At 41.7% G+C, this 122,722-nt stretch overlaps 4 protein-coding genes and 2 long non-coding RNA genes across 18 annotated transcripts; 3 read left to right on the top strand and 3 right to left on the bottom strand.

The window, feature by feature from the left end:
- Nucleotides 1-23,783: 23,783 nt before the first annotated feature.
- LOC148684873 (uncharacterized) lies at nt 23,784-53,686 on the bottom strand. Of its 2 annotated transcripts, XR_015951538.1 has the most exons (4): nt 53,549-53,686; nt 29,292-29,401; nt 27,818-27,962; nt 23,784-27,043 (listed from the first exon to the last, which is right to left on the bottom strand). It is a non-coding gene; the product is annotated as an uncharacterized LOC148684873 (long non-coding RNA). The 2 variants fall into 2 exon arrangements; XR_015951537.1 differs by lacking the exon at nt 23,784-27,043 and having other exon boundaries at nt 27,565-27,962.
- CIBAR1 (CBY1 interacting BAR domain containing 1) lies at nt 41,499-56,450 on the top strand. Of its 3 annotated transcripts, XM_088675696.1 has the most exons (8): nt 41,499-41,852; nt 43,906-44,140; nt 45,580-45,648; nt 47,943-48,044; nt 51,771-51,875; nt 53,150-53,263; nt 55,038-55,157; nt 56,232-56,450. In XM_088675696.1, the coding sequence occupies exons 1-8, from the start codon at nt 41,821-41,823 to the stop codon at nt 56,304-56,306; spliced, it is 852 nt and encodes a 283-aa protein (XP_088531822.1). In that variant the 5' UTR covers nt 41,499-41,820; the 3' UTR covers nt 56,307-56,450. The 3 variants fall into 3 exon arrangements, with proteins under 3 accessions (XP_088531822.1, XP_088531821.1, XP_088531820.1); XM_088675695.1 differs by lacking the exons at nt 51,771-51,875; nt 53,150-53,263; nt 55,038-55,157; nt 56,232-56,450 and having other exon boundaries at nt 47,943-48,807; XM_088675694.1 differs by lacking the exons at nt 51,771-51,875; nt 53,150-53,263; nt 55,038-55,157; nt 56,232-56,450 and having other exon boundaries at nt 41,764-42,463; nt 47,943-48,811.
- Nucleotides 56,451-60,708: 4,258 nt separating this feature from the next.
- Nucleotides 60,709-67,159, bottom strand: RBM12B (RNA binding motif protein 12B). 2 transcript variants are annotated; one of them, XM_035124839.3, is made up of 3 exons: nt 66,837-67,159; nt 63,971-64,017; nt 60,709-63,448 (listed from the first exon to the last, which is right to left on the bottom strand). In XM_035124839.3, exon 3 carries the CDS (start codon nt 63,418-63,420, stop codon nt 61,093-61,095), a length of 2,328 nt encoding a protein of 775 aa, XP_034980730.1. In that variant the 5' UTR covers nt 63,421-63,448; nt 63,971-64,017; nt 66,837-67,159; the 3' UTR covers nt 60,709-61,092. The 2 variants fall into 2 exon arrangements, with proteins under 2 accessions (XP_034980730.1, XP_034980728.1); XM_035124837.3 differs by having other exon boundaries at nt 60,709-64,017.
- Nucleotides 67,160-68,183: 1,024 nt separating this feature from the next.
- Nucleotides 68,184-100,352, top strand: TMEM67 (transmembrane protein 67). 3 transcript variants are annotated; one of them, XM_035125869.3, is made up of 28 exons: nt 68,184-68,406; nt 69,429-69,517; nt 69,633-69,726; nt 70,867-70,966; nt 73,243-73,312; nt 74,007-74,081; nt 75,173-75,235; nt 75,552-75,706; nt 75,792-75,900; nt 77,296-77,382; nt 78,420-78,485; nt 80,394-80,553; nt 81,542-81,665; nt 82,142-82,247; nt 83,420-83,476; nt 83,586-83,684; nt 85,659-85,757; nt 86,329-86,415; nt 88,045-88,144; nt 89,550-89,689; nt 91,521-91,661; nt 92,798-92,878; nt 93,453-93,569; nt 94,494-94,610; nt 95,651-95,755; nt 96,309-96,411; nt 97,972-98,114; nt 100,118-100,352. In XM_035125869.3, the coding sequence occupies exons 1-28, from the start codon at nt 68,187-68,189 to the stop codon at nt 100,196-100,198; spliced, it is 2,988 nt and encodes a 995-aa protein (XP_034981760.3). In that variant the 5' UTR covers nt 68,184-68,186; the 3' UTR covers nt 100,199-100,352. The 3 variants fall into 3 exon arrangements, 1 of the variants encoding a protein (XP_034981760.3); XR_015951539.1 differs by having other exon boundaries at nt 68,190-68,406; nt 96,309-96,446; nt 97,953-98,114; XR_015951540.1 differs by having other exon boundaries at nt 68,190-68,406; nt 97,953-98,114.
- LOC148684874 (uncharacterized) lies at nt 99,824-100,060 on the bottom strand. Its single transcript, XR_015951541.1, has 2 exons — nt 99,971-100,060; nt 99,824-99,930 (listed from the first exon to the last, which is right to left on the bottom strand). It is a non-coding gene; the product is annotated as an uncharacterized LOC148684874 (long non-coding RNA).
- A 12,223-nt stretch (nt 100,353-112,575) lies between the features above and the next one.
- PDP1 (pyruvate dehydrogenase phosphatase catalytic subunit 1) lies at nt 112,576-121,260 on the top strand. 7 transcript variants are annotated; one of them, XM_088675701.1, is made up of 3 exons: nt 112,640-112,829; nt 115,771-115,805; nt 117,337-121,260. In XM_088675701.1, the coding sequence occupies exons 2-3, from the start codon at nt 115,775-115,777 to the stop codon at nt 118,989-118,991; spliced, it is 1,686 nt and encodes a 561-aa protein (XP_088531827.1). In that variant the 5' UTR covers nt 112,640-112,829; nt 115,771-115,774; the 3' UTR covers nt 118,992-121,260. The 7 variants fall into 7 exon arrangements, with proteins under 7 accessions (XP_034981785.1, XP_088531827.1, XP_034981788.1 ...); XM_088675700.1 differs by lacking the exon at nt 112,640-112,829 and adding an exon at nt 113,039-113,321; XM_035125894.3 differs by lacking the exon at nt 115,771-115,805 and having other exon boundaries at nt 112,576-112,829.
- Nucleotides 121,261-122,722: the final 1,462 nt, after the last annotated feature.

The following is a 122,722-nucleotide window of genomic DNA, read 5'->3' on the forward strand; positions in this document are numbered from 1 at the left end:
AAACCCATTAAATTTTATGGCAATTGATTTAGCATTTTTTTCTATTAACTGGGTTTAATTTTCAATATTGTCATGCAGATTCGGAGAAGTGGTTCATTCACTTGGGTTCCTTCAAGTTACCAATCGTAGCTGTTTTATGAGGGTAACTTAATTATGGAAGAGCACAGGCCCTTGCCATCAGGAGCATGTATTAATCTTGAAAATGAGTCTGTGCAAAGAGCATGGAAAAAACGAGGGAATCCAGAAGATCGCGTGTTAAATGCCATGGGAAAGCTCCCTTCACCTATTACTAGTGACCCCCTTCCCCTGAAATTCTCCAATAGCCAAAGATATGTTTAAGATTCACCTGCCATTCACCATAATACAAACTCTTTATATACCTCACATTTTGCAGCAACTCATTTTAAATTTCATTTCTCTAGATCTTAGGCAAGCTCAGGCTTGATTCTGTTCTGCTCATGCCCATTTTATTGTGGCCAGTTTGACTAATTTTGCTATTTTGTTAGCATTGCAGAAGATGAAAACAACTATATTTTTTCTTACACAATGACCAAACTTCACTAAACAACCAGGAACCCACAGGGAAGTAATCACGAAACAAGGGTACAGACTAGAGTTGTAATGATAAATTAAATTTTGAAGGGAAGGAGTTCATTATGGCAATTCTCATAGCCACATCTGCAAGGACAGTCCAAAAAATGCAAGCAATTGTGTCGATCTATTATACTGGGGAACAAAATTTTTGTTGCATTGACACCTGCACTTGTTATAACCTAATTTCAACATGCTGATTTCATATCTGAAGTCGGTTTTGTTCTGTAAGCTCTAGTTTTTTTGCAATTCATGTTTTTCACTTTTCACCTGAATATTCATTTTTCACAATGCAAGAATTAAATATTTTATTAAACACATAGCCAAAGTAGTACAATATGATTATAAATGTAAGTGACTTATGTGGCATTGAACATGACATGTATAGCATTGAAAATGACATGTATATCTATGTACAGTTGGAGGTATGCAAAAAAAATGTATTCCCTTGGGATACAGTATATACAGAACAAAACCGACTTCAGATATGAAATCAGCATTGAAAAAACATATAAGAACAGTTGAAAAATCTCATGCAACAGAAAATGGAATAAAAATGTTCCCCAGTGACACAATCCACAGAGCAGCAGTACATAGATAAATGCCCAATGTATTAGAAACAACATGATCAGAATCCTATACATAATTTCCTGGGATGCACCTCCTTTGAACTTTATTGAATGCAGTGATAATTCTAGCTGCCTGGGTTCAGCATGTAAAACATACTGGATCGCACTGCAGGGTTTTTTTATATAGTTGGAGTGTTTTAAATTATTTTATTTATTTTTTAAAATATTTTATTTGTTATAGGGGCATCTCTGGTAGATCCATGCTTCTTTCTCTCTTCAGCCCTAGCCATGTCACAAACTTAAAGCACATTTATAGTATTTTGTCATTAGGGATGGAGAAAAAAAATCTGACCTCACCTAATTCACACTTTCTGAAACAATATGTGAACCAAAACACAACCGTCCTTCGAAATTCACAAATCTCAGAACTTTGCAATGCAGATCTCCAACCAAGTAGTGTGTACAAAAATGCCTATGATAGTGTAAAGCCTGCACATAAATGCAACTAATAGTGAAAATAACATATAAAAACGTGTCCAATTGGGGGGAATGCTTGCAAAAATGTGTACGTTAGTCAAAACTGCATACATACAAAACATTTATTAGGGGATATTTGCCCTAAAATGCTGGTGGATTGTTTGAACCAAGTCACAAATTGCTGCAGAAATGTGAACTGAGTTTAAGATTGTAGTTTACCCCTCCCAGAGCTACAATTCCCAGCACCCTGCAGAAACTACAATTCCCAGGATGCTTTGGAGGATGCCATGTGCTTTCAATGCATGATGTGGATGCGACCGATACATTGAAAGCTCAGTACAAGGCAGTTATATAAGTTCTTCTGCGCTAGTTTTGTGTCAGTTCATCCGCATAAAACTGATGCTGTAACCACCTTCTTATGAGCTCTGCTGTCTGAATGAAAAACAAAACCCCACATGATCGCCATTTTACCTTATCAACAAATCTGTGAACTCACCTGAAAATATATTTTTCCTCCTGTTTAATATCTGTGCTTATAAATTTCTGTAATATTGCTCTATCCTGTGTTGTTTGTTTCTGTAATTGTGGTTGTTGTTTTTTAAAAAAAAGAAAGAAAGAAAGAAATAGCAACATTGCTATGTGGTTTGGTGCCTTAAGGGCACACACTGAGTGCCTGAACAAAATGACAGTAATAATAATCAGCATTTCAATGCAAGATTGAATTCAACTCTCTGACTCAAATTCAGAATACAGTTTCGAGCAGATATTCCCCAGGGAGTTCTGAATGCTAGGTTGGGTTAGAGCGAGAATTTCTCAGGATGCTGTTTGTAATTCGTGCTGTTTTGAGATGTATTATTTCTGCGTGGTCCTTTTCTTTTGCATCTACTCACTCATGGAGAGACTACAAGGGTGTGAATCCTGGCTGAATGGTGAACGTCAAATGTAAAGTATAATTAAGACAGACAGATGCTTACTGCCCGTGACTATGTGGAGCAATTCTGCTCCTCACTCTTTCCCCGCCAATGATGATTTGCAAAAGAGCCTTGTTCCATATTTAAACATTGTTAGTGTATTGGGAGCGCTTTGGGTAAGCCTGGAGTTATTCAGGAAGCAATTTTAGAGCAGTTGTTGTTTTTTATTAGCTGGTAGGCACTGGAATTTGTGTCAACATCCTATTCCCCTGAATTCTTACATGACTGGAGCTGACATATTTTCCATAGCCATAAATATTGCAGAAGCTGCTCTTGTGTGCAGGTAAGCATTTTACTGTGAGGAATTAATGGCAAACAGCTTTTCTTTATTTGATCAAAGGGGAAGTTATACAAAATAGAATACCCAGATCATAAATTCTTCACTGATGTGTGTATATAAGTAAATCTCTCTCTAAAAGAAATAAAAATAAATTCATTATAAACTCTTTTGATGAAACTGAAAGATCCAGAAATATATACATCTTTGGGCACATTTCTTTTCCTTTCAGCTGTGGACTTTTTTTATTATCTCTTGGGTGGGTGGGATGTTTTAATTCTGCCATTTAAATATATATTTGACTTTTATATTTTTATTTGTTTTGTTTCATGGCTGGCCCAAGACGGACAGATGCCAACAACGAAATGTATGTGTGTTTGTTCATTGTTGTAAGTCACTTTGAATTACTTTTGCAAAATAAAGCAACTAATTAATTTAACTAACTAACTAACTAACAGAGAGGCTGGTAAACATTGAAATATTTATCAGTTCTAATAATCAATGGAGTAGGGGGGAAAGTATTTTTAAAAAATATTTAATCTGCTGTTTTAAGTCAAACTGTACTGCTAGTCGGTGTTCCTTAGATTCAATGGGAATTGGTCAAGGGAAGTTAGCTGTTCTCAAGGAAATGGATACAAGTCATGTTTACCTGCCAAAATCAGGGCTGAAGTCAGTTTTGGTAAAGGGATGTGGGTGGGTGGGTACCACACACAATAAAGCGTGGATTTCACTGCCCTGTCCATTTCAGATACACAGTCATGAACCTATCACTACCAGCCTGCCTGCTTATGAAGATGTGAAGCTAAGTGGCAGGACAGCCACAAGAAGCTGCCTTATACAGTACCAAATTAGACCATTTGTCCTTCTAGTAAAGCATACCCTCCAACAGTCCTCAGATAGGGACATTTCTCACTCTCCTGCCAAATGACCCTTCTCGACACCCCATTCTTTTGCCGTCCCCCCACAGAGCATTTCCTATCAGAGGAAGGTCGAGTGCCACCAACACGACACCAAATGGACACACTAAGAAGTCCCAAATGTTGCACCCTTTTCCTCAGAGGGGTGTTCCTCACTAGCCGCCAGCCAGGCACCCACCTAGAAACTACTGAAGACATTTTCGTTTCAACAAGCTTTTCCAGCTGGGTGGTAATGAATCCATATTGCATTGTTTTTAATCCTATCTTCAGAAGGGGTTCAGGTTCTGTTTTTACCTGGTTCAGCTGGTTCTTGGGGTATGTTTGCCAATCGCCTTGAGACGCATATAAAAGATGACTAATAAAATTAACAAATGAATCATTCACATGGTCCCGTAAGTTGAAACTGCAACTTATTACCAAACTTGAAACCATGGAGAGACCTGGTCTGAATAGAGACCTTGGATTCTTATCTCATTATACTGTACATGATGAAGCTATTTTTAGCCATCTCACCCCTTGCTTTTTCCTGTAAGACCAATTGCAGTTGTTAACAGTTGTCAACAGGTTTGCCACACCTATCAGCCAATCACCCATTGCCACCACCCTTCTGAGCAATACCCCTCCCACCCTCTCACTATATAGAAGGGTCTGGTGACTTCTGTTTCAGTGTATCTGAAGAAGCAGCGGCATACAGAGCCTCTCGGTCACCCGGGGCGGCAACCCGCTCCGTAGTGCGCATGTGCAACGTCACTCCGTAACGACGCTACGTAACGATGCATGCGTCACTCCGTAGCGACACTGCACATGTGTACTACAGAGTGGGTTGCTGGGGACGGTGCTCCAGCACCGGAATCCTCGCGGCCGCGGCCGCCCCTCTCTGGCCCGCCCCTCTCCTCCGCCCCAGCAGGAAGAAGCAAAGCACACCAGCCGAGCAAGTGAGCGAGCAGCCAGCCGCTGAGCGAGGCTTTACCGGGCGGCGGCTGGCTGCTCGCTTGCGGGGGGGGTGCTGAGTGTCAGCAAGTTCCGCATGTAGCCCCGCCTGCCACTGTGTTGAGTGGCATGTGAAGCAGCCAACGGAGCCTCGCCTCGCCCCTCCCAGGGGTGAGGCGAGGCTCCGTTGGCTGCTTCACATGCCACTCAACAGAGTGGCAGGCAGGGCCACAAACGGAGCTTGCTGGGGGTCCTCTTCAAGAGCGCCGTAAAAGGACATACAGGCTCCCTGTATGGGAGGGGCAAGGTGAGGCTCTTTTGGCTGCTTCACATGCCACTCAGCAGCGGCCCTCGTCGGTGGAGGTGGGGAGGCATGCCGAAGTGTCGTCCCCCCCCCGAGTGGAATCCGGGGCACACCGCCCCCATTGCCCCCCCCTTGCTACGCCCCTGTGAAGAAGTGTGAATGCACACGAAAGCTCATACCAATAACAAACTTAGTTGCTCTCTAAGGTGCTACTGGAAGGAATTTTTTTTATTTTGTTTCGACTACGGCAGACCAGCATGGCTACCTACCTGTAACTAAAACTGGGGTGCTTGTTTTAATGGCTATGGATGAGGAAGTGCACTGCCCATACGTATTCTTTAAGAAATATTGTATTAACTGCATGTTGTTGTGAGTTGCCTTGGTTTTGTTGGCGAAAGGCAGGATTTAAATGAAGAAAGAAACTCTAGCTATCATTGCTCCCCTTTTTACTATCCTAATCTTTCTCATTTAACTCCTTCCCTCCCAGTGGAAAACAGTCTGGCTACAACCAGAACATGCATTTAAAGCAGGGGTCAGCAAACATTTTCAGCAGGGGGCCAGTTCACTGTCCCTCAGACCTTGTGGGGGGCGCACTATATTGGGGGGGGGGGGTAATGAACGAATTCCTATGCCCCACAAATAACCCAGAGATGCATTTTAAATAAAAGGACACATTCTTCTCATGTAAAAACACGCTGATTCCCAGGCCGTCCGCAGGCCAGATTAAGAAGGCAATTGGGCCGAATCCAGCCCTTTGCCTAGCCATGATTTAAGGCATGTGGGGAAACCACAGACGGGGTTGATTTAGCCCACTTAATATTGTCCATTTTGGCAGAGACTCTTCACAGTCTTAGGCCGTCTGTCACATCACCTGCTTACCTGAGCCTTTTAACTGAAGATCCTGGGGGCTGAGACTGGGATTATCTACCACTGAAACATGATTGCAAGAGGCTCACTTAGCATTTACATATCAATAGACCCTGATGATATGCTTTCCTTTCCTTTCTGTAGGCAGTGAGTTTTTGACACCATGTCTCTGAATACTGGGGAATGCTGGGAATCACAATTAGGAGAACACTATTGACCTCATTACAGGTAGGTAGCCGTGTTGGTCTGCCAGAGTCGAAACAAAATAAAAGAAATTCCTTCCAGTAGCACATTAGAGACCAACTAAGTTTTGACAAACTTAGTTGGCCTCTAAGGTGCTACTGGAAGGATTTTTTTTATTTTGCTTTGACTATTGACCTCATGTCTTCCTTGTGGGGTTCCCATAAGCATCTGCTTGGTTGTTGTGAGAACAGAATGCTAGGCTCAATGGGGCTTTGTTGGTCTGAACCTAACTCTTCTTATGTCCTTATGCCTTGGGCAGGTGTCCACAACATTTGCGGGGAGGATTTTTTTTATCAGAATTGCAGCATTTGAGAAGGGGCATTTTGACCCTTCGTTTCTCCACTGCGATTTCCACACACAAAAAATACCCAACTACTCCATTCTCTTTGGGTCCCATGGGGCAAGGTGGAACGGTAGCACAAAGAAGAGCTTCTAGCGAACAACTTGCTGTGCCTTTTATTGCTTCACAGCCAGAACCTCTTTCAGACCCCATCCACTCCTTGAAAAGTGGAAGGCCTCAAAGAGGCAGGCCTCTGGTTTACAGCACAGCACTCTGTTGCCTGCACCGATGCTCTGCTCTGTGGCGTGTGAGACCTTTGGAGGCAAGTATGTGGGGCCCTTGCTGTTTCTAACCCAAGCTATGGAGTCTGTGGCATCTCCAGAGGTTTCTGGCTTCTTGAGATCAGGGGTCCTTTGTTCAGTGGTGGTGCTTGGGCCATGAGCTTCCTCCATAGGCACCATTCAGCCTTTGAGTCTGTATCCAGGTCACTGCTAAACTTCAGGTATGTTACACTCTCCCTGCTAACGGATGCTTTCCCTGCCTAAACTGAATTGTAATATTCCATTATGACTGCAGTGGGGAAGGAAGGGATTAAATCTTCTCTCTCTGCATGCTGCAAATTCCCCCCCCCCCAAAAAAGAAAAACCCCTGCACACCTGTAGTAAATAAGAAAAACCAACATCAGGATTGCAAATGGCACAATTAACGCATGACGACAAGCCCTCACTCTAGAAGATGACACAAGAGGGAACAGAGGAAATTTACTGATGACACTAAATTGTTCAGGGTTGTTAGAAGAAAAATAGGATTGTGAAGAGCTCCGAAAGGACCTCTCCAAACTAAGTGAATGGGCAAGAAAATGGCAGATGCAATTTAATGTAAACAAGTGCTTTGGTCCACCACTCAACAGAACTTTAAGGAGTGAAGAAATCATCCCCTGTAATAGTGATTCAATAGCACTCTGCTAGTGAGCGCTGAGAGATAAGTCATGGAGCATACAGTTACCACCCCTGAAACACCCCTGTTTTGGGACTTCAGCTGAGACTTCTGCTCACTGACTGAGCCCCAAGCCGAGCCAAGATGTGCCAGTGTATCTTCAGCTGAGCTGGAGTTAGGGACTTGAGACAGAGCTAGAGACTTGCCACACCCTAACTTCCTCACCCTGGCAGCTTTTGACTTAGGATGGCCCAGTGCTACTTTTCTAGGAAAAAAGGTGCCAGAACATAGCACAGATGCCTTCCTTGTTTTCTTATAATGGCAATGAGAGGTGCCAGAACTGAGTCTTGGTGAATTCCGGCTGAAAAAAGACCCTGGGATTGCCCCCCTTAGTATAACAAAGTCACACCACTGCTATGCCACTCACACTGCTGTAGTGATATGTAAGGCATAATAGCCACAATAATGCTACCAACATGAGTCTGACCAAACTGCGGGAGGCAGTAGAAGTCAGGAGTGCCTGGTGTGCTCTGGTCCATGGGGTCACGAAGAGTCGGACACGACTAAACAACAACACGAACAAAATGCTTTTTAAATGTAACGGTTTGTTTTCTAATTCAACCTAGAAAGCATTCAAGAGCGGGCCTTTGGACATTCCTGAATCTTGCTCCTCCTCGCTGCTTAACTTCTGTGCATGTGTGTGTGTGCGCGCACACACATACAAATACACACACACAGTGAAATCTGATGACCCTCTACCATCTTAGAGGGTTGTACAAGTTCAGGCATAGGTGATGCGTATTCAAGTGACATCCTTATGTATGAGCTCTATTGTGTTCCTTACTGCTTAAGAAACAGACTCCACATAGATTCTATACAGAACACATTCCTTGAGCAGTAATTATTATAAAAGCATGAAATAGAATTTAAGCACAAATCAAGAGCTTTCTGTTCTATCCATTTTTGTGCAGCCTTCACTAAATTGTGGCAGCTACTTTTTCTTTTGTTTGTTTTCTGTTGCCATTTCAGGAGATGATAAATACATTTTGCCATACCATTTTATGTTTTATAAAAAGGTGACCCTCACTTTCCATTTCAAACGCGGTTTCTTTAATGAAAATATTGTAATGTCAGTCCATGCAAAGCAAGCGCATATTAATATGCGTTTACATCTGTCTCATATTAATATTCATGCCTGAATCCACATCTCTACACAAAGCCAATTTTCTGACCATCTGTGTGATGGCTGGTGGATGCAATGAATAAATTTTATTTGTGAGGGGAGTGATAAATCATGTATCTTCGGCTTTTTTTTCTTCTTCCTTCTTCACCCACAATATCTGCTCTTAGGTGCTAAAATGTTTTCATCGTGGTTTGGAATTTTTAAGCAAAACCAAGTGATTAACCCCTTCACACCTTTCTGTAGTTCTGCCAGATTTACAAAAGGATATAGGAAGAAGCTTCATGAAAAGCAGGAATGTGTGACTCTGCAAGAGCTCCTGCCACTTTAGGTACATCGCCTCCTTGTGTATGTGTGTTTTTTTCTGAATTGCATCTTCTTATTTTAGGAATTCATTGGACTTGGTAATTTAGAGCTTCACTCTGGTACGCGAGCCACCAAGGAGAATATATGCTATTCTGGGAGTGCCAACTTTCATTGTAAAATTCTTGATCATTTCTATTGTATGTTTCTTTTATGTCTTTCCGTCTTATGTCTGGTAAAACCCTCAGAAGTGAGGGATTATTGTTATCGATATTCTTATTGATATTCTCATTCTTATTCTTCCTGCTTCACTTACATGTGAGGAACTGTGGTCAAGGGTTCCTTAGGGTAAAGATTTACTGGGCTTTTACCTCAAAGCCTGCTTACAGTGACAGAATTCAACTCTGGAATATGGAACCATTTTCATCACTTTATGTGATGAGCAAAAGGAATTCTCTCTGTGTGGGTTCCAGAGACACATTCTCCTTTTATTGCATCAGGGATGAGCTGCAACAATCATTAGAACAAATTCTAGGCCCTAGAGTAGGAAGAGTAGCGAATTCCACTGGAAATGGGAGCAGAAACGGTCAATGTTCACTTATTTGTCCTTTGTCCAACTAATATATTGATATTTGCTGTTGTTTTCAGTCTGCAAACAATTGATTGTGGGTTCCCCCCCTATTTGCATGGTGTTTCCTTTGCATTGAAATGAATGAGGTGGAATAAAGTAATGACAACATAATTTACATAATTCATTTTGTGTGTCACATAATTTTTGCCACACAGGACAACTAGATGAATAAATGTAGTTTTTGGTGGAAGTTGAACTGCAACGGCATACAAACAAATGCATGTGACAAATGCAGGGTGGGATGGAAAACCTGACATTCCTACCCTTGAACCAGCCGGCATATATGGGCTTCCATAGTGAAGGTTGAGCTCTTGGTCCATTTCTGAGCTCAGTTCAAAGTATTGGTGTTTGTGTTTAAAAACTCTGCATGGCTTGGGACCCAGATGTCTGTTGGACCAGCCTCCTCCCATATGTATGTTCATTCACTGAGGTCATCATCTGAAGCTCTTGTGTGAGTGCCTCTGGCATAGTGGTGGGTTCAACACATTAGAGCTGTGAGTGGGAAGTATGAATTGAAAGATGTGTCTGGTGCTTTGGCTGATGGTGCCATGAAAGAGCATGCAATGATGGTTGAAGAGAGAGCAAGAGCTTTTTTTGATGGTGGCACTCTGCCTTTGGAATCTCTCATAACAAAAAGGGGTCTGCAAAAGCCCCATCTAAACCAGAATTCTGTTTTCAAAGTGGATAACCAGATGTCTATTGGCATAATAATAATAATAATAATAATAATAATAATAATAATAATAATAAATTTTTATTTATACCCCGCCCTCCCCAGTCAAAACCGGGCTCAGGGAGGCTCACACCAACAGAATTACAATAAAACATAAAAACAATTAATTAAAATACAGATTAAAATACAGTATTAAAATTTAAAATGCAGCCTCATTTCAAGTAGTCCATAAATCCAAGCCATGAGGGAGGAAAACACAGGGGTCAGGCTGAGTCTAACCCAAAGGCCAGGCGGAACAGCTCTGTCTTGCAGAAAGATGACAAATCCCGCAGGGCCCTGGTCTCCTGAGAAAGAGCGTTCCACCAAGTTGGGGCCAGTACTGAAAAGGCCCTGGCTCTAGCAAAACACGAGCATTAGACTTTTCACAGGAAGGCCAACTGATACCTATTCTGATCTCATTTTGGTGCCAGGTGAACACCTTCTTACTTTTCCCATTCTTCTTACCTGGAAGTAGTGTTATTCTAGTTACACATCTTTAATTTGAACTACTGTGTTTTGTCACTGTTTAAAGTTACGGGTGTTTAGTTTCTGTTGTATTGTAGTTTCTGTATTCATATTTTAGTGCAAGCTGTCCTGAGAACACTACCAGGTTGAAGGTGCAGGGTACAAATAAATAAATAAATACAATGTGATTTCCAACCTTGACTGAAATCCTCTTATGAGGATTGCCTATAACGTTTAGATTGCCTATAATGTTTGAGTGTGACTGAACTGGAATTTTAATCCAAGCTGATGGAGTTCAATGAGACTTATTCCCAGGTAAGCGTATATAAGGTTGCCACCTAAGACTTTGTGTTATTCAGTGTAGAGAATCAGAATCAGCATCCATATAATAGTCCACACATCTGTGAATGAGCAAACAAGCAAGTGCCTCCATCTGCCTTCTACACATGAACCATTTTGCCAGCCTGGGAGAGATATTTAGTGATGGTGAGGGGAAATACTATGCTGGATTCCCCCCCCCCCTCTGTGACCTATTATTCCCTGGCCTCAGTTACCTTCCCAACAAACTAGAAGTAAGAAAAATATACACAGATTGGCTAAATCAGGCATCCCCAAACTGCGGCCCTCCAGATGTTTTGGCCTACAACTCCCATGATCCCTAGCTAACAGGACTAGTGGTTGGGGAAGATGGGAATTGTAGTCCAAAACATCTGGAGGGCCGAAGTTTGGGGATGCCTGGGCTAAATATTAAGTCTTCGGTGTCTTCCATGGCATCACCAACCAAGACACCAGACACATCTTTTATTTCATACCAATTTATATGATTCCAGCTCCCGGAGCTAATGAGTTTGACCAACAGTTGTCCAGCAACTGAATGATGTAGACCAGGCATCGCCAAACTGCGGCCCTCCAGATGTTTTGGCCTACAACTCCCATGATCCCTAGCTAACAGGACCAGTGGTCAGGGAAGATGGGAATTGTAGTCCAAAACATCTGGAGGGCCGAAGTTTGGGGGTGCCTGGTGTAGACTTTAACCATCTCACATCTACTGGAGACAAAGATCAGTTCTGTAGCAGTACTGAAACAAGAGTTTTAGTGCTCCTGTTTTAAGACAGTGTTTCTCATCTGCAGTATTTATAACTATATCTTAACTATGACATTTTTAAAAATTAAATTCTGTCTTTGGTTAATCTGTACCTTTTTAGTAGATCAAGAAGTTTTAATCAATAAATATAAGCTATGTGGGGTTGCTGTTTGGAGGAGACATCTCTATGTCATGATATATGGTCCACTCTCATTCTTTGCTCTTCAAAAATATTTGAATCTACTTTATTTACACATAATAGTATGAAATTAAGGTTGGTAAAACCTGAAGTTTTCTGATTCTTTCCCTGATTCTCTCTGTTTTCCTAAGGCAAATCTCCATTCCAACAGGATAGAATTTATGAAGACAACCAACTTGCATAAACATACCAAAGACATTATGGTAAAATCATTCAAGGAACCCATGAAGTGGAAGGTGGTGGTGGGGTGTGTGTGTGTGTGTGTGTGTGTGTGTGTGTGTGTGTGTTTAAATTTCCTTTTGGCAGGCCAAAGGCATGTCACTAGCATGTAGCCTACTTCTGCCTTTGACAGTACAACCATATGTTAGTTTTGACATTTTTTGTTCACTGAAGTTCAAAAAGGAATTTGAAATGAGCTTTGTACATCATCTGCATAATTAGCAAGAAATCATTTGTGGCTCCAATCAATGCATGCAATTTTAATAAATTGCTCTAATAACAACTCTGCAGAAATTAGACAAAGCCGTCATTGGGTCAATCAATGCTGCTGAAGAAAATAGCATTGTAATGAAACTTCAAATGACAGTGTAATTCTACTTCATTCCTTTTTTTATATTATTTAGGCAAATAATGTTTTGCTGAAAATCTTTCGCAAATGGAGGACAGAGTGGTTTGAGAGATTGTTAAAGAACATAATGCCTTTCATCAGTAGATTGCTATCCGAGCTCTCTAGAAATTGAAAAATGTTACAATGTAAGGGCTAATGAGTGAAGCATAAGTTATTATCACCCTTTAAGAGGAACTCAGTTGGCAATGGGTATCTTTTTTTCTTTCTTTTTTAACATACTCAGTGCTAGAGCTTTTGGATCCTGGCCCAGGGGACTGTCGGAAAATATGATGAAGTGGCCTCTGGACCACAAAAGGTTAGGCTACAATAAATCAGTCTTAAGGTGCCAAAAAAAACTTCTTTTGTTATTTTTGCTGCAGCAGACTGACATGGCTACCGTTGGATATGTTCTCAGTAATAATGTGCTTATTTATGACGTATTTATCTTGCTTTTCCTCCTAGGAGATCAGGGCAGTATATGGGGCTGCTCCCATTTTTATCTTCTCTAGACTGATATATAATGACTGGCCTGAGGTCATAGGCAAGTGGGAAATTGAATGCAAGTTCCCCATGCCAAGTCTGACACACTATCCCTTACAAAACACTAGCTGTCCTTTGTGTGTGGTCCAGTGCCCTACTTTACAGAGGACAAGCACCTAATTGAATGCATCCTCTATCTGAAGAGCTGGCCATGGGCTGTTAAACATTTCTGGTCCAATTTCAAGGTGCCTGGGATTATGTTTAAAGCTACAGTGGCTTGGGCCCCCAATACTTCAGTGGCCACTTCACCCTTTACTCTCTTGCCTGCCTATTCAAATCAGTTGGAGGGCTGCTTTCTTCTATGTTCCATCTGTGGGAGCTATATATTATGGGAAGACATGGGGGAAGGCCTTCTGTGTTATCTCATCCTGGCTGTGGAATGCCCTCTGCTCATTGGCTCAATCACTGGTCTCATTCTTCTGACAATTTAAGACCTGGCTATTCACTTAATCATTTGTGGGACATAATCTGCAATTGTATTTAATGTGCTTATGTAACCCGAATTTTAGCTTTTAAGTGGAGTGTTGATTTGATTACTGGTGTGTTGTTTGTAATTTTATGACTTGGAACCCACCCTGAAATAAGCATTGCAGTCTGAACACTGATGAGGGTTTTTATTTCCTTGCCTAGCAGCTACGTTACCAAACAAGAACTTTCAACATAATATTGTTTGATGGAAGGTTCCTTCTCTCTCTCTCTCTCTCACACACACACACACACACACACGGCTAAGTCAGCCAGCCTTGTGAATGCAAAGATTAGAAGATTTTCATGTCTCTAGTTCCATTTTTAAAGAGCCAACATTTTCCAAGTAGACTTTAAGAAGTTTCTCCAAACAAGAGATGTAGACCTGACTTTATTGATTCCAGGTTTTTAAATAAATGTTCTGTCCAATCAAATATAAATTATACTCAAGAACATATTTCTACGGACGCTGTGTGCAAAAGCTAGTTTCTTCCTCTGCTGCTCTGTTCCAGAGCAAGATTTGCAACATTACACGCAGAGAGATTATCTGCACTTAGTATTATTCTTTTTTAGTGCACAAAGCTAGTGTACCTCGCAGTGAGATTAATTATATGGAAAATAAAGAGGAGGTTGGTGCCTCAGTTCTGGTTTTTTTTTTTCAGTAGGAGTAAGGGAAGAAGAACAGAGGAGTCTAAGCCATGAATGTGCATCCTTCATCTCAGATACCTGCACTTACAGCCTCTAGCAAAATGTTGAAGAATGTGCTTGATTCCTTTGAAATGTTCCCAAATTCTTGGGAAAGTTATGTGAAAGAAAAGGGCCCATGCTATGACTCAGTATTAAAAGTTCAAATGTTGAGGGATTTTTCAGTGCTTGTAAACAAAGAGAAATACATTTGTTATTTAGAAAGTTATGGGGGAATATTTTTAAAAAAGACAGATAGAGGGGGTTGCTCAAGAAATAACAAACAATAGTTCTATCCATTTAAAGCAGGCATGTCCAAAGTCTAAAGTCTAATCTGGTCCACTGGCTGATTTAATCTGGCCCCCATGGCCGTACGTCCTGGGTAAAATCCTACGAAAGCTCAACAAATTAAATCCTTAAAAAAAAAGCTCAACAACTTTGGTCGGCCCTCACGCATGTTCACTTCATCAAATCTGGCCCTCTTTGAAAAAAGCCCACCCCTGATTTAAAGATAGCTGTTCATCCTTGTAGTGACTTGTAGTCAGTTTCTTGAATCAGTGGTGAGCAACAGACAAAAAAAGCAACCTTTTCTTCCTCCTGTTGGTTCCTTCTTTAGTAACTACCTGTTATCATGTAGATTGTGTTCCTTCCTTCCTCCTCCTTCTCCAGCCAGTCTTTCTTTCTTTGCCCTCATGTTAGGATTCTTTGTTCTCTTGACCTCATGATTCCGTAATGGGCATATGTGAGCTTGTGCTCAGAATGGCTTTGTTAACTTTAACTTTCTTTTATTCTTTCGACCAGCAGTCTTACCAGGCTCTTTATTTCTGCACACTGCTGCAATGTTTACCAAACTGTAAGCCTGTTCTGGTGACTACCTATGGAGCATGTGGAACGTATGGGAAGTGGGGTTGGAACTGTGGCAGCCATTCCCACCCTGTCTTTTGTGTGCTCAGTGTAGGACACGGTGGCGCTGTGGTCTAAACCACTGAGCCTCTTGGGCTTGCCAATCGGAAGGTCGGCGGTTCGAATCCCCGCGACAGGGTGAACTCTTGTTACTCTGTCCCACCTCCTGCCAACCCAGCAGTTCGAAAGCACACCAATGCAAGTAGATAAATAGGTACCACTGCGGAGGGAAGGTAAACGGCGTTTCCATGTGCTCTGGCTTCCATCACGGTGTCCGGTTGCACCAGAAGCAGTTTAGTCATGCTGGCCACATGACCCGGAAAGCTGTCTGTGGACAAACGCCAGCTCCCTTGGCCTGAAAGTGAGATGAGTGTCACACCCCATAGTCACCTTTGACTGGACTTAACTGTCCAGGGGTCCTTTACCTCCTGCTTGGACTACTGCAATGCGCTCTACGTGGGGCTACCTTTGAAGGTGACCCGGAAACAACTAATCCAGAATGTAGCAGCTAGACTGGTGACTGGGAGCTGCTGCTGAGACCACATAACACCGGTCTTGAAAGATCTACATTGGCTCCCAGTATGTTTCCACAGTTCAAAGTGTTGGTGCTGACCTTTAAAGCCCTAAATGGCCTCAGCCCACTATACCTGAAGGAGCGTCTCCTTCCCCATCATTCTGCCCGGACACTGAGGTCCAGTACCGAGGGCCTTCTGGTGGTTCCCTCATTGTGAGAAGCCAAGTTGCAGGGGACCAGGCAGAGGGCCTTCTCAGTGGTGGCGCCCACCCTGTGGAACGCCCTCCCATCAGTTGTCAAAGAGAAAAACAGCCACCAGATTTTTAGAAGACATCTGAAGGCAGCCCTGTTTAGGGAGGCTTTTAATGTTTAATAGGTTATTTTATTTCATTTTTCTGTTGTAAGCCGCCCAGAGTGGCTGGGGAAACCCAGCCAGATGGGCAGGGTATAAATATATTATTATTATTATTATTATTATTATTATTATTATTATTATTATTATACCTCAATACCCATACAACCAGGGACCAACAAATCATGGTAGCCAGACAAACTTCATTCTTACCATGACCTTGACAGAATTCCATGTTCCACCATCACCCATATTTAAGGGATAAGGCCATGGATGAAGGAAGAGCATCAGAAGGTGTGAGAGAATCACCCTCAGAACCAGTCGCAGACAATCACATCCCCCGACTCTAGAAACTCCAGCACAAGAGGTGACCTTTGGCATGCACCTCTCTGGCCTGAGGATATTATGTTGCTGTCTTCTGATTCCAAGGCCTCAAGCCCAGACGTCCCAGTAGAACATACTCTCCCCTGTGCTGTCAGGATGAACGACTGTTAAAGCAGGCTATGTCCCTTTAACTGAAGACGCTTTGTGTAATGTGAGTGGAGCTGGCTACCAGAAAAGCATTGCAGCTCTCTTTAAGGCTCAGCCTGAGTTTGCTTGAGGATGGAGCATCATCCTCTATTCATGGAGCTATCCAGGGTGCTACTCCCACCTCTGTTCTGCAAGAAATGAGGCACAGATCTGGAGGTCAGTCACAAGAGAAGTCCACACTTCAATTGTGCAGCAAGACAATTTTGCTATAGTACACGTTCTTTTTGTCATGGACCAAATAACTAAGAATGGGGCTCAATATGTTTCATAATTATGAAGTTATTGTTTACAGAATTGTCTCATTGGTAATGCATTTATTATTATTATTATTATTATTATTATTATTACTTCAGTGGTTTTGTTTAAAATGCCTTTTTCTGTGTGTTCTTCTAATTAATACTCTGAGACTGAAGTCTACTATCTCAGTGAAAGAGTTGTATTGTTTATTCTGTACTCTCCAATAGGAATATGCCTTATTATAAGTAAGATCATCAGCCCAGGGTTTTGTCTGTGCAGACTGGCAGTGATAGTCCAAGGTTTCATACAAGGGTCTCCTGTGGGGGGATGCTGGGGATCGAACCACAGACTCACTGCATGAAAATAAAATCCACTAGCACTAAGCTATGGCTCTTCCCTCAATGATAAAGGGTGACACTCCCTCTCAAGTCTCATGCCATGTTGTGACACTAGTTCTCAACCTGCAAAGAGAAATGTACTCTTAGGAAACTGATGAGCATTTAGACGAAGCGGGATGAGGGGGGACTAAAATGCCAAAGTCAGTCTCAGCATCAGAACCTGGCATCCTAGGGCAGCTGCAACAGGCCTTGTCATTGCTAGCACCCATAGCTGCCAAGTTATCCCTTTTTTAAAGGGATTTTCCCTTATGCTGAATAGGCTTCCTCGCGAGAAAAGGGAAAACTTGGCAGCTATGCTAGCACCTTCAACAGGCCCTCCACACTGGGCAGCTGGGTATGCCAGCCTTTCAATTTCCCACAATGCTCTGGAGTGACACTACTGGATAGATAGATAGATGATAGATGATAGATAGATAGATAGATAGATAGATAGATAGATAGATAGATAGATAGATAGATAGATAGATGATAGACACACTAAGCAATTTTGTGTGTTGTGAGGAGTTAAAATGGTGGCTCCCAGCCAGTCTTGGAGTACTGTTCCAACTGGGACCCATTAATTTAAGTGGTGGCTTATTAGAAGGCACTTTGCCCAGGACCTTCCAGTCCTAAGCTGGCCCTGACCATTGTGGTGCTCTTTGAACTGATTGTCAGCATAACCCCTCAGCCATCTGTCTCCTTGGATCCATTCGCTGAAGGATCAGTGGTAGTTTGCCATTCTTCCCTGCTCCCACTTGCAGGTTGCATAGAAATCTATGGATTAAGATCCCTGCACTGTAACTTTGTATGCATTTCGCTGGGTGCTGCTGTGAATAATTCTGCTTTTCTCCAAGTATGTACAGTGATCCTGTGTGGGGTGTAAATTAAGGGAAAAAATTCCTTCTTGATTCATCGTTGCATATGTTCTATTCTTTTCCACCGATGCCTCTGCTCTGTTTATGCCCTCAAAAAGATGTTTTATTCATGGATCTGTACATAATTGCCCGCGCCTGTGCTCCAGGAGCTATTCAAACACCTTCTGAATATACATCTAATTTTAGAATGTTTAGGATTCCTCAGATGTTAACCGTGCCAGGTACGGAGGATTTTTGATGGCACGACAATAAAACAGTTAAACAGGAGTCCATGAGTTCAGTTTCTGAAGCATAATAATCACTTTCCAATTGCAAAACGCACAGATGTATCTCAGCAACAGCAGACTGTTGATTGCTGTAACTGGCTCTATTAGGGATGGGTGTTTTTTCCCCCAAAGCCATCTTGTGTGCTTGTTTCCCCACCCACCCCCACCCCTTTTTTTAAAAACTTGCATTGCTGTAAAATAGTTTTTTTTTTTGCCTGGGGGGTGGGGAGGAATTACCGGACCACCATTTTCAAATATTTCCAAAAGACTGTGTGTCTCCTGCTGGAAACTTTGTCATGCTGTCAATTATACCATCAAAATGTAAGATTTATTTTTGTCTCTTCAGTGCAGCTGGAAGGGAATAAGATTCTGCTAAGGCAGGCATGCAAATGTATAGCCGTGGTATACAATAAAGCGCCTAATTAGTTCAGAGATGGCATTTCTATCCATTCCGATGTGCCAGCAGGTTTAAGGGGTGGCGTAGGCATTTGCTTGTTTTGAATACATAGAGCACTCCCCCACCCACCCACCGGCCCTGATTAGATTCCACTCACATTTCACAGAGAAAACTACATCTGCTCCATCAGTGCTATAAAATAGGTATTTCCTCGGGGGTATGTAAAGCATATATAAATCTCAGCCTCTGCTTCAGATTTGCATAGATACTGGCACGCAGGTCAGCCGCGCATTTAGTTTTCTTTGTAACTGTGGCGAGTTTTCAGTGCTCTAATGAGATTGTGGGCATTTTTGCTTACATGTGTAAAGTGTGAGCGCAGCCGTGAATAGGACCCCGCAGTATTCTCCAAATCTCGTGGTTTAAGTCCTCAGAAGAAAGGGGGGGGGAACGCCCTGCTAGTTTTCGGATGACCTTACAACCCAAGAGGCACATTTAAGATTGAAAGCCACATCTAAAACGAAACCCTGTGGTGCAAGGTTTCTGTTTTGTTTTTGTTTATTCAACCATGTGTTTCGTTGCAGTTAAATGATGCTTTTGGGGGGGGGGGGGACCTTTTCTGACTGTAAGTGCGACTTTTGCTGCAGCTTCTCAAGGAATTCCCCCTGTAGCAATCCTCTCGGTAAGCCATTAGCTGTGCACATCTGCCCACTCTAATGACCGCCCCAGTGTACACATACCTGGCTGCCATCTAATTTAGATATCACCCACAGGACACAAATGCTGGTGTCTCATGGGCCAGTTAAATCCGGGATTATTGACCAGCTAGTTATCGCTTTATTTGGCTTTGGGGTGGGGGGGGGGGCTGAAGCACATGGACCTGAGGTCACAGGTAGGTCAAATGCTGATACATATGGTGGGGGAAGAAAACTGAAATGACATGTTTCTCTCTCTCTCTCTCTCTCTCTCTCTCTCTCTCTCTCTCTCTCTCTCTCACACACACACACACACAGACCTTCCTTTCTCACAATGGCTGAAAGCCAAACTGACAATGCTCTTCCAGCCCATTCTTCTGAAACTTTGCCCATTCGCCATATCCTGAATTGTTTATTAAAGGTAAAAGGTAAAGGGACCCTTGACCATTAGGTCCAGTCGTGACCGATTGCACTCCCGACAGAATTCTTCAGAGGGCTCAAAAGAGGTTCAACAGACCCGCCTGCTGCTCTAGAACTCAGAAATGTGATTACAGACCTCCCCTTTCCTCCCTTGGCAAATAGGCCAATGCTAAGGTTTCCATGACAACCAACCAGGAAGTAAAACAACTTGAGTGATAGTTGCTTATTTTGTTTTATGCCACTTGCCAGAGTTAAAACTTGCCAGAGTTAAAACTATGGAAACTCCTACCACAATTTGATGGCTTTAACAATGTAGGATAACACTATGTCAATCATAAACATGTCCTTGGTGACTACTACCATACTCTGGAAACCAGCCAAGGATTTCTGGTATGTTAAAATGCATAGGCAACCTCTGTACAGTTTGTAACTGCCTCAGGATTTCAATGCTGTTCTCTTCCATTCATTTCCATATTGTTTAAGGACTAGTCTGAGGCTTCTCATATTGTTTGTGCCTTCCTCTGTCACCTTTCATCTATGTCCTTTTCAACACAGAGGCAAGCAGAGGAGGCCAAGGAAGGAAGCATTATTATTTTCCAATCAATTGTGCCCGTAAGAAAGGATTCAAACATATGCCTCTGGCAGACTCCCTATCCCGTGTTGTTCCACTCTTATTCCTTCTGACTGCTGGGCCATGATTTCACATCCCTGCTTGGAAGGGGCAAAGGACGTTTCTGAGAGGCACAGAGAAGCGATCCCAGATTGCCTTAGGCAGTGGGTCTGAAGACCCCCTTCCCGCTTCTAAAGCATGTAAGACCTTGGGCTACGCTGTTCCTCAACTTCAACCATCTTGATCCTTTCTTCTAGCCCAAAAGATCTCAAGCCAGGACACTTCCCTCCATCCAGTTGCAGTCACTTTTAATGTTTCTGCCATTCCAGCCTAGGGTTTTTCTGGAAAAGTCCAGTCTCTAGGCTACAATTATGACAGAAAGCATTAACTTGTAATGGAGAAGTCTCTTAAGCCCACTTAACTTGAAACTCTCAAGATTTCATACATTTATAGGGATATACACACAGGACTCAAGGCAATGACCTTTTTACTTTCAGTGCATCTTAGATTCAGCCTTCCATTCCAGAGGAACATTCCTAAGAAACTGATATGAAATTACAGGCAAAGGAGCTCTCTCTGTAGCGTTGCCATGGCTCAGTTGTTCACAATGTTCATCAATGGTTCATTAAGTGGATCATCAGTATTTCATATATTGGAAATGTAAGTCAAGGGCACTTGCCAGGGTAGCAGAGTCTGAGACCAGTTTTCTGCCATATAGTGTGTATGCTGTAAGAGCACATGAAAAAGGGGCAGTTTTGAATTTGACCACAGGCCAGTGCCTCAGCTCATGTAGACCAGGACATGAGTACTGGGACATTCGCAGGGAAACCAAAACGCTTGTTTACAAAGCTATTGTACTACCAACCTTAGTGTATGCTTGTGAAACATGGACCACTTACAAATGCCATCTCCAACTCCTCGAAAGATTCCATCAACGGTGTCTCCGCAAAATTTTTACACATCACTTGGGAAGACAGGCAAACTAATGCTAGTGTACTGGAAGAAGCAAAGATCACCAGTGTTGAAGCAATGGTTCTTCAACATCAACTTCATTGGACTGGTCATGTTGTGCAGATGCCTGATTATCATCTTCCAAAGCAACTACTCTATTCCGAACTTTAAAATGGAAAGTGTAATGCGAGTGATCAACAAAAGAGGTTTAAAGACTCTCTCAAGGCAAATCTTTAAAAAGTAGTATATACACCGGCAACCGGGGAAAACTGGCCTGTGAATGCTCCAATTGGAGAACAGCCTTTACCAAAGGTGTCATAGGCTTTGAAGACTTCAACACAGGATGAAAGGGAGAAACGTGCTAAGAGGAAGGCACATTTGGCAAACCCTCACCATGATCAACTCCCACCCGGAAACCTATGTCCCCACTGTGGAAGGACGTGTGGATCCAGAATTGGCCTCCACAGTCACTTAGGGACCCACTGTTAAAACTGTGTTCATGGAAGATAATCTTACTCGGCTACAAGTGATTGCCAAAGAAGAAGAGACCCTTGTGTGTGAGGACTGGGCACTTAATTCCAAATAAAAAACACTATTTAGACCAAGAACATGTGGCCCTCCAAATGTTGTTGGACTCCGGCTCCCATCATCCCTGACCACTGACCGCACTGGCTGTGGCCAATAGGAGCTGGGGGGCACAGATTTCCCACCCCTCATTTAAAGTCAAGTTTACCAGTAATACTGAAACTTCCACCCTTGTGGTGCCTGGAGCTTAAACAACTCTGTTGAAAGCAACAAGAGCTTTTGTGCAGTTACAAATCCCTACCTGGAAGGCCAGATCCAAGACCTGCATCAGGCACCAAGGATTCCAGCTTCCTTTTCTTTATGCATCTAATTAGTCTTGTGCAGAAGCAATTTAACCAGAATAAATTATTGTGTCTTCTTGGAAATATGTCTGGCAGGTGCACCTTCATCCACAGAAGATTTAGCAGAGGAATCATTGTTCAGATTGCTGACACCTGGCTGTTTATTATTTAACACAGTCCAATAAGAGTAATGGCAAAAATGAGAATCAATTTTGGAACAGATAAATGCATTAGACTCTGGGCATGTGTAAACTTAACATAATCCAGCTGCACTGTAGACATTAAAGAATTATAAAACCCAGTTTTGGCTGAAATTCAAGAGTCTGCAAACGTAATGTCCAATGGACCTATTTAGTAATTATGGAGAGAAAACTGCCAATCACCTTTTTGCCTTTTTGGTACAATCTTTTTAAAAAATTAAAGCAATAGAATTTAATGTAAAAGTACTTCTTCAGTGTTGAGATACTTGCCTAATGATCATTTGATTAATCTTACGTAATGTTTTATCATTTCATCTATTTATCTATCTCCTATTAAATATTTCTGCTCCAGTCCCTCAGTGATAAAGCACATTTTCCCTGGGGATGAGGGGGGCTGTTGTTCCCAACCAAAATGGGTTTCTCTAGTACTTTTCAAAATTTCAGTTACTCCTCACAGTCACAGATTCGGGCCATTCTGTTTGCCAGCTGGCCTGTGACAGGTTCAAAGTAATTTCCAGCATTCACTGTTCATAGCACTTTTCCTGATCTTTGATCTACATATCACAATAAGTGATTTAGACATTTCCATGATATAGTTTTCATCACCAGGATTCAAGATTAGGATCAGTTATTCCTTAGAAATCCTAAAGTGTAAACTCAAAGAACAAACAAACAAACAAACAAAGACATAAGAAAAAGTGGGTTAATTTTAAAAGGTCATATTGTTACTATGCAAGGTCTCCAATTTCATGAGGGAAAATTAATTTTTAAACAAAAAATAAAGTACATAGGATTATTACTTTTAATGGGCACAGGCTACCCACTGTTTGGTAAATAGAGCTTTTGCACAGCCATGATATAAAACTCCAGGAAGCAACAACATAAAAGGCGAGGTAAATCATTTGTCATCATTTTAATTTATGTTTTTCCTACAATTCCAATTATAAAATTCCATATAAGAGAGGATGATCACAGCAGGATTACAAAGGTTCCGTCACAGATCCCAGCTGCTTTACCCATTCGCATCCCCCAACCACACTCCGTTATGTAATGGTCTTCCAAACAAATTTCCCTTTCTTTTGGACTCGAGGCTCTGATAAAGTCACAACAGAATTATTACACCTAAATAAGACACAGTATGAAAGGAGGGGTCCATGGAGAGTTTGCAACAAAGGGCTATTCAAAAAGACCTGCTTATTCATCCTGGTTTGCTTGCACAAAGATTATGCAGAGGTTAGATTATCGACATCTCGTCCCTCAGGCCACCGACGAGGCGGTCACGAAGCATGTTCTCCAATTCTGAGAAGTTGCATAACCGGGCGGCTTGGCGGAGGCCTGAGGGACGAGATGTCGCTAACGCCAAATTGCAGCCGATTATGCAGAGGTTAGATTATCCGTGGTCTTTACTGCAGTGTGCTTATACATCTTCCCGTTAGTGATTTGTTTATTACACATTTTTCAATGCATTCCCCCATCACTTTCCTAGCTGCAAAAAGACAGATTCTTTTTTTTTAAGTGGATGTGTTGTGCTTTGACAACAGAGCACTTTAACTCACTTAACTGTGCAAACCTAATCTTGAATCCCTCCCACAATGTATGGCTACTGGTTTGTAACTACTGTTCATCTGATTTCACCGAGAACTTGAAATGGCTGAAGGAGATGGAACAACTCCCCTGTGAGGAAAGGTGACGACATTTGGAGATTCGTAATTTAGAGAAAAGGCAAGAAAGAGGCAACATGATAGAAGTGTGTAATTTTATTTTTCTACATCAGGAACAAGGGGGGGTGGGGAAAAACATCTACATTGGGAACAAAGGTAGGAGGAGCCCAGCATTGCTTCCCATCTGCCAGTTGATGGCACATGTTCCTCTGGCCTGGTCTCCCTTGCTTCTGCCTTCCCTCAAGACATGCAGATTTTGTACGCATTACGGGCTTAAAACACAGGTTGTTCTTTTTCTCAGTTCAGATCAAAGATGGGGGGAAATGCATCAAAATGCAGCATTTCATAAGAACCTTGTGTATATGCAGTGGTACCTCGGGTTAAGAACTTAATTCGTTCTGAAACTGTTATTAACCTGAGGTACCACTTTAGCTAATGGGGCTGCTGCCACACCTCCGCTGCACAATTTCTGTTCTCATCCTGAAGCAAAGTTCTTAACCCGAGCTACTAGTTCTGGGTTAGCGGAGTCTGTAACCTGAAGCGTCTGTAACCTGAAGCGTCTGTAACCCGAGGTACCACTGTACTGCTTCCCAAACCAGCAGTTGCAGACCCTGCAAGTGTCCCTAATTTCCAGATTTACAGAAGCCGTCCCAGTTTCTGGTTTGGTCCCGGAATGTCCCACTTTTCCTTAGGACTTCCCTATTTTCATCAGAGAAATATTGGAGGGTCTGAAGGCAGCCATGTATAGGGAAGTTTTTTAATGCTTAATGTTTTATTAGGCTTTCATATATGTTGGAAGCCACCCCGAGTGGCTGGGGCAACCCAGTCAGATGGGCAAGGTCTAAATAGTAAAATTATTATTAATAATATGATTATGGAATAGGACGTTCCTATTTTCATCAGAGAAATGTTGAAGGGTATGCTTGGCTTCCACTGGAGACAGAGTAAGCAGGGGTACGTAGGCCCAGAGAAGGAGAGGGGGGGGCTGCCCCAACAGTTCTCTCAGGCTGTTGGTGGTTCTGTCAGGAGCTGATGGTATCTGCTCTCTGGCCTGGCCTTTCTCCCTTCTGCAGATTTCTTGTGCTGATTTCTTTATTTCTTTTTTAGCACAAGAGTCTCTAGCCTTATCAGTGCAGGTCTCTAGCAGTGACAGAGCTCACTTTCAAGAGTGATAAAGCTCAATCTAAACAAAACAAAAAACGTTCTGGGGGGCAGGTTTACTGGGGGTGGGGGTCACAGTGATTTCTATTTTCAGCATGAGAGGATTCCAGGGCTTCTTCATTTCTAACATGAGAATTCTGTGTAAATTCCTCATGCAGAAGGCATGTAGCTTCAGAAATGATATCTTTACTTTGCAGGCAGAGATCAGGCTTAAAACCGCTAATCTCATTTGAAAAGCTAATCTTCTTTGAAAGAACTGTAGCTCACCAGAACAAATCTTATGTTTTATGTCTCCACAGTATAGGATTGCACCTATAGCTGTGTAGATCCCACTGAACTGTTACCTATTGAAAACTGGTGGTTTAGATGCAGCACGAAATTGTGGTTTGAACCAACTGTGGATACCAAACAATGATTTTTGTTTTAGGCATACAGACAAACCATGGTTTGTGTGGTTTCCCACTTCCCCTTCATGCTATCCCCAAAAGCATAGCTGCCAAGTTTTCCCTTTTCTCGCGAGGAAGCCTATTCAGCATAAGGGAAAATCCCTTAAAATAAGGGATAACTTGGCAGCTATGCCCAAAAGTGGCCTTTAAGGTCCCAAAAACAATGGTTTGGTTTGTAATACCAAACAACTTCAAACCATAATTTCAGTTCCTGCTTGCTGGTCACTCACAAACCATGACTTGTCAAACGGTATTCTAATACCCTAAGTCAGTGTTTCCCAACCTTGTGCCTCCAGCTGTTTTTGGACTACAACTCCCATCATCCCTAGCTAGTAAGACCAGTGGTCAGGAATGATGGGAATTGTAGTCACAAAACATCTGGAGGCACAAGGTTGGGAAATACTGCCCTAAGTAACTATAGTGTTGCATTGTGACCAATTCTTTCTTGTGTTTGGATCATGTCACAGAAACCCACACTGAGGAGCAGCTAGAGCAAGATGAGAGGGGGAATATTCCAATCATACAAGACTGATCAAGAGGAGTCTTAAACCCTTATGCACATTCAGTTGCTCCAGCTACCATTTTGTTTCTAACTCAAAGTATCAGAGCCAGAAACCAGAGAAAATTTGCTAGACTGCCTGAAAGGTTTCCCATAGTCTACTGTGCAATTATTTTACTATTAAAGTAACATACAGAGCACCTTCAACTCACAAGCGTACACCCCAAAAAAAATCTTTTCTGGCTTTCCCCTCAACCCTCCTTAGCAGACTTGGGGTGGGTGTTATGCAGAGAGAGGGAGTCCCACTGCATAGGCAGAAGTCCTTGTATTAGTGGGAAAACTTTGTTGGATACAACCCAATATGTTTATGTTTCATGGTGGCAGAGTGATCAGAGAGTCAGATAAGGACTGAGGAGGTCAGGGTTCAAATTTCCACTCAAATATAAAACTGATCTGGCAATCCTGGGCCGGTCATCATCGCTCAGCAGAACATACCTCACACAGGGGCGTAGCAAGGGGGTGCGGTAGATGCGGTCCGCCCCAGGTGTCCTCACTGAGAGGGGGTGACAAAATGGTGGGCGGCACTCATCGCAGGCCCTGCAGCGCGCCCGAGCCATGCGTCTCTCCTGGGAGTGAAACGGTGACTTGAGCACCCGCAGGCTCCGCGCTGCCCAAACAGTCCGCCTGTTGCCTTCCCCCTCAGCTGTAGGATGGCTGAGTGGGAGGAGGCAGGTAGACTCCTCGGAGGTCCCACGGTGCCCCCGTTGGTGACTTGCCCCGCCCCCGGGCACAGGGCACGCATGGCACCCCAGGCGCCCAATTGGCTTGCTCCGCCGCTGACCTCACAGAGTACCTGTGTGGGTTAAAATTGAGAGTGGGGAAAGTAGCATGTACACAGCATATATTGAAAACACATTTAAAGGATGCTCTCTCTCATACACACAGATGGAGAGAGAGAGAGAGAGAGAATGAATTCTGGGAACTGCAGTTTACCTTTCATAGAGCTACTCATTCTCAACACCTTTAACAAGCTACAATCCTTGGTTTCAAGGGGAAACTTTAAGTGTGTGGTGTGTTTGCACCCTAAACATAATAAACAAATTGGATCTATATCTGTGCAAAAGTCAAAATGTGCTCAATCTCATTATTGTTTAATTTGCTGTCTTAATGAGAACACTGTTGGTATGTTTTATTCATCAAAACTGAGCGACTGCAACCCAGGGGAATTTTTTTTCTATTACAGCATACCGTACGTATTTTAAGCTTAATTTGCAAATAAAGAAAAATCAATGGATGATTAAAATCCCACGTTATCCAAAACTATGCAGAAGTATGTACAGTATATATAATTATTCCTCTATGAATCAATAAGTATTTCCCCAACCATCATTTATTAATAGGTTTACCATCTGCATTCAGATCTCAGTTCCACCAATTAATAGACAGGAGTCTGACAGCAGCGCACACATGATTTGCAGAATAAGAAAAAAGAAACCTGATAAGCAATTCATTTAACAGCAAGGAATTCAAACCCAAGACAAAAGAGACTGTAAGAATAGATTTGTTGTTAAGCCTTAAATAATTATGGTTAGATGAGAAAAAATTCACATTCATTTCAAAAGCTGACCTTCAGAAAGAAAACAGAATTAAATGAGGGGGTGATACATCTCCTCTACGTTGATTTGCGCAAGATAACAAAGGAATCAATTTGTGTGTTTTTTTCTGCTGTTGCTCCAGTGACTCTTTCAGCTTTGAGATAGGGAGATTCAAATCTGCAAAGGAAATAAGAATTCGGGTGAATATGCAACACCTTTGTTTTGTTTAAGGATAGGCGAACTTGCATGTTCAGACCTCCCCCTTAAATAAATTCAGACAAGACTCAAATTTTGCTTTGGTTTTTGGCAGAATTTAGGCCACAACTTTATTGATTACAGCAAGTGAGTGGTTGCATAGACTCTGGTTCGACTAGCTCCCTGCACCGTTGCAGGTAGTGCTGACCCAGGGCACCAGCATAGGTCACACCTGGAATGGCGGAAAGCCGGGAACAGGCTATGTCCACCACCCAGATGTCCCTCTGGACTCAGGCACGGGCACAACCCCTCTCAGGGTTGACCAAACCATTGAGTCCCTGGATTCCTTTAATGGAATACCCTTCACATAGGGATGGCGAGAGCGTTCCCCCATCCCTATCACCTGAATCAGAGCCTATCTGCAACCTTACAAGTTGTGATGATTTGCTACGCGGCAGGCGAAACCCAAGTGGCACCAGCCAATCAGCCAAGTGGGGAAAATTCCTGCCGTGCCCCTGTCCCAACGACAGATGACACACAACAGCATAGCAAGGTCAAGCGCACAAGCCCTAAAAGTAGGGAGAGGTGGGCAGGTGTTCCGATGCACGCACTGAAAGAGGAAGCTCTGGGTCACGTGCCTGGGCATATATAGGTCCCTTGATCGGTTTGGCTAGCGTCCCATTGGCCTGATTCAACCCGGCATCAAGGGACCTACCAATAGGGTGTTGTGGCTATCCAATCGTACCCACCTACAACACAGGGTTTGGTTGCCAGGTCTCACCGCAACACGTGCCCTCTTTAAGGGAGGATTATTTACCAACAGCTTGTAAAATATATACCAGTTCAATAAATGTTTGTTTGGCTGCTTCCACTGTCTGAGGCAGTATACCTCTAAATACCAGTTCCTGAGAATCACAAGTGAAGAGTGTAGCTTGCAGGTCCTGCTTTCTAGCATCTCATAGTCATCTGGGTTGGCCACTGAGAGAACAACATGGGTCTTTGGTGTGTTCCAGCATGTTCCCTCTTATGTCTGTTTGCCCCTTCTTGGACGGGCGGCTTTGCGGGCAGGTCCCAGGCCTCGTCTGTGGACTGGCCTACTGCAGGCCAGATCATCCTCCTGCCGCCAAATTGGCCAATGGCGACAGGAACCAGAGGGCATCACTTACCTGACCTCCCTCTGGCCGACTCATGGCTGCATACATTTCAGTTCTACTGCCAGAAGTTCCACCACACTGATGCCTTGCCCCTGTGCCTCTCCATCCCAGTGTGCAGCAGCGACTGGTGGTAATGCCTATCCAGATACTAATGTACCTGAATATGTTGGAGTGTGTGTCCACCACATTTGCAGTTAGGTGCTGACATTTGAGGGCCAACGTTGGTGAGTTTGCAACTCTTGTGTGAAATTCTGCAGTTGGGGTGCTCTGGAAAACAAAGCTTGATATTTTCAGCCTCCCACGGTTATTCGAGGAGTGGGATCACACCTCATTCACCCTCATTTGTTAATTCTTAGAATTAGAATTTTCATAAACTTTACACACCATCCCACTTCTCTTCTATTTTTCTGAGATTTTGAAAAGAGAAGACGCTCCGTAACCTTTGCTTTCCTGCTCACAGCCGGACAGCATTAATGCAATATCTTCCCCAGTAGGATTATTAGAAAAGTTAGTCAAGTGATCATTACCACCTTCCTCTTCTGCTTCTCCTCACGCCATCAATTCATTTGCAAGTTGCAATCAATTGTGTAAACCCCCCCCCCCCAGGAAAAAAAAACTAATTTTAAAGGCTTGAATGCATTTTGTATCCCTGCTATGAAATCCTTCCCGCTATGAACTTCTTAGTTTTTTTTATTTTTAAGCACATTTTATTTGTTAAATCAGTCTGCTTGTGCTCATTCTAAACACCAGCAGAAATGTCACCGCCTTCGAAATTAGGTTTGGTTCTTTAAGAAGATCATCTGGTAGCTTAACTTAGCTTGTGGATTTCTTAACAAGGAGATAGTTTGCCTTAGGCAACACATCATACACTCCTTGCAACAGCACAGCCAAAGACAGGGTCCAAAATGAGTGTTATGGAACTTCCTTTCAATTTCCCCCCACCCCTTCCCATTTCATTATATTTTATGCCAAATAATATGGAACTGAATGTTTGTTCGCATAATTATTTCAAACCCAAAATGACAGCTTTCATGTCAGTCTCATGGAGGCTGAATATTGCAACAGTTGAATAAAGCAAAGCCTTGGCAAAAAGGAACCGAACTCAATGGAAACAGAATTAAGGCAAAACTGAATTGTTGTGCCCAGGCATAGTCCTGTCTCCCCCACTGGGTTTTGTGGGAACCCAGCAGCCTCCACGACGGCCAGGGGAGCAGAGCAATGGCTTGCAGGACAGTGTGGCTTCGGAAGGACGGGGAAGCAGCACGCTGGGCCGCAAACATCGCCCACCACCGGACTGGTTAAGTGGCCATTTTAGGACCACTGGCATAGCAAGGGGGTGCGATGGGGGCAGGCCGCCCCAAGTGCCACTCTGGAGGGGGGTGACACTCGGTGCACACACACACCCATGACTCCCAAGCCGACCAATGCTGCTCCAGCTCCATACGGATGGTGCCGGGACCCTCTGATCGCGGTGGCAGCCGCAAATGGAGGATCCCGGCTCCGTACATATGGCGCTGGAGCATCGCCGCACATGTGCACTATGTAGTGGCACTGCCGGCAAACCAGCGGCATACGTACGGTGCTGGGATCCTCCGCTCGCAGCGGCAGCCGCGAACAGAGAATCCTCCGTTCGCAGCCACAGCAGCAAGCAGAGGATCCCGGCACCATCCCCGTACGGCGCTGGAGCGGTTTGCCAGCGGCGGCTCTATGTAGCGCACATGTGCGGTGGCGCTACATACGATGCATAGTGACTCCGCACATGCGCACTACGTAGCAACGCCCCCAGGTGCTGCTCTGGGTGCCCGAGCGGCTTCCTCCGCCACTGTTAGGACCATCTAAATCTTCAAGTTATTAAATAACACAAAGGCATTGACATAAATTATTTTTGGTAATTTATGGCAAATTGTAGCGATGCATTTAAAATGTGAGAGCATAATTTCTCATGTCAGCTCCGATACAAAAATGTTGGTGGTAGGACAAATAATATTAACATACTTGCTAAGCAGTTAAATTGAACTTTTTTCCCAGTTGTTTAAAATGTAAATGATTGTTATTGTGCAGTCCATAATAAATTGGATTACTAAAAAAATTCAAATAAGATTTAAATAATAATAATTTCTGTTGGATGGCAAATTTGCATGCCTTTAAACAAGAGTTCAATGGTGAAATCAGTTACAAACTCAAGAGAGATTATGCTCATCCAAAAAGAAAAGAAAAAAGAGATCCTCCCTAGCAAACAATCAGCAGACCTGCTGCAAATATATACCATGTTTGCAAAAGTTATAGCCCTGTGCAGATTCTAATCACTTGCTCTGAGATGAGACGCATGCTGAGCAGCTCCAGCCTCTTTGGCACATTTCCATCACCAACTCAGCCACCTTCCATGCGCCACAGGGCTAAACACCTGTAGCCTACAGTACTTGTGGAGGCTGTCGGAACAAACCACCGGAGAATCACAGCGCCTGCTTTGGCTGCAGAGACTGATAACTCACGACTGCTGCCTCCCACACTGTGTTGATGCATTAGCAGCACTGAACTGACCTCCCCAAGGCACAAGCCTGAGCAGTCTGTATGGAGGTCCGGGGTGCCCTGATGCGATCCAAAGGAAAGCAGAGCAATACATTCGGCACCAGGTGGGCTGCAGGAGTTGCCAGAAGGAGGCATACAAGACGCCATCCGTCTTAGAGCCTCCACTCCAGATTTTTGTAGGGTTTCCTCCTTAGCCTTTTCTTCTCCCGAAGATGTCCTGCAAGGCAGCGAGTGTCAGGAGTATGGGCAGGAGTCAGGCTCTGGGGCCTGTAGTGCTTTGCAGGACTGGGGCCTGCCTCAGCTTGTGCTGGAGAAGCAAGGAGTGGTCACTCAGGTGAGGCCACTTGATACCTCACTGCACCTGGTGGCAGGAGCTGGGAGGGATAAAAGCTCAGCATTTCCCTTCAGCTCTTTGCCACAGCAATGCTATCCCTGCCTGGTTGCCTCTGGCCTCTTGCTCCTTGGACCCCTACCTTGCCGACGCCTTGATCCTCGACCCTTGAACCTCTGCCTTGCTGACGCCTTGATCATCGACCCTTGGACCTTTGCCTTGCCGACGCCTTGCTCCTTGACTCCCAGACCTTCGCCTCTGCCTTGCTCCTTGACCCTGCGACTGCCTGCTGCTGGACCCTCAGCCCTGCACCTGTTCCTGCTTCTACATCACCATCTTGCCTCTGGTCCTGATGTCCTCAGTCAGGGCTTCAACCGCCCGCCGACCGAACCGTGACAGCGAGTATGGGTTTTTCCTCAGGATTTTCTCCCAAAATCTTTCTCACAAATGTGTATAGTCAACAAGCAGGTCCATGCAGAGCTTGTCTGAGGCCCAGGGCAGGAGTCTTGTTAGAATAAAGTTATAAACTCAAACAAAAATACCAGCTAGTTCCTGGCAGAGCCCGTTGGCTGGCTTAACCCTCCAAGGGTTCCCAACTGCCCCCTGGCTCTGCACTGCCCTGGATGCAAGGCAACAGAGTAAACTTCAGAGTTTTCTTTCTCCTAGATGGGCTACCTTCCCAGGATCAGTCTTGCTTTGGCCACAGCAATCGTAGTTAAGGCAAAACTTCATGTGATGCTGGAGAGTTGTGGTTGGCTCTCCCTAAAATCAACTGCTTTGGACCAGAGCCATGGCAGGAAACAGTTAACATGTTTCCCGAACCCTGGTGCAGATTGCCCCCACCTGAGCTGCTATCAGCCACGAGGGGGGAAATGTGCCAGTGCTCATATACTGCATAAATTCCTTCTCTTCTGCAGCTCATAGCTCCAGTAATATAAAAGAAGAGCTTTCTGGTGTGCCCTTTCTTGGCACACACCCTCCCAGGTACAAAGACCAGACTCAACTCCCTGGCAAGTAAGCGTGACCTGAATTGCAAGTTAACCTTGATTGCCTATTAATTTGCATTCAGCGTTAGTGGCCAAGAAGCCACTAAGCAGGGCAGCAATGCTCATCACAATATTTAGATGCAGCAGAGCTGTTCCTTCGTTCTGGCTTCTTACAGGCCCCAAAGACGTACTTTTTCGCAGGGACATTACAAATCCGGATGAACAAGGAAGCTTTCTCTGGCAAGCTACACCAATCAAACCAGGACTAAGATAGGGACAGGAACGCACAATTTAATTTACTTTCATGCTTCTACAATTTACTGTGTATCAGCATCACATCTGTGTGTTATGTTGTGCTTGCCATTCCAAGCCACTTTGTTTTCCTGGCTTTACATACATATCTTGCCTTTTCTTTGTCAACCCAAGCTAAACTTCATTTCGGCAAGTCCTTTGATGCGGATCATCCCCCAAAGTCACACTAGTCCAAGAACCACCAGAGCTTGTAGAATTTCATCTTTTATTCCAATTAGCATCAAAGCCTGCTGTGTGCTCTTTGAGATGTTTGCAAATGTTGTTTGTAGGATCATAGGGGTGAATGGTGGCCACGCACGTGAACTTTGCTTAAATAAATGAGGCCATGTTCCCCTACAGCACTGGGAAGGTTAATTTGGCTTCTTCTCTGGACTAAGAGCAAGCAAGGGTGGTCGGAACAGTCTCTTTCGATGTTGCTTTCACATGTGTTCATTCTCAATTAGGGACGGATGATTTCTGTACATTTCTACACATTTCTGCAAGCAGTTTCCTCAGATACAATGCATTTGTGTGTTTTCACCAATATATGCATTCTTGTGCACACTTTCACCTAATAAATGCATCCGTGCTCACATTTTTGGGATGGAGAATTGCATCAACAGATTCAGAGAAGGCCAAATTTCAAAGTACAGTTGTGTTTCGGTTTGCATATTATTTCAGAAAGTGCAAATTGGATAGGTTCATGTTAAAATCTGCACCAAACTCAAACTCTCCCCCTGTCCACAATACCATTCTGTCCCACTTCTACATTCACCTGTGATTCTTTTAAAAAATCCCAGTGTCCCTCAGCCAAAAAAAGTACAAAGCTTTAGCATTTATAAGAAGGGTCAAAGATAAATGTCATTAATGGTTACAAGGCTTCCCAGGCTGCTGTTTACATAAGAAGAAGAAAAGTGCATGCTAATTGCAGTCATGCAATTAATGTCACATTTAGTTTGACCCTTAGTAAGTATAGTTTCTGTGGGACTGCATGTCTGCAGGTATGGCTGTGATAGGGAACTTGCCCCCACTCCCCCCCCCAAAAAAATAGCAAGCACGAAACAAGAGCTCTTCAGCTATTTATTAGAGTTGTCATCATATGGACAGTTACCTATGAATTTAGATTGGCATTTGGTAGTATTGCTGGGTCAGACCTGGTAGAAGAAAATCTTGTGTTTTGGGGAAAAGGGGAGTAAAAGCAGACAGGCTCTAGGCTGCAAAGCCCTTTCTCTCTACACAACCATTTTTTTTAAAAAAAATCAAAGTGGGCTTCTCGTTTTCAATCAAATAGCATTTGATTTCCAGGATGATACTGACTCAGGACAGGCAGTTTTAAAAAATCTGATGGACACTCCCCCTGCCCTTTGCCCCTGATGGTCTTTAATGTGTAGACAGAAACTATTTGTATTCTACTGCGTGTAACAAAAGAGAGAGGGAAACTATTTTTGCATGTATTCTAAATGAATTCTATGGGTTCCTCCCACTAGCAACTCAACTGAGCCCTCATTACTCATACAGTAAACGGAAGGATAAGATTTATATGCATAGTTCATTTCACTCAATTTAAGAAACAATAAGATTGATAAAAGAAGTCCAATTGAGCACTTGGTCATTTTTTAAAGAGAGAAAAGAGTGAATTAATTGGGGGAGGGGGAGAGAAGCTAGCCCTATTCTTATAGAAGGAAATGGTAGCGTTCCTTACATCATGCATTGATTTACTGATAGGAACCTCCAGGCTTATAGTTATGCATAGGCAATGTTTATACTGCTGAAATGCAGTCTTCTGCTGCCCTCTAGAAGTAGATTGATGAACACATCCTACTCCAACAGGACATATTTAACAAGTTGGTCATGGAGGAAAAAAAAGGCATGCTTAGGCCAAAAAAAATTGAATTAGGCTTCAGTGCATTTCAACATTGTGTTGAATTGTGATTATTGGGTTTAGGTGAAATTTGCAATGCTGAGGCTAAAATGGTCTTCAAATGGTGGGTTAGCTCCCGCTAACTGGCCACATCTGATCCAAGGTGGGTTACAACAGAAGCGTTGTTGTTGTTGTTTAGTCGTTTAGTCATGTCCAACTCTTCGTGACCCCATGGACCAGAGCATGCCATACACTACTACCATGCAAATATATATACATATAGGGGTGCATGGAGTGTTAGGGGAGGGGGGTAGTACCCCTGGTGGGGGGCACGTCGTACTCCTTCAGGGATAGTTTGTCCACCTTTGGTCCCCACTCTGCACTCAGCTGTCACCTGTGGCTCCTAGAAGCTGTCAGCACATGACGGCAACCACATCCTGGGAACAGCTTTGACTGGCCAGCTAAACCAGGTGAGGGTCACTGATGGGTCTCAAACCCCTGGTGAATTAGGGACTTCTCCTGCATGCAATGACAGGCTCCAGTGGATTGAGCGGATGAGATCAATAGTGGGTCCAACGGTCAAGAAGGCGATCTCTACACATGCTGTAGAGCAGGCTCCCCCAAACTTCGGCCCTCCAGATGTTTTGGACTACAATTCCCATCATCCCTGACCACTGGTCCTGTTAGCTAGGGATCATGGGAGTTGTAGGCCAAAACATCTGAAGGGCCGCAGTTTGGGGATGCCTGCTGTAGAGGGAAGTGAGGGGCAGATGGGGCTCGTCAATCTGGGAAGGTAGCCCATCTATAAGATGGTAAACTCTGATCCTAAACCTCCACTACATTGCAGGACATCTTCAGGAGAAGACAATGCTAAGGAGTAAACTCTAAGGAGTCCCTAAGATGGTTGGATGGTGCCTTGTACGCCTCCTTCCAACAACTCCTGCAGCCAAGCTGGTGTCAAACATATTGCTGTTTTCCTTTGGACCACATCAGTCCAAGATGAGGATCTTGACATCTGGACAGCCCAGGACCTCCATACACACTGCTCAGGCTTGTATCCTGGAAAGGTCATTTCAATGCTGCTAAAGCAGCGATTTGACCTCATGCCTGGAAGCACACTCCATTGTTATCTCAACATTTATCAAAAATATTTATATGCCACTATTTAAAAAAAATCAAAGTAGCTTACAACAAAAATACATTCATCCATTTAGTAAAAAAATATTATTTTTAAACAGACTTCAACTAACTATTGTAGAAAGAAGAAGAGTTTGGATTTGATATCCCGCTTTATCACTACCTGAAGGAGTCTCAAAGCGGCTAACAATCTCCTTTTCCCTTCCTCTCCCACAACAAACACTCTGTGAGGAGAGTGGGGCAGAGAGACTTCAGAGAAGTGTGACTAGCCCAAGGTCACCCAGCAGCTGCATGTGGAGGAGTGGAGACGCGAACCCGGTTCCCCAGATTACGAGTCTACCACTCTTAACCACTACACCACAATGGCTCCCCAGTGTGGGGATATATTCTTAATTGCCTGCATAGGCCTGGGTTTATAGAAAAGTTTTCAGTGGGTGTTTGAATAGTTGAAACAGAAGGTGCCTGCTGAATCTCTGTTGACTGAGTATTCCACAGGAATATTAGATGGTAAACTCTGATCCTAAACCTTCACTACCTTGCGGGGCATCTTCAGGAGAAGACAAGGCTAAGGAGCAAACTCTGAGGAGTCCCTAAGATGATAAAAGATTATTACTGTATTTTTCTGTGTATAAGACTATATTTCCCCCCAAATTGTTGAAGTTTAAAATTGAGGGTACACCTGGTTAGAGTGTAGGGCCCAGGAAACCAGGGTTCAAAGACTCACTCCACCATAATGCTCATGGGGAGAAGAAGAGCTAAATATGCCAGTTTGAATTCCTTGGTGGAAAGGTGGGACATAAATGCAATAATAAATAAATAAAAGAAAAAACGACTTACAACTCAGAAGAGTATAACAAAGAGCATGCGGGCAGCCTTCTTTCAGGAAACTCAGCTCACCAGCAATACTGGTGTGCAAATGCTGCTCAAAGTTTACTCTGATCAGGAGCCAAGACAAGCTCTCAGACTTTTCCCAAGACCTCCCACCCAACACTCTCTTCAACGTTAGATAAACAATGCTGGCTATTTGCTCAGCTAATAAGGAGCCATTGGAAGACCTTATCCAATAGCACCATCTAGTGATAACTATCAGTTAATTCAACAGAAAGTTGATGTTGAACAATTTCACCACTTAAATTAACACACATTCTTAATGCGTATAAATCATGAGAGAGAATCATGCTAAGAATGTTGTTTAGTCGTTTAGTTGTGTCCGACTCTTCGTGACCCTATGGACCACAGCATGCCAGGCACTCCTGTCTTCCACTGCTCCCTGCAGTTTGGTCAAACTCATGTTAGTAGCTTCGAGAACAGTGTCCAACCATCTCATCCTCTGTCCAGGGGCATAGGAAGAGGGGGGTGATAGGAGCACGCCGCCCACGGCAGTGCAATCCCGGTAGGGTGCAATCACAGCTGCCCCCCCTCCCACGCTGAACACCCCGTCCCCACCCCCAGAACGCACGCCACGTCCCTGCGGGCAGTGCGCCATGCTCCCAGAATGTTCGCAACGCCCCTACAGGTGGCGCGCCACGCCCCCAGAACACACCCCATGCCCATGCGGGTGAGGCGCCATGCCCCCAGAACGCGTGCCACACCCCTGCGGGTGGCGTGCTCCGCCCCGGGATGCATGCCAGCCCCGCCCCGCCTGCTCTCTGCCCCCAGTACTAGAGCATGAAGCTCCACCACTGCCTCTGTCGTCCCCTTCTCCTTGTGCCCTCCATCTTTCCCAACATCAGGGTCTTTTCCAGAGAGTCTTCTCGTCTCATGAGGTGGCCAATGTATTGGAGCCTCAGCTTCAGAATCTGTCCTTCCAGTGAGCACTCAGGGCTGATTTCCTTCAGAATGGAGAGGTTTGATCTTCTTGCAGTCCATGGGACTCTCAAGAGTCTCCTCCAGCACCATAATTCAAAAGCATCAATTCTTCGGCAATCAGCCTTCTTTATAGTCCAGCTCTCACTTCCATACATCACTACTGGGAAAACCATAGCTTTAACTATACGGACCTTTGTCGGCAAGATGATGTCTCTGCTTTTTAAGATGTTGTCTAGGTTTGTCATTGCTTTTCTCCCAAGAAGCAGGCGTCTTTTAATTTCGTGACTGCTGTCACCATCTGCAGTGATCATGGAACCCAAGAAAGTAAAATCTCTCACTGCCTCCATTTCTATTTGCCAAGATGTGATGGGCCATGTGATGGGCCATGATCTTAATTTTTTTGATGTTGAGCTTCAGACCATATTTTGCAGAAAAACATCTACTTTTGCTTCATTGACTACACAAAAGCATTTCATTGTGTTGAAAAATTAAATAACATAGCTTCATTGCCTGGTAATAATCTTTTCACCTCGATTTGAAATTGAACTTTAGTGATAAAGTTTGAGGTTCTAATATAAAAAAGCCAATTCCCAAAACATCATATCTGCCCAACATTGATGTAAAAGACTAGAGCAATGCCAGACTGTGAAAAGATATATTATTTATTTACTGACCAGGGTAAATACATCACCTTCAAGACAACTCTGTTTACTGTGACCAAAATGGTCCAATCAATAATATTTTTCTGTCATGGAGACCCATCGGATAGAACACTGTTAAACAAAATTGAAATTGTTATCTAATTGCTTATTTGGTGCTGTGTCAAATATTGTAGTGTAATATACCCTAGCCTGGCAACCGTCTACATTTTGTAGAAATAAAAGCTTCTCCTGTTGCTCTTTTACTTTGGTACTGCTCCTGTGATTTAAAAAGTGATATGAAACTAAGAGCTAGCATTTTTGTAGCACATTTCAGATGTTCAAAACTGCTGCTCATATATTATGTCAGCAATCCTTAGGGCATCTTATAGTCAAGGTAGACCAGAGTTACCATTCTCATTTTGCACATAGAGGGGTAAGACTGAGATTAGTGGCCATCCTTGTGAATTTGTACATTTCAGAGTGGGTAAGTGAAAGGAAAACCTACACTGCCCAAAACGCTCATTTGAATTACAATGCCCACCAATTGTTTTTTCCAATTGTTCCAATTGCTCTTGGACTACACCTCCCATTAGCCCTTACCACAGATCAGGCTGGTTAAGGCTGATGGGACTTACAGTCTAAGAACATCTATTCTAGAGGGTCATAGGTTCCCCATCCCATCCAGCACAAGGGAAGTTTCAGCATAATTTAAGTCTCATATATGAAAATGTGCAATGCTACCATGCAACATTACCACTGTCTTCCAGCATTATTCCTCCAACTGTGGCAAGTCATATTTTAGGAAAGGGAGGCTTGAAACTTTTGGCCAATCACAGTATGTCTCTGCAATACAACTGCCAAAGAAGGCAAATGCCGTTTTTGGATTCAATAGGCATAGCTTTTCCAGGATAGGCAGGGGTGTATTGCAGTAATAGTGCAAACTCAAAAGTATTGTTAATAAACTATGGCTTGGTAGATCTCAACTCAATGCATGCCAATTATTGCTATGGAGAATGACCAGTTTCAACCACTCAAGTTTTGAAAAGTCCCCAAAATAAAACCATCAGGTTTTGTCCCTTGGCCTTACCTAATAAACAATAGTAGCAAGTTCATCTGCGACTGCAAACCTCTCAAATGTCCCAGATTTTATAGCTCCTCAGCCCCTTAGATTCAGATTTTTATAGGAAGCAAGGACTCACTGATGAAAATCTTGCTGTGAAGCCTTGCCTTTTCAGAAGGCAGGTGAAATAACAGTAACCATGAATCAAGACATCAGCACTGCCAGAACCACATGGATGTATGATAGCAAAAAGGTATTCCTGTACAGAATACCTGGAATACACACACACACACACACACACACACACACACACACACACACACCGCTAAAATGTGAGTTATCATTTAATGGTTCCAATTTATTCACAACTTTCAAACTGAGTCACTTGCTAAAAGCTAGCATTTTCATCTCTACAATTTTAGATACTGAAATGATATATTCTGATAATTAAGAATAAAATTAAGACTACATTTTTAAAGCTAATATGCATTTTCGAAAAAGAAAATGCTCGGGTCAGTAAATTAAAAGCAATATCTCAAGAATTTGTGAGCAAAGCACTTGCCATCTGGGCTTGGGACTAGGCACTGAAAACTCTTGGGTCTGATTCCCATTTGAGTTTAGAGCGGGCAGAAAGTGATGTAATTTCTCTTACCATGATTTCTGCTCCTTTATTCCCCCATGTGGATTTTATGCTCACTCAGCCCCAAGCAATCAGGATTATTAAAAAATATCATAAAACAAATTAAAATTATTGTAAAGAAAGCCAAACTGTAAAAATGCAAATTCTACCAAATTAAAAACCACCTGCTGTTTGCTTATCCACAGCAATAAGCAACTAATCCAAACAAAACTGCCTTCCAAGACTTCAAGAAAATGTTCAGGTTCAACTTTTGGCAGGTTTTTTAGAGGAAGAGAGTTCTATTACTGTAGGGCCCACAGTAGCCCTATTCATACAAGCACTGGGAATCTGGAACAGCAGGGAGATTACAAACCCTGTGTATGGTGGCTCCCTCCCAACCCATGAGTTGGACATGCATGTTTGCCACCATTCAAAGTTTGAATGCTGCCACAAATGCTCAAAATGCAACATTTGCAGTGCTATGTTGCAAACTGCGTCCTGTGTTTGGTAGCAGGTGTGCACTGTCCAAATTTCATTTCAAGGACCCTAAGAGCCATAGCACATATTCTTTGGGAGAACTGTGATGACTGTATCTCCCAACGTTTTCTACTACTGTATTTAGCTAAAAGCACTATCCAAAGACACAGCAGATGCTGCAGAGATTGCAAAGAGCCCCCTTCCCTCCTTCATTCTCGTGCTCGTCTGTCTTGTGCGAGGTGAGAGGCTCATGTAGCTGGCTGGAGTGTTTGCAGGTCGCTTTGGATTGCCATGGGCTTCATAAAGTGACAAATAAATAACAAACCAACTGCGTTCAGGACAGCTCGGTTGGTTAGAGCGTGTGGTGCTGACAATGCCAAGGTTGCAGGTTTGTTCCCTGTATGGGGCAGCTGTATTGCAGGGGGTTGGACTAGATGATCCTCAGGACCCCTTTTAACTCTACAATTATATGATACTATGAATGAGGAATGAAGGCTAAGTGAGGTAGGGGGCTTACTGAGGTCTGTGGTCTCCAGGCGCTGTTGGGACTACAGCTCCCATCATTCCTCACAGCTCGCCACCTTATCCGGGGCCGATGGGAGTTGGAGTCCAGCATCATCTTGAAATCCTCTTCCCCCACCACCACCCGTTCTAAAAGTACTGCCCAGAAAGGGCTCCGTTTTACAACAACGGCGGACTCTGAAGGGAAGAGACTCGAGCCCTGCCCTCCCGAGGAGCGAAAGAGAGGCGAGCTCATTGGGCCGCCTCTCCCCCCTCAGGCCGGCTTTTTCGGGTGGGCGAGGCTAGGCCGCGCAGCCGGCTGGGCGGTCCTCGGTTTCCAAGGGAACCGGCTGGGAGCCGCGCGCGCGCGCGCGCCCGGGGCTCCTTCCGCTAACCGCCGCTGTTGTCGTCGCTGCGGCTTCTACCGCCGCCACCGCCGCCGCCATGTTGATGCTGGGCCGCGGGCTGGACGCCAGGTAACGGCTCTGCGGAGAGGCAGAGGGGCGGGCGGGAGCGGGGTCAAGCTGCCCTCCGCCTTGGCTGTTGGCCGCAAAGCGAGGGATCTTCGCCGACCGGGGTCGGGGGGAGGCGCAGCGAACAAGGATGCTCGCCTTGGGGTGGACGGGAGGACGGCCCCCTAATTGGGGGTTTCGGGGAGGGGGTAGGTTTGGATGATTTGGGGATCCCTACCACCACACCCATCGACCTACATACGATGGGTCCCCCCGGGTTTGTATCCTAACAAGCAAGTAGCCCACCCCCTTCTCTTCATCCCCGACTGTGTCTCGGCCGCGAGGGGGAAGGCACTCTGCACGCGCTCAGGAACCCTACGCGTATTTTAGAGCTCGGCGCTGAAATCCTCGGGTGTGCGTATTTGGGAGGTCCCGGTGAACCTAAGGGGCCGAGGACTCGGAGCTAGATTCAAAGCTTCGCAGCAAGCAAGTTCTCCTTGCGCAAATCCGAGCGCAATGGAAAGCTTGGAGGAGAAACGAAGCCCGGTCTGTCTCAGGCGCCCGGTCGCTAGAATCACCCACCCCACCGCAACTTCGCTGTTGTTGCGCCTGCTTCGAAATCTCCCTCGGAAGAAGTAATGACTCATTCTTTTCTCCATTCCACACACACGTTTTAGATACTATGGAATGTGTAATCCTTCTGGGTTTTAGAAAATGAGCTATACTATTTTTGCAATGCAGCTCTAATATGTATTTTAAAGGTTTGTGCCTGTAGCCAAGGGGGCGCAGAGGGACAGCTCCCTCTCCCCATCAAGTAAAACAATAGAAATACTAACTATCTTGGTTCTCTCTCCTTCCCCCAAACAAAAATCCTGGCTACGCCCATGGAAAGGTTTTTAACTCATCTTTCAGGGCACACAGCCCTCATATGGTACCACCTGAAGATACATTTGCAAAGTACACGCACACACCAGCAGCAGCATGATTTAGTAAATACAGACTTGAATAAATATGTTTTCATATATTAATAGCCAGCACTGAAAAGGGCATGCACCACTTGGTGGGATGCGGGGAGGCAGTTCCAAAGGTGTGGGGCCACTGCTGAGAAAACTGCCCCTAGTATTCACCAGTGTAACAGCTCTTGCTGGCATTCGGATTTTTGAATACTAATACTTGGGCATGTTCATACAGGTAACTGAAGACTTGCCCTAAATATATTGTTCATCACTGAACTACCAGGAACGTTATTATTACTTCCAGCAGATAATCAGATGTGGCATTTGGGGAATCCCAGGAGCTAGGGAACTTGGAACACCTATACAGTGGTACCTCGGTTTATGAATACAATTGGTTCCGGAAGTCTGTTCATAAACTGAAGCGTTCATAAACTGAAGCGAACTTTCCCATTGAAAGTAATGGAAAGTGGATTAATCCGTTCCAGACGGTCCGCGGAGTAACCGTTCATAAACTGAAGCGAACTTTTCCATTGAAAGTAATGGAAAGTGGATTAATCCGTTCCAGACGGGTCCGCGAAGTACTTAAACTGAAGCGTTCATAAACTGAAACATGGGTGTAATTGGTTCCGGAAGTCTGTTCATAAACTGAAGCGTTCATAAACTGAAGCGAACTTTCCCATTAAAAGTAATGGAAAGTGAATTAATCCGTTCCAGATGGGTCCGCGGCGTTCATAAACCGAAAATTCATAAACCGAGGTGTTCATAAACCGAGGTTCCACTGTATGCTGTTCAAACTTGATGGAGGGGGCCATCTTGAGAAAGCTACAGAAGATTAACAGCAGTAATAGCTCAGTTAATTAATCTCAGGTTCGTGGGTCTGAGCCCCACATTGGGGGGAAAGATTCATTCATCAGAGAGGGTTGAACTAGATGACTCTCATGGTCACTTCCAACTCTAGAATTCTATGAATTAATGATATTCACCCTAAACACTTACCAATAGAGCAGATTGTTTTTTCTTCTCTTCAAATGAACTGAGATCAAAATAATTGTAGTATTATCGGAGTTGTTTAGGCTGTTGTCAATGTTGCCTGACCATAATGCTTTAACTTCTTTGTCTAGGGACAACCAGACTCGTCAAGTACGAGAATCTGTGTCAAAAGTGGAAAAACATTTTGGTGAATTGTGCCAAATATTTGCAGCATATGTACGAAAAACTGCCAGACTGCGAGACAAAGCAGATCTTCTAGTAAATGAGATTCATGCTTATGCAGCTACAGAAACACCAAGTTTAAGGAATGGATTGAAAAACTTTGCAAACGAGTTTTCCAAACTTCAAGATTATCGCCACGCAGAGGTATATAATACACTTCATGGTGGAAAGTTTGTATTTTAAATTACAAGCTAGTACTGTACTTTTATTTGCACATGACTTTATGCACTTTAGAATAAGAGGTTGGATCCAGAGTATGTTAGTTGTGCTAAGGTCCTATGAGACAAGTTTGTCTTACCTTTTTCACATTGATTTCGGGGGGATTAAAGTCCATATTTTCTTGCTCTGATGCAGCCCAAGGAAAACACAGAATCCACTGATCAGCTAACAATATAAATACTGGGTAATTAGCAGCAGTACTACCGTTTGCAAATGACCGTGGCATTTTTTAAAAAGGAGCTGCATTGCTGCTGCTCCCCCCCCCCCCGGGTTACACCACTGCTCTTCCATCTTGCCATTTTAAAATGATTATTCTGTTCTTATGTGCTCTTTTCTGAACTCTGACCTGTGTTCAGCATTGCTGAGATGAGTGCACACTGCATATGTTTCCCCTTAAAGAATGATACAGTTGCTAGTTGGGTTCTTAGGCTTGGAAAGGCAAAGACAGATTGCAAAGCTGGCATGACTTGGAAATGTTTCCAGTAATCAAAAGAATAAATGTTAGTATATTGCATAGATTCAGTGCTACTCTCATGACAGCTGTTTCTTCCTGTTTTATTTCTGATCATCGTAATTTATAAGGTGCTTAAAACACTCCTAAGCAAAAGAGCAAGAAAAGTGCCTGCCAATATTATTGGCTTCAAATCTAATAAACACAAAAAGAGACAAGCGTTCAGGTAGCATGTGTCACATCATGATTTCACATAATAGCCATTGTGGTAGAAGATCCAAATTACAGCTAGTCTATGAAGGTGGATGGAGACATCCTTGCCATCTTGCATTTCTCAAAATGGTCATGTTTCATAGTTACACAAATCGCCATGCCATTTTCTGCTTTTCCCCCTCGTATCATCCAGCAAACCTTTCCTTGCAGAAATACCCCGGGTTGGGGGGGAAAACTCATTTAGAAACTTTAATCAAATTGAATAACTAAATCTTTAGATGTTTGGGGCAAATTTTACCAGATGGTGCTGAAAGTTAAGGACACTTTTATTTACCTGTGTTTACTTTGGTCCTGCTTTATTACTGTAAATGGGAATGAGGGGAACAGTATTAAATGTTTTCTTTCCTACTATGCTTATTCAATATTTCGAAAAGACAACTGTAGTGAGTGTTTTGAGAGATGTCATTTGTATTTCAATTTATTCTTTGAGCTAAAAGGCAGATAATTAATCAACTGTATTTTAAAGTAAATATGCAGATGTAATACTAAATACTAAAACCAAAATTGAATTTTCTTACTGCAGAATTGTAGTATGCTTTTCCTCTTCCTTAGTTGTGTGTTTGAATTTCCTCAAAACCAGTTTTAAGACTGATAGCCAAAATTTAAAGCCAAAATAATACTTCATTACTCCTCTTTACAGGTAGAAAGACTTGAAGCAAAAGTTGTTGAACCTCTGAAATGTTATGGGACCATCATAAAACTTAAGAGAGTAGGTGATGGATTTTGTTTTCCATTGCATGTCTATTTTCTTTTCAAGGAAGGTAAATAACTAAGCAAGTTCAACTGATGCTTCTGCTCTCATAAATTAGTATTTCAGTAATCATTTGTTGGTAAATTCAGCAAGAAAATGTCATATCAATAATTAAACTTTACATACCTGAACATAACACTAGAACCTAAGGTCATCCAATGAAGTAGAATTAGACAACTTCATGGAATAACTGTCAGTGGCTATGCTACCCGAAGGATCAAACACAGTATGCCTCTTGATTGGAAACCACAGCAGGAAAAGGCTGTTCTGTTGACCTCATGTCATGCTTTTAAGACAGCACAAGGATGATGTGGATCAGTTAGTAATCTAGCAACCACATTCTGAACCAATGCAATCTTATTCAAAATGCAGCACCACAGAGGCAGCTCTTGTGTTTATGAGACTGAAATTCAGAATACACACAGGTCCCACTATCTGCATGCTCTTTATACAAAAATTCACTTACCCACACTTAAAGAAATATGCCCAAACCTTGCTATATGCTTGGCAGATTCACTTATCTGAACAGCAGCTGGCTTCCTTACTTCCTTGTATTTGGGGGTTTGCTACTCAACAGTTCCCATTTCCAGGCAGAAGCCATGGAGGGAGGGAGGGATGAGATCAGACGAATCAAAGGGCAAAAAAAAGCAGATAAATTAGGGAGCAAGAGAGATCATACTAATCAGATTTTTTTGCTTTCTATCTCTTTTTATAATTGGCTGCAGCAATTTCAGGAAGAAACCATGGAGACATGGGAAAGAGCACACAAATCCCTCATTAGAAGTGTATTCATAGGAAATATTGAAAAGCTATAGGCCTGGAAGTGGGAAATTACCACCTATTTAAGATTGCCTCCCATGCATTTAAGATGATATTTGATGGAAAGATACAGTACTGCAAATATTGCCATTAAGAATGGGGAAATGGGGGTTCTGTTTTCTGCCTTTCATTACCTATTACTGTATAAGAATAATCAAGTTTTCTTGTTTTACTTTATTATCTTTTATTTGGCAATTGCATATATTCTGTGTATATTGAACTTTGTCATGTGATATCTGATTAAGATTGTCTTGTATTAATCCTAGTATTACATGCATACCCATAGCATTAGAGAACCTTTTCTTTAGAAAAAATCCCATCTCTGATTATTTTTATTATATATTCATTTATATCCTGGGACGTGGGTGGCGCTGTGGGTTAAACCACAGACCCTAGGGCTTGCCAATCAGAATGTCGGCGGTTCTAATCCCCGAGACGGGGCGAGCTCCCGTTGCTCGGTCCCAGCTCCTGCCAACCTAGCAGTTCGAAAGCATGTCAAAGTGCAAGTAGATAAATAGGTACTGCTACAGTGGGATGGTAGGGACCCAGGTGGCGCTGTGGGTTAAACCACTGAGCCTAGGGCTTGCTGATCAGAAGGTCAGTGGTTCGAATCCCTGTAACGGGGTGAGCTCCTGTTGCTCGGTCCCAGCTCCTGCCAACCTAGCAGTTTGAAAGCACGTCAAAATGCAAGTAGATAAATAGGTACCACTACAGCGGGAAGGTAAACGGCGTTTCCGTGTGCTGCTCTGGTTCGCCAGAAGTGGCTTTGTCATGCTGGCCACATGACCTGGAAAGCTATACGCCGGCTCCCTCGGCCAATAATGCGAGATGAGCACGCAACCCCAGAGTCGGTCACGACTGGACCTAATGGTCAGGGGTCCCTTTACCTTTAGCTTATAGTGGGAAGGTAAACGGTGTTTCCGTGTGCTGCTCTGGTTCACCAGAAGTGGCTTTGTCATGCTGGCCACATGACCCGGAAGCTGTACGCCGGCTCCCTCGGCCAATAATGCGAGATGAGCGCCGCAACCCCAGAGTCGGTCACGATTGGACCTAATGGTTAGGGGTCCCTTTACCTTTACTACCCAACAGGGGCACAAGACGGCTTATAGATAAAATAGGAATAGCTAAAAACGTGGGGGGGGGAATCATTTAAAAACCAACATTAATATAATCAAAACTATGTATGTAATCTAGTAGCATACAGATAATTACAATAAAAGCACAGCACCAGCCCTGTCATTAAAAGCAGTTTCCAGTTCATAATCCTGTCTCGATTAGTAGTCTTAACTTCCAAGACCTGGTATTGCACAAAATGAATGGTTAGTGTGGTAAAACTGCTTTGACTTGAAGGCTAGTTATCAGGAACTCAAATGAACAGAAAACGTTTCTGTAAAATCTTTACACTTTGAGTGTGTCCATATATATGATTTCAGGAGGATCTCAAAGCAACTTTATCAGCAAAGAATCGAGAAGCAAAACAGCTCTCTCAGCTTGAAAAGACGCGTCAACGAAATCCATCAGACCGGCACATTATTGTATCCTTTGCAAACCAAGTATTTAGCAGCTTTCAAAGATGCACTTTACTAGATGACTGTTGCAAAATTTATGTTTCTGTGAGATATGCCTCTCCAGTGCAATTTCTTCCACATAGTATGTGGAATATAGTATGCTGCATCAATAGGAGTATATCATCTAGATCTAGGGAAGTACCACTGTATTCTGCTCTGGTCAGACCTCACCTGGAGTACTGTGTCCAGTTCTGGGCACCACAGTTCAAGAAGGATACTGACAAACTGGAACGTGTCCAGAGGAGGGCAACCAAAATGGTCAAAGGCCTGGAAACGGTGCCTTATGAGGAACGGCTTAGGGAGCTGGGTATGTTTAGCCTGGAGAAGAGAAGGTTAAGGGGTGATATGATAGCCATGTTCAAATATATGAAAGGATGTCATATGGAGGAGGGAGTAAGATTGTTTTCTGCTGCTCCAGAGAAGCGGACACGGAGCAATGGATTCAAACTACAAGAAAGAAGATTCCACCTAAACATTAGGAAGAACGTCCTGACAGTAAGAGCTGTTCGGTATTGGAATTTGCTACCAAAGAGTGTGGTGGAGTCTCCTTCTTTGGAGGTCTTTAAGCAGAGGCTTGACAGGCATATGTCAAGAATGCTTTGATGGTGTTTCCTGCTTGGCAGGGGGTTGGACTGGATGGCCCTTGTGGTCTCTTCCAACTTTATGATTCTACAATTCTATGTCCCTAAAGCAGTGGTTTTCAATGATGGTCAGAGGTGCGGCAGGCAACGCTGGCGTCTGTCCCTCTTTCCTTCCCTCCTTCTTCTGATGCCCACATCTCTGCTTCCTAAAGGCTTGCACAGCTGTTGCAGTGGCCATGGCTACAAGCTCCCCAAGCGCATAGTGTCTCTGGGGCTTGCCAGGGGGTGCTGGTTGCCAGGAGCCGAGGCGGCCTTGGAGTAAGCAAGCAAGGGAGCTGAGCCAGCCAGTCCATCAGTCCTTGCTGTTGGGAATGGACAGACAAGTGGAAGACTGGGCAGGCTGGCGCTGGCCTTTCTTGTGCTTGCTGTTTGCATGGCCTGCCTGGGAGCTGAGTGACCGGTGCTGAAGGGGAGCCCTTCTGCCATGCAGGCCCAGCAGCGTCCACTGCTGCCTCCTAAGGTAAGGTGCTGGCCTCATGTTCACCTTTGACCAGTCTCCGTTGGGCCACTAAGATTGGGGGCATCCCTTTCCCAGAACCCTTTGAGGCAGTGTGAGGAGGCAGCTGTCTTTGGGGCAGGGGAGAGCAGCTTAGAGACCAGGGGTGGCAGCACTGACTGCCCAGAGGAGGCTGAGGGAACACCCCACAAGGGTGAGAGGCTGCCAGCTCTCTGGGCTCCTGGGCCCCACAGGGGAGCTGCAGAAAGAATGCAGTTGGTCAAGGGAGCCGTGGACTCAAAAAGGTTGAAAACCTCTGCCGTAAAGTATGGTATTCTGGCTGATTGATAGCAACATCAGCAGATAACATAATTTAAAAGGAGTTGTCTACCAATGAAGCTCCTGAGAGGAAAATAATCTTTCTAAGCTCTCTGTTTTGTTATAGGTTCTAGATTTTCTTTTTAAAAATCCATCAGAAATACATCTGAATGCCTAAGATACACTGGGAGCCAACTGAGTTATTTGTATATAAATATGCTTTTATGTCTGTTGAATACCACAGTGTTAGCACCTTCCATAACTTAAAATATTTCATTTACTGCAAACTTCAGTCACAGGTAGGTCTTCTTTTTTTGATGCAGTATCAGATTAAATTCTACTATTGATAATTATGTTTCATCAGTTATTTGTATATCAGCATCCCAGCTGTACAAGTTACTGTATCTTTTTTACAATCATTATGGTGAAGCCAATAAACACCAGATGTCATCAGCTGTTCTAAGGTTCTTTTCTGGTAAAACAGCAGCTTGAAAAAGTAGATGAAGTATAATGTAATGTTTATTACATTATTATATTGCTTAAAAAGATACACGCATGTCATGGTCAGCTTGTTTTGGCTTCAAAAAATTTCTTAGGGAGAAAGGCAAAAATGCTAGAAATTCAATTATAAGAGACTTTAACTTCCTTTCTGGTGCAGGAGACAGTAGTGTAGCAAAGGTCCGAGACAGTACCAGAGTAAAGTGCCCTGAAATTCAGCTCTGACGTGGTTAAGTGCTTTTTAAAGTTGGTCATTCACTCAACGGAAACCTATACCATTACTTTGATTGCTACAGCATTTCCCACACTATTGCCCTATATAGAGGGCAGACTTCAGTTGGTGTTATTCCACTGATGAAAGACATCCATCAGAAGGGGAGGAAATCAATTTCTGGAGATTCCTCCTCCCCCTCTTGTCCAACAAAATCTCCTTCAGACTCCAAGCCTTTGGAGATTTGCAGGGGCTGTAAAGAGAAATGATTTCAAACTGCTTAACTGTTCCAATTGTTGGGTGCGTTCCATCAGCACAGTAGCCCAAATTGTATTCCACCCAGAGTTTATGATAATCTTAAAGCAATTTTTTTTTAAAAAAAATCCTTTATTAGTATTAGCTGCATTTTTGCATGTGAGCCACAAGACCAGTTATTTTCCAAACCGTGGAAATGAGCAATAAAATGGTAGCAGTGATGCAGTGTAACTGCTTTGGAAGTCTGAACTGGCAGTTACTGACCATTAAAGAGATCCTCAATAACTCAGAACTGTGAAAAAGGGCGAGTTTCCTGTTAGGGATCATGAGGAAAGGTTGAAAATAAAACTGCTAATATCAGAATGACATTAAACAAATATATGGTGCAACTGCACTTGGGGATCATGTATACAGTTCTGGTCACCTCCTCTCAAATAGGGTACCATATTTTTTCCGTGTATAAGACTAGGTTTTCCCCCTCAAAAATAATGTCAAAAATTAGGGGGCATCTTATACACGGATACATCTCCCCCCATTTTCTTAAACCTGAGTCCCCCAAAATAGGGGGGGTCTTATACATGGGGGCGTCTTATAGACAGAAAAATATGGTATTTTAGATCCTTAAATGTTCAGAAAAGGTAAGCCAAATAGCCATTGGGCTAACATAATTCCCTATGAGGAAAGGTTGCAAATGTGCATCTTTAGAATGAAGGCAAATAAAGGCAGTGAATTGGCATGACCAATGTCTATACAGTCATGCATGAGGTATATAAATAGATATGATGATTTGGTGGAAAAAGTAGATGGAGATGGTTTTCTCCTCTCAGTACTAGAACCCAGGGTCATCCAATAAAGCTGAATAGAGGGAGATTAAGGACAAACAAGGGGAAGTATTTCTTCATACAACACATAGTAAAACCATAGAATTTGCTATCACAAGCTGTTGTAACAGCCACCAAGCCAGCCAGATTTACAAGGGGTTTACACAAATTCACGGAGGATAAGGCTACCAATGGCTACTAGCTGTGATGTCCAGTTTCAGAGGCAATGTTTCTCTGAATGCCAGTTGCTAGGGAGCCCAAGTACAAAGAGTCCTGTTGTGCTCATATTCTCTTTGCAGGCTTTCAATGGGCATTTGGTTGGTCACTGAGAGAACAGGAGACTGAACTAGCTGGGCTTTGTTCTGATCCAGGGGAACTCTTCTTATGAAATACAGTGTAATAACTTTGTTCTGAGAGCTACCACTATAGTGGTTCATATTTCCAGGGCATACTGATTAATAGCATCCGTTCAAAATTATAGGAATAACATCTGTTTATCATTTATATTTAAAGGCCGAAAGTGAATTACAAAGAGCTTCACTGGATGCCACGCGGACAAGTCGGTACTTGGAAGAAACCATTGACAACTTTGAAAAACAAAAAATAAGAGATATAAAGGTGTGTGAGGGAGCGGGTATACTCTAATATAAATCAACAACCTAAAAAATGGCTCAGGGAAAGAGCCATTTAGATTGTCTATTTAATATTCCTTCACTATTTATTTTAACAAACGTTCACCTGCTATTGGGGACCAACAGGTCCCCTTGTCCTAGCTAGAAATAAATACCATTATAATTTCAAAATGACTTCAGTTTTACATAATAAAATTTACTTTATATCTCCTTTTAAAGTTTTCATTTGTATATCAATAAAGCACAAAAACTATTGGGGTACATTGGATCACATGTTGTTCCCTTAAAAAAAAAATGTACAGAGAGCATTATTTCTTTTGTGACGCAACTGGAGCAAAGCTATAAACCACCAAGTAAACAATCCTCCTTGTGCTATCAGGAAGCCCTAGAGAAGAAAGCAGTACAAAAAAAGAAGCCCAAAAATGCCTAGATGAAATGTCTGGTCATAGTACATAACAGAAGGAATATAGCATATCCTCAAGAGCAGGTTTTGGGGCTCCAGGGGGGAAGAGGAGAAGAGTAAGTCCCGTTCCACAAGTCTGCTTGCACAATGTTGAAGACAACCCATTACAAATAAGAAACTAGTGTTGCAAGTTTGCACTATAAGAGTGTTTACTCCTGTGTCAAGATAATGCCAATCTGAAGCAGAATTAACTCCCTAGGGTACAATTTACTCCAGGGTTCAATAGACTGCTGAGGTGCTTAAGGGTTTTGTGTGTGCTTGCACACGGAGGAATGTACAGACAAAATAAACTAAACAAAATCCACTCCACTGCTCTTGAAGTGGTATACTTACAAAAAATGGAATTAAGAGTACAAGCAAAATGCTAACATTTTTCAACTACTGTACCCAATTTTGAGACATTGCTGGGGATAGAATGGACTCGTCACAGGACAACTGACCCCATAACTGTGGAGAATTATGAAGTCGCTCATATTGGCTAATTTTTAACTTAAGAAATATTTCAAGCAGCTGCTGGAATTCACAGGAACCCCAGTGGGGTACGTTTGCCCCAGTTTGTGGGTAAAATGAGGTGTCAGCTTGTACTAGAATGCTAAAGGAAAATGTAAAAATTGTAACTGAGGATTTTTAGGTAATATATGTTGCAATGTAGTATCACAGCCCACTCACAGCTAGTTTCTACTTGTTATAAAAATAGGTAAAGCTGTTTCAGTCTTGTGCAGAACTTTAAAAATTGAGAGGCCAATTTTTTATGAAGAGCAGTTACTGTAACACTTTCTCCCTTCATTTGTTTTTAGAATATCTTTTCAGAATTTGTAACAATTGAAATGCTATTCCATGGGAAAGCCTTAGAAATTTACACTGCTGCCTACCAAACTATACAAAATATTGATGAGAATGAAGACCTAGAGGTAAGAAACATGATGAACTTCTAATGTACTGGTGTGCAGGGTTGTTGGTTTGTTTTCCCGACACAATTTACACAATATTTAATGTTATTGAGGCATATCTTTGGACCTGCTAACCAATGAGAGTGTCTTACCCAATATGCACCCATTTGACCCCTTAGATCAGTGGAATTGGCACATAGTGTGGCAGCACCCACACTTTGGAACTCCCTGCCTATTGAGATCAAGCAAGCGCCTTCATTTTACTCTTTTCGGCACCTAAAAACATTCCTGTTTAGACAAGCTTACCCAGATGCCAGTGTGGTGTAATGGTTAAGAGTGGTAGACTCGTAATCTGGTGAACCGCGTCTCCGCTCCTCCACATGCAGCTGCTGGGTGACCTTGGGCTGGTCACACTTCTCTGAAGTCTCTCAGCCTCACTCACCTCACAGAGTGTTTGTCGTGGGGGAGGAAGGGAAAGGAGAATGTTAGCCGCCTTGAGACTCCTTCAGGTAGTGATAAAGCGGGATATCAAATCCAAACTCCTCTGCTGCTGCTGCTGCTTAAAAAGTTTTAATGTTTTAGTATTTTAACATTTTAATGTTTTAAAGTAGGGCTGTATTTTTTCTTGATTTCAGAGTTTTATCTTTTGTAAACCGCTTTGAGATTATTATTATTTTACAATCAAGCAGTGTATAACTTTCGATAAATAAATAAATAAAATATCTAGCCCTTGTGCCATTGGCAACTCTTCAGTGAACTTCAGATAACTGAAAATCCTTAACAATGTATTCAGCCATAATGAACAAAATGAAGCCTGTGCTAGTGACAAGATTTAAGAGCAATTTTAAATCTTAACTTACTAAGGTGGAATATTTCTAAAGATTTATTAAGGGAAATCTCACATGCCAGCCCCTGTAGTGGTCAGCTGCAAGGCTTGGTCTATTCTTCCTGAGGCTACCATTTCACTTCCTGGTAAGGCATAGTTTAAAAAAAAAGAAAAGAAATGAAGACAAGTTTGGAGCCATAGAGGCAAACAGCATTTAGCTGCAATTTATCCCTGCAACCTTGCTTCAGACATCCACTCCAGCAAGTTAAGTAGAACTACTAGAATTTATGCCAGTATCTGTTGGCCATAAGGCAGTAGCACACCTGTTTTCTAGTTAGAATGTATGCTAGAAAAATCCTGTGGGCTCTATATAGCAGGGCACGGTAAACTTTTATGGCTCCAAGCTGCATTCATCCTTGGCCAACCCTCTGGAAGCTGCATGTGGGTTTGACCTCACCACACTCTTGCACAAAGCCACTAATTCATGCAGATGAGGTGAGGAGAGAGCTTGTAACCTCCTTTGCTCATCAAATGATTTAATGGATGACTGATGAGTAATCTGCATCCCCATTAGGGCACTAGGCACCATCCACTGCTTCCAACATGCTGGATCTTTTAAAAAAAATTGCTGCTGCCACAATCATTATCTTGCTGAGGGCAGAAAAAATTGTCTGCCGGATCACGTCTCTGCTCTAGGCACCCCTGCTGCACCTTATCTAGTTCTTGAGTTTTATAATTGGACAAACTGTGAAGCTTAACAGGACTGGCCAGTTTCCCATGTGAACTACCGGTGTATGTACACTCTTAGACAACAGGCTTCAGAATCATTTGCAAGGTGCTGAGGCTGTGGGGCAGACATGCACAGAGTCTTTCCTTGGGTAACAAACTGATATAGAAAAGGTTCACAGCAGGTAGATTTGAAAACCCCTGGTCTCCTGTGTATTCTGAACACCAACATTTATTTAACAGATGTTTCGGAGTTCGCTTTATCAAACAGAACATCAGTCTCGTTTGGATATTGTTCGTGCAAATTCAGAGTCTCCCCTTCAAAGGAATGCTTCATCCAAATCTTGTCCTGGAATAGTTCAGGTTGGTTAGAAAGCTTGAATGCTTTCCTTAGTTACATTCCATGAAATATTATTTAATTAATGAATTAAATTACCTCACTTTCTGATTTCCATCAACATCTTCTCTGGCCCTTTCTCCTCTGGGTAGGAAGACCTTCCTTCCTTCCCTCCTCCCTCCTGAACTTGTCACTGTGCAACTTTTATTCACTATGCAAGCAATTCCTGGTGTTTAGATTTGTTCAACCAAAGGTCTATGGCAGGGGTCCCCAAACTTACCCGGCTTTGGGCCAGAGGGTGGGGGAACGTGTGTGTGCGTGAGCCCATACGTGTGCACGCTATTTCCAACACACTTCCGGGTGGGAGGAGTACCGGGAATAGCTTGTGCACATGCGCACGGGCATCCTCCGACCCAGAAGTGCACCGGAAATGACGCTAGTGCAAGCACGCAAGTGATATCTGGCGCACATCTGACCCGGAAGTGGGCAGCCGCGCTGCGCTGCTAAAAGCGCGCGGCAGCGGGGGTCATCGCAGGCCGGATAAAAGAGGCCTTCGGTCCATATCCAGCCCGCAGGCCTGAATCTGGGGACCCCTGGTCTATGGTACTGCTACAAAGCAGGGCAGGCAAGGGAGGAGGAGTTGGTTAGACAAGCAACTTTTGACACCACCCACCCACCTCTCACACCACCTTCCCAAAGGCCAGTGTCTCGCTTACCCGGCTTTGGGAAAGCAGCATGGAAGCTGTCGGGGGAGTCAAATATGAAGCTCGCTCCCGCCCCACATGCGTGCCAAGGCAGTGTGAAGCCTACAGGGTCTGTATCAAATTACTCTTGCTGTCCACTTCGTATGAAAGTTGGCCTGCCCTCAGACTTTTACAGGAAAGCTCACCTGCATGTTACTCCACACCTACTGGATCCTGTTTGAGAAACAGTGCCTTATATGATCACCTGCCAACCATACACCCATACTATATACAAAAAATATTTTTTTAAAAAACAAGATACTGAATATATATTTAAATGCAGATTTGACTTCATTTAAGGCTAATGCTTTTTTTGGTTACAATTTTAAAAATTCTGATTTGTCATATTCTGTGTAGCAGATTTCCAGAAATCCATTGAAAAAGGAGGAGGAAGATGAAGAGTATGACAATGAGGATGAATATGAAGATTAGCATTAAAACCACCAAGGAAGAGAGCACCTTTGAGACTAGAAAGCGTTTCCCCTGCAAATTGATATTTTTCATTGTGTTGATGCTCGGTGATAAGACACAATTAAGACTATTCATTTAAACTACAGTAAAGAAAGAACTGATCACTGTTACCTGACAATTATTATTTTTTAATGGTATGAAATTTAATGGTCCACTAAAAGTAGATTTGAGCAATATCAAAATAAAGTTGTGTCAGTGAGTTTAGTTGTGTTTGAAGGAATTCAGAGTTCCATAATTATGAAAGACCTAGATAGCTCAGTTGGTTAGAGCATGGTGCTCATAACGCGAAGCTGCAGGTTCTATCCCCATATGGGAAAGCTGCATATTCCTGCACTGCCAGGGTTTGGACTAGATTATTCTCAGGGTTCCTTTCAACTCTACAATTCTATGATTCTATTTCAGAATACATTTTGACGTTTCACAAACAACCTTCATAGAAAAGATAGCCTCAATCCCTAGCAACCAAGTTAATCTTCCGTTTCCCAATGTATGCCAAAGCATGGAAGCAAATTAAGCAGCTGGTGAAAATAGACAGCACTGCTTTGTTCAGTTCACTTTATAATCTAGTGTTCTCATAAAGGTGTAACAAAACATTCCAAAATTGTCATTGTCTGACTTACCATATTCATGGAGTGTTAAATTGGGTGGCTAGCACACAGGTTTATGTGCCTATTCTTACTTGAGGACTTTCCTAACATTCTGCCCCTCAATCTTTAACTTACGTTATAGCTGCATCAATGCAGATGACGGCATAAAATCTGCATCAATGCAGCAGTTCAGCTGCTTCAGTATTCTTCGTGAAAGTGCCTTCAGTATTACAGAACTTCTAATTTACATTTTATTTTCCTTGTAATACCTATAGGGATACAAAATGGAATGCAGCTGATATTTGGGGTGATTTATTTTCTTTTTATTTCAGATGTGGGAAACCTTGGCCGCCCAAATGTTGCTTCTACTGGCTATGCTCGCTAGGGCTGGTGGGAACTGCAGTTCAGCAATGTCTCAAAGGCCAAAGTTTCCCCACACCTGCCAATTTTTCTTCATACCAGCATTTCTACATTAACTTTTTATTATCAGTATTATAAACTCTAGTCTTTCTGCATGAATTTCAGTTTTGTCTTTGACTTTAAATACAACTACATTATGGCATAATCTAAGTCATTGGGAATAATTACAATAAATAAATACTTGTATTTTTCACAAAATAGCATTTTTCCTCTGTCAGTAATTCTTAACTGTGGCCTGCAGAACAGAGATGGACTTGGAATGATACAATTAAGAGGGTAAAGCTGGAAGACTATTCTGAAGGTGCCAAATGTAAAACTCGCCTGTAAAGGAACCATAGTGAATATGAGAAAGCAAGCACAACGCCTTAACACTGATCTCTTGCTTTACAACCATCTCAGTCATACACAGGACAACCAAGCAGCAATACTCACCTCTCTCTCATTTGTAGTGTACAGTGGTGCCTCGACTTACGAATTTAATCCATTCCAAAGGCACCTTCGTAGGTCGAAAAATTCCTAAGTCGAAAAGTGCCATTGGAAACGCGATATCCCATAGGAATGCATTGGAAACGGAAAAATCCGTAAGTCGAAGCAACCCCATGTAAAAATTCGTAAGTCAAAAAAACCCTATCTAAAACCGCCACAGGTTCCATTCAGATGTCGATAAATTCATAAGCGTGCGGCCATTTGTCCCATTCCCAAGTCGAAAAATTCGGTTGTTGAGTCGTTCTTAAGTCGAGGTACCACTGTACTATGGTTATGTAGTGTACTACAGTGGAGCGTAGGGACAGCTGTTAGCACTCCAAAGCCAATGGGGTTGCTGTGCTAGGGACAGCTGTTAGCACTCCAAAGCCAGTGGGGTTGCTGTGCACCCTTAACCACCATTAGAAATATTTTTGAACAAACCTGAAGCAATTTATACTCCATCCTCAACAGTTAATGCGTTCAGTTGTCTTGAAGTGATCCATCTTCCCCCTACCACTTTCAATTTAAAACAAAAACCCCACAAGTAAGTTATCAAGTCTATTTTGCACTTACTGAACTGAATGGATAAGTAAAATTAATTAAGTTCCATTCTTTTCCAACTTAATGAAACACAATAGAGAAAAGTTCAAGTTTTACTTACACACAAGCACACACACACCCCTACAAAACACTGCTGGGGTCAGTTGGACCCCAAGAGTAAGGTTTCTGCTCCAAACTGGCCTTGACCTGATGGAAAGGCTAACACACTCATAGTTCAAACTTCCAAACACTGCTTTCTTAGATGTAATGTAATCAATCCTAATACATTACATGCATGAAATCGGAATCATGTTAGAACAATGAGATTATAGATTATACCTGTTCCATTAGTAGCAGCCCAGTGTTACACCTAGGCATTCTGGGGGTCCTGTTCCCGATAGCCCAAGGGTAATTTAGATTAACAGCCAGAACCAATATACTGTAATAGTTTGTGTTAAGACTAGTTTTAGAAAAATCTCTTACTAGGTAAAAATTTAAAGGTGTCCTCTGGCCCCCAAATGTTGAATACTGTCAAAATTTGTATGTGATGGGTAATTCACCAGCTCTTCAAGCATCCATCCCCATGGTGGCTTCAATGTGAAATAAAATGGGTTGTTTAAAGAAAATTGTTGTCTAAAGAAAAACAAACCAAAACAATGGCATACAATATACAAAAGCAGAGAAGGGAAATCTGGCCTTCTAAGATGATGTTGAACTACAACCAACCCAGAACTTTAGCCATACTGGCTGAGGCTGATAGGAGTTAGGAGTCCAACCGGTTTTACAAAGTACATGGGGATTTGCTACTAGCTAGTCGATACAACATCACAAATGGTGCTGAAATTGGCAAATATCCAAGGAGAGGAATAAACCATCCCAATAGCAATTCGCCAGAGGTTTGCCAAGCTTTTTGTAGCAGTGAGCACATTTTGAATTTTGAGAGAGTGCTGTGGGCACCAATCACAAAATGGCTGCCATTGGGGACATGGCATAACACCAAATTAGACTAAAAACCCCATCAACTTTAGGCTTACCACAAGAAGTCAGCTATGCCCTGCTGGTCCTGATTGTGGAGATCACCACAATACTTAATATACACTGATGCTGTTGCTGTCTAATAACAAGGAGCACAGCTCAATACCAAGAAAACTATACAATGTGGCCACACCACACTCATTCTCATCTCAGAAATCATTTATTTCATTAAATTTATACACTGCTTGATAAAAAAAAACAAATCTCAAAGTGGTTTACAAAAATATAAAACGAGGAAATCAAGGGAAATTCACAACCATACTTTAAAACATAAAAAGTTTAAATATTAAAACAGAGGTAAATTACCTTGAGGTAATACTAAAATTACCTCAAGGTAATTTAGAAGGTACTGTACATTTTGCTGCATAACTTTCTTTCTGGGAGGGCTAGAGACCTGCTTTTTTCTGAAAATGAAAGCTATGACTCTGGGACACTTGCCTGGAGACACACACAAAATCCTTTGCAAATGTCAGATTGATGACCCCTGCATTTTAATATTGAAAATGCATTATAATCATGAAAGGTAACATCTAGTAGTGCTTCCTCAATTTTCATTGTAGCTGTGCAGTTAAAAGTAAAGGTAAAGGGACCCCTGACCATTAGGTCCAGTTGCGGACGACTGGGGTTGTGGCGCTCATCTCGCTTTATTGGCCGATGGCGTACAGCCAGCATGACTAACCCACTTTTGGCGAACCAGAGCAGCGCACAGAAACGCCGTTTACCTTCCCGCCAGAGCAGTACCTATTTATCTACTTGCACTGCTAGGTTGGCAGGAGCAGGGACCGAGCAACAGGAGCTCACCCCATCGCGGGGATTCGAACCGCCGACCTTCTGGTCGGCAAGCCCTAGGCTCTGTGGTTTAACCCACAGCGCCACCCTTTTGCAGTTGAAAGTAGTCTGCACTAAATATCACAAAAGACTGCAGTTTGAAGAAGACCCAAACAAGTGTTGTGCAGAGAGATATGGAATAGAAAATGGCTACTTTTCCTTTTTCAAAAAGAACAATCAGAAAGCTCGGTGATACCAACATTATGGGAGTTGAAGTTTGGGGATAATACAACTTCCCTTTAAACTCTTGCTTTTACATATTCATCCAAGCAGCCTTTTCATTCAACTGACAGTTTGTTCTTCCCTGGATATATTTTTTAACTCTGTAAATCAGTAGTATGAGGACCCAATTACCATTATGAAAATATGCATCTTGGATTGTTTAACCAACAGCCCTAGAACTTCAAGACTTTCAACTATCTTCTAGTTGTACCAATATATTTCCTGTATAGCATGTAATTTGTACAATTTATAGAGGAAGATCCTGCCAAACTACAAGACTGGTTTTTATTAGGGCTGTCATATGCTAATGAATGTAAAAAAGCAGTATTACAAATTAACCATCCACATATTTCATTTAGGTACATTTATTTTAAAAGAAATGCTAAGCTGAAATAAGAAACATTCAATATGCCATTGAATGTTACAGACAAGAATCCAAAACTTGCATTCAACTTCTTATTTATATTCAGGAGTAACTAACAACCTATGCTTTCTAACAGATGCAACTGCACTGCATCAAACAGTTTTCATTTTAAAGCAGTTAACTATTTACAAATAGATGGATGTTTTGTCATCACTTTCCAAATAACAAAAACACAAATCTAGTTTTATTCTATTAATACTGCAAACATCTTCAGGCGTTTTCGCATCTACCCAAAAGTTAAACTAACCTTGCGCTTACCAATTGGCCTGTCATTTAATTCATTAATAGCAGCCACTGCCTCGTTATAATTCATCATGGCAAGAATAGCTTCACCAGAAGACATTCCATATTCATTGCGGAGAATAGAAAGAGATTCTGGTATGATTTTATAACCATGGAAGAAATCCAGAATTTCATTAGGAGAAGCTTGAAACGGTATATTCTTTAATTTAATCAATGTGACACGATCTGAGCCACCACTAGAATTATAGTCAGGCCTAAAGTGCCCTTCTTGAAAACTACCAGGAATGCCATCACCAGGAGGCCCTCTTAAAAGATCAGATGAGGAGATAAAATCATCAGGCGGGTGTCTATAATTAGACAGGTGCTTTAAGTTCCCATGCAAAGAGGATCCTTGTGAACCACTGGGGTAAAAATGTTCACCCCTTTCATATGAACGGAGATTATCCTGTATCTTTTCATTTGATGTTGATGAAATATTAATACCAAACTCTTGCATTTGTTCCTCAGAAATACATCTTAGGAGTACCTCTGTTCCCAAAAACCGCCGGCGATTTAAGCTTTCAGCTTTACGGGCTTGTTCTTCAGTTCTGAAGTTGACCAATGCTTCCCCAAGTCCAATTCCTTTGTCATCATAAAGCAAATAAATGTCACTCTTATCAATATTAAATCCTGCAAAGAACTTCTGTACTTCAACATTTGTCACATCAAATGGAAAGTTTCTCACATATATGCAGGTCTTTAAGCCAGAATTTTCATCTCTATCACTTCTTTCATTTGCATGGTGCTGTCTTTCTGGTGGTATTTTTGCTTCAGAAGATCCAGTTAAGAACAGCAGCTTTTCTTTTGAAACTGGAAAGATGAATATTGGCTGGCCAAGCAGTTCCTCCTTGTGAAAGGTCAATATAAACTCATACACCTTGAATGATTCACACAGCACAATTGCATCTTTCGTCTTTGCTTCGCCTTCTGGCTTTAAAAATATAACAGGACTGGCAGTCACACCTGGATGCCCAAAGAACTTTATCAAATCTTTCTTCTCAACAGTAGGTAGGAGATTTTTAATGAGTATATAATATTCTCTGTTTTGAGAATGAGATATGGGTGAATGAGACTGTGTCGTAAACTTCTGCGGTGGAGACCTTGAACGGGTGCGCATCATAAACCTCCGTTGTGGAGACCTTGACCAGGTGCGTGCCATAACCCTCTGTGGTGGTGACCTTGACCGCGTGCGTGTCCTTACCCTCCGTGGTGACCTTGACCGCGTGTGTGTCCTTACCCTCCGTGGTGACCTTGACCGCGTGCGTGTCCTTACCCTCCGTGGTGACCTTGACCGAGGGCGTGCCTTAACTCTCCCTGGAGACCTTGAATGGGCACGTGACAAATCCCTCCCTGCAGGAGACCTTGAATGGGCATGTGATGTAATCCTCCCTGCAGGAGACCTTGAATGAGTGTGTGCCATAACCCTCTCTGGAGACCTTGAACAGGTGCGTTTTCTTGAGGACAAATAGTCTGGCTCTCTTCGTGAATGCTCTCTGCTTGAAGAAAATGTTTCCTTATCCAAATGATGACTGAAATGTTTGGTACTGAAAGGACCACCAATCTCTCCACCAAACTTAATCCATGTTCCTTTACCAGAGGTTCGTACGATAATAAATCTTGAACCCATATACTCTCTATCACGTTGAAGCCCTTCTGTGGCATCGCTTAATGTTGCAAATTTTACCACAGCCTCTCCATTATTTTTACCATTAACTTTTCTCATGGCTATTCCCTCCACTTGTAATCCAGAGAAGAAATTGCGTACATCATCTTCTGTTGCAGAATAAGGCATACCACGTATAAATAGGTACAAACTTGGAAATGCCTCTTTCTTAGGCTGATTATAGTTTGGTTCCAAAATATCTGTATCACTGTTTCGAGATCCATTTGAACGGAACTCATTCTCCAATGGATCCATAGATTTATTAATTCCTTTATTAATGGCTGCAACTAAATTTGAAAGATTGCCAATTCCAGATGCGCCTGAGTTAATGGAACCTACCCGTCTTTTCCTACTAAGTTCTATTATAGTCTGCATTTCTGTCTTGCTGCTAAGAAAGAACTCTATACGTGAATCCTTGATGAATCCTCCAGAATAGCTCATTGCTTGTCGTGCATCTTCATCTGTTGAAAATATAATGAAGGCTTCCCCCTTTTCTCCTCCAATGATATGTACACCTCCATCAGGAATACTCAATCCTGAGAAGAAGCGGCGAATATCTGCTGAACCCGCAACAACAGGAAGCCCCTGTAAACGGATGACTACCGCCATTCTGAGCTCAGCCCACAGCAATAATCACCTGTGGACAAAAAGGTATATGTGATAGCAAGCCTTTAGTACACTGGAAAAGTTAAGTGCTACAAAATAAAAAGGAACACCTTCATCTGGAATAACAAACCTATTTTAGTGTGAAAGTTTACACACTATTCAATCTGAAATTCCGCACTGTTCCACCAGCGTTCCCCATTTTAAAAGCAACAATATCAAACATCACTCTTCTTACAATCTATAATAAGACATATCAAACCTTTCACGGAATATATTCTAGACAACTGTGGTACCATGTTCTTGCCATCCAATAGCAAAAGCCAAGAAAGATATGTGATCAAAAATGTCTCACAACTCTCTAGCAACTTACACAGAAATCAATTTTCAGAGATTTATGTCCTATCAGTAGAACAGCCCACCTCATAATGAATCAAATTTCAGTCATCCTTGTCCTATGATCAAGATATTGAATTGCGCATCTTTTCCAGTCACAAGCCTGGGAGGAAAAAAACCACCATCTCAGACAAAAGAAGCCTTAAGCTTTGAAGCTTACCTTTTTTCCCTTTAGAAGACCTGATAAAGTCTGTGAAATCAATTTAACTGTGGAAAGAAAATGAAACATTATTAATGGTCAAGAAGCAGGTTTGCATACTATGCTGTGTTACTGTGGTATATTCATAATCATGGTCAACATTAGCCAATAAGAAATCAAGATTGGTATTCTTATGTTTAAAATATTTCCCAGTCCAGAGGCAGAAAAATCAGAAATAACCAATCCCAACTGAACAACCTTTTGGTCAGTGTATCCATTTAAAACAGATTGCAACAAGTGAAGAAAATAGTTTGAAATCAGTCTTCAAAAGATCCACAGACAATTGGGTGGAAGAACCCAAACATTTCACTGCCTGTAGTTATATAAAACTGAAGTCCCACACAAAAATAGGAGTCGGCTGTTGTTCTTAAATTCTTTTCAGAAGACGGTGGCAAGATGTTCGCCTGTACTGTACTGTAGTTTAATTCGTTGTTGTAAAGATGACCATTTTGGAAGAAAAATCCAAAAATTAAGTAAATTTGGGAAAATATACTGCTTATGCTCATTCCAATTTCACCACAAATGTTTGTCGTTCAACAACAAATCCAGAATACAATATACTCTATGATATCGCTTTAGAGCACTAAAACATCACGAAAGTTAAGGCACTCAAATGTACTGACTACACTCATAAAACATTTTCATGGCACTTTCCAAGCCCATCTTTTTACAAATTCCGTAAAATACATAAATATGAAGCCACAGAAAACTGGGTAGCCCAATCCTATGCAGGATTAACCGGAGGTCCCACTGAGTTCAATGAAGCCTACTCAAAAATAAATGTCCGGATGATCACAATCACAGTGTCAAAATAGAATATTCTCTAGCATATACAGGAACAATGCAAGAACCCAATTTATCTATAACTGATCCACACGACCAATAAAGCAAACTATGAAATCTTATTTACTTTAAACTTTATTTCAGTGAAGTACTTAGAAAAGGCCTACTTTCTTTCACCCCCTCTGCAAAGATCATAGACCACCAATCTGGAAGTTTCTAACAAGAGCTTTTTGAGAAGTCTGAATACAGGCAGTTCTCTAAAAGCACTATCAATATCATACTGAAACCAATGGCAGTATTCTAATCAATAGGGATTAATAACATCTCATTACTCAAAAGGCTAATATCAAACATTTTTCTTATATAATGTTATTGTTGGGAAGCAAGAACAAGGACATAAGAATAGCCTACTGACTCAGGCCATCTGGTCCAGCATCCTGTTCTCACAGTGCCTAACCAGATGTCCTTGCAAGCAGGGCATCAGTGCCATAGCACTCTAACAATGCTAGAAAACCAGCTACAAATGTTCTAAATACTCCTGGGTAACTCAAGATCTTCCACCAACACCATGGATAAAATCTACCATGTCCAACACAGAATTGAATCTATTTTATTTGTTTATGGGGATTTTTAAAAAGACAACTATAAATTCTTTTTCAGTCCCAGCAGAGACCTCCAAAGCAAGTTGACAAAAATCTTCACCGCAAGGCAAGTTTTTACTTCTAGAGCCCCATTCCCCAACAATAACAAAAAATGAAACAAATATTAACAATTTACTGTAGCAACTCTTGGTTATCAGGTGTGGACAAGGCATATAAAGATTTAGATGAGTAAATAAAATTTAAATGAGGGACTAAAGATATGGAACACAAAATAAATGGTTTAATATATAAAAGAACCATCAAAAAACAACTAGGGAAAATGGAGAAGTTACAAAGTATTTTGTATATCCACAGAATAGTTATTCCCAATTAAAAAAACATAAGTGTACTTTACTCCTATGCATTCCTTGCTCAGAAAGAAGCAAACACAAAACACGAATATAGATTCCTATTAAAACAGGCACTTCTAACACCTAAACAGGTACTTCTAACACCTATCCTTAAACTGTTCATGATAATGATGTTACTGGAGTACTGCAGTGTCTAGGCTATTCCTTCCCAGGGTCTGGTGCACGATAGAACTCCGGGACATCCTGACAGAGCAAAAATATACTTTGGTACAGAGTATGTGAAGTGCAGAGAAGGCACACCATCCTAAGCAAATGGCGTTCTTCCTTTTTCTCCACATAAATGCTGGCTAGGATAAATCACACCACCACAGAACAATTCTTGGGCAGCCATCAAGAACTATTTGTTAAAACAAGCTGTGAATGCGGTCGGCATCTCCTTAGTCCTGCGTGGTTCTCCCATACCAGTTCCTGTACATTCCAATACACTTCCAGGGACGCCAGCGGCAGAAAGGTCCAGTGGGTTCCAAGGGATTCCTATTAACCAACCATCCGAGTACGCGTGGGAGAACAATAAATTCTGTGGCTAGGAGGCCAAAAAAGTAAAAGAAAAAACAAAATCAAAAACCATGATGACCGTCACCGGGTATGAACTGGAATCACCAACCGCATCAGTCACTCCTAAATTGGAGCTGTAATTCGTCCCCACGCCGGAACGAATTCCGTCCACACAAAAGAACGGTGTTCGTTTGAAGGAAACATCGTTTTGTCACCGCGCCTACTACGCCGGAGTGGGGAAGACATAGGCGCGGCCTCCCCCTACAAGCAGCCACCAGGCTCTCCCCGTCACCGCCTGCCCGCGCACCACTGAATACCTTTAAGTTATCACCCACCGAGGTATCGCTAGGCCCCTTTTACCACAAAGGAGAGACGCACAGTAAGGGGCAGGAGGTGTTTCTGCAGCTTAGGAGACTCACTACCGAGAACAGCCAGGCAGCTTACCCGCGTGCCAACACATATACACGTCTACACATACGTGCACGCACACGCGTGTGTACACACACACACACGAGACCACCCTTTAGCGTTACTAACCAGGTCCGTGTGGGGCGAATGGACCCGGAGAGCGCCCAGGCTCCGCGACTTCCCTCCACAGAGGGAAGGAAACAGCGCAACCGCTTTGTTTTTCTGCTGCGGAAAAACTCGCCAGACCCAGCGGCGCGGCCTCTTCCGTACGGCCTCCTGGCCCACGCGCCTCGTCACGGCCAGCCCGACTACACCAGCTGATACACGCGCGGTACTCGCTCGCCTCCAGCAGCAACAGCGCTACTCTCCCCTCGCTCTGCCTCACAGAGGGAGAGGCCCAACTGCAAGAGACAAAATGGCAGCCGCCCTCCTTCCCGTCTCCCTCAGAGAGCAGCTAGGACGGGAGCCGAGAGGGGAGGGAATGGTTCTGCTGCGCACGCGCACAAAGAGTCACCCGGAAGCCGCCCAGCAACCAGTACGCATGCGTCTGTTGCTGTACAGGAAACTCGAGGCTTCACCAATCATTTTGCTTTGTCTGTTAGCATGGCACATGAGCGGAAGAAGTAAGTGGGGAATCCAAGTTTTTGCGCACAGTGCAGTTTCGATGGAAATAAATTCGAGTGTGGAAATACAGCAGCTGATTTTTTTTCGTGTCTTCATTTCCACCTCTAGTTCAGAAATCAATCTGTGCCCTTTTTGTCTCCTGCCAATTTTCGTTTAACTGCAGATAAGATAAAAACTTCGCGGAGTTTTTTCCTGTCTGAAATCGAATGGAAAATAGGAGTTGGGGTTAGCTATTCCGGTTTCTTAGTGTTTGTCCAAAAAGAATTGGTGGTTGTCTAAATTTTTGGTGTTCTATCATCACCATTGGCAGTAGCTCCTAACAGCAGTCTTATACGGTAATTACCTAATCTGTGCCTTATGTGGCACCTACACAATACTGTAATCTCAAAGGAACTTCACTACCAAATAAATGCACTTATTCCCTGGTATGAACGAAACACCCATCTTCCTTGATTTGGAATTTGCAACCCTACGCTTTAACTGAGGGAAAAACCCTACTGAATTTGAGGCGGGTTTCTTCTGCGTAGAGACATACTTAGTCTTTCCCCGTAGAAAAACCGTTTACTGTATTGATTTGATGTAAAAGTAAGAGTGAGCGCAAAACAGGAAAAAACTGACTTGCGAAAGGCCAACTTCCTCCCTTTATATTTGTCGAGGAAATTTTAGGCAGATCCGAGTATTCGGTCAACTAAGGCTGTAATCCTAACCCTGATTACTTTGGGAGCAAATCCCGTTGAATTCAATAGGGCACCTGTTGGGGAAATGGTTATGATTTGCGCACTCTACTATTTTTGGTCTGCCTGGCGTCCCGTAGCTGCAGCTCCGAGACGCGAGAGCCTATTGGCTGGGCCTCAGATGAAGGCGGCCGAGACCTCGGCCTCGGTAGCCATGGCTACGGCGAGGCGTTGGGTTTGCGCGGCCTTCTTCTTACTCCCGTTCGGCGCGGGACTGTCGGGAGGCCAGGGCTTCTTCCTCCCGCTGCACCGGCCCCAGGGCTGCGGTGGGACGCAGTACTTTGACATCGCCAGCTTGAGTTGCGGGCAGTGCGGGGCCTCGCAGAGGAAAAGCTCTCGGGGTGAGGCGAGCTGGGCGAGCGCGCCTAGGAAGGGCCGCCTGGCGAGGAGCCAGCGCCTCGGGAAGGCCCACGGGAGGGCTCCTTCCCCCGCTTATATCAAAACCTCGTTTCTTTCCACTTCAGTCATACTCCCGAGTACATCAGCCGACCCATTGAAATCCATGGGGTTCTCATTGATTTGAATGGGCCTGCTGCGGGTATAGCTAACGTTGCGTATTGCCCTATGTTTCGATTCAAATGGAGCTACAACGAAGAAATCGTTAAAGGCCAAGTGAAATAAACCGCAAGGTTCCAACCCCCAAAATACCCAAACATCTTATGTAGTTACTGTACAGTACAACAGAACGCAACTGTGTATGAAGTGGGTCTAAAGGGGTTTTCCTCAACTGGTGAAGTGATGCGATTTATTCCAGGGCAGTTGATAAAGCATTTTAGAGAAGTGAGGCCTCTACAGAGAAGGCTTTTTCATGAATGCCTATTTGGTCTTGGTTTTGGACATGTAAGGAGGGCCTTTCCTGACATCTTCACAAGAGCTAAAGAACTCTGGGCTCAAGAATTTGTTTTTAGAATCACAGCTGATTTTGCTATCCTTTGACAGAAAAATCCACAGATCATGACCCAATCTTCCTTCATTTCATCAGTCCAATTAGGATGGGGGGGAGAGTAATTTTGTTGTTGCTATTGTAAAACTAAGTGATCTACCAGTAGACTCTGATATGACACCTTGCTGTAAGGTGTGGCTGCTTCTGTCACTTGCTTGTGTATTGTGATTTATATAGCATTGTCAGTGTGCATGGTTAGGTTGAAAGAGTGACAGGTCCAGGGTCAGTAAATTTCACAGCTGACAATAGGATTTGAATCCAAGTTTCCCGAAGCAGAGTCCATTACTAGCCATCAAACCACACAGAAGTGCCAGTGGAGATGGGGGCTTTTAGGATATATTTCAGAGAGGTAACCTTGTTAGAGCAAATTGGATTGCAGTTTGTAGCAACTGAAATAACAAGTTATTGTGTTTGTTTCAGGTACATCATGCACTTGTCTACCAGGATTCAAGTTAGTTTCTGATAACGGTGGATCTTCTATAACTTGTGAAAAATGTCCAGAAAGCACGGTAATGTTATACTTGCAATAAAATCTAAACAGTTTTTTACTGCAAACAATGTATAGAGGTACTATATAGTTATAATGCAGTGAAATTTAAAATATTTTAATATGTTTTTTCTTAGAGTGGAGTTACCCAAGATGGATGGGATTGCATTACTTGTCCTAAAGGCTTAACTAGTGAAGGAAAATGTAAATGCCCTGTTAATGAGATTTTGGGTAAGAATTCTATGCAGTTGTTCATTGTGTTAAAATATTTGATTTCTCTAGCAGATGAAGCAGTACTGAATATTTTTGTGGATTGTACCTAATATTTAAAGTCCATGAATGGAAAGAGCTTCAATTAATGGAAAGAGAGTTGTGGACTTAAGAGAGTTGCACACCAAGGCTGTGTACACACCATACATTTAAAGTACATTATGTCCCCAAAAGAATCGTGGGAACTGTAGTTTACCCATCACCAAGTTACAGTTCTCAGCACCCTTAACAAACTATAGTTCTCAAGATTCAGGATGGGGAAAGTCATGTGCTTAAAATGTATGATGCATACTGAGCCTCAGAAAGGGTCCTTTTATTCATGGGATGAAAAGATTGGATACAATACTATATGTTTGATTTTCTGTCTTAAGAAAGTAACAAAAATATATTAGTCTTTTCACCCACCCAACATCAAATACTATGCTGCATTTGAGGAAGGTAGTTTTTGCAGCTATTCTACTATGGGCTTCTCAACTAAAACCATGAGGTCAATAAGTCAGTAACAGAATGATAATAACAGAGACAAAAAATGAACATATAAACTAATTAACTTGCTTTATACTGTCAGATGATGTGTCTGTCTAACTTGGCATTGTCTCCTCTGACTAGCTTTACAAGACTTCAGGTTGAGGTCTTTCCCTGCTACCTTAAATGCTTTAATTCAGGAGTGAGGAACAGGATCCAGTCAGTAGGCTAGATCCTGACCTCTCCCACACCTGTGGGTCATTTTGACAGGTTTCTACAGCATAGTTGTTATGATTAAGAGACCCATCCATGTGTAAAAAGCACTTCCAAGTAGCTGGTTTTCTAACTGCATTATGTCACATGGAGTTTTACTCCAGAGAGTTCCGAAAGATTTTGGAATGATTTTTCAGTATCCACCAGAGTCTATGGAAGGAAGAGCAGTCCTAGAAGCCCCAGCATATGTGCAGAACACTGAAAAACCCTTTCGATCACAGTAAAGTTTTAAATTTGTAACGTGTGCATTAGGCAACTGAATTTTCCAGCTTTTTTCTGAAACTTTGCATTTGTACATGGTTATTCACATATAGAGCCTATATGCCATGTTACTATATGTGTTCATATTCTCTTCTTACTTAGTGGAAAGAGACACCAATGGTGCATTGTTGGCAGATGCATTATGTGTTCAATGCGATGGAAAAGGGAAGTCATTTGCTACTTCAAATGCGTTAAATAACCTGTAAGTATTCTTTTTGTTGAAGACTTGCTTTGGGAGAAGGGGTTGTTGATTTACAGTCGTACCTCGGGTTACGAACACCTTGGTTTGCGAACAGTTCGGGTTACGAACTGCGCAACCCCGGAAGTGTGTTCGCCCCAGAAGTGTTTTCAGGTTACAAACTGCAATCCGGAACGGATCGCGTTCGTAACCCGAGGTATTACTGTATTCTTTTATTCATGCACAAATATATGAAACTGGAAGTAAGTCCAGTTGATACAAATTTGCAAAATGTTGCAGGAATACAGTTGTATGCAGTGCTTTTTTCTATTAAAAAAAAGTTTAGGGGTACTCTCATTTTCCTACTAATATTGAAATACTGTCCCTCAATGAGGCCAAACTTAGAATCAAAAAATGTTTAGGGGTATGCATCCCCCCCAGAAAAAAATACTGGCCGTATGCAATATTACCCAAGTAACATTCCATGCATGCAGCCTTACCCTCATCTGCCCATGCACCCCAAAATCCATTTCACAGAGCCCACCAACCCTTTTGGAGCAGACTTTGAAGGGGGGCTGTAGGGGAGAGGAGGAGGAAGTTCCGTTGTGCAAGTAGAATGCTGCTCTGTGAGCTGAACAGCATTGCATACAACCTATAATTTCAAACTTTCTGAAGCGCTCCCATGTTTAAAAGAAAAATGGAATCAGATCAGATACATTTTCAGCTTCATAAGTCATAGTTTAAATGTCAGGTCTGTGTGGTGGCCCTTCTTGCCTCCTTTCAACATATAGCAGTTTCCTTCAATATTTTTAGACTTAGGACCCACCTTTAACACAAGCATGTACGTTGGGATCAGTCTTTTAACTATATATTTGCCTGCTGGTGTTATCTACTTTAGGCTGGGTTGCAATCCAGTACGTAGTGGGTTCTTACTCATTGGTTGAAGACCAATGCTTTAAAGCACAGTTCCCTATCACAGTCACGGTTGTCCTTCTCATGTAGTTTATATGTCAACTTTGCCAACTCCGCATAACTCATCAATTTTTCTTGCCATTGTTCTTTCGTTGGGATTTCCTCATTCTTTCATCTTGTGCTAACAAGACTCTTGCTGCTGTTGTAGCATACATATATAAGTTCTTTATTTCCTTGGCAGGTCTTGTCCTAGGATCCCTAACAAAAATGCTTCTGGTTTTTTTACAAATGTCATTTTGAACATCCTTTTCAATTCATTATATATCATCTCCCAGAAATTTTTGACTTCTCTACATTCCCACCACATATGATATAAAGTACCTTCTTTTTCTTTGCATTTCCAACATATGTTTGACCTGGTTTTGTACATTTTTGCCACTTTTACTGGTGTAATATTCCATCTGTACAGTGGTGCCTCGCTAGACGAATTTAATTCGTTCCACGGGTCCTTTCTTATAACAAAAAATTCATCTAGTGAATTCCATAGGAATGTATTGATTTTTTTTTGATTTTTTTGCCCATAGGAACGCATTAATTGAATTTCAATGCATTCCTATGGGATACCGTGATTCGCTAGACGAATTTTTCGTAAAACGAATTTGTCTAGCGAGGCAACCTCCGCTAGAAAAAACCTTTCGTTAAGCGGAAATTTCGTTAAGCAGGGCATTCGTTAAGCGAGGCACCACTGTACATCATTTTCATGTAATTTTCCTTCGAAAGAGAACAATCTGTAAATTTCTAATCTACCTTCCACAATTTCCCCCAATCCTCAAATTGTATATTATGTCCTATATCTTGCGCCCATTTGATCATAACCGATTTGACCTCCTTGTTTTTCATTTCCCATTCTAACAGAATGCTGTATGCTTTCTTCAGTAGTTTCACGTTTTCTTCTATCACCTCCTTTTGGAATCTAGAAATTGTATAACTAAACCCTTTTTTATCCTCCTTAAACATCTCATTTAATTGTCTGTAATGCAACCAACTCTGAAAATGATCTTTAATTTCTTCATGGTCTTTTAATTTCCATTTTCCTACTTGGTCTTTCAATAAATCTCTATATGTAGGCCACTTTCCCTTTTTGCCAAGTGGTTTGAGTAACGAAGCTTCTATTGGTGATAACCACTAGGGTGTTTTTGTTCTATTAAATCCCACACTCTCATTAATGATTTCCTAATGATATGGTTATAGAATCCTTTATGTACTTTTCCTTTCCCATACCATAAGTATGCATACCATCCATATCTATTGTCATGTCCTTTCAAATCTTATGCTTCTTCCTTTTCCAGTTTTATCCAGTCCCTAATTCTATTTTTTTATCTTTTTAGGTGTGTAAGATGTGAACCAACATTCATCAGTGTAAACAAGTCATGTAGCTGTTCTGAGCCCAATATTTTAGTAAGTATAATAGGACATCTTTGGGAGAAGAAAAGCTAATAAAATAACCCATACGCAAATGTGGAGTCCCTAAGACAGTTGGATGGTGTCTTGTATGCCTCCTTCCTGCAACTCCTGCAGCCAAGCTGGTGCCACATGCATTACTCTGCTTTCCTTTGGACCACTTAAATGAGGTCAAGCGGGGGATCCTGGGCACCCCGGGATCTCACTGCTCAGCCATGCACCCCAGGTGAGGTCACCGGTGCTGCTAACACAGCAAAAACAATGCAAGAGGCAGCAGTTAAGAGTTACCAGTCTCTGCAGCCACAGCGGGCACTTCGATTCTGCAGTGATTTGACTTTGCCCCCAGAGGTGTGCTGCATTGTTCCTTGAGACGGATGCCAACAAAATAATAGGACAATATAGGAGAAGCAGTATGAGCTATATCCCACAGTGGGAGGTTTGCTCATGTAAGCTACCTTCCCTGTCATCACATCCCAGGTCCCCTGCCCTTCAAAAAATGCTATGTCACAGCACTGCAGTAGGGAGAGGACATGGAAAAGCCCCATTATGCAAATGGAATTCTGCTCGCCTAACTCTGGATTCATGCCTCTTTCCATTTGTGATAAAGCTATTCTAGATCCAAGCCTCTGTCTTTATAAGTAGATATTTACATAATTTTATTCTTTAAATATATATATATATATCTTTTCAGACAGGAGGTTTATGCTTCAGGAGTACTGGGAATTACCCCCCAAAAGGAATTGCAACAGTACGCTTTGGAAAGCTAGTAAGTCTTAATAATAATCATTTTGTTTGCATGCTGCCACAGAATGTTTGCAGACATTCAAGGTGACACATTTACACTTAAAATGAGCGCACACACACACACATATTCAGCAACAATAGAAATACATCAATCAGTGCAAAAATATAACTACATCATAGTGCAAAAATATAACTACATCATAGATATAAGAGCATAAGACTAAACCCTCATGGAGGAGTCGCGCACAAGAGCATTTTCCCTCCTGTGGTTTCCAGCAGCTGATATTCAGAAGCATTACTGCATGCCAAATGTATCCACACTATGTTAGTATGAAGGACAATTCAATAAAACTATATCCAAACAGCAATATGCAATGCAATAAATAAATAAATAATCAAGTTTACATATTATTCCAAAAATTGGTTAATCTAACAATATAATTAAGCAAATAATTATTTTTTAATTCATTATTTATCCCCCTTTTATTGTGCTCCTTATCTAACAGTTGCAAAACATATATGAGAGCCAGTGTAGTGTAGTGGTTAGAATGTCAGACTAGGGCCTGTAAGACCAGGGTTCAAATGCACATATTTTCTCTAAAGCTCACTGAGTGACATTAGGCTAGTCACTGCCTCTCAGCCTAACCTACCACACAGGGTTATTGTGGGGATTAAGTGAGGAGGGGGAGAACCAGTGCTTTTCCCCCAGTGGATACTCAAGGGTACGCTGTACCAGCACCTGGGGGGTGTTTGGGGGGTTAAAAAGTGTGGCACTTACTGTAACGACTTCATGGTGAGTACCAGCACTTATTTTTCTAGGGGGAAAAGCACTGGGGAGAATCATGTACAACACGGAGCTCCCTGGAGAAAACAATGGGATACAAATGCAATAAAACATATAATACAACTCCTAGAAATGTTTACAGAAGCACGTAGCAACATATTACTCCAAAAGCAGAATAAAGTTTCTGGTATCCATGACAGTTCAATTCTCCCACAACAACAGTAGCATTAAAAAGAGAGCACAAGACTCTATGAAGTGATGTCCTGCTCTTCTACCTTGAACCAAAACAATTTGCTGTAACCATTTTGACTTTCTGGTCTTATTTATAGGGCATCACCTTGATATCAGCATGGTTTTCAAAAAACCTACAAGCGTCAGCAGCTGCTTGCTGGGTAAGCTGTGAAGGTTTTTCTCTTTCAACAGGATTACTGATAAGTAAACTAATACACATAGTTTATTATTTTGGGATTCCATGGATAATCTGTGAATTGAAACCTGGTTGCAGTTTTCCCTGGTGGTTAGAGGTATTTAAAGAGTGTAGAAGTGTAAAGTGTGCTGCAGAATGCCTCTTCCCAGTGTTACTTAAAACTTCTCAAAGCATTAAAAAAAACCTTAAAAGAGCTAGAAATGGTATTCTGAGATGATATTTTCAGTTTTAAAATATCTTTACAATCTTGTAATAATTATCATTGGCTTATCTCCTTGCAGCTGTACTCCAACCTTACATCTTGCCAAACGCTTGGAAATATGTGTGTGATGAACATGAATAGTTTGAGCTCTGCCAGCACAGATGCATGTGGTCTATTTCAGTATGTTTTTGCAAATACTGCTGGACTTGGTACTGTTCATTCCATATCATTTTGGTATGTGGCATTTGCTACTCATAGATAGATAGATAGATATTCTAGAAATTAATAGTTGCAACAAACATCATTTAACTGTTTGCAGGAGACAGAACCTTCCATGGCTATACTATGGTGACCAGCCAGGATTAGCATCACAGGTTCTTGACACAACCCAGTTTCCTGCTAGTTTCACTTTTAAAGGAACAAACAAAGTAAGTTACATTTAAAATATAAAAAAAAAATACTTTGAGTCTAGGTTTATTCTTCATGTGAATCAGTTTTGAGGGGATTGCACAGGTTGCCAGTTTCCCCCAGAATTTTAATGTGTTCCTTGTAATTGAGGCAGCAGTCTTCTACTCCAGAAGTGGGTAGCCTGCAGACCAAACAGAGAAAGAAAGATCTGGGCCTCTGGCCAGAAAATATTCCCCACCTCTGCTCTACTCCAGGGGTGATTAACTACGTTGGTCTGGATGGCTGGATCATTCCTTAGCAAAAGGACTTGCATTTGGAACGATATACATTTGGTGCCAAATGCAAGCCCCACAGAGATTGGTTCTGCTCCACTGAGGCTAGCATTCAGCACTAAATTTAAACAGTGGCAAATGCAAGTCCAGTTGCTAAGCAACAGTAAAAAGCATTTGTATGCTTCCGATTGTTCCTTGGCAGCCACAACTTTACCTACTCGCACATGGCATCAGTTGAGCAAGAGGTGGTCATGGATGGCCCCAAATGACTGGCCTAGTGGGCCCAACTTGGCTCATGGGTGAGACATTCCCCACCCGTGCTACACTCATCTGGCAGTAAGTACAAATTAGTTCAGTGAGGCTTAATTCTGAGCAGACATGTAAATGATTGCACTTTTGCAATATAAGCTACTTTAAGTATCAGTCATAAAATCAGAAAGATTGGGGGGGGGGGAAATATACATGAAGTGACCAAAATATTTGTAACTTCAGCTCTAATGTTTTGGAGAGTTTGATTCTATGTTACACTGGCATACCTGCTAGGTTTGATTTCCTGGACTGTCTTCCCAGCCAAGCTGATCTTTTACTTAGGCAAAGAAGTTGAATTCTCTTCAAGCACTTTATTACTGAGTTTATGCACAGCAGCTCAGCTAGTAGTTAACAGGAAGCAGGGCTTGCAGACAGGTTGATAACCAACTGATGGTTATATGTTGTATATAACTGTAATGTAACTCTGAAATGATTGTTAATTTCTAGACCAAACAAGTAGCATGTACTCCATATTATTTGTTTTGCTGAAGCAGTTTTATTATACACTTTAGGAATGTGTTGGGGCCTGGTTTATTATACAAAATTCAGCTTTCATTTCACTGATAAGTTTTTGTTAAAATATGGACTTTGTTCCCCACAATTGTTTGAGAACAACAAACTAACTTTTCACACTTGCATGGTATTGTGTGTATTATATAATGCAGCTACCTGGTAAAGCAGGAGATTTACATTTGGTATCTAAATTTCTTTGGCAAAATTGTAGTGGAGGAAGTGCAATGCTAATAATATTTAAATTTTGTTTCATCTGTGCTGTAAGAAATGTCTAAAATATAAAATCTCAGTTTTTAAAGGCACTTTTATCTTTGTTGACAGAATATAAAGTTGCAGTTTATTGCTGCTTCATATGATGCAGGGGGAAATTTTCTTAAATGGCAGTATTTAGAAGGTGGTGTTTTGCAGGTAAGCTTCTGTTTGTTATTTATGATACATCATGGATTAAATTTAGAGCCATGAACCAAATGAGGAAAAGAATGAACACATCATTTCAAAGCATCTAGTATTTAGTACAGGGGTCAGCAATCTTTTTCAGCCATGGGCTGGACTATATTTTTTTGGGGGGGGGGGGAATGGAACAAATTCCTATGCCCCACAAATAACTCAGAGATGCATTTTAAATAAAAGGACACATTGTACTGATACAGTACACGTTGATTCCTGGACCATCCGCAGGCCAGATTGAGAAGGTGATTTGGCCGCATCTGGCCCCCGGGCCTTAGGTTGCCTACCCCTGATTTAGTATATCTCTATTTTCTATGACCTCATAGATTGTAAATATGTTGGTCAGCAAAGAGGGGGGGGGAATGGCTCAGTCCAATGCTGAGCATGGTTCTAATGAACATGCAGAGATCTACCTAAGCTGGATCTGGCTTGTTACTTCCATGTCTGGAGAAATTTTGTGTACATAGACTCTGCTATTGAAGTGAATTTGACAGTTTGTGCTCATACCGAGTTCTGAATATTCATTGGAGCCCTATGTGCTGCCCAGAGTCACTGAATAGAGGGCACTTTGGTTATCTTTTTTTTCATTCTCTGCAAGTGTTCTGTTCACGTTTTACACTACCTGTTTGCTTTTATTCATCATTTACATATTATGTTAGCAGAGGGAGCTGAAGTGACTAATGTTATTTCTTTTTCCCCATCCACATACTGTATGGCATAGTTCGACCTGCCTGTCCTGAGAGGTTATTTCTGAAATGTTTGAAAGCTTAATTTGCTTTGGTGGAATGTGAAAAAAGCAAAGTTGGCTTTTAAAGGACCAGCTACTGTTACAATATTTATTCTGTTACTTTTAAAGCTTATGTTTACCTTTTATTAAAAAGTGATAAATGCTGCAGTTTGTGTTTTGTTGGGGGCTGGGGGCTGGGGGGGTAGTAGGTATGTGAAGACTGCACTAAAATATGCCAAATGTTTGATGATTATATTTTTTTTAACTGCAGCTTTGCCCAGATACGCTAACTAAACTGAATGCTGCTTTCATTTTTGGGACAACTTATCAACAAAAAGTAAGAGTAATTTAAAACAGTATTAAATATGTTCATGCAAGCTGGAGAAGGTGCAGAAAAGGGCAAGCAAAAAGATTGGGGACGGGTGCCATTCCCCTGCAAGGAAAAGTTACAGCACTAGAGCTTTAAACTAATAATAATAATAATAATAATAATAATTTATTATTTATACCCCACCCATCTGGCTGGGTTTCCCCAGCCACTCTGGGCGGCTTCCAACCAAATATTAAAAACAGTACAGCATCAAACATTAAAAACTTCCGCAAACATTAAAAACAATGCAGGTAGGGGTAGGAGCAACATGATCAAGGCTCAAAAGAATGCACTGTGTCGAGAAAGTACATAGAAGTTTTTCTCTTTCTCTCATATACAGTCATACCTTGGCTTACAGATGCTTTGGGTTGCGTGTTTTCGGGTTGCGCACCGCGCCGAACGCAGAAATACTGGAACAGGTGACTTCCAGGTTTCGGCACTCGCTCATGCGCAGAAGCTCAAAATCGCACTATGCGCAGAAGCGCCGAATCGGGACCGGCGCGTGCGCAGATGCAGTGCTGCAGGTTGCGAACGCTGTGGGTTGCAAACGTGCCTCCCACAAGGACCACGTTCTCAACCCAAGCATCCACTGTACTAGAATCATGGGTCACCTAATGAAGTGGAATGTTGGGAAATTCCAGACAGGTAAAAAGAAAGTACTTCACAGAGCTCATAGTGAAACTATTAAATGCATTACTGCGAGAGCAGTACATGTGAAAAGGATCTAGGAGTCTTGGTAGACCACAAACTTGACATGAGTCAACAGTGTGATGCAGCAGCTAAAAAAGCCAATGCAATTCTGGGCTACATCAATAGGAGTATAGCATCTAGATCAAGGGAAGTAATAGTACCACTGCATTCTGCTCTGGTCAGATCTCACCTGGAGTACTGTGTCTAGTTCTGGGCACCACAGTTCAAGAAGGATACTGACAAGCTGGAACGTGTCCAGAGGAGGGCAACCAAAATGGTCAAAGGCCTGGAAACGATGTCTTATAAGGAACGGCTTAGGGAGCTGGGTATGTTTAGCCTGGAGAAGAGAAGGTTAAGGGGTGATATGATGGCCATCTTCAAATATATAAAAGGATGTCATATAGAGGAAGGAGAAAGGTTGTTTTCTGCTGCTCCAGAGACGCAGACACGGAGCAATGGATTCAAACTACAAGAAAGAAGATTCCACCTAAACATTAGGAAGAACTTCCTGACAGTCAGAGCTGTTCGGCAGTGGAATTTGCTACCAAGGAGTGTGGTGGAGTCTCCTTCTTTGGAGGTCTTTAAGCAGAGGCTTGACAGCCATCTGTCAGGAATGCTTTGATGGTGTTTCCTGCTTGGCAGGGGGTTGGACTGGATGGCCCTTGTGGTCTCTTCCAACTTATGATTCATTGATTCATTGAGAAGAAGGCTTTTATACTAGTTATGATGGCTAGATCATACCTCCAGGCTCAGAGACATTTTTTCTGTGAATACTGGTTGCTGGGGAATAAAAGCAACAGAAGGCTATTTACCCTCAAGCCTAGCTTGTGGGCACCTCATAGAAATCTGGTTGGCCACTGTGGGAAACGATACACTGCCCTAGTTAAACCATCGGTTTAACCCAGCAGTGCTCTTCTTGCATACTCAAGAGGAGAAATGCAGCTACTTTTCAAGTCTGATACTCTGCTCTGCAACATAAATTTTGATGCAGATTGAATCATTTCTCTCTACGGTCGCTAGAAAGTAATTGCACATTCTATACTTGACATTCTGTGAAAGGGTAGAATTTATTAAGAATTCCAGGGGACCAATTTGCAGCTTCTGAGTTTTTCAGGGATTTTATTGGAACAGTGAAGATGCATATTTTATTCTAGTTCATTTTACTTTTATGTTCTTTTTCTACAGTGTACGATATCGGTTTCCAAAATTTTGAAGGATTATTCTAATCCTATATTTTATGATGTGTTCCTTGAATATTATGATGAAGAAGATGGACAACAGTACCTTTGGGCAGTGCCAGTGTTAAACTTAAATCTTCAGTATAATGAAATGTTTGTGAACCAAGGTAAGAACATTCAGGCTCTATTCTCAGTGAGTTTAGATTATATACATTCTGTTACATGCAATAATTCTAGTTTTTTGGCAACGTATTGTTTCACTGTGTCTGTAATTATATTTGTGATGTAATATCACACAAGTCTTCTTTTGTAAACAGTCACCTTGTTTGAACATAATGTGGCAAAGTCACAAACCATTTTTCTCCCGAGGACAGCAGTTCATTGTAATGCCTGTTGACAATTGGTGGTACCAGAGCCAAGCAACATTCTTTGTTGCTCCCCATAATCTTACAAAAGAAAGTGTGGTGGTGGTGATCTAACGAGAGAGAGAGAGTGCTGGGTGGGAATAATCTTAACTTTAGTACTACATGAAGAAGCCTCGGGTTCCCCTCTCTTCCAGTGCAGCACTGAAAATAAGCTTTCACTTCTGATTTCAGTTAACTGCGATTTACTGTTGCCTGTGAACTCTAAACTATTTTTTTAAAGAAGCCAGCTTCATGAACCACTGCTTTAAATTGATAGTTTCATTAAAGCATAGTTAAAATTAACCACAGTTTGTCCAATTTTATCATGGCCTCAGCAGAGGAAGGATGGGGGGAGGCACACAATTCTGAGGCTCATTCACGTAACGTTACACCATACTTTAGTGTTATGTCCAAACAAGTTCGTTGACTTCAAGGAGAATTTGAAATGTAGTTTATATGAAGAGGTCGTTGATTTTGAAATGAGAGTCAGAATTTTGATAGATCATTCTTATTGTAGCTTTCCCTGAATTAGAAGCATGAATTAGAAGCATGACATAGTAAATCTGCATCTGAAAACAAGGAAATGTTCATTTTTCTCTGAAAATTTACTTGCCCTAGTTTCTTTAATACTTATCATTTTCACATGTTAATGTTTTTAAAGCATATTTCATTATTTCTTCATTACACTGTTACTGTTCTATAGTAAAATTTTCTGTTTTGAAATTTTAATTAAAAAATTTTTTTTTAAAAGGTAGCAATATGAACAATTGGCTTTTGACACGTCGAATGTTTTTAGTGGATGCTTTAAGTGGACAAGAAAATGACGTAGGAAACCAGCCAAGAATAATCAGAATTGCTAGTGAAATAACAATAAGGTGAGATCACATGACAAGATACTACCAGCTATAGCTTCCCAATTATAAATTTGATATTACCATGATTTACTTATAATTTACTTGTTATCATTATTTACCTTATTTGTTGTGAGAAAAGATTTAATAAATTTTGCAAGGCACTTAGCATACTAACAATGCAATCCTGCATGTGTTGGCTCAGAACTAATGTGCTTTTAAAATTTAATGGCATCTTGCGTCTTTGGGAGTGGAAGACAATTTAAAAGGAAAACCCATTCTGCACATATGGTTCACTGCAGAAAATCAACAGTTCTTTTACTGTAAGGCAGACTAAAATTAATTAAATTTTTGACTCCATGTATGCACATTGCAGTTGATTATTATAACCATTGTTAAAATTAAGTTTTATTTATCAGAGATCTGGGTTTTTGTTTAGTGTCTAATTTCTCCTCTCCTTTTATTTCCTTCTTAACATTGTGTTGTGTATATTTCTGCAGTATTCGTCTTGTGCCTAACACTCAGACAGGAGCCATTTATCCCCCTCTGATTACAATTGCATACAGTGACGTTCTGGTTCAGAATCCCAGTGCTGAGAATGTGGTGGTGAGTTCCTATGTAGCTCCAGCAATTACTTGAATTTCCCTGGCATCATTCAACAGTAACTCAGTCAATCAGTCAAAAATTGTATAGGTGAGGTACATAATGCCAAATAATTGAATAATGAACAGTATTTACGAACTAGCAAAAATGATACGGCCATAATGGTTCAGATTTCACATTTTAAATTAGCAGCAAAATTGGGCATGTTTTTAAAAGTGTCAGAAAATATTGAATAAAAATAAGCCCTTCCTTCTTGTACACTGCCTGCCTGATGACTGTCCAAAAGGCAGCTTACTTAACAAAGAGATTATTCTTAGGTAAAAGATTTTAACTTCTGAATGGTTGCAAGCACACAAATCTATCCCCAAAGAGCAAAAGGATAATTAAAACAGGATGAACGCATCTAGCTAATTTTATCTAAAAGGTTTCCTGCTGGCTAAAAATCTGGTAGGGAGCTTGAAATTCTTCAGATCTTCCTGGGTGCCACCTCTCTATCTCTCCAGGCTACCCTGTTTCTTATATCTCAATCCACAAACAAACCAAACATCAAGAAAGCACACTTCTGTCTTAATTCCCTCTGCAAGTCAGACTGCCTGAAATCCATACTTTTAATGCCTCCTGAAGTAAATACCTGCCAGTCAATGTTGGCATTAGGAAGCAAATTAACTCCATAATTCTCAAACCAAATTATCTACAACTTATGCAAAGTTCACTTACTGGGTATTGGCATAAGTGATCTGTTGTAGTACATTCCAGTTCCCAGATAGAATTCTGTATGTAGACCATAGATATCGGCAGGCATTTCCAACACTATATTCATTCCTTGGTTAAAAAGAATTTCATACAATTGCAGGCAATTTTCATGCAAAGCTAGTATTTCTGTTGTCGATGACTATGTTATTCATTCCTTTCAGCAACATTCATGGTTTCTACCGGAAAAGCTATGCAACCACAGCTTTTCTTAATGCAATTCTCCCTTTTTTCATGCTTTCATGCCATCAAATTCTTGTGCCAAAACTTTTTAAAGTGTTCAACACATTGAATTAGCAACCCTTAACTTAACATTCTGTTTTACTTACTTATATTTTATGTATTGTAATGTAATGCAGCATGAAATGTGGCATTCAGGATAGAATGATTTATTGGAGTGTTAATGGAATTGTTTCACTGTTCAGGTTTCCTTCTCAGTCAACTATGAAATGAACCAGTCGGAGGCTCGCATTCAGACTGATGTAAGTTTTCTCTCCTCATCAAATGTTAATTCCTTTACTGTATGCTTGCTGATTTCTGTACAAAATGCAGCAGAAGCATAACTCTTGATTTATTTATCTTTTCCTGCAGATAGCTCTAGGTGTTTTGGGTGGCCTGGCAGTTCTATGGTCCCTTCTCAAGACAGCTGGCTGGAAGAGACGTATAGGGAGCCCCATGATTGACCTACAGGTATAAACGATTGGGAATCCTAGCAGATAATACTTTTTACACATATGCACGCTTTGTATCTAAGATCTCATAAACACACACATGGTGTGTTTAAGTGCTGATGACGATATAATGATATAACTTCACACTCTTCCGATCCATTGTCCTGAACATTTGGGAAGGGCTGCAGAAAGCAAGCAGATATTTGCCTCATCTGATATGACTTGTGGGTTAGGATCAGATCTTTTCACATCTTCCTTCACAGCCACCTTCCACATGCTTCATTAAGTTATAATATTTACAGTTTTATATCAGTTTGGAGGTATCCAAAGTTCTTCATGTACATAACCCCAGTAATCTTTACAATTTTTGTAAATTGGCCATTATTATTATTCCTATATAGTGGATGGGGAGGGCAAAGGTTAGTTAAATCCTAGCGTGTTAATGACTGAGGACTTAAATAGTACACACACTTAACCACTATACTACACCATACCAACTGTTGCTGGATATGTTTCCGATCATAGGTCTTCTGTGCCTTTCATGTCTCCTGTTGAGGAAAGCATCAGAGTAGATACTGGGGTTTAACTTGGGTAAATAGATCTAGGGAGATGTTGGAAGAATATGGCTGTTATATGGTCCGAGTATCTGGTTTGAACCCCTGAGAATCATTACAGATCATGATCATTGAGGGTTTCAGTGAAATGTGGAAGGAGACCAACTAGAAAACAACTTGTTGCCAACAAAAGTCGGGATTGTGAACCAGAAAGATGGTCGCATCTTAGTAAGTTGTATGAAGGAGAGATCAATGAAGCCAAAGTTGCAAATAGTCTAAGGAAGCAGAGACTGGCAAGTGGGGAGTAATAGACCACAGAAATCTGCCTTTTGCCAAGTCAGTCCCTCTTGGTCAATATTGTTACTCTAAGTGGCAGCAGCTTCCCAGGGTTTGAGACCAGAGTTTTTCCCAGTCTTACCTGGAGGTGCTGGGAATCAATTCTGGGGCTTTCTGCATGCAGTTTGTTCTCTGCTTCTGACTTCCAGCCCTCCCCCAGGCTAAATGTAGGCTAGGAGGAAAGAAAAGCTAAGAAGCACAAAATGGGAGCCTGAGCCAAAAACACTGAACCCAACCTTCAAGCTTTTACCTTTTAGTCTTTTTGTGATTGTAAGCTGTTCTAAACTGTTTTAGTTGTTGTTTTTTAAATTGTTGTAATCTGCCCTGGATCTTTAGGGTGAAGTGCAGGCAATAAATTAAAATAATAATAGTAATAGTAGAAGGGTTCAGTCAGGGATAACTAAGTACGGTAGGTCTGGTGGGTCAGGGAAGGCTGAGTCTTCTGCTACTGAAGATCTGCTGTATTGGTGGCTTATGGAAATAAATAGTTAGGCACTGGATCCATAGCACTTGTTTATGATGCTTACACATATCAAGATGACAGGGAAAATCCGGACTTCCTTTGTCTTACTATTGTTATAACTATGAAGTGATGGCTGCAGAGCATCCTTGGAATTCAAAACAAATGAAAAATAATTGTATTATTCTTTAGCTGCTCCTCTTTTTATTTGATGGTTGCCTTTATAAAAAGAGACTACACAGAGTCTTTTCATTTCAGGGGGTGATTTTTTTTTAAGGCTATAGCTAACAGCATTTTCCAATTAAAGATTAATTATCAGCTGTTAATTTTTTTGAAGCAGCACCTCTGCCTATCCCGGCAAGTTGCCAGTGTGACTCAGTTCACTGAAGGATTACTGGAGGTGATGAAATCCACATGGCCAGTGTAGCAGTATATCTGTGCATCACATTGGCTCATTGCACAAAAGCTCCAGGAAGAAAGTGTGGGGTAACTGTTGTCTTCTAAACACAGTTCCAAAGTCAGATGCCTCCCCATTTTCTGAATCACTGCATAAAGTTATACAGGTGTAGAGACCCTGTGTAAGAATAGCATTTCTGTCTGTTTCTGTCATTGCACCTAACACATTTGTACTCTGATGTTGTAGACAGTTCTGAAGTTCTTGTTATTCTACTCTGGAGACCTTGCAAATGTTTTCTTCATCATCTCAGTGGGAACAGGGATATATTGGCTTATATTTTTCAAAGTAAGTTTCATCATATTGTGTTTCTTTAAAGATAAATAAACATTTGTGCACATATAAATGTTAGATGTGACATCTAAATGTTTGTGTGTTTTGTTTTCCCTTTTTGCTTTTCTCACCAGACCATTGAGGCAAGTTGTACCTGTAAAATATTCTCTGTATTTGTCCTTTATACTTTACCTCTTCCTCTAACTTTAAATGTGCATGCTGTAGTAAATATAGCTACAGTGTATTCCTGCGTATAAGACTACTTTTTAACCCAGGAAAATCTTCTCAAAAGTCGGGGGTCGTCTTATACGCTGGGTCGTATTTCTTATATGGCGAGTATATCTCAAACTCTATATTTTAACTGGAAAAGTTGGGGGTCGTCTTATACGCCCAGTCGTCTTATACGCCGGAATATACGGGTAGTTATTTTTTAAAAAAATGCTCCAAATCCTAATTTCCATCCAGCTCTGGTAACTTTGGCAAAAGCATTCACTATTTTAAATTCAGTTGTAGAAATTGTATGATATGATTAAATATACATGTAGTTACAGCTTGTTTGATTTAATGAAGACCCTTCACTCCACAGGCACAGCAGTATGTCTCCGTTCTCTTACCATTACCAAGTCAAGAAGACAATTTTGTTTCTTACATTGGATGTGCTTTTACTCTTAAGGTAAGCAGTAGGGCCATGCTCTGGATTTGTCTGAGCCCTGAGCAAAAACTGGCTTGTTCAGAGGGACTAAGGCATCAGGTGAGTCAGATACAGAGAAGCCTCTTGCTGTTAAGCAGAGGTACCAATACTTCTTGATGCAGGGCACTCTTTTGCAAGTGAATTCTCTGCAGACCCCTCTCCCTGTCAGTGGAGAGAGGAATGTTTTATTAGGGTTTTTTCAACTAAATAAACATAAGCCTTGCCCCCCAAACTATGTTGGAACTGGATCCATAGTGGAGTGAATGTCTCCCGGGTTAGCCCTGGGAGGATCACCCATATCTCAAGGGCAGGGAGAACCTTGTGGCAGAGCCCTAATCATTAAATTGCCCATCTGATACTGTGGTTAATTTTGTCTTCTAAATGAAAAATCGTATCAGGGTTAGCATTTTTAGCACAAGCTCCAGTTCTGCTGTTTTCTGGAGAAAGAGAAATGGTTTCAGTGGTAAGATATGACTTCTTTGTTTGTCTTCCAATAGCGAAAGATTTAAAAAAGAGAGACCTAACAGCAGATACAGGCAAATTAAGTAGCCTGGCCTTTGCTAGAACCTGAGAGAGGACTTGTATGCAGAATTTTGACTAGAAATCCAAGCCAGACATAGCCCCATCTCTAAACTGTAGTATTAACAATGGACTACATTGGAGGACTGTTGCAAGCCACACTCTCCCATTCATACCCCCACCCCAGCTGCTGCCTTGCAATATAGAACTAATGGATTATGGACGCTGGCACTGAAAGACAAATGTGTTTTAAAGCTAAACAAAAATATTTTTTTCAAATGAAATAAAACTTGAGTTGGAATACAATGTTTCATATCCAACACTGCTGTCCCACTAATGCAGCAGATTTCCACTTGGGCAGCAAAAGGCTCTTCTCTCCTCTTCCCTTCAGCACCCCATGCTCTCTCAAAATCTGCTCCAGCTGTTTTAAGGGCACAGGAAGAGTGGAGGAAGAGCATTGGGTGCAACCCAATATCCAGTCTGTTTTTGCAGAGGGAGAACTGCCACTGTCTAACCACAGCTATGCTACAAGCTATGGGTAGCCTCTTGGAGATCAGTATGTTGAACTAGGCAGGCCTTTGGTCTGATCCAGCAGTGGTCTTCTAATGTTCTTATGTCCCATTAAACTCAATGGAACTTGCATCTCCATGTGAGTAGGATTTGAACAGTGACAGTCCCATAGATTTCAGTGGGACAGTTGTAAACACATGTTCTTTCACAGCAATCTTTGGAAGTTATAAGTTCCTAAATTTTAACTGACCCTGTTTGCAAATTTTTGATAGTTTCAGAGCAGGGATGAGTTAAATTGCCAAACTAGCAGCATGTTTTTCAAGTGGAATTACACTTTTAATATACTACCCGTGATCATGAGTTGCCACCAACAACCCTAATGCAGCCAACTCCTGTTGATGGATATAATAAGTGGAAATATTGATCAGGAATGAGTTTTTATCCTATTTTTGCAGCCAGGTTTTCTGGATTGCAACATAAATTGTACAATTCTGAATGATGACTTCCTGTTTTTAATTAGTTGTCTTCCTGTCCTAGATGCTAATTTAGGTTTATTTTTGTTTCATTCAATGGTTTCCTTAGGCACTGCAGTTTTTGCATCTGCTTGTTTCCCAACTTACGGTAGATATCTTTTTCATCGATTGGGAGCGTCCTAAAGGAAAAGTTCTTAAAGCAGTTGAAGGTATGTGTTCCTACAACTTCTGTCAGCCCTAGCCAGCATTGTTAGTGGCCAGGAATGGTGGGAGTTGCAATATCCAGATAGCCACAGGCTTACCATCGCTTTTCTACGTGAATGTGTGGAATAGCCCCAAAACATTAGGAATATTTCCATGTCCCAGCTGTAGTCAGTTAAGATACTGTTTTATTTGAATGTGGGCAACATCTAACGAAGTAGCGCTGTTGATGCAAGGATTTCCACCTGTGCTGCAGAACTCCCCCTCCTCCTCTCCCCGTGTGCCCCTGGCATCCTCTGCAGAAGACATTTAGGGGGTGTATGGAGAGAATGGAGAGTTTCCTTGCAGAGTCTGAGGTCCTTGTGCTAAAAGAACTTTTGCATTGGATACTACCCCTTGTGCTGCCACTAATAACTGGCCATGTTCCTGTGCTTAAAGGTAAAGGGGACCCCTGACCATTAGGTCCAGTTGTGACCGACTCTGGGGTTGCGGCTGAGGGAGCCGGCGTACAGCTTCCAGGTCATGTGGCCAGCATGATAAAGCCGCTTCTGGCAAACCAGAGCAGCACACGGAAACGCCGTTTACCATTCCGCTGTAGCGGTACCTATTTATCTACTTGCACTTTGACGTGCTTTCGAACTGCTAGGTTGGCAGGAGCTGGGACCGAGCAATGGGAGCTCACCCCATCACAGGGATTTGAACCGCCGACCTTCTGATCGGCAAGCCCTAGGCTCTGTGGTTTAACCCACAGTGCCACCCGCGTCCCCCTGTTCCTGTGCTTCTGGCTTCCTTTTAATGCACTAAATGATTTGCGACCTATATAAACTGACTGGGGGCCTAAGATTGGCTCCAGAAGCCCTGCTCACAGACACACTATTGTGTCCCCCTCCCATGGGATGTATTTTTAATTGCTTTCAAACAGACATTAAATACCTTTTTATTCCTATCTGCTTTTAATTACTGATATAGGTTTGAAGGTTTTTTTACGGTTTATTTCTTGGTCTTACATTATTTGGATTGGGATATTTTTAATTCTTCTGTCTTAAGTTTTCCTGTCTTAATGTATTTTATAAGTTTTTATATTATAGCTTGTTTTTTTAGATTACTGTTTATTATATTGTGTTAAAATATTTTTTAATACAGTGGTACCTCGGTTTACAACCACAATTGGTTCCGGAAGTCTGTGCTTAACCTGAAGCATACTTAACCTGAAGCGAACTTTCCCATTGAAAGTAATGGAAAGCGGATTAATCCGTTCCAGATGGGTCCGTGGTGGTTGTAAACCGAGGCGGTTGTAAACCGAGGTATGACTGTAGATGCAAGCTGCTTTGTGGAAGCTATTTAAGCTGGAAAAACAGGATATAAAGAAATAACATTTAAGATCTTTACAGTTTGAACTATTCTTCTCCACAGGAGAAAATGGCGTAAGAAGTATTTCTGCACCTGTCAGCATATGGAGAACGTATTTCATAGCAAATGAGTGGAATGAAATTCAAACCATCAGGAAAATAAATCCTCTCTTCCAAGTGCTTGCTAGTCTCTTCTTCTTAGAGGTGACTTTCAGATTTCATTATAATTCATTTGATTTTTCATCTTTCTAAAGAAGTTGGGTAAGCTGATGGGATGTAACCAATGAAGTCATCCCATTCGTGCAAGGACTTCTGCCTGCACAACAGGACTTCCCCTCTGCTCCTTCTGTACAATCCCCCAACTGTTCTGGGGGTTCCCCAACCTTTCCCATGCAGATTTGTAGGAAGTATGTGCGTTAACACCATTTACCTTCCCGCCGGAGCGGTACCTATTTACCTACTTGCACTTTGACATGCTTTTGAACTGCTAGGTTGGCTGGGATAGAGCAACGGGAGTTCACCCCATCATGGGGATTCGAACCGCCGAGCTTCCGATCGGCAAGCCCTAGGCTCAGTGGTTTAGACCACAGCGCCACCCACATTTCTGTGCACTGCTCTGGTTTCGCCAGAAGCGGCTTAGTCATGCTGGCCACATGACCCGGAAGCTGTACGCCGGCTCCCTCAGCTAGTCAAGCGAGATGAGCGCCGCAACCCCAGAGTCATTCGCAATTTACCTTTACCTTTACCTATGTGCGTTAACAGGGCAAGTTGGTTGGATACAACCCAATGGTTATATTGTGTGCTGTTGTGCTTCTTTTTTATTATGAGCTCCCATAGTTCAGTTTTAGTTCTGTTATCTACAGGTGAAACTCGGAAAATTAGGATATCGTCGGAAAGTGCATTTATTTCAGTAACACAACTTAAAAGGTGAAACCAATATATGAGATAGACGCATAACATGCAAAGCAAAATATGTCAAGCCTTTATTTGTTGTAACTATTTGTCGTTATGCGGGTCAATTATAAATGGAATGTAATTAATGAAATGTAATAGCAATTTTTATTTTTGTTTATTTTTGTATTATTGTAACTATTCATTTAACTACTGTGGAATTTCCAAAAGAAAGCATTTGTAAAAATAAAAATAAAAAATAATAAGTTGCATTACTGAAATAAATGCACTTTTTGACGATATTCTAATTTTCCGAGTTTCACCTGTATGTACTTAGTGTATGTATATGTGAGCCACAGAATTTGTACAGTACATATCTTAAAAACAAATAGCATGACACAACTAGACATCAGTCTTAATCTATTCATCATGCAGCATCAGCTGAAATACTTGTTCTAGCTGAGTTAAATGGTTAGTAAATGCTTACTCCTGCACACATAATGAGAAGGCAGGTGAGGACTAATTGTCTTGTGCATATATTATTAGTGACCAGGACAAGAGCTCTGTTAATGCTGTTTCTGTGCAACCTGCAGAGCTATTACTAGTATTTCCTTCATTTTAGACTTGCTTTTCCATAACAAAACTTTGCAGATTCTGTTCTTGGCTGCCAAGTGATATTTATGATGCAGGAAGTGAAGCAAGCTGCTCAGCTAAATACTTGATATCATAAAGCAGAATTACAGTCAATGTTCATTCATTGGAATGGTCAAATCTTTAAGTTCCAGAGCTAAAATTATCCTGTTACAGGTAATTTTTGCTAAGTCTTAACTAAAAATGGCTCAGCTGGCTTTGGAAGGGAGCTGAAAGTACAGCTCATGAAATTGTTATATTTTGAGTTTATAGAATCCTCTTCTGGTTTTATCTAGCACAATCTAGTACATCTGCATCATAATTGCAAGTCTTTCTGTACCATAAGTGTAGAATTACTGTTTTTATTTGAATAAAAGTAGAGATCAGTAAAACCTCATGGTCAAAGATATACACTAAAATAACAGAACACAATAAGTCCAATAATTTAGAAGATCTTTGTTAATGCAGATTACTAATGAGATACCTTTTGGTATTTTCAAAATTACACTTTCAGGTTGTGGGGTTTTCAAATCTGGCCTTAATGGATTCTTCTTCCAGTCTTAAAAGGAGCCCAGAAAGTTACATAGCTCCCTGGAGTCGTATTTTGAGATTTGGCGTGTCTGCTGTCCTTTGGCTAGTGATTGCCATAATACAGGTAGAGCTTTCCATTGCCACTATATATTTAACTGTCTTCACTTCAAGGTATACAGATTTGCCTTTGTTGATTTTGTTGTTGTTAAAAGATTAAAATTCTGGTTGTATTGGATGTCCTTGGAAAGGCACAAACTAAGTATTTGTGTGTTTCTATATTTTTCTTTAGAGGTGATTATTTGGAGATCTATTTTCATTGGGTAGAACGTAGAAGTTGACATCCATCAATTATTAACACAAAAGGTCTCAATTGGTGTTAGTGATCTGCTCTAACAAAACTTGTTTGTACATGTTTGTGTACAAAGAGCATACATGCTGTGTGACATATGAACATACAGTGGAAAATCAACTTTCCACTGGAATTCTATTGGTGGATTTGAACTTTGGAAAATTCAAAAGATACTTGAAAAAAGTGGTTTAAAATATCTAATTGCAATTTGAAATACATGTGCTATTGGAAATAGTTCATACAGAATCTGAAGATAAGGGAAGATTATTGAAGACAAAACAAAGAATGGGCCTCTCCTTGCAGTCTTCACACATAGTTGAAAGAGAATAAAGACAAATGAGGGGAGGAGCAGCAGCAGCAATGCTCAACTGAAAGTGCAGTTTCCAGATTTCTCAAGAGATAATAATAATAATAATAATAATAATAATAATAATAATAATAATAATAATAATACAGAATTGCTAAGTCACCTCTAGGTCATTAGTCAACAACAGGCATAGGCAAACTTGGCCCTCCGGATGTTTTGAGACTACAGTTCCCACCATCCCTGACCACTGGTCCTGTTAGCTAGGGATGATGGGAGTTGTAGTCCCAAAACATCTGGAGGGCCGAGTTTGCCTATGCCTGGTCAACAACATAGGGGCAGACAAAACATATACTGGTACAACTACCCAGCATCCCAGACTGAAGTAATTTAAGATCGACACACTACATCCCAGCTTTTGCTTCCTTTCTAAATTACCCCCATCTTCTTTGGAGGAGGCAGAACACCTTGGACTTTATAAAACAGTGGCATAACAGGCAGCTCGTGGCTTATACTCTTATGACTGTTTCTGTTTAAAACTGGCTCCTAAAGCAGAGAATTTGAAGGTGCACGTCCTTAATTCATTAGTAAATCTGATTTGTTACAGGTGATCTACTTTTCTGTCTTCTATGAAAGATTTATAGAAGATAAGATAAGGCAGTTTGTTGACTTGTGCTGTATGAGCAATGTAAGTATTCAATCATTTTATGCTTCCAATTAGTGCCTTTCTCTGTGAGTATGTTAATGCTTTAGAATGCTATAAAGATGTAGTTAGTTTTGTTTTAACAGTTAGCATAGTATAGCAATTAATAAACCAGAGTTGCTGCTCTTTATTCCACCAGTTCTTTGCCAAAATCTCAACAGGGTTTGTTGTCTTGCTCACTTGTGTAACTATACTATATATAGTTTAGTAGACTCAGGGCCCTCAACAGTAATTTGAGAATCTCATCCTCACTCCACCAGTCAAGTGGGGAAGGGTGGTGGTAAACTATCTACAAGCACATCCTCTTTCTCACAGATGTACACACACGGGTTTATAGATGCCTAGAATAAAGATATGCCCGGTTTCAAAATATATTATATCTCACTAACTGCATCATGGTAGAACGTAACTCATAAATAATAACTGCAAAATAGATTAGTAGTCCAGAATTCTGCTTTCTGGTGCAAAGAATCTTCATATCCGTTGAAAAGAAACACTGTAAAGTTATATTACTATTTGAATCTGTAAGATGCTGAATTTTATTTTTCTTACGTTGTAGATTTCGGTCTTTCTGTTGTCACACAGATGCTTTGGGTATTATATTCATGGTCGGTCTGTGCATGGGCATTCAGATACCAATATGGAAGAGATGAATATGAACCTAAAGAGGGAAGCGGTATGTAAAACAGCTAGGAAGGGGAATCCCAAAACTCACTTATATATCAAGAATGCATGCACAAGAACTTTAGTTATTTTTTATTTCATTGTACTTCAATATGTGCTTAACTGTTGCCACTCAGGGGAGGGGGGGGGGGTGATGAGAGAGATTTAAGAGTAGGTCAAGCAATGAAATTGGTTGCATTTTCTAGAATCCTTTATACACCCTCAAATATATTTTTTTGCTTAAATTTTGAACTGACTCCCATGCCTTATCAACAACTGCATCTGAAACTCCTCTTTCTTTCATAAACAATCCATCACACCAGAATGGGGTACTGATGTTTCAGAGAAACAAATATAAACCATCCTTTTACACACCCAACTTATTTTTCCTTTGTATCCTTGCCCTAATTTTTTAAAGCTTGTATTTTTTCACTTTTTTTCTTTTCTGGCTTGTAATTAGCATTTCTAGTGCAGAACAGCAGTGCATTAACTTTAATTGACATCCATACACAATCTTAAGTACATGTACAAAGAAAAGGTAAAACTGATAATGATAGTAATAACAACCTTAAATAATTATACCGTTAAAAATTGATTTAAACTTGTACTTGTACATGCTCTTTTCTTATACTTTCTAGCTAAACAAAAATAAACCAAATAAAAAATCCAATAAACTAAATTATATCAAAACAGACTTCCCGTCATTTCCCAATGTCGTACATTTACGACGTTGAATGTACTTATACTTCTTACCTTACTCTTACTATAATTTCTAGTACTTTCTTATAACATATCGTACCGTTAAGTACATTAACAACTATCAGTACAAAAGGGTAAAAGCAGGTGTTGCTCAGGTTCAGTGGAATGGATAATAAATTCTTGAGTTCATTCCTTGTTCAAGTTGTTCCAGCAATTCTGCTTTCCGTCATTTCCTTAGGAAAATCTGTGTAGTCAAAGAGGCTTGTTACCAAACACAGATGGTCAGACTTTTCAGATTTCCATTTCAAGCAAGATGAGGCAGCAGTATGACAGGATCCATGAAACATTAACAAGGGTATGTATATTATTGGCAGGCTTGCTGTCCTCTGTATTTAAAATGTCCTTGTCCAGACGGATTCTAGTTCAAGAAGACATAGAATCTTCCACATCTATTTTTCTTAATCTTACATATCCTTTACAGCCAGTGCATCTTCATTTTTCTGACCATGCATTGTGCATATGGATCATTCACACAGAGACAAAAATAGATATGAGTGAAGTTTACATTGTGCATCTGTGTGTGGAATGCTTGCATGTGAACTGTGGCCTCCCAGGACAGCAGAGCCTTTTGTCTATGAGTATCGTTTTGTGTCTGGGTCCTTTAAGTATCCATGTGGCAGTTATCCAAAAACTGAAATTGAAGATATGACACAGGGTGTAGAATGCTGTTCTAGTGCTGGTACATACCTTTAAAGCCTTACTTGGCTCAGGCCCCAACTACCTTAGGATCATCTCTTCACATACCAGCCTGCCTATGACTTAACATTTTCTGCTGAGTTCCTGGTCTTAAGTGTTGTCCTCATCAGAAGTACAGTTTATTTACCCATGCATTTTAATTTGTACAACCCCTTAGTCCCAAACTCTATAACTGGAAAAGTTGGGGGTCGTCTTATACGCCCAGTCGTCTTATACACCGGAATATACTAAGTTTATATTTTGGTATGAGCTTTCGTGTGCATGCACACTTCTTCAGATACATCTGTGTGTATCTGAAGAAGTGTGCATGCACACGAAAGCTCATACCAAAATATAAACTTAGTTGGTCTTTAAGGTGCTACTGAAGGAATTTTTTTATTTTGCTTCGACTCAGACCAACACGGCTACCTACCTGTAACCGGAATATACGTATGTCTTGCGCTTTAAATTAACACAAATATCAAGCACCTGAAGAGGGCTATAACCTTAAGGGTATCTTTCAATCAAGTATTTTGCTGCAAGCATAAGTGTCTTTGAGCGTGAATGCAATCAGATATTTCCAGGTATTCTACACATCCATTACGTCAAAAGAGACCCTGTGTGCATTTTAAAATCATTTGTATTTCTTTTTCTCCCCAGAAACAGGGTCCTGTTAGACTTTTGAATTCATCTGCGACTACATTTGAGCAGAGTACTAAAGCATACCATACCATGAATAAATTTCTAGGTTCATTTATTGATCATGTAAGTATTACAATTAACATTTAATAAAAGATTGAATAACGTTTTTTATATTAAGGGATTGTGATTTAGCCTCTGTTTTCATGTGATCCTGTAGAGATGAGATTGTGCTGTGCAGATGCTGGTTCACTGCCCTGCAGTCAACACCACAGAAGCTGGTCACTTGTATCACAGAACTTGTATCACAAGTTGATACAAGATCACCTCGCTTCCCCTCTGTTGATTTTTCTAGTGCCTTTTGATAACTTTTGTTTCTTTGCTTTTGGAAAGTCTTTGGCCTGATACCTTTTAATTTCTTTTTCTTTTTTACTCCCTCCCTGAAATGTTTTTCTTTTTGTAGTTTTCTATTCTACTGCTTTCGATGTGTGTTGCATTTTTAAAGTTGCTGTATTCTTGTTGTTTGCTTTTAATTTGTTACATTAGCCGTCTTTGGTTCTTTGTTCTGAAGTGCAAAGGTGGGTTATAAATCCCTAAATAAATAAAATAGTGCTTTTATTTGTTTGTTTCTTAGAAGTGCTTTTATAATGAAAAGTTTGTTTTGTTTTTCCACTTACAGGTTCATAAGGAGATGGATTACATTGTAAAGGACAAATTGTTGCTGGAGAGAATCCTTGGAATGGAGTTCATGGAACCAATGGAAAAAAGCATCTTTTACAATGGTATTATCAATCTAGATGTTAAATTTTTATGTTAGGTGAGCAGATGAATCCTAATGGCTTGTGTCTACATGAGTCCCAGCAATCTCTGTGGTTTATTTTTTGACCAAGCACTTGAATGCTACTGGAGCATGCCAGAAATGCAGCAAGCTGTATGGGGTTTAAATTCTCCAGTACCTAGGAGAAATGAAATTTGCCTACAAATAAATGAATCACATAACAGTAGGAGAAGCAAAGGTCTATCTGAAATAGGAAAAAAACAACATTATTATTCATCCATGTAAGAAAAGCTTCACTAAGAATATGTGAGTCTGCTGGATAAGGCCAGTGGCTCATCTAGTCCCAATTTGGTGTCCTCTGCAAATTTGATGCACATCCCCTCAATTCCTTCATCCAAGTCATTTATAAAGACATCGAACAACAATGGGCCCAGGACAGAATCCTGCAGCAGCCCACTGGTCACTTTTGAGGAGCTATTAATAAGCACTCTTTGGGTTTAGTCAGTCAACCAGCTACAAATCCACCTAAAGGTAACCTCACTCAGCCCACATTCTACCAGCTTTTCTGCAAGAATACAATGGAGGATTTGTCAGAACCTTGGCTGAGATCAAGATGGCTGATATCAAAATCACTATGTCCACAGCATTCCCAGCCTTCTCTCTCAACTTGATGTCAGGACTTGAAACTTCCTCTTTGATGTCAAAGGTGTCTTATCCCACATTGTTTGTTCAGACAGAACCTGTTTCATCTTGTACTTTGTAGTCCTTCCAGCACTGCACTTGACAGGCATAACAAAAGAAGTTTCACCTGTCATAGTGTTAGCCATTAGTTTCAGTACTTGTTCTGCTGTAGCTAAAGATGGTGTCCGGAGTAGTTGGACTACTATACTTTCTTCCATAAAGTCTATCAAAACAATGGAAACCAGATGCTCCAAACTGTATTTTTATAGATACTGATTTTCAGAAAGGTCTTGAATCTCTGCAATGTTCTGGTAGAAGTTCCTAAGACAGTTACACTGGCCAGATAACTAAGGGTTACCAGATAACAATAGTTGATAATGACACCATGAAGTTTAGATGGCATTTCTTGGTTGCTAAATTCTTAGTGTTTTAATTTTGAAATTTATGTGTATAGCTCATGTTTTAGTCATGCTGGATTTGGAATCTTTAAAACATAAGATTTTGAGGTGGAGTTTTTTGTTGTTTTTGTTCTAAGTTATATAATAAAATATACTCTGAGAGATCAGAAAGAATGTGCCTCTTGTTCAGAATGAGTCTTGGTAATCTGCTTCTGATTTTTAAACAGTAAGCACTTAATGGACATCTGTGCACAACGGGATGCCATACAATACAAAGCCATTTTATAAAATTAAGTTGTTACAGCTTTCACGGTAAAGGAATGAAATAGCTATCTATTGCAGATTATTATGTTTCTAACTTTTCTTTTTAGTTTGTTTTATTTTTGTTGTTTTTATCCATTCTCTAGAAGTTTTTCTCCCATTGTACAGCTTTTTTGATGCAGATATTATACATGTTTTTCAACAGGTTGTTTCCTTATTTGCAGATGAAGGTCATTCTTTCAGTGATGTGCTATATTATGGCAATGAAGCCACACTTCTCATATTTGACATGCTGTTTTTCACCATCGTGGATATGGCCACCCAAAGTTTTGTTTTAGCAGCTGTCCTGACGTATTTGCAACAAGAGGTAAGCCTCTTTATTGGAATGGAGTAGAGAATGGTTTTTTTTAATGATAGCATATAGTAGTTTGTATTCTCAGTTATCTACAAAATGTATTATTAGACATCACAGATAATTGTTTGTTTGTTTGTTTGTTTGTTTATTCCTAAGATTGCTAGGCACTGTTACAAAAAACAAAACAGGTGCTGCAAACTTGCAGTCCTAAGAGTAAACACTGCATGTTGGAACAAAACAGGACTCCAATGCTGTGTAAGTTTCTACTGGAGGCAGTGTAGGAGAGTTTTTTTTTTTTACTGTCCACACACACCAGCACCACCTCCCAAGCTGCTCCCAAAGATCTCCCAACCCTCCAGAGCTGCTTTTCAGGGCATACAGGAGAAATGAGCAAAAATCATCTCTCTCCCTCCCTTCCTCCAGTGGAATCTCATGTAAGCAGAACTCCACTCAGTGCAAACCTACATCGAACCCAAAATACATTGGAAAAGAAAGGGTCTATGGCAGGCATGTCAAACCTGCGGCCCTCCAGATGTTTTGGACTACAATTCCCATCTTCCCCAACCACTGGTCCTGCTAGCTAGGGATCATGGGAGTTGTAGGCCAAAACATCTGGAGGGCCGCAGGTTTGACATGCCTGGTCTATGGTAAAGTTTAATGACTTTTCCCATTGAAGACTAATATATGACAGATAGAATGTATGTGTGTATCAGGCCTATCATCCTGGCTATTTTATCTCTCCCAAGGAAGGATATTTATATAATCTCGTCATTCCACTTCTTGCTTCAAGTACTGTGCTAGCAGATATTGTAAGTTCAGTTGGGCTTTTGCAAACATCACTCTCTGCTCGTCAATTAGTGCAAACTGGCAATTAGTGCAGAACTGTCTAGGACTGCCCCACTTTGCCATTGGGGCAAACAGTACATACTGTACAATGGTCAGTCATAAAGCTAGGATTTTTTTCCTTCGTATTTACTGCTTAGCTATGACAACCTGTAAATGGTGTGTATAAGCAATACAATACAGAAAATGTAAAAATCAGTAAAACTATAAAATCAGGTTTCAATTAAAATGCCTACTGGAATTTAAAAACAAAAATCTTAAGTTCAATTGGGGGGGGGGGTTCTGACCTCAACCAGAAGGGCGTTCCACAAAATTGGGCCACCAATGCTGAACACACTGTTCCTTGTGAATACAAACCATGGATCTGAGCTGTGGGGGAACCACTAACAGTGACTCCCCTGAAGACCTCTGTGATTGAATATGGATACTGTATAAGGGATTAGGTATTCTGGACACAAGTTGTTAAGGGCCTTTTGAATTAATGCAAGAACTTTGAACTGAACCACTAGCTTATGGGCAACAAGTGCAAGCTTTTGAGCACTGGAATTACGCACTGACCATATTCTGTCCCCATCAACACTCTAGTCGCAATGTTTCGCACCAGCTGGAGCCTCAGACCAGGCCAAAGAGTATCCCCACTTTGATGCATCTCTTCTAGGCTCTCTTGAAGATGAACACGAAAGTAACAAACCATAGAAACACGTCTGTCTGTCTGTCTGTCTGTCTGTCTGTCTGTCTGTCGCACATCTCTATTGTAACAAATTGGACAATCATTATGATCTTCCAGTAATAAAGATGTTTGGAGTTGACAGCACAATTTTGAAATTGTTAACAAGCTCTGTTATACTAAATTTGTGGTTTCTTTTTTAGAAGAATGGTCTGGAAATAAATTGTAAACAGCCCCCTCACTGTGAAAAGCAGCTTGCTTTCAGGTTACTGTTGGGGTGACCAAACAACAAGTCTTATTTCCAACCTTTTACCGTTACTGTTTATTATGTGAGATGCTTAACTTGGATTGATCATACTTGACAAATCTAAGACAGTAACCTTAGATGAGATTAAATAGCAGCTAGCATTAGCTTAACATCCTGTCAAATAAGGATTTACTGCTACATATGGAGTATTTTGTACAATTTATACCATAACATCTGAAGTTGGTTTTATCTTTTCAGATTTTTAGGTTCATTCGTAATACAGTTGGACAGAAGAATTTGGCATCTAAAACTTTGGTGGATGAAAGATTTCTTATATGAAATGACTTTCTGGGAACTAATTATGGCTTTAAAATGACACACATACACAAAGGATTTGCTTGCAGTACTTTGTAAATATTCATGTGTAGATTTTTTCTTTCATATTGTGTACTTGAAAACTGCTGTTTTGGATTAAATAAATTTGTACTTGTAATGGATAGTGATTATTCATTTCACATTCCATAAAAGGGATGTCAAGATACAGAAAGATGTCACTGTCAGTATTAAAGCTGAACCCCTGCATTAGTTTTGCAGATATTTTATGTATATGCGTACATCTCTGGTACAGTGTTTTATGATTTGTGGGTAGGAGCTGGATATGTATGGAGAAAATGATCAAAAGGTAGAGGATTCAGGTTCCTGTGTTAAACGAATTTTCTGGATTGAGTACAATGGGCACTGAAGCAAACTGCATGTAGATATTCGGTTCCTGTGCTTGGAGTTTCAGTGGTAGGTGTGATTTCATAAAGTTCCAGAGAAGCTTTGCTCTTGCCCAGCTCGTAATAGGAGCATTTGAAGCACTTCCTGATTTCAGGTTTTAATGAGAGAAGAAATTCATCCTATGTGGGGCAGCCCTCATCACTCTCTCTCTCTTATTATTATTGCTGTATGGGCTTGAACCACAGATGGAATAAATCAGGAGGTCTCTTAAAAACAGCTTTGAAGTGGAAAAACACAGTTCATCTATACATGACTGACTAGCTACTGTTCCTGTATTTCCTATAAACAAGAATGTTGTGTGTACTTTCCCAATCTACTTCATGTACTGTCCACAAAAGGATTCTGGAATTTTGGCTTTTTAGCTGACAGTTTTGCTGATCCATTAGGTATAGGAGTACAGGGTTTCACCTTCCACAGAAGAAAAATGCTGACAAGTATAAAAATGTGCTAATCTAATTAAACAGTAGGTGTGGCTTGGGCAACAAAGCAGGCCTCCACTGCAGGAGTCAAGCGCTAGCAACAGGGCATGCCTGACCTAATAGAAAGAGAATATTACGACCAGTGACTCTCAGAACTTTCTGCAGCAATGCACACTAAAATGCAAACTCATTAAAATCTGGTAAACTGAATTTATGATTACAATATTTACACGTGCACCATTAGGAGTGTGTTCAGATTACAGAATTGGGTTTCCAAAGAGTTTGGCCCATTTTAAATTTTGTCATGTGGGAGAGCAGACATAGGTCTATACAAGCTGTATAAAAAAACAAAGATTATTTAGGGTTGCTTTTTATTTGCTAGCAGCTGTGAAGATGACCACTTGAATTTCTCCCCCTGCCTTGAAGCCACTGCAAGAGCAAGGTGAGAATTTTAGAAAGCACACCAAGAGGCACCTCACGGCCACGCAAGCAGCCTCCATCAGACTGCATTTCAATCAATTCCTTGCACAGCTTCTGTGTGCATCCTTACTATAACAACTGGCTCTTTCCTTTTTCCCATTCAATATAAAACGTTCAGTGCCTCTTTAAAATAATTCTGGCAGAGTAAACGTCACATTCCTAATATGTTTACTAGGCTGTGTTCCCAACATATTTTACTTATGAGTAATTGAGGAAATGAGCATTTCCACTGCAGCAGAGTTCCTGTCTGTGCCTTGTACTGTCTGAGTCATCCAGTAGATTAAATTCAGAATGCCATGCATACTAGGCTTGGGCCCCTTGGACAACGACATCTCTCTTGCAAATGCCACTACAACATATGCTCATATAAAAAACACTTACCGGTAGTCATAAATTGTTTAGAAAATATTGAATACTTCCCCCCAAAATAATTATTTAAACAGAAGAAATGGGTGGTATATTTATGCCCTGGGATCAGTGTGTTGAAAATGACTTGTAAGTTATCTTGTCTGAGCCAATCCACTGTAGCAAGATCCTTTGGGGGGGGGGTGCTCCTTTCTCACCCCCCCACCCTGCTTGCCCTTCTTAAAATAAAATCAACTGAGCTTATAATTATATAAAATTAAAAATACAACAAAGCGAGGAAGGCTTCAATACCATGAAATAATAATAGGGGGAAACCATCAAATCAGGTCACTAAATGCCTGTCTTGAAATGTTCACTCGTTAAAATCTCAAGACTGACAAGTTTCAGAGATGTGAGATGGTGCAAACATGAACCCAAAGCAAAGCTTCCTCGGTGAACCTAAAAAGGTTTCAGGACAGTTTGCATAGGAAGAGAAATTCCCTACAATTTACATGTCCCAGAACATTATAGGTCAGAGCCACCCCCTTGAAGTGTGCCCAGAAGTTAAATAATGCAGTTTAAAAATAAAAAATAAGTCTGGCAGCCCATGCCCATCTAGCAGTGAGCTGCCAAATCCTGCAGCAGCTGGTACTTTCAAGCACTCTTCAAGGTCAACCCCAATCAAAGTACATTGCAATAGTCTGGTTTAAAAGAGCACAGGGCATATAGCGGTTAAATCCATGTCCTGGTGGGGAGGACAAGTGCAATGGATAAGGGTGATTTTGAGATGCAGGACCATCATCACCTCTTTATGGCTAATTGTGAGGCTGAACCAACAAAAATATGTGTGGATTGGTTTGCAAGCCTTTTAGCTCTCTTCTATGGCGACTGGTTTAGGATGAACCTACTGGACTCGAAGTGACGGAAACCAATGCAAATGTCAGGTGGTATCTATCCATGGTTTGAAAACAATATAATCAAAAAGGGTGATAGATGATAGGAACATAGGAAACTATACTGATTCAGACCATTGGTGCACCTAACTCAGTATTGTACACACTCACTGGCAGCAGCTCTCTAGGATTTCAAGCAAGAATTCCCTCCAAGCCCTACCCGGCTACCACTGCTAATTGCCCCCTCTTGCTGCTGTTCTCTTTGCATGTTTATACTGTACCTCATTCCCCCTTTCCTGTGCCATTGCGGGGGGGGGGGTGAGTGACGTTCCGTTGTTGCAGTAGGTGTGTGCTTATGTGTGCAAGGTGTCCTCAACATTTTCTGTTCTTTGGAAATTATCCCATGGGCCCCAAAGGGTTTGCGACCCTTGGTTTTATGCCTTGTCCTTGATTTGAACCAGGTCACCCTGTTCCAGGTATGGGGAATCAACGCCCCTCCAGATGTCTCCGGACTACAACTCCCATCATCCCTAACCATTGGCCATTGAGGCTGATGGGAGTTGGAGTCCAACAACACATGTAGGGCCACTGGCCCCCCAATCCCCCTGCCCTATTTAGACAAAAGGCATTAAGCCCTAACTCCTGGTTTAACCACTGGTCTTTTGGAGATGTCAGTATTTTGTTAGCATGAGGTGCTGGCATTCTCCTTCCGCATTCAGCTCTCTTTCTAGAAGCTAAATCTCTGGATGCAAATAAATTGTCTCTAGTACACAAACAGAATAACACATGCACATGAACACTTAATGGCACCACACAGTGTAGAAACCGCCATTAACAATCTTCACCTGCTGAGATAACAGTACTGTATTGCAAAACAATTGTTTCCCTAATAAAATATCTTTAACAGAAAGAACAAACATCCCATTGGCTTTGAAATCAGTGGAGAGGCTGTTTGCTGAGTAAATAAATACAGCAAGTGCTGAACTATCTTCAAGGACATGTAATGAAGACTTTCTGGGGCTTGGGCAGTGAAGCTTTCCAAGCATCAGGCAGTGTGAGACAGCGGCATCAAGCAGCAAATCTGGGAGGCAGTTTTGAACCTGCTTCTTGTTGCTGTGCCTTTAGGCGACTACTTGTATGCTTGCATCTATGTTCTGGCACAGGCTGTACATTTGTAAGTAAGCAGATATTTATAAAGGAAGAGCCCATCAGTGCCCTCTTCTCCAAAGGAAATTTATCTAAAACTCAAAATGTGTTTATTTTCCCATGTGTTGGAGAACCACCTACCAAGGAGAAGCAAAATTGTGCATACAATAAGCGTAATGGTAGCTTCAGATCCTCTTTTAATACTGTCCAATCAATATATCAAGAACATTGTGAGTTGTACTTTGAAACCAAACAATGACAGCAAGAATGTTGACCATTAAAAAAATTAAGTGATCCTACTACTCTTTCCTTTAAAAGGTGGTTGATTAAATTAGGGAAATTAGAAAGATCTGAGCTGAGAATGTGTTCGATTACAATGTTTACAAGGCAGACAATGCTTCGAGACTTGGACCAAATGTCCCCTTTTGTGGGAATTTGGAAGACAATGTATAATTTGAAGTTTTATTGTTATTATTATTGTTGTTGTTTAGTCGTTTAGTCGTGTCCGACTCCTCGTGACCCCATGGACCATAGCACGCCAGGCACTCCTGTCTTCCACTGCCTCCTGCAGTTTGGTCAAACTCATGTTCGTAGCTTCGAGAACACTGTCCAACCATCTTGTCCTCTGACGTCCCCTTCTCCTAGTGCCCTCAATTTTTCCCAACATCAAGGTCTTTTCCAAGGATTCTTCTCTTCTCATGAGGTGGCCAAAGTATTGGAGCCTCAGCTTCACGATCTGTCCTTCCAGGGAGCGTTATTATTATTAATTGAATTTATATACAGCCCTGTATCTGCAGGTGTCAAGTGGTTCACAGAATAAAATCAGAATATGAAACCACAAAGTACATAATCAAAATAAAACAACAACAACCCAATAACCTCTATTTATATAGAGGTTTTCTGCCTTGGAAATACTTTTTGTATATTTTCTATATTATTTGATGGGAAATATAAAAAATATATATGTTTAAGAAGAGAAAGGTCCAGAGCATTCATTCTGCTGTTCAGAGAAAGAACACTAACATTTCAATGGTACTAAAATAAAGGTCTCATATTTTGTCTAATGACATAAATGAGTAGCTTCACTGCTTGCTCTTTTTCGTATTCAGGACAGAGTCACAATGACCCAGTTTCTTCTTATCTTCTCCCAGTTCCTTCCTTCTAAGATTTCTGCCCTGGAGCCAAGAATATAGTTAGGAACATTAAGCAACCTTTGCTCGTAGCTCTATCTCAAATCCTGTATGCAATATCCTGCTAACCCAAACATGGGTTGTCTGGACACAGGAATGTAAATAAGATAACATGAAATAGGCTTAGGATATTGTTTACAGATGCCAGGCATTCAGAATTTTAAGTATATTGTCTTCCCTGTGGTGGATTATCATCAAATATGTAAAAAGATAGGGGGCTGACTGGTTTCATTTTTAAGAAAAAGCTTGATACAGTTCAACAAAATTAGAGAGTCTATTTGACCCTTCCCACGCTGATTGTGGCTAAAGGGATTAGAGTCCAACAATATGTGGATACGGACATAGGAAGGGGGGGCAGTCTGCCCTGGGTGTCATCCCTGAGGGGGGTGACAAAAAGGCACACCAGGGGGGGCTCGCCCTGCCTCCCCCATGCGTGGTAGCTCGGGCCACTGCCGTGCACAGCCGATCACCCAACCACTGTGTGCAGCCGATCCCCCGCGCAGCTCGCCCTGCCCCACCCCGGGTGCATGCATGGCCGTTCCTCCAGGCACCCCTGCAGCTAATTCCGCCACACTGTGGAAAGCCACAGGGTCCCTATTGCTGATCTGCAGAAACTTCCTTCTCTAACCATTGTTTGATTATGTTTTTGTTATTACATCTTATACTGTATTGGTAAAATAGGACTGTAGTTAATAAACTAAATATTCGTCAGCAGTGTGTTGCAGCTGCAGAAAAGGCTGGTGTGGTTTGAGGCTGCGTTAATACAACCATAGTTTCCCAAGTCACAAGGAGGAAGGATGGGGAAGAAATTAAACCCAGTTCACGTTTTAAAGGAGAACATACCACATTGTAACAACTGATTCAAACTGATGTGGAAATGTGTAGAACTGAACTTAAAATGGGGAGCGGGGGAAAAACTAGGAGAAACCAAAATTGACAGATTCTCCCATCTGTCCTGGGTAAACCAGGCATGTCCAAAGTCCATTTTGGGGGCCTAATCCGGCCTGCCGGCCAGTTGAATCTGATCCCCATAGCATCCCCTAAAAAAAGCTCAACAACTTTGGGGTAAAATCATAAGAAAAGCTCAAGAAATCAGGCATCTGGAGGGCCAAATCAGGCATCTGGAGTTTGGGGATGCCTGACTTAAATCCTTAAAAAAGGTCAACAACTAAGACAGGCAGGTGTGGAGGACTCCCTGGTCCTGAATGGGGTAACCGTGCCCCTGAAGGACCAGGTGCGCAGCCTGGGAGTCATTTTGGAATCACAGCTGTCCATGGAGGTGCAGGTCAGTTCTGTGTCCAGGGCAGCTGTTTATCAGCTCCCTCTGGTATCCAGGCTGAGACCCTATCTGCTTGCGGACTGCCTCACCAGAGTGGTGCATGCTCTAGTTATCTCTCCTTTGGACTACTGCAAAGCACTCTATGTGGGGCTACATTGGCTCCCAGTACATTTCCAAGCACAGTTCAAAGTGTTGGTGCTGACCTTTAAAGCCCTAAATGGCCTCGGTCCAGTATACCTGAAGGAGTGTCTCCACCCCCATCGTTCTGACCAGACACTGAGGTCCAAGTGCTGAGGGCCTTCTGGCGGTTCCCTCACTGCAAGAAACCAAGTTACAGGGAACCAGGCAGAGGGCCTTCTCGGTAGTGGCACCCGCCCTGTGGCACGCCCTCTCACCAGATGTCAAAGAGAAAAACAACTACCAGACTTTTAGAAGACATCTGAAGGCAGCCCTGTTTAGGGAAGCTTTTAATGTTTAATAGATTATTGTATTTTAATATCCTATTGGAAGCTGCCCAGAGTGACTGGGGAAACCTAGCCAGATGGGCGGGGTATAAATATGTTGTTGTTGTTGTTGTTGTTGTTGTTGTTGTTGTTGTTGTTGTTGTTGTTGTTGTTATGGTTGGTCCTTTGGTCAGCCCTCACGGCCCTTCATTTCATCAAATTTGGCCCTCTTTGAAAAAAGTTTGGACACCACTGGGGTAAACTGACATGTGATTGTTCAAGTTGCTATTACTACTACTACTACTACTATTATCATCATCATCATCATCATCATTTACTGAATTTATATACCGCCATATACCCAGAGGTCTCAGGGCGGTTCATATAAAAAGATCACAGTATATAAAATAAAAATAAAAGCAATAACCCAATAATACCCCCCCCCCAAAAAAAGAGCCACATTTTAAAAGGGTACAGGATGTTGATTAGGTCAACCAAAGGCCTGGTTAAAAAGGAATGTTTTTGCTTGGTGCCTAAAGGTGTCTAATGAAGGCGCCAGGCAAACTTCCCAGGGGAGAGCATTTACTATATCTACACTGAAATATTTTGGTTTACCAGTTCTATGTAAATCACTTGGTTTTTTGTTTTTCCCCTTTGATGAGGCACTTGCTGCTGGATATTGTAGGTCAGTAGGAATTCCTTGGTCTGTGCCAACCCATCTGAAACTTAAACACAAATATATTTTGCTGCTAGTCTCATATACCCTAACCTGGCAGGTACCCAGAACAGGCCACGTTTTGAAAGTAACACATTTTCATGACCTCTGCAGCTCACAAGCTTGTGTGCCTTTTCTTATAAGAGTTTCAGGTGGGCACTTGTGGGCACTGAAAGGTGAGGCAGGCTATGCAAAAAAAAGATGAATGCAAAGGCAGGAGAAAGTGCTGCTTATATGGCTTCCGACCCATGTGTGATTGAAACTGAGTAACCCAGATGGCTCTGGCGCCTGGAGAATGACAAACGGCAGCTGTGATCAACGTGTTGCTCAGTCGGTTCTCAGAGCACAGAACAGGTGACCTCAGCTGAGCTCTGGGCATCTCAGGGGAGCAAGCTTTAAAATAACTCTGATTATATAATATCAACTCAAACCTAAGAAAATGAGGCCAAGTAAAATTAATATGTCCCAGCAAAACTCCCATGAACCACCCTCTGATTGCCCAAACTAGTAATTCACAAAAAAAGAGAATAAAAACTGTCTATTAGGACCTATGGATTATTTCACTTAATTTAATTTCAGCTGGCAACCTTTAACTCAGGAGTGGGGAGCCTGTGTGGTTCTCTGGATATTGTTGGACTCCAACTCCCATCAGCGCCTGCCAGCTCCACTGACCTATCAGTGGTGTGCACTGATGTAGCTGGTGGCTGTTTATACTGCACAAACAATTCCTAAGAAACCCCCAAGACTCAGCGAGGGAACTATGGAGAGTGCATTGAGTTCTAGGGACACCAAGCTGCCTTGCCAGTTTAAATCCCTCAAATGCAAATTCAGTTACGCATAATCTAGGACAGGGGTGAGGAACCTGTTGCTGGAGTCCACCTTGCAGAAGACCTAGCCCGACGGCCAATGGTCAGGGCTCAGGGATGGTGGCAGTTGAAGTACCATACCTGAATATAGAATCATAGAGTTGGAAGGAGCATTGAGGATCATCTAGTCCAACCCTCTGCAATGCAGGAATCTTTTGCCCAGTGTGGGGTTCGACTCCATGACCTGAGATTAAAAACCCCATGCTCTACTGACTGAGCTGTCCCAGGTCCTCGACTGAGCTATCCCAGGTCCCAGGGATGTTAGGAGTCACAGTCCAGCATCTGGAGGGGACAAGCTTGCTGAGTGACCTTGGGCCACTCACTCACTCATTCTGGGCCTAACCTACCTCACAGGGTTGTTGTAAGAATAAAATGGTGAGAGGGAGAACCCCAGGCATTAACTTAAGCCCCTTGAGTTTTCTGTTATTAATTAAAGACACATTTCTTCACCCAGGTCTTTGGGATATCTTAACGTTTGTGCCATGCCATTTATATTGATTTACCAGGTACAGTACTGTGTTGTTGCTATGAAGTGTGAAATGTTGGTTTTAATGTTTTGCTGTTTTATTGGAGGTAATGATATTATTGTATTTTTATTGCCTTGCTTTTTGTAAACTATCCTGGGGTCTTTTGACAAAGGTTGGTCTATATAGAGCATTGTGCCAATGTTAAGCGACTTACTCCAAAGTAGTCACATTAGATGGGTTAATTATTCCAGACCAGAGGTTAGCAATTTGAAGATCAAAGCCACAAATTGCAGGAGTTGTTATTTATATAACAGTGGTATTAAGCAGGGATCTGTCCTTGAAGGTGTGAAAGAGAAATGAATGAATGAATGAACTCACCCAGTGCTGGGCATGCAGGAAAAGGAAAAAATCTGCCATCTTTGCCAGAAATAATTATTGTTTCTTGATTGTGCATGTTTCAACCTGCCTCCAAGAAAGCCTTTAGATGTCACACAAGGTGGGGGTGGGGGGGTGGGGGCTTCTGCTCCCATTATATCAGTGTAGTAAGGATTCTATAGCAATGCTTCACTGCAGCACAAACGGACCAGTTACAACCATGAGGAAAGTAAATTGTTGCAAAATAAATTCAGGAGCAGCAGTACTACTTTATATTGCTGAAAGCAGCAGCCTAAATATGCCACAACCACCAAAAATATTTTGCTGACGCCCCAGTGGACTAAACTGAAGGCCTACGCAGCTTTTTTTTCACAGGCATTCTGCCATTCTAAACATAGTATGAGCAGACTAAACGCAAACCAACTGACCATCAGGTCACATCAAGGTAAACTACACTCAGTCAATACACTTGTAAACTTTCAGGGATGTCAGAAAAATGGTGAATCAATGAGGCAACATTAAGCAGAGTATTGCTATCTTAGGTGAACAATACTTGTTTTTAAAAAGTCTCCCCCTCACCTCATTTTACCAAGTTATTTGCAGAACAGCAGCACAAGCTAATGCTATTAATAGTTCTGCCTTCTGAACTAATTGGGGATTACAAACAGCACCAGCTACGGTTCTAAAGCAGCAGCAGCATTCAACAGTTTGAGATATAGGGTCCACTTTTAACTACAACCTGCAACATGAGAACCACTTTGTTTGTTTTTTCTTAACCATATACATCTACCTTCCTTCTTTTTCTACATGCAAGAGCAGGGCTTCTGTACCTTTCAGAGTTGCATTGTAGATGGAATGTTGCTAGATGCAGTGAAATGGTGAGAAGCTGCAAGCGCTGAAATTTCCCCTTTATACACAACTATCAAAAATACAAGAGGAGATCCATCCTCCTTTACATCTGGTCACACACACCCCTCCCCTCTTAAACAAACATAAGAAATTGGTGGGAATGCCACTGTGGTTACTGACCTCAGACTCTTCATGCCAAACCTGTATGAGTCTTGACCCCCACCCCCCACCCCACTTGAAGATCAATGGTCTAGAGCAGGGGTCGAGAACCTCCAATCCTAATTAGGCTCAGCAGGAGTCCTGATTGGACTTCTAAATGACTGCTAACTAAAACATGCGCGTTGTAGTTGCAAAACACATTTAAAAATTTTCATAAAGGCTGTTGTATGGTGTAATTTGAAAAGTTATCTTCACTGAAATCAATGTGATTTTAGAATCCAAGTGTTATATCCTTATCTTAATTATACTTTCATAACCACACATTTGTTTCTTTGCTCCACATGTTGCCATTCCCCCCCTTCCTCTGTTGCTTCTGCATCTATTTTTGATTACTGTAAGTCCAATGGGGTAGGAACATGTTCCTTGCAAAACGCCACAGGTGCACAGATGGTGCAAACGTTGGTAATCAGGGATCGCTCCCAAGGCATGCAAATTTAATTTGTTGAATTGAAGGGAGTCTGGTTCTGAGCAGCAGTGCCTGGACAGGAGACCCAAGTTACCCTGACTGAGCTTCTTGAAAGAGTGGATAATAAATAGAACTATCAATCATATTGTGTCTCCACCTCACCCTCTGTTTCTCTAATTTGGTGTCGCTTTGATTCTGCATGGAGACCAGACTGACTTTTTTAAAAAGGTAATGCTACTCTAACAACCATTTAACAAGCAGAAATCAAACAAGGGGAACTTTTTGCAGCATAGAGATGCAGCAATGGGAGAAGTCTGAGCCATATCGACCCTCATGTTTTGATTTTATGATGCAGTTATTAAAAGGTGCAAAGCCTCTTGCCTGATAAGTGGATAGGTAGGTCGAGGGGAAATGAGGTAATCCTCGAAGGAAAGCAAGGTCAAGGCAGGATCACATTACTTTGAATTCTGGCACAGCATCACCAAGTGCACTTGACTATTCATTGTATGTGTGATTATTATTTTATTGTTTTTATTAAAGGTTTTCTTGGGTTACAGAAGTACAGTACATACATCGTCTCCATGTTCCGATTATAAAGTCCTTTTTACACATCAGCTACATTCGTTTTAAATGGAAAACAGTACACACAAGTGGGGACCTGCAACAAACAAGAATGCTCCTATCAAGAGGTCCAGCCAGCTAGCGCTAGCCAAGCCTTCTTTCTAGAGACTCCCATTTCATTTCCTCAAAGCATTTTGTGACCAAGAAGCACACTCAACCCTCCTTATTCTGTCCTGGGGTCCACCCCTTAGGGGTCCCATCAAGCTTTTATGGACTCCTGCAAACCAGTCTGTTGACACTTTTCTGCTGGACAGTGCCATTTTTTGATGTTCATGGGGTTGAGTTCGCTAACGGTAGAGAGGATAGTTGCATTCACCTCTTACTTCTTCCCCTCTTCGACTATTCTAGAATGTAAGCTCTTCGCGGGCAGAGACCTATCTCTGTTTGCCTAGTGCTGGGCTGGGACCAGGGGGCAGCAGAGCTTTTTCCACCCCCACCCAAGAAGCGGAGGGGAGGATCCTCCCCTTTTTATAAGCCTTTTATGACCTGGAAAGATAAGGGGGGGATTTTGGAATTCCCAATGCAAAACTCTTCCCGTGGCTAATTCTCCTGTAATCATTGCTTAGCAGGTCACATCGCCCAACCCGATCCCTACCCATCAGTGGCGGCCAGCCGTAACCCATTTTACACTCTCTCTCAGCCTAACCTACCTCAAAGGGTTGTTGTAAAGATAAAAGTGGGGAGGGGGTGTGTGTTCCCTCACACAACCCCCCTCCTCTCCTTGGAGATGAGCATACAAACTAAAACATTGGAGTCAATTCCTAGAGGCCGAGGTCCCTTCGCCCCCCCCCATAAAATATTTGAGGTCAGGACCCCCCCCCCCAAAAATGATGGGCACTGTCATTCCAATGATGTCATGTCTTGTGATCGATTATGCGGGACAGGGCTTACGTGCCCCCGCCCCCCGAATATCTTATTCGGCACCCCTAAAACTAAAATAAATGAGGATTTCGGTGATTTCTTCCAAGAAAAGGCACTTTAGGATACGGGCACTGTTGGCACTCATCTTTATGACTACCTTCTTCAATGTATGTATACAGAACGGGGAACAAAAGATTTGAAAGTGACCTTGCTGGACGCTAAGAAACAGGCGGCGGAAGAAGGAAACGCGCCCGCTTCGATCGCCTATGGCTGCGAAGTTTTTAACATCACACACTCCCCCCCCCCGCGCCCTTCATCAGGAGGAATGCGGGCCACGCCCTTCCTCCGCCAAGAGCCCCGATAGGCCAGCAGGAAGGAAAGGCGGGCCCAGCTCGGAGAAAGTCGTGTGTCCCCCCCCCCCCAGCAAAGCGCAGCCTCTTCTTGCGAGCCCGCCCTTTTTCTCTCCTCTCAGCCTCTTTGCGTCTAACCGAGCCAGGAGAAATGCGCTAAGAAGAACGCGGAGGAACTCATCCGCGGAGGCGGTTTCAGCAAGATCTTTACCCACCAATGGAACAAGACAGACCGAAGAAGACGAGAATGTGAAATCCTTCCGCCGGTAAGGAAACCGTTGATATAAGAAAAAAGGAGGAGAGAAAAAAGGGGGGGGGGTAAGAAAGAGGAGGGGGCGGGTGTGAAGCGAGGCGGGGCGGGGGAAGGTGAACGGGAGAGGCTCACGTGAGAGTCGCCCTTCAGCCAATAGGAGCTTTGGAACCCGGCCGAGCCGAGGCTTTTATAAGCCGCGGCTCGTCACAAAAAGGAGAAAGGGAAGCTGTCACGCGGTCGGGCTGGGCGTTCGGCGCGCGGCGCTTGTGCTGCTGGAACACGGTGGGCGCGCGCATAGACACGGGCGCGCGCTCTCGCTTGCCGGCAGCGGGATAAAGGAAAAAAGGGGGTGGGTGAGGAAGGGCGGGGCGGCGGCGGCGAGTTCCACCTGGCACGCGGCAGTCGCTGAGGGGGCCGGACAGACAAGAGGGGTGGGTGTCAAACTTCCCCGCTCTCTCCATTTCCCGCTGCCCGAGCGGGGGGCCCCGACCCTAAAGCTGACCAGGTCAGTCTCTCTGAGGAGGGTGGGTTGCGTCTGTGTGTGTGTGTGTCTGTCTGTCTTGACTGTGGTCTTGACACAGCAGGCCCTGGGGCAGGGCGGAGCGTTTGTCTGCCGGTGGGTGTGTGAGAGAATGAAGGAAAGACCGGGGAGGGTTTGGGTGTCAGCTCTTGCCTTTCGGCCCGAGGCGAGTAGGTGGAGTTGAGGAAGAGGAGGAGATGGTTGTGGTGGCGGTGAGGCTGCTCTTGTGGCAGGTGCCGCCCAGCTACTGAAAAGGATGCCCGGGAGGGAGGCCGAGATTCCTTGCGGGTGCTGAGGTTTATTTTGTTTTTTTGTGGGGGGAGGGGGGAAAGACATCCCAATTTCCACCAATATGTAATCAAACTCTGGTTGTTGTTGTTGTTGTTTTAAAAAAAAACAACCCGAAGTTAACCCGTCATCTCCCTTCCCACGTGTATAATCCAGGCTGCACTTCCGAGTTGGCCAGAAAGGAGCAACGGGCACACGAGGCGAGCTACACCCTTTTCAGCTAAGGCAGGGGAACTGAGGCCCTCAGGATTAGTTGCAAGGCTGAAATCCCTGCCTTCTTCCCATGGCCATGGTTGGCTGGGAGTGGGAATTCCTGGCAACATCCAGAGAACTGCGTGTTCCCCAACCAGTGTGTGCCTTTCAGGTTGCTAAAGAAAGAAGCTGCACTGGGGTCTTCTTGTTGATGGAAGCATCTGTGGTCTCTTACATCTCTTAAAGACAGGAGGGAGGGAGGTTTAGCAATGGAGCACATTCTTTAGATGTGGAAGGCTTAGTCTCCAGGTAGGGTTGGGGAAGACTTCTTTTTCTGAAACCTTGGAGGACTTCTGCTGTTCTTTCGCTGTATTGAGGAAGATAGGCAAAGGGTCTCACTTGATGTGCTTCTAGATGTCACAGCTAGAGCCATTGCTAAATCCTGACTGATGGCCCATATGCAAATTTAATTGAGATACACAGAATTATAGTTCGGAAGTAAGAAGCAGACATTGTTTATTTTTAGATTGGTATCAGAGCAGGCATTGGCTTATATCCAAAGTCGTGCTTGTTCTGTTAGGACAAATATTTACCATTGTTCCTTCCCCCTTGTGTGCCCTCTAAATCTGTTCTGAGGGTTCACACAACCCTCCAGAGCAGATTTTGGGATTGCTAGAGGAAAGTTCCACTGCACAAGTATAAATCATTGGGCCAGTGGAACAATATCTTCCCAATATCTTAGAAGAGGCATTCCCGCATTTTGAAGAGAGAGTACTGCTTAAGTTCACATTAAGTACTATTTAAAATATGCATGTATTTATATTTTAAAAGAAGCTGTTCAAGGACATTTCTATTACATTAACTGATTTTTAAAAATCAGTCCAACCAATTGATCATTGAAGTTTTGATAATCATATTTCCTACTGCCTTGAAACCTAAGGAGTGAATAAGACCTCCTCAGCACAATTGTTCCCAGGCCTTGTGGTGGATGATTGGATGCACAGGCTTCCTAGGAATGAGAAGCTCTTTAAATTTGTTGTCAAGATACCACCATACTGAAAGTAAGAAGTTGTCTTTGACAATAGAATAGCTGATGAGATACTACTGGACTTGCAATTGTGTCTGTCTTCCACTTGAATTGGCTATGGACCAGTTTGATTCCTTGTAGCAGAGCTGAATATTCATTATAATGAACCCCTCTGCATGTATGGGTTGCAGACGTCATCTGTGCTTAGTTTTAGCACCACAAATATCCCAGATAAGCATTCCCTCATTAATATGTACATGTATATAAAACCCTCAACAATTTAGGGGTATAGGAGGAAAAGGAAGGCACTATTAAAGTTGCTTTGTAGAAGGAGGCTCCACCCCTCTCTCTGTTAATGATGTGCACCTTTTTAGATTATTCATGAGCATATTTAATGTGGCATATATGTGTGGTTTTAAATGCCACAGAGCAGGACTAATAGTGTTATGTTTGTTAGGCCAACAGAGCTGGAATAATATTGAGCACCTTAGTTTGTAGCAACTAAGATGGAATATTACATTGTCCCATGCAGAGGTAGTACCTATAATTTTGATTGTGGCTCTAATCAACTAAAGTTGATGTTTAGCTTTTTTAAAAAAAATTATCCAGCCCTGGTTTAAAAGGATGAGTGTGCTTGTTGCTCTTTATGTTGGGATGACAGATGAATCATGCCTGAACTGAGTGCTATGTTGTTCAGCAAGAGGGATGACGAGCAGTGAGTTGGGGCTGCAGTAGGATTAGACAATGCTGTTGAGAGATGGCTGTGCTGCAGTTGCTGCTTCTTAATGCTTGTCACTACAAACAAACTGTTTGTCTTTCTGTCCCCCTTCAATGTTGGAGACCTCTTCCTCCTTCTTTAATAAACTCTCTGCCTTGCTTTTCCTGGGCTACTGCTTTGTGGATGTTGGCGGCTTCTTGTTGTGACAGGAGAATGTGTGTGTGTCCTGGGCCCAGGCGGATTGGTATGTATTTTTTGTGCTCCTATTTTCTGAGTACTGTAATAGGAATTTGGAGGGATGGGAGTGGGGTTAGAAGACTATATAATGAATATATGTTATTGCAGGTTATAGTACTCTGAAGGTTACTTTAAATTTGTGTTGTTTAGCTCAGTAGTTCATGCTCCTAGGATTTGAGTCTTACAAATAAGGGTTGTGAATGTGAAGCAGTACAGAGGGGAAAAAATAGTGTCATCTTCACAAAAGTGTCACATTTGTGCAGAATGTTGATTTGTTCAGATGTGAAAAATTAGCAGGATGTTATGCATAATAACCTATAATGAGTCCCTGACTGGGGGAAAGAAGATAAATGAATAAATATTATAATAATATTTATTATATTATTATAAAAATATTATAATATTAGTAATAATGTGCACCAGCTTTCAGAAGCTTCTATTGGAAGGCTGGATCTAAACTTTATACAAAACAAACTCACTTGAATTAATGAGTCTTTAAACAAAGTTCTTTAAAAAAAACCAGTAGGTCCTATAGTAAACTATGCACAATTGAGCAAATATTTCCTGGATGAAAAGGGAAACTATTAAGCCTGACTATTCTTAGTAGATAATATATGTGGTAGCTTCACCTCCTCCTCCTCATTGAACGCCTTCAGCTATGGTTCATAAATTTGGGCTGGCCTTAGAATGGTAGTGATAGGTAGGGTCTTATTTGAATATGTGTTCTATATGAATGCATAGCTTAGAAGAAAAGATGGTATTGCATGCAATCAACAGCAATCATTGACTGAGGTCAGAATAAAGATTTATTATTATTTATCAAATTTGTTAAAGCGACAAACAAACAAGGGTAGAAGCCTAAATGAAGTTTTGTAGCTCCTAAATATCTAGTAGTTATAAGACTTCAAAAAGACAGGTGATGGGGTGCAGCAAATTTTTTATAGGATATTAAGACTGTAATGCTATGCTTGTTTGGAACTAAGTCCCATTAAACTGAGTCTTACTTACCTTTTGATTAAACAAATGCACATATATATATTGGTTGTACACACTTGACCTTAAATTTGTAAAAATTGAGGGAGGTGTTGGAAAAATTAGCATAAGTAACAATATAAATAAATAAAATCTTGGGATGGATAAACTTAACTTTTTCTCACTGCCAGTTCAGAAATGGAGACTGTCTTCAAGAAGAAGTCTTGAATCCCAATCTATGACTCTGTTCTTCATACTTTAACCTTTAGTTGACTTTTCACACTCCCAATATAAAGTTCTGGTTAAGTTAGTGCAGCTGTAAAAATAGGTCACTCTGTTTATAGTTCTACACAAGTATAACAGTGTGAACTGAGATGTGTTCTCATTGAGGAAATTTAGCCTTATATTAGTCTATTAAGCTTTCATTAAATTTGTTGCTTTTTTGTCAGTTAATGGCTGTTAATTTATTGTGCATATTAAATTGTCATTAGAATAAAGTAGTTGATATGTATTGTTTCCTTTAAAATTATTTCTAAGCTTACTTATTGCTTGTGTTTTCCCCCTAGCAATTCCAGTCAGAAACCCCAGGTTGCCATTGTTCTCTGATGCCATGCCAGCACCAACTCAGCTATTGCTCCCATTAATTCGCAGTTGTGAGATTGGCAAGATATACAACACCGCATGCTACTGTCATCATAAACATCTGTGTTGTTTGTCACCCCACTTAACTCACAATCACTTGAGGTATGTTCCTCCGAAGAAGTTTGCAACACTCAGTAGGCCAAAGGAGAATTTCAGTCAGTTTATTCATGCAAGAAACTATGTATCCACACCACAGAGGTTTTACCTCACACCTCCGCAAGTCAACAGCATCCTGAAGGCAAATGAATACAGTTTCAAAGTGCCAGAGTTTGATGGCAAAAACTTAAGTTCTGTCCTTGGCTTTGATAGCAACCAGCTTCCTGCCAATGCACCAATAGAAGACAGAAGAAGTGCAGCCACTTGCTTGCAAACAAGAGGAATGCTTCTTGGTGTGTTTGATGGCCATGCAGGATGTGCCTGTGCACAAGCTGTCAGTGAAAGACTGTTTTATTACATAGCTGTTTCTCTGTTACCCCATGAGACTTTACTTGAAATAGAAAATGCTGTTGAGAGTGGTAGGGCCCTGTTGCCCATCTTACAGTGGCACAAGCACCCCAATGATTATTTCAGTAAAGAAGCCTCCAAATTGTATTTTAACAGCTTACGAACTTACTGGCAGGAACTCATAGACCTTAACACTGGGGAGACAACTGATGTAAAAGAGGCTTTAATTAATGCCTTTAAAAGGCTTGACAATGACATTTCTTTAGAAGCTCAAGTAGGCGATCCAAATTCTTTTCTCAATTATTTGGTACTACGTGTAGCCTTCTCTGGTGCAACTGCTTGTGTGGCTCATGTTGATGGAGTTGATTTACATGTTGCTAATACTGGTGACAGCAGGGCCATGCTTGGTGTCCAAGAAGAGGATGGATCTTGGTCTGCTGTTGCTCTGTCTTATGATCATAATGCACAGAACGAAAGTGAGATTGCACGACTCAAAAAGGAGCACCCAAAGTCTGAAGAAAAGAGTGTTGTGAAACAAGATAGACTGTTGGGCCTACTGATGCCTTTCAGAGCTTTTGGAGATGTCAAATTTAAATGGAGCATTGACCTTCAGAAGAGAGTGATAGAGACAGGCCCAGATCAGCTCAATGATAACGAATATACAAAGTTCATCCCACCAAACTACCATACTCCTCCATACCTCACAGCTGAGCCGGAGATAATACATCACAAATTAAGACCTCAGGACAAATTCCTGATATTGGCAACAGATGGCTTGTGGGAAACCATGCACAGGCAGGATGTGGTTAGAATTGTAGGTGAGTATCTAACAGGTGTTCATCATGAAGAACCAATAGCTCTTGGAGGCTACAAGGTAACTCTGGGTCAGATGCATGGTCTTCTAACAGAAAGGAGAGCGCGGGTCTCTTCAGCCTATGAAGACCAGAATGCAGCAACTCACTTGATACGCCATGCGGTTGGAAATAATGAGTTTGGCACCGTTGATCATGAACGGCTGTCAAAGATGCTCAGTCTTCCAGAAGAGTTGGCTCGGATGTACCGGGATGATATCACAATTATAGTGGTACAATTTAATTCCCATGTTATAGGTGCATGTCAAAATGAAGAGTTTTAAATTTTAAACTGAAAAGTGTGAACCAAAGTTTTCACAGAACAAAATGGCCAGTACTGACTGCATGACATGATAGTGAAACTTATTTGATTAATCTCTGGCCATCAGAATTACAGTTGAAGCAAGTATAATTTGCACAAATCGATCAATGGTCAAAGGGTTTTCAAATTAAGCTACCAGGAGAGCAGAACAACTTGGGACAACTTTGCACTATTCAACCTATCTGCTTGAACAGTGGCTTGTAATTTGGGATTTCTTGGTGGTGAAGTAAAGGCTTTGTATGCATCAGTGCAATGTCCTGCAAGGCAAAAAAAAATATTGTGTGTTTTGTCACATGTAAATATCTGTATAGGTTGGTATCTCCAGTAACTATACAGAACATTGGAGGGTAACTTGGTTGTAAATTTGAATTTAAATAGGGCTGATGACTTTTTTTATTTACAAAGTAGCTATGGTGTCTTCCCTTTAGGAAAGGAAGATAACTTTTTAACTGGTTGGCAAATGTCTTGATAGAAGCTATCCTCTTGGTCTTGAGTACATGATATATCAGTTGAAACACATGCCTAGAATACCACTGTTAAAAAGAGTAAGTCTAAGCCATAAATACCTTAAGCCTGTCCAAACATAGTAGTGGAATAAAATTTTGCACCAGATGACTTACTTTGAGAAGACTATATTTTGCACAGTTCAATGGGCAATAAATGATGATGAGAAAATGGGTTAACTATGGGGGACATGCAAAACAACTTTGACTTGCATTATGAAACTATGATTCTACGTTTTCTGAAACTTGAGCTAATTTTCAATAGGGCTATCTTGCAAAACATGGCAAGCAACAGTCTTGACTTGTACCAAACCTATTTCCAGTCATAAGTCCCTGGTCTTGTGTTTGAACCTAGGCAATCAGTAGTGACTTTGTAACTAGTGTAGTCACATATGTTGTAGTTTGAGTGACAGTTTGGTTGGTGTTTTGGATATTTTAAGTATCACGACGCAAAAGCATATCCATATAACATGGTTCTCACGTTGGCTTTTGAAGAAAGCATTGTGATAAGATTTGTAAATAGGTCAAGTAATGGGGAAACAGCTGCATGCTCCTCCTACTGGCATTCGCACATCAATTGTAACATCTTTCAAAATATCATTGTTAGTTGTGCACATTTGGTTGCATCCAAAAAATCTCCTAAAAGTGCATGTTTCATCACAAAGCTTTGTGCCACTGCTACATAGAAGGCTTATGAATTGTCAGATAAAAAGCATTTTTGGCAACCACAAGTTTTATGTTCTGAAGCACGGTGTAATATTTAAGGCTTCTCCCAATATATAAAAAAAATAAATTGCTTTTTTTGCTATTAAACTGTAGTATAGCTGTGATAGAAAGCATTATGCAAACATTACTTTGACTAGCTGTTGTCTAAATATGAAGCACTTGTAGATAAAATTAACATTCTTTGTGCTTCTCTAAATAGCTAATAAGCATTCTACTTTAAATCTCCCTCTTCACATAGTTATTGAGCTGACACATTCTGAAGAATATTGGTGTTCTTGACCATGTGGATGCTTAAAAAGAGAGTCAAGGAATAGTGCTTCCAGAGTGTTCCTGTTACAAAATACTTTATTGCAGCACTTAAGTTCCTTAGCAGTAATGTTCCCTTTTCTTTTTTCTGTACACTGAAAGACATATTTGCTTATAAAGTAACAGGTGTTGAAAATGCAAGTGTCAGAAGATATTCTTACTTCATATGCTTATGAAGTAACCTACACATTTGAAGTCCTGTCTGTAGCCTTGACAAATTGTTGTTCTCCCTTCGTGTGCAATAAAAGTAATTAAGTTGTCCTATTTTTCCAGACCCCAACCTGAATGTCTGTTTTTATTGTGCTAATGACAAAATAATCTTCATTGCCTTTGTACATGCAATATGACTAAATATCATTGGCTAGGTCAATTTCTTTTATGTCTTGGCTTCAAAATAATTCTAAACTGTTACATTATCCAGACTTCCTTATGTTACTTGTGAAATGTACAGTATGTGTAAATGTCTTATTTTGGTTTGGTACTAGTCTTAACCTAACAAATTGAACCCTCATCCTGTATGTTTAGCACTTGGTGTGGGGGTAACTTTGTAAAATGCAAAGTGAACAAGATTTAAATGAAGACTCCCAAAATATGTATGCAATGAACTGAAACAGCATTGTGGCTTTCTGAACATCACGTGATAAGATCTTAAGAACAAATATCTTTTAGTAGACTTCAATAAAATTATTATATGAATATCAATGCATTAGAGTTGTTATTAGGATTCATTGAAATATTGGTTTGCCTTTCTGAGGTGGTGTAAAGTGTCAGATTTGATCAGTGGATTTATATCTAAAATGGCAGAATTAATGTGTGGTATTATGAAGATGCACACAGTAAAGCTGTCCTGTCTCAAGACAACCTGCAGGTGAAATAAATAGCTGGCATATGAGTTAGAACAGAACTAGTTTTGCTTTTTTCCTTTGCCTTGGGCACTGATTTAGTTTCCTCCATTTTATTTTGTCGCCCTTAATTCACAGTGGGTGGAATATGTGGCTTTGGGCTGCATTTTGGGAAACAGCTGAGGCAATGGGGGCACAATGTTGTTCAGATACTGGCTTTAAGGAAAAGCAAACTTTAAAATATATACAGTAGTAATGAATAAGGAAATTGGACTTCAGTAGTTTCACAATAAAAAAGCAAGGTGTAGCTTTGTGAAACAAACTAAGAGCCATGTTATTCCCTCCCATGTGATTGTTTTCTGGTCATTCCCTTCAGTAGGAAAAGAAGTCTCATTTCAGTTATGCTCTGATAGCATATCTTATCTTCTGGGGAGGGGGGTTCTGCATGTAAATGGTACCCTCCCTTGAGCTAAATTATTCTAATGTAAGGTATATGTTAAGTAACCCTGTTTAGAACCCATTTAACTTCCCTGTTGACTTCCCAAAGAGGAAATGGGAGTAGTGAGATTAGCTATTCCTTGGTGAATTTGTTGGAAAGCTGCTGGGTACCCATATAAATACCAGTAGTCATTATTTTACTGAAGTCTCCATTTCATGGCTTTTATATGTCTGCCAAACTTGCCCTACTTCATTGAACAAATTTCCAAATAGTTCCCCAGATACTCCAATAAAAAAAAATGCATATACTGTAAATTGCATTGATAATAAGCATGGTTACTTAGAAGCAAGTTGTAGTGCATTTCATAGTAAATGTTCTTAGGACTGCATCCTTAATTGGTAAAATACTTTGGGTATATTTTTCAATTATGTTCTTACGATTTCTAACAGGAATTTAAGACCAAATGTTGTGTTTATGCCTGAAGTAAAATAGTGAATACTAAAGACGTTTTGCCTTGCTTCCCGGCTTCCCATTATTCTCCAAGAGATACTTTTAAAAGTTGCCTGCCTTCTGAAAACTGGCTCTTACGTTAGGGCTGTTGTATTCAGGAATTTTTCCTTCCTCCACCCAGGAGTACTCCACATGACATTGCATGGCTGCTATAGCTTGGTCTGTCAGGATTCCTTGGAGAATCCACTTCAGTTATTTATCTCAACTAAATATAACTTATGCAGAGGTTTCCCTCCTTTTCTCCAAACCCTTCAGCAAGTGCATCTGATGGCACAAAGGCTTAGTGTAGCATTATTGACTAACTGCAATCTGTTATGACATCCAGTAATTTAATTACTGTTTTACATAAGCTAAACTTTGCTAGAGG

Source organism: Zootoca vivipara, chromosome 8 (assembly GCF_965207765.1).
Source record: "Zootoca vivipara chromosome 8, rZooViv2.hap1.1, whole genome shotgun sequence".
NCBI lineage: Eukaryota > Metazoa > Chordata > Lepidosauria > Squamata > Lacertidae > Zootoca > Zootoca vivipara.

Coding starts and splice junctions, on each gene's coding strand:
- RBM12B (XM_035124839.3), bottom strand. CDS start 63,420: ATGGCGGTAGTCATCCGTTTACAGGGGCTTCCTGTTGTTGCGGGTTCA.
- TMEM67 (XM_035125869.3), top strand. CDS start 68,187: ATGAAGGCGGCCGAGACCTCGGCCTCGGTAGCCATGGCTACGGCGAGG. Junction 69,727..70,866: donor CCCTGTTAATGAGATTTTGG/GTAAGAATTCTA, acceptor CTTCTTACTTAG/TGGAAAGAGACACCAATGGT. Junction 93,570..94,493: donor TGAACCTAAAGAGGGAAGCG/GTATGTAAAACA, acceptor TCATTTCCTTAG/GAAAATCTGTGTAGTCAAAG.
- CIBAR1 (XM_088675694.1), top strand. CDS start 42,345: ATGGAAAGCTTGGAGGAGAAACGAAGCCCGGTCTGTCTCAGGCGCCCG. Junction 42,464..43,905: donor CGAAATCTCCCTCGGAAGAA/GTAATGACTCAT, acceptor TTCTTTGTCTAG/GGACAACCAGACTCGTCAAG. Junction 45,649..47,942: donor CCATCATAAAACTTAAGAGA/GTAGGTGATGGA, acceptor ATATGATTTCAG/GAGGATCTCAAAGCAACTTT.
- PDP1 (XM_088675699.1), top strand. CDS start 115,601: ATGGCTGTGCTGCAGTTGCTGCTTCTTAATGCTTGTCACTACAAACAA. Junction 115,806..117,336: donor TCCTGGGCCCAGGCGGATTG/GTATGTATTTTT, acceptor TTTTCCCCCTAG/CAATTCCAGTCAGAAACCCC.